Consider the following 144,179-nt stretch of genomic DNA (forward strand, 5'->3'; position numbering starts at 1 on the left):
TCATCCTCTTGGTCATAGCGCATGACCTCTAGATGAATGCCATCATTCCAGGCAGCGTGAGCGATTCAAAGACAGGAAGCAAGCGGAAGGGTCAAAAGTTTTTCTCTTCTCAGTGCTTTGTCTTCTTATTTAGAAAGGGAAGGCTGCCAACTGCCTAATTATCATTTCCGAACCCCTCCTCTGGGCACTATTTAACCCCACTGGACATTTTATCCTCTTTCAGCCACCATTGTCCCTTATGGTAGGGTTGCTACATTTCCCAAATAGAAATATAGGATACCCAGTTAAAACTGTGTCTGATAAACAACAAATAATTTTTAGTATAATTATGCCCCAAATGTTGCATGAGATATACTAAAAAGTTTGTTTTTTCCCTGAAGTTCATATTTAACTGGGCACCCTGTACTTTCCCTGGCAACCCTCCATTATGGGCACTGCCACGACTTTCACCAGGTGCCACTGTCTCCCTAAGGAATTCATAGGATGGCCTTGAGTCCTCAAAATGCCACAGAACTGGAATGTTAAATGAGAAACTTGACCCAAATGCCTCTCTTCACCTTTTGTGTTACACTCTCTTAATGGAATAACAAAGAAAAGTCACTTGTGCCCCATTGTCCTAGTACTTCTCAACAAAGCATCTCTTTGCCTAGAGCCACTCCTCCCTAAGACTCAGCCCTGAGCTCTGGAGGTGGAGCATATGGGCAGAAGACAAATGTGAATGGTAGGCATTAGGACGCACCCAGCATTTCTCCTTCGCCCGAAGCCCAAGGTGAGGCCAAGCTGTCTTCCTCGACTCTAACTTGGACATGTCTTTATCAGGGGCTCCAGACCTGTTATTTTGGGCAACATCTTTTCAGCTCATGGGAACATACCTACCCACCTGTCTACACCGACATTTCAGAATTCTAGTAGACACAGCTTAGTCCCCTAAGTGCCACAGACTTAGTCTCATCAATGCTATTCAGAGGAGAGACCAATAAAGGCTTCACTGCTGAAGGCAGTCTTCATGGAAATTAACATTTGGCTTGGTTCTTGAAGGAAGGAACTGAGCTGGTCAGAAGGCAGGACGAGGCTGTGTGTGGGAGATGGAAGAAAGTGTGCTTTCAGGAGACTGTGCGGAGACCAAGGCTGAAGCAGGGGTTGCGTGCTGAGGAGCTGTGGAAAGGAGGTGGGGTAAATTCAGGACCGTGTTATGGGAGACGCCGCACAAGGAAAGGCAGCTCACTGGATGTAGTAGGAAACAGAGGACCTGCAGAGACTGATGAGTAACCATGTGATCGCTGCATTTTCATATTTGCCGACTGAATTAGTCATACAGAGAGAAATCACAAGACCATGCATAGGCACAAAACTGAAGTTAAAAACTGTTTTACAGCCATCAGACTTTATAATCCAAAGGAAATATTTCAGATCACTCAACCTAGGCTTGTTTTTACATTTCCCCTCATTATCCCCTGGTATAAAATTAAGTCACTTAAAGAGAAACCCAGAACATTTTGATGAAGGTATGCACTCCTCTGCCAGTTAAGAAGTCTGAGCCTTTAGAAGAATTCACTCTTTCTAGTTAAATTCTTTAGTGCCTGGACTTAAGAATAAGACCATTTAGTATTTGAATAAAACATGTATTACATTATTAGATTTTCAAGTTTATGTCCACTTCATTTGGGCATTAAGGATATTCCAGGGCAACTTTGATCATCACTAATTCTCTGACAGCCACTTCCTTCCTCCTGGTCCAGGAGCTTGTTGACGAGAGATGAACTGGGTGCGCATACCATTCCTCTACCTCGTATCCCAGCTGCCAATAGAACAGCCCCCCCTTCACCCAGCTACCCTCCCACCACAGCACACACAGGCTTTTCCTGCATTATTGCCCAAAGAAGTGGGTGCGCCCTGTTCTCCCTTTCCTCAGGACAGCACATTGATCTGGCCCAAGGTTGTTCCCTCCCCTTTTTGTATTTTGTCTCTCTGGAGACACCCAGGGCACTTGGGGCCCTCTGTTCCCTCCATCCTGCTTTAAACCTTATCCCAATAAAGATCTGGTAAACTATTTCACATGATGCTTGGAGATATTCACATGGGGGTGGAGGGGAACATGGAAAATTGAGAGACGAAAGCATATAATGCAGTCCTAAGACATCTTATTTTCTTCTTCTCCTAAACAAAACAAAGCAAACAAACAAACAAAACCACCTCAGCTGGGATAGAGGGCGTCCCTGCTGTTACTTCTGTTTTTCCTTGGAATTTTCCCACTGTGACATTTACATGTTTGCTAGGGTAGATATGGTCATAAAAGCTTAAGATGTAATCCTTCCTAGAAGAACAGGAAGGAAACTATTTCTAAAATAAGTGGAGCTCAAATCATGGGGATTTGGGCATCAGCCTTCAGGGGTGGTACCACCTCCTTAGGCCAGGGGATGCCTCTTCAGGATGAGGAACAGAAGGTTCAGTTGCTCCCTGCTTGGTCCTTCTGCTCCAAACCCTTCACTCGAGTCATCAGAAGGGTCATTCTACTTTAAGGCTATGTTACTTTTCCATTTATTTATTCATGAACAGATAATCCATGTACATAGCCAAGAATTAAAAGTGTTCAACAGGTGAGTGATACAATGAAAACTAAGCCTCCTTCCTTTTCCTGCCCTGGACGCTCTGTCCTCCCGGGGTGGGGGGGTGATCTCTATGATCAGTTTCTAAGCCTCTTTCCTTTTCCTGCCCTGGCCACTCTGTCCTCCCTGGGGGTGATCTCTATGATCAGTTTCTTCATTGTCCTCTTTCCAGAGCTTGTCTATGCATTTTCAGAAATATAGAGTTATTTGAAGTTCTTTTATTGGCTTATTTGCTAATTTTTTCAGAGCTCTGGGTCATTCACATGGATCAAAACTAACAAATATAAATAAATATAAAAGATGATCAGTGAAAAGTCACACACGCAACCCCATTCTCTGCCGTCTCCACAGTTTCCCTACACCCCATGGAGGAACTGCTTTTATGTGCCTCTGAATTATTCCAGACTTCTTAAAGGAGCATATAAGCACATACAATTCTTTTTCTTCCCCTCAAGGGACCCTCTAAAGACAACAAAAAGGATTATTTGAAAAAGAAAAAATATGCATTAATGGAATTAGCAATATGCAATTTATGGAGCAGTCAACTTAAACACAAGTATATATACAACAAACTATAAATAATAAACAAATTTGACCATATGGGGTTTCTTTGCTTCAGGATATTGTGATCCTCTTAAAAGGAACCCTCCTAATTATACTCCAATAAAGATGTTTAAAAAAAAAAGAACCCTCCTTTTTAAAAGTATTTAAAAATCCCTATGTCCTGGGCCGGACCAATCAGAACATCTGCCAGCAGTACACCATACAAGCTGTACCTGGTATACCATACAGGTGTGTCCTGATGGCTATCAGCTTGTTTGCCCCCGAGTCAGTCTGTGCAATGCTGGGGACCAAGGTGATTTATCACCTAGGTTGGCTCTGTGGTTTTGCCTGCCACACAGGGGTGGATCACTGTGGCTCTTGATGGGAAGAGGAAGCTTCTGTCCTGAGCCCCACTATACTGTGGTGGAACCCCAAAGCCCCACCACACCTTTATTTGAGAAGTTCATAGGTCCCTCCCAGCAGCCTGGAATGTTATTGTGTAATCATTGCATTTTCTCTCATGGCTGGGCAATCCCAGCCCCCCACAATAGCTGTGTAGGTTACTGCCTCATCTCCCTACTTGGGAGGTTGATACTAGGTCATCCCTACTAGGGATGACCCAATTGTAGGCTCGGGAACCTAGCCGTGTCCTAGCTGCATTTGCTCCTGCTGTTTCTTCTCTTTGCAATACTCTCTCCATGCAATGCCTAATTTTCAAAGTCCAACCCATCCTTTAAAATCCAGTGTAAGTATCCCCTGAAAACAATCCAGATCTCCCATTTAAATGTATTTCTTCCTTTCCTCAAACCCTTATTGCTGTTTCAATGATACTATCACATTCTGCTTATAACTGTAATCCCAGCTATAATTATAAATATGTTTTTCACCACCACAGGACTATAAATTTTGTGACCTTGGCTATTTATCTCTGGAATCCCCATGGCGCAGCTTAACATGGTACATAAAAAACAGTAGGCTCTCAATAAATATTTATGAAACAGAAGTGAATTTCTTGGTTAAATCCTCACCATTAGCCCAGTTGGGTGGTATAGGGTGTCAGGAAGAGGGTTAGTGCTGAAAATCTCATACTCTATAGGTCCAGAAAAAAAAGCTTTCCACTTGAACAGTGAAGCAGGATGACCCTCAGAATGGGAGAAAATATTTACAAATGAAGCAATGGACAAGGGTTTAATCTCCAAAATATACAAACAGCTCATGCAGCTCAATATCAAAAAAACAAACAACCCAGTCAAAAACTGGGTGGAAGACCTAAATAGACATTTCCCCAAAGAAGACATACAGATGGCCAAGAGGCACATGAAAAGATGCTCAACATCATTAATAGAGAAATGCAAGTCAAAGCTATAATGAGGTATCACCTCACACCAGTCAGAATGGCCATCATCAAAAAATCCACAAAAAATAAATGCTGGAGAGGGTGTGGAGAAAAGGGAACCCTCTTGCACTGTTGGTGGAAATGTAAATTGATACAGCCACTACGGAGAACGGCATGGAGGTTCCTTAAAAAACTAAAAATAGAACTACTATATGACCCAGCAATCCCACTATCGTGCATATACCCTGAGAAAACCATAATTCAAAAAGAGTCATGTAGCACAATGTTCATTGCAGCTCTATTTACAATAGCCAGGTCATGGAAACTATCTAAATGTTCATCGACAGATGAATGGATAAAGAAGATGTGGTATATAGGTACAATGGAATATTACTCAGCCATAAAAAGGAACGAAATTGAGTCACTTGTAGAGATGTGGATACAGTGTGTCCATATCTAGAGACTGTCATACAGAGTGAAGTAAGTCAGAAAGAGAAAACAAATATCATATATTAACGCATATATATGGAATCTGGAAAAATGGTACAGATGAACTTGTTTGCAAGGCAGAAATAGAGACACAGATGTAGAGAACAAATGTATGGACACCAAGGGGAGAAAGGGAGGGTGGGATGAATTGGGAGATTGGTACTAACATTTATACACTAATATGTATAAAACAGATAACTAATGAGAACCTGCTGTATAGCACAGGGAATCTACTTAATGCTCTGTGGTGACCTAAATGGGAAGGAAATCAAAAAAGAGGGGATATATGTATACACATAGGTGATTCACTTCACTGTACAGCAGAAATTAACACAACATTGTAAAGCAATCATACCCCAATAACAAAATTTAAAAATAAATAAATAATAAATAAATAAATAATTTTTTAAATTAATAAAAATAAATAAAAAGAATTCAGTCTCTGGCCTTAGCATGATCTGAATTCAATCCAGATTCTGCACTTATTAGCTCTGTGACCTCAGGCAAGCTACTTGACCTCTTTAAAATCATTTCCCCAAATGTAAAACAAGGATGGGAATAATAGTACCTACCTTATAAAGCAAATGATAAACATTCAGTCATTACCATTTTTAAGAGTTTTTATTGGGGTGACTGTCACTATCATCTGTTTCTGGTCAGAAAGCTTTGACAGTAGCAGCTGAAGTCAGGAGCTCTTGGAACCAAGGCTCAGACCACTTTCACTTCCAAGGTGCTATTTGCTTGGAAGGAGGGAAATTAAAAAGTCATTAATGAAACTTCAGTGAGCCTTCATTTCCCACGAGGAAAGCAGGCTGAATAATTGTGAATGCTTTGTCCGAGTCTGTTCATTGGTTCAAAAATATTCTCAATCCAAGCTGATATCAATACAGAAAGCCACAGGGCATATATTTTATTTGCTATTTGGTACTAATCACGAGTGTTCTTAAAATATTATTTTTAAAACATCTGTCCAATTATCTCATTATAGTCTCAATAACAAATGGACAGTTGAACTTAAATATTAGGAAGTTTTCCAACATGAAACAATTAGAGCACTCAGCTGACAAAAGGACATGGAAAATGTGCAATTTCTAAAGGGAAGTTTATACGTAGCCTGCAAACACCACGAATCTCTGCAAAATTCAGGAAGCAGAGAGTTAATGACTGGAAACTGCTTGTCAGTTGTGCTGGAAATTTCCACTGCTTGTTTTGTTGGCTATGCAAGGGGTTATACACGGAGAAGAGCTGTCTCCGTGTGTGTGTGTGTGTGTGTGTGTCTGTGTGTCTGTGTGTCTGTGTGTCTGTGTGTGTCTGTGTGTGTTGCCTCTTTATAAATGCTCTGCAACTCTATGTCACAATCTGTTTTCCTCCCAGCTTTGTTTTCCAGCTTTCTCTGGAGTCACCAGAGGACCCCCTCCTGGCTTGTTTATTGTGTAACCAATGCCCTGCTATACATGGCCTTACTCCCAATCGGATCTATTAACAGTTCTCTTGCAAAGACGTTATTAGTCTTCTTAATGAAATAGTTAATTAGAACATATATTGACTTGTATAAACAAAGGCAATATTAATAAAGGTCATTTGAAAGTTTGTGAAGAATGTTAGAAGTTTAATCCCTTAGAGCAGCAAGGGACCTAAAACAGTACTTAAGACAGCCCCTTTTTAAAATTTTAGATGATGAAGTTGGAGGCACGGAGAAAAGAAGCAATGTTCCCAAAGCCACAAAGCTAATTACAAAGTCTGGCTTTCAGACTAACGATGTACAACCAACCACATGAAGAGTAGAAGTAGAGTGGTTACCCACCATAATCATGACCTGCAAATTAAGAAACAGCATGAGCCCTTAAGGAGTCATGTTTGGGAAAAAGAAATACCAGTATGGTACATTGAAATTCTATTCATGAAGCAGCATCACTGAAACAACCATTGCAGAGCTTAAATATCAAGATAAGTGTGGATAAAAAGAATTGATATGTCTCCCTGTCTACCTTTCTTCTAGGAGAATGCAGACCCAGGGGAGGATGGCAGCTAAATCCTAGGTGTGTGGGTGTGGCCACGAATGGAGAAATGACACATCCTGGACCCCAGGTGGCTGGTCTGGCCAGGGCTAACCCATAGGCCAATCTGAGGCAGAACTGTGGAGAAATTTGGCTAAAGGGGAAAAGAGTGACCGGAGGAAGAGGCAGGAAGACACATGCTTGCCCTGCTGTTGCCACTGTTTTGATATTTGGGGGATTCTTGAAGTGTCTGAAGAGTTCCTGCTTTCCTCTCCAAGCAATTATTACATGAAACTTCTTCTGGACCTTTTCAGTCAGTCTTTTTTATTTATAACCATGCAAATGGTGATCATGTCAGGCAGACGCTGTGCTCCCCCAGCCTCTGGAAGCATCATTTCTCTTGTAACATGGCTCCCTGCAGTTAGAGGGGTGGCTAGAAGCATTCCTGGTAGAGGGTGATTGGGCTTCCAGGGCCAACTTTGTAGGGGCACAGCAAGGGGGACTCTTTGGAAACAAATTCAGTTGGGTTCTCCCCAGAGTGAGGGGCATGGAGCAGGGCTGCTTTGCACCAGAATGGCCCCGGATGAGCACTCCAGACTGTCTGTAACCAGCAGCTTTCATGCTTTCCTCACAATCACGTCAGGCTTATCAGCTACATGACAGGAAATGCCTGTGGTCTGGAATTGCCAGTGGACCTGCATATTAACCTTTGCAGGACTTTCCCAGACCTCTCCTCACCACCAAAGGGAAAAAAAATACTCATCTACCACCAGCAGCCAGGAACCCAGGGTCTCTCCCATTCTGGAGCCATTTCCTGCGGTTACGTTTATCTCCAATTTCCAGAGGAAAAAACTGAAGTTCAGAGAGATTAAGTGACTCGGAATTAATCAAGATTTGGACCTGGATTTTCAAACTGGATGTTAGTGGGTTTTGTTGTGGGTTTTGTTTTGTTTTGTTTTGTTTCCTGCTCATCAGAGTATCTTCACTTATCACTTCAATGAGAAAAGAGTTTATCAGGTCAGTCTTGTGCCTGAGAAAGATGGTGGATGGGCAGAGCAGGGACACTTTTTTTTTTCAAGAGAAGGGCATTAGAAGCATTATTTAGGCCTAAGCTATGTTCAGCTACAAGCTTCAGCTCAGCTAGGGTTCTGGGACGCAGAGCGGGGTGGAGAGAGGATCTGGAGGGACAACGAAAATATATCCAACAGAGTGTGGTGATTGGCACCCCGCCAGAATCCCATAGAACGGGGGCAGAGCAGCTTGACAGAGGAAAATCAGATAGCTGCCACCCTAAGAAGGGAGGTGAGGGGAGGTACACAGTCCGACATAGCAGACGTCCATTAACATCTCCTAGGGGCGAAACCTGCGCCGAGGGGCTGTGCAGAGACCACTTTACAGCCTGGATGACAACTGATGTCCCAAACCTACCTCAGCCAGGTGGAGGTCCATAGCGCTGGAAGACCCGGCTCTGTCACTAATGCTCTGCCCACCAGACACCAGAGCCCACCGTGCTCTCTCTGTCCTCTCCATCCCCACCCACACACTGCAGGGGCCCCGCTTTGGGTACTGCCACGTGCTCTGTTGCATTGCTTATCTTTTCTTTTTGCATACACCTGAATTCCCCAACTATCTAAAACTGGCATCCAGCCTAGGGATCTATCCCAAATATTAATAGATGTTTGATAAATGGTTAGTGATAAAATAGCGTTGACTCAAGGTAGAAGAAAGGTGTGACTTTCCCTTAAGTACTATGTCTCCCATTTCAGCCTCTCATTAAATAAATAAAAGAGAGAGAATAAAATGAATCCGGTTTGGGGTTGGTGAAATGGTATAGTTAAAAATATTAAAGCAGTGACCTGAGCCTCAAAACACCTAGGTAACTGCCCTCGCCCAGTGGTCTGTGCTGGACCAAGGGCTCCTCTCTCAATTTCTCTGTGTCTTAGATTCTCTTCACTATTAATTGAAGTGCACTGTGGCTCATCAAACTCAGCACCACTGATATTTTTGGCTGCATGATTCTCTCTTGTTGGGGGAGGGAGCTGTCCTGTGCACTGTAGGTGTGTCACAATAACCCTGACCTCTACTCACTAATGCCTGCAGCAACCTCTGCACCCCCAAATGGGACCACCAAAAATGGCCCCAGACATTTCCAAGTGTTCTCTGGAGACAAAATTGCACCTCCCCTGTTGAGAACTACTGAGCTAGATGGCCTCTGCACCAGCTGAGATACGGGCTTGGCTTCATGTTTCTGAGACTGAAAGTAACAAAGGCAAATACAAGATAGAAATTAACTTTTCTCATATCAAAGTCAGAGCTGGAAAGGCAGCTCTGCTCTGCCAATTGAACAAGAACCCAGCCCCCTTTATCTTGTTGTTTTGCCCTTCACAGGCTGTTCCTCACGTCTGGTTCAAGTTACACCCACATTCCAATCAGTGGGATAAAAGAAGGAGGATAGAGGTGAAGAGGGTTACATCCCTCCCCCGTTTTTTTTTTTTATTTTTGCGGTACGCGGGCCTCTCACTGTTGTGGCCTCTCCCGTTGCGGAGCACAGGCTCCGGACGCGCAGGCTCAGCGGCCATGGCTCACGGGCCCAGCCGCTCCGCGGCATGTGGGATCTTCCCGGACCAGGGCACGAACCCGTGTCCCCTGCATCGGCAGGCGGACTCTCAACCACTGCGCCACCAGGGAAGCCCCATCCACCCCCCCCCCCATTTAAGGATTTAGCCTGTAATTTCCATTTGTAACCACTCTCATCCCATTGGCCAGAAATTAGTCACAAAGCCATATCTAACTGCCAGGAGTCAAGTCATTTTTCTCTGCAAAATACATAGCAAATATAGTTTTTCTTATGGGCTGCCAAGTGCCTAGTTGAATTCATTGAAAATCAAAGGTTTAACTGTTCTTTTTTTATTTTTTTTAATTTTTAGTTGCTGTGGAGAAGAGTTTGGGAAATATGTCCTTGGCTGACTTGGGGCCGTGGGAAGCAGAATCCATTTCCCTCAATGCTCTTTATTTCTTTCGTCTCCTCTAACCATCAGAGCCCCCAAGACCATCTGTCTGGGCCATAGGAGCCTTGCAGATCTGGCCATAGAGCTCAGAGGTGGTTGACTTCATAATGAGGAAAACTGAGGGTCAAATCTCAGTTTCTGAATAGTTGTAGAGAAAAGTATGTCACTGCTGAAGGGAATATGTCTGAAGCTGGGCTTAAACAGGCTTGTGTGAAAAGAGAGACTTAAGAAGATCAAAGTGAGCCCTGCAGAGTCAGAGATTCTGCCCAGAGCTGGATGACTTCTGACAGCAGTGGAGGGAGCAGCTAGAGGCAAGATGGGAGCGGCATTGGCTTTATCTCTGGCATTGTTGCCTACTGAATGAATTGATTAGGGCTTGTTTTTCTCCTCCAGATAGGGGAGCTGTATATGATAAAGAGTGTTTCCTCTCTGTTAGCTGATAACAGCCCGGCGAAGATAATGCTTAATATCCCCAGCACTCTGTACTTCATTGTACTTACTACAGATAGTTAATTAATTATACACTTACCCAGTTATATAATATATAATTACCTATTGTAGTACATAATTACACATTTGTAGAATTATATAATTGATATCATTTTCCCTTGATACACTGTTTAAAAAAAAACTGTTAAAAAAAACCAAACACTCAATATAGGAAAAAAAAAGTGCTCAATTAAATTAATTTGGTTCTTAGCCCAGGAAAGACAGGATGAATGAATAAGACAATGTTTTTCTCTGTTACACAACAAAATAGGCCTCTAAGACTTTGTTGATTCTCAAGCTCTTAATTTCATATGTGTTTTGAGTAGGCCATGGCTACAGTGATTGCATTTTTAAACTTTTTTTATCTTGAGGTGTCATATACAAATAGAAAAGTACACAAAACATAAATGAATGATCATAAAGGGAACACTCGTCTGCGCATCCAGGACAAGAAGTAGAACACCACCACCTTGAAGCCTCACTCATACCCCTTCCCAATCAGCACTCCATTTCCCCCCAAAAGATAAACACTGTCCTGACTTAACAGTGTAGCTTTGTTTCACCTATTTTGAACTTTATATAAGTAGAGTCATACATTTTCTTAAGATACATGTCTGTAGCAGCAAAAATGTGGTACTTATGTATACCACTGGGTCAGTGAGATGAGACATTTGAAATGGGGACTGCCTCAAAATCCACAACATACAGCCAATGTAACTTTGCGTCTTTATGAAAGTTCATCTCTAGGTACCATGCTTATTCCTCCAGAAGAAAGAACAAGGCTGATTGACCCATCCCAGAGACCCAGAAGCTTCTCCTGGGAACCAGCAACTTACACCCAAATGCAGTAGTTATGTTACCTTTGGCAAGAATCCGGAAAGGTTTTACAAACAATCAAACACTGACAGATGGGCTTTAGTGAAGAAGAAGGAGAAGGAGAAGGAGAAGAAGGAAGGGGGGAAGAAGGAGAAAGACTGAAGGTAGAGAGAGGTAAGGTTTTGCCTTCTTTCTTAATTATTTTAGGAGAGGTCATTACTTAGAGGCACCCATAGTCAACTTGTATTTTTGATTTGTTTATAGATCAATAACTAGTTGAACCAGGAGAGAGAGGGAGAAAATTGAAATTTAAAGAGTTAGAGTTAACAATATTCAGCTATTTCACTGAGTTCTGCTGTATAACAACCAACCTCCAAATATCAATAGCTTAAAACAATAAAGGTTTTTCCTGCTCTCACATTACTTCAGCTGCAGTAGACTTCCCCTCTTTTCCTCATGTCTTTTTCTTCTGCAATACAAGCTTAAGGAGCCATTCTAGTCTGGATCATAGCATCCTTGAGACAGAAGAAAGTGAAAAAGAGGTGGCAGAGCCACTCAGGAGCTATTAAAACTTCTGCTTGAAACTGACATATGTTATTTCTACTTATATTTCATTAAGAAAAGCAGATCACTTGGCCAAATGGACATTAGTCCTTTCTAGGAAAGCAAATAATAGAGAAAAATGACGCAGACCATTTACAGGGGTCATTTTCTAATGAAGATCAGCCAGAAAGTATAATACGAAAATCAGGGGGAAAGAGAAGAAACTCCCCCAAATTCAGTGAACTCGGTCAAAATCTATCCATTTTAGTGGATCATTTATGTAAGAAAATCTACTGAACAATTAAACATATTTGTGTTAGAAGCCCATACAGTCCCTGTATGAACAATGACTTCTCTAGGAAACATCTTTTACTCATTGCACTAGATTTCCAATAAATTCTTTGCTTTCTTGGAGAATTTGAAGAATTCTAAGGGTACAACTCAAATGAAAGGAAGAGCCATAGGCTAATCCCTGCTTTGTACCCAGAAGCCTCTGTTATGGGCCGGATCTTCAGTGTCTTCTGTTCTCTAATCCTCCTCCTGATGGACTCCTCTGTGAGGATATAAGTTATCCATCTTCAAGCAAAAGTCGGCTGTGATGTATATTCAGAAATTTCTCAATGTCTGATCCTTGCTGACAACATGAATCCTGTCTTCATACTGAAAAGACAGGAAAACAATTCCTTGTTTCTTCAGATTTTTTTTGGGGGGGTGCATAAAATTTCTTAATTCAGACAGCATTCCCCTAGTCCTTGTCAAAATTGTTTCCTTGAAGCTCTTTTTTTCTCTTTGAAATCAGCATTCTTTTGCCTAAGTTTCAATGATTCACGCTGGTGGATTTATCTGCCTTAAAAGTCAGGTCAGAAGACTTCGGGGCGATTACAGCAGCAACTGGATTTCAGTCTTCAGAAATGCAAGTCTGACACCTTCTGGAAAGCGTGTTGCACTCACAAGTAGTTTTCTTGTCAGGACAGTAAGACGGGCCCTAGGAACCTCATTTAGAAGAGGAGTTCCTGACTTGAGTGCGATTCAGGGCTACACGAAATTGGATGGGACAAACCTTGCATCTCTATTTCCATAAATTGCTATTTGAATAAATTGCTATTTTCAGCTATGAATACAGGCTATCAACTCTATTGGTATTATTAGCGATGTCAACAGTAGAAATCACAGATATTTTCTAATCACATTCTAGTTATTGCAGATATCTCAAAGCATTGTTTACCCTCGATGTTACTTTGAAATCACCATAAACCTGCCACCAGATTCTGTTATTTAATGTGTTAGTAAATAAACACATATTAATATCTCATACATTTGATTTTTTATATTTGGATTTTTAGTATTTCAGTGTAATTGGTTTCCTTTGAGATTCCATGTATTTTATTTCATACATTTAAGGGCTATTTTAAGAAGGTGTTTATCATTTTCACCAGACAGTTAAGGGTTTATGGCACAGGAGATATTAAGAATGCCTGTTCTAGATGCATTCTAGAGGGGATAGAGAAGGATAAAAGAAAATATAGAACAACTGTCTTTCAGTAAAATGATGATCTTTAGGTCTTTTGTATAGAATTAAATGGAAAGAGTTTCTCTTTTTAACAAAAGGATGTTTTGATAACATATTAATCATCAATGTATAAAACTTGTGCTTTTTTCTTCTCCTCATGAAACTGGACCCTAAAACTGTGGTGAGAAAATTCCTCCCTGTCCTTACTCTCCCTTCCCTCCAACCAACCACACACACACACACACACACACACACACACTCACACACACTCACACTCACACACACACTCACACACACACACAGTGGTGTGTAAGTATGTTTAGTTCTCTAAAAATACTTCTTTTAAAACCATGAAATTTGTTTTCAATTTGTACATCAGGTGATATTTTCTGAACACCGAATTGCACTCAAAAAGTGAGTAAGAAGAACAGACTGTAGCAAATCCTCAGTTGTTCATTGAAATGCTTCTATATCAGGAACATTAGAAAAAAGCCTGAGCTCCAGGGAAGGAGCAACTGTCCAACACGGTCAGCTGGTGGAGCTATTCACGTACTTAGAACGGGCTGGAGAACTGGCTGTCAAGTCTGAGTGACCGCCAAGTGCTTGGTATACACTCCAAGGAAGCACAAGACTATCCCGTAGAAAGCAGAAAGTTGAAAAAGAAAATGCCTGCATTCTGTCTGTTTGTTCGAAGGTCGAGTTCATCTGAGGGACGTGAGATGCCCTTGGGAGGTGAGGACGTTCTACAAAGCAGTAGGATTGACAGCCACCCCTTCTCCTTCCTCTGCTTTCCAGCACTGAGGCATTCACAGTTTTTGTGTGCCCAGTTAGGTGGCCTCATTGATGACATTATCTAGTTTTAACTAAACTGCCCCTCACAAAATGGAGTTCCACATGAGCTCTGGGTTGAAGATAATGTTTGCAACATGCAAATTCACAAACCTATACAACTACAATGGCAGAGGTCCAGTTACTCTTTTTTTTATATATAAATTTATTTATTTTTTATTTTATTTTTGGCTGCATTGGGTTTTTGTTGCTGCGCTTTCTCTAGTTGCGTCAAGCAGGGGCTGCTCTTCGTGTGGCGCACGGGCTTCTCATTGCGGCGGCTTCTCTTGTTGTGGAGCATGGGATCTAGGCATGCGGGCTCAGTAGCTGTGGCTCAAGGTCTCTAGAGCGCTGGCTCAGTAGTTGTGGTGCTCAGGCTTAATTGCTCCGCAGCAGTGGGATATTCCCGGACCAGGGCTCGAACCCGTGTCCCCTACATTGGGCAGGCTGATTCTTAACCACTGTGCCACCAGGGAGGCCCGGTCCAGTTACTCTTAATGTGATCCCTTCAGCAACATTACAAGAAGAAAAATGACTATTTCGTCACAACTGATAGTAAATTGGATCCCCCAAAGTTGAAATTTTCAGGATGATTTAATATATGGATCTGTAAACATTATCATTAGTGGTGGCTTTGCCGGTCGTGTAGATTGCATCTTGAGAAAATAGTTAATAATGGTCCTACTTGTGTATAATTTATATAAATGTAGGTTCAAAATTACTAATAAAAAAAATTCCTTACTAATAAAAATGTGTGACCAAAAGAGTTTGAATATCACTAAAGTTCCAAGTATGAAATTTTTGAATTAAAATTTTAAAATAAATGTCTATTGTGAGTTCAGAGTCATTAGAGGAAGAAGGGCTACATAGACCAAAAGCAGTTTTACTGTCCGAGGATAAACAGAGCTGTAATGTGGAAAAGTGAGAGAAGACGCTATTGGTTGAAAGGGATATCGAGGTACCGTGGAGTGTATTTAACCATCTCTACCTGTCTCCGCAGACAGACTGTGAACCTCATGTGGTCAAGGACTGTGCCTATTGACTCTACAACCCCAGCTGCCAGCCCCTTACCTAGGATTGGTTGGGGCTCAAAACAACTTTTGCTGGATGAATGGATTCAAAAAAACAAAGAACTAGGGGAATTTGACCTTTGCTTTATAGCAAATATCTCTTTGCCCCTTAGCATTTCCCAGTGTGGAGGAGTTATTCCAAGATGGAAAGCTACTCTCTGTGTCCAGTAGAATTCAAATGACAGCAGCAAGAGCCTGGGTTGATAGGAAACGTCAACTCCTGCAAACAGCTGGAAACCCCTCCCCACTCTGGGCCTACATTAGCCTTTGCACGTCGCTCTCTATTACGCCAGGTACAATTTTGCACCATATTTTTGTTTCTGGTTTTCTCCCACTATTAGTTGAGGAATTCCTGGAAGGGAGACAAGGATCTTACTCATCCTTGTTTTCCTAATACCTAAAACAATGACAGACACAAAAGAAAGGGGCAGGGAGCAAATACATATGAGCACCTACTCTGTGCCTGGCAAGTGATATGTGCTATCTGCTTTTCACATTAACCCTGTGAAAGTTAAATTACATTCCAAGGTCACACAGTAGGTAAGGGATTCAGGATTTGAACTTAGGCTTGACTCCAAGTCCCAGACTCTTCGCACTACGCCACAATGGGTTGATAAATGTAGGGCACATAAACTAATTGATTAATTAACATAGACTCTTCATCATGATGCTCAGATGGTTCAGTGCTCACCACCACGCAAGGAAGCTCACTTTATTCTCAAGACCCCTAATTATATTCTACCATCTTTATTGGAGTATAATTGCTTTACAATGTTGTGTTAGTTTCTGCTGTATAACAAAGTGAATCAGCTATACGTATACTTATATCCACATAACCCCTTCCTCTTGCATCTCCCTCCCACCCTCCCTATCCCACCCCTCTAGGTAGTCACAAAGCACCGAGCTGATCTCCCTGTGCTATGCGGCTGCTTCCCACTAGCTATCTGTTTTACATTTGGTAGTGTATATATGTCCATGCCACTCTCTCACTTCATCCCATCTTACACTTCCCCCTCCCCGTGTCCACAAGTCCATTCTCTACGTCTGCATCTTTATTCCTATCCTGCCCCTAGGTTCTTCAGAATCTTTTTTTTTTTTTAGATTCCATATATATGTGTTAGCATACGGTATTTGTTTTTCTCTTTCTGACTTACTTCACTCTGTATGACAGACTCTAGGTCCATCCACCTCACTACAAATAACTCAATTTCGTTTCTTTTTATGCTGAGTAATATTCCATTGTATACATGCACCACATCTTCTTTAGCCATTCGTCTATCATTGGACACTTAGGTGGCTTCCATGTACTGGCTATTGTAAATAGTGCCGCAATGGACATTGTGGTCCATGACTCTCTTTGAATTATGGTTTTCTCAGGGTATATGCCCAGTAGTGGGATTGCTGGGTCATATGGTAGTTCTATTTTTAGTTTTTTAAGGAACCTCCATACTGTTCTCCATAGTGGTTGTATCAATTTACATTCCCACCAACAGTGCAAGAGGGTTCCCTTTTCTCCACACCCTCTCCAGCATTTATTGTTTGTAGATTTTTTGATGATGGCCGTTCTGACTGCTGTGAGGTGATACCTCATTGTACTTTTGATTTGCATTTCTCTCATGATCAGTGATGTTGGGCATCCTTTCATGTGTTTTTTGGCCATCTGTACATCTTCTCGGGAGAAATGTCTCTTTAGATCTTCTGCCAAGACCCCTAATTATTAACTTCCTTTCATGGGACTAAACTCTACTTCCCTACAGCTTGGCTTGCTGCTCTGGTTCTTCTCTGGAGACACAGGAAAACTGTAAACCCCCCTTCCACAAAATCAGCCCTTAGCTTATGAAGACGATAACCGTGTGTCTCCCCCCGACCAAGCAGTTCTTTTTCCATGCCAAAATGACCACATCGCTTGCAAGAAGCAGAAAAGAAGCCTGATTTTAACCTTTCAGTCACGGGTCCTTTGCCTTATCTAGCTAGAAGGCTCTTGCACTCCTAACAAGTAGACTCAAATGGGACGCTTTCCTGGCATTCTTTTATGCATCAAAACACGGCAGTGAGATCCATTGGTCCTTGCTTGTTCCCCTGTGAATGTCACTTATGCTAGTGACCACTGGGTGCAGGCCTAGAGGGGGCTCGTGACTCACAGGATGCCACTGAGTGGGCTCTATGGAAAGTACCTTTCTCGGTTTCAAAGTGTGGTCTCTCAAACCACCATCAGAATCACTGGAGGTCCCTGTTAAAGTGCAGATCCCTGGGCCACTCCAGAGCTCCTAGATTAGAATTCCTAGGATGAGACCTGGACTCCTTGCTCGTTAATGAGCACTCCCTCCTTCAGTGATTCTAACACACGCCCCAGCTTGGGAGCTTCAGAGGAAAGCAGGGCTGTGTCGAAGTCACGAGGAGGTTGCCTTTTAGTGCAATCCATGTTGGTGGATGGCAGCCAAAGTCTGTCCATTTAAATAAGGAATATTTTTCTAAGTGGGATTGTCAATATTTATATAACATAAGAAAAGCAAAGGCATCTGCCGAGACAATTTAGCAGCAATCACATAAAAAACATGGTGAAAAAATGGAATCCTATGGTTAGCGGGGCTGACCTAGCAGTACAAGTGGGCACCTGCACCAGCAGATGGACTGGATGGCAGATGGGATCCTAGTGTTAGTTTGGACCCATCTGGGTACTGGATTGACAAGGGACAAAGGGGTTTCTACCAAACTCGGTGTCTCCTGTGGAGTTTTCACTGAGGCTTTGTGAAATCTTAAGGATTTCTGAAATATAAAACAACTTTCCATCTCCACTCCCAACCTCTTTTACTAAAAGGAAAGGTATTTTACCTAAATTGCGTAAACCCTAAAGTTCTTTATGGCTCATGTGATACTTAGATGCATTTAAAAACACACACACACACACACACAGTCCATGAATCAAAGTAATGAAAAGAAATTCCATTTTCAGTTGTGTTTTTTAGAGAAATTAAGAGAGATTCAAATCCTGTCACCCAGCAATATTTAAAGTCCCCTTTCCCATTGTTCTTTCTCTCTCATATCTCTCAGCTACCCTAAGGCTCTTTCTCATCACCCGGACTCTCAATTCTCTCTCTGGTAGAGCCTTTGTACTTAGTGAGGCTGAAAGGTCAAGTGTAGGGAAAAGGAACCCACAAAGCAAAAGCCTTTGAAGAAATCGTGTCCTGAATTCTTAGGCATTCTTCTCTAAGAGCCATTGTGTGACCTATCTGGGACATTTTCATCTTCTATAAAATGGGGTCTTACAGTTTGCGAGGTCATTTCCATCACTGTGTTTTCATTCTGTTCAGTCTATAGGGTCTTGCATGTGTTTAAAATAGACAGAAGCCACCAGACAGGCCACCAAGGGGATAGAAGTTCATGAACAGGATAGTTTGTGTATTTGATTTGGATGATATAAAACGGTTAATTTTATGTGTCAGCCCGACCGGGCTAAGGGATGCAGAGAGCTGGTAGAACATGTCTGGGTGTGTCTGTCGGGGTGTTTTCAGAAGAGATTACTATTTGAATCAGTAGACTGAGTTACAAATATCGTCCTCACCAATGCAGGTGGGCATCATCCAATCCGCTGAGGACCTGAACAGAACAGAAAGGTGGAGGAAGAGCAAATATGCTGTCTCTGCTTGAGCTGGGACACCCATCTTCTCTACCCTTGGACATCAGCACTCCTGGTTCTTGGGCCTTTGGACTCCAACCCAGACTTACACCATCAGCTCCCCTGGTTCTCAGACCTTTGGGTTTGGACTAAATTCCAACACTCCACAGGCTTTCTTGGGTCTCCTGTTTGCAGATAGTAGATTGTGGGACATCTCAGCCTCCATAATTGCATGAGCCAATTCTTCTAATAATCTCTCTCTCTCTCTCTCTCTCGCTCTCTCTCTCTCTCTCTCTATATATATATATACACACATATATACCCTATTGGTTCTGTTTCTCTAGAGAACCCTGACTAATAGAAATGGTAAGCAAGCATTTTATTCTCTTAATTTCAACTGTTTTATAAAAACTCAGAGCACCCATTTCTGGTGAACTGCTTGATTCTACCCAGCAGGTGAAAAGTCAGTAGGGATCAGCAAGTGGTCTCATTCCCAGATGAGATCAAAGAGCCTGGACTCTGAGCTCAAACCAAAATATTTACATGATATCTTGAGGAGAACAACAGTATGTTGAAGAAGGACAAGGGTATAGGAGACAAGAAAAATCACTCAAGGATGTTGGGAATAACCTGGGATAGGAAGGGATGAGCTAAAATGTTGGGTTAGGTTTTTCCAGCTGTGATTTCTTAAGGAGCCATTGGGCTCCGAGGCTGGACAAATTGCCAATGTGGTAGGTCAAATCCCAGGATCCCAGTCTACCGAGAAGACCGTCTGTCTTTGCCGCTTAGTTACCATTCCTGGCAACAATTGTACAAAAATACAGATTACGTCTCAGTACCCTAGAATTTCTTCACCATAATGACCCTGGATGAATTCTGCATTAAGAAATCCAGATTTATGAAACGGCAAATTATTTATGAAAAATCGTTCAGTTTAGTCACCCCAGGAATATTCACAAGTGCACTTGAAAAATATGATTCCAGGTATGAAACTCTGATTTACCCATAGCTTTCCTAGAACACATCTCCTGCATCACAAGAAACACTGCAAAAAAAGACCACAAGGCCCAACCACTTACAGCAGCTGAGCAGCCCATCTGAGAAATAACTCTGAACCCCTTCATAAAAACATGCCGTGGCATGGTGACCTGGCAGTCACCGATTCCTGCCAGCTCATTTGCGGCCAGTATTTTTCACAGATGCTCCCTGGTGAGTAGCAATTTCCGGATAGTTTTCAAATGATTTTCATTCTGCCAGCTGGGCATAGTTCAGGGAGAACAGCTTGGAGAACTCAGCCAGATGGACCAATCAAAGGCGCTTGCCAGCCTGATTTGGAGTAGACTGGATTGTGTGAGTCTTGCCCTGAGGTTGGCACACCCCCTGTTGATTCCCATCCTCCACCTTACACTTCCCTAATCCCTTTTGTGCCCGCTATGAGCTCACTATGCAGCCATCTCCTTCCCTCCCACCACCTTCTGCCCAGGCTGACACCATTCAAGGACAGGCAATGGGACAGAGTGAACCATATTCCAGGAATAGGAAAATTTCAATTTAAATCTAGTTCCAGTTCTGCCACTAACTAGCTGCATGGCCTTGGTCAAGTTGCTTAACCTTTCTGGATTTTAGTTTCCTCTTTGTTAAAACGAGAGTCCATCACTAGTCTCACGTAAGGCCTTGACCAAGTCATACAAGTCATTCTATTAAGCTGCACATCTGATGACAGCCTCACCACTGAGTATCTTTCCGGAGATATTTCAGGACTAGGATTTCAGAAGAAAAGCCGTGTTAGCTGTTGAGCCTGCTTCAACGACAGACTGGGGCGGAACATTAAATTCGGAAGAAGACATGAAATCTATTATTAATGCTGCTTGGGGCAAGAAGAGGCTGAAAGGAATGCAGCAGCTATAAAAATCAATGAAATGGAATTTATCACCTCTGTGTCAGTCTGACCTCCCAGGACTTTTCCTCCAGGGTCCCAAGGTCCTGAATAATGAACAGTGAACCAAAACATTCTCTCTGTGACCTTCAGGATATGCAAAGATGGAAGGATGATAAAAGAATAAAAGAAAGGAGAAACGTTCTGGAAAGTTTAAATTTATTATTACACTCTAACTTAAAAATAATGTTTTCTCAGGTTATAAAATAAAGACAGAGATTTGGAGACTACTGGAAAATATAAATCATAAAATCACTCGTAATAGAGATAACCGTTACCAACATCTTGACTATCTCCTTTCACCTTTTCTCACCTGGACACTATTAAAACAATTTCCTTCATTATTTTGAAGTGTCAGTCTTATCCTCAAACATCCTGGCTCATGGAAATCTCTGAATCCTAGAGAATCCAAAGTACCAGGACTATTTTTGATTTTTTTCCCATATTACATCCTTACCCAAAATGAAAAATAATGCTAGTAGGTGAATACATGAATATGTGGCAGAAGTGGGGGCAAAGTTAGAGGGTTCCTGTTGCTTAGCATTTGTAAACAAGCCTTTGTCTGTACCTCTGTTTCAGTATGGGGTACAAGGCGCTTTTTTCCAATATGCACTTTTTGCTCCTCCGCTTTAAATTCTTTAATGGTTTCCCATTGTACTTTTGATAAAATTCACACTCCTTAAGAAAAGTTTCTAGGACCATCATGGTCAGACCCCTGCCTCTGTCTCTGCCTCTGTTTATACCCCCCTGACCAATCTCTCCAGCACTCTCTGCTCCAGCAATACCGGTACTTTGCCCAGGCTTTCCCTCTTCCTGAAGCAGTCTTCCTCGGCCATTGTCTGGCTAATTTTTAATTTATCCATCCAACGAGGTTAGATCCTTTTGCTATACCCCCCTGTAATCTTCCCATGTGAACGCTCACTGCATTTCAGCTATGGTTTATTTTTTGCCTTGCCTACTAGGCTCTAAATACCTTGAGAGCAGTGACTAGCTGTTTTGTTCTCCACTGTATCCCCATCCCCAAGGATGGACTTTTTGCAAAGTGAGTATTCAATAAACACCCTTGAATATATTAGAGAATGGAAGCCTTCAGCCATATTAATCAAGAAAGCTCTTCAAGAGAACATAGACTACTATCTTTCTAAGTGGGAGGTTTTTGTTTGTTTGTTTTGTTTTTTTTGCGGTACGCGGGCCTCTCACTGTTGTGGCCTCTCCCGTTGCGGAGCACAAGCTCCGGACGCGCAGGCTCAGCGGCCATGGCTCACGGGCCCAGCCGCTCCGCGGCATGTGGGATCTTCCCGGACTGGGGCACGAACCCGTGTCCCCTGCATCGGCAGGCGGACTCTCAACCACTGCGCCACCATGGAAGCCCTCTAAGTAGGAGATTTTGTAAGTGGTCAGCACTATGAAGAGAGAAAAAGAGAAATACATTTGTGCCTTTTTTGAAGCTTTAGAAAGTGGACATTGAGACCTTTTTATAGGTTTTGTAATGACTACTGTGACAGTTAACCTTCCCCAGAATAGGATAAGAACTAGGGAGATGATCAATACTAGCCCTGCGTCCTATGACCCCAGAGAGCACCAGTAACGTTTGCATTCTACCATCTTTCTCCTCAGAGGGTTACAGAGGCAACCTCTAGCATCACAGGACTCCATGAGGCAGGCTCCTCACTAGCAGTAAAACCTGGTAATGGTAAGCCACACATGCAGGAAATTTTTAGTTATCAAAGAAATAGAGACCTGGGGCTCAACTGAAAGTAGCAGAAAATCCAAAGTTACACATATTTGATATACTAAGCATTTTTCTATGAATATAGAAACGAATTTTGTCTTGACAACAATAGTAAATGGGCTTTCATTCTTTGGGTGAATAACCCCTTATTTTCAGGGAGGGGATCAGAGAAAGACTCAAATAACAGAAGCTAGATATTATCAATGTGCATCCGCCTTCAGCCTACCTACAAATGCAGCAGCTCCCTGCTCCAGCCAGCCTAGTTCTCTCAGTGCTTTCCAAAAATGTAGGAGGGGAATTGGGAAAGGACATGCTGTATCCCAACATCCCTAAGGGGTGTGTGGGGGGGTGTTAATCATTCTATCGTATCTCTGATAGTTTCAGTTACTTATAACGAGCAACATAAACTGTGAAACTAAACCATGGTTCTATTCGTTCCATAAAAGTGTAAAAATCCCCTCCTTTATCATTATAGAAAATAAAATAATAAACGAACACCTCTTAAGGAGATACTTACCCCACCACATGGGTCCATCTAAGCTCCATGACCATTCTTTTCTTATTCTGCTTTGCGGTACGCGGGCCTCTCACTGTTGTGGCCTCTCCCGCTGCGGAGCACAGGCTCCGGACGCGCAGGCTCAGCGGCCACGGCTCACGGGCCCGGCTGCTCCGCGGCATGTGGGATACTCCCGGACCGGGGCACCGGCAGGAGGACTCTCAACCACTGCGCCACCAGGAAAGCCCGGTACAGCTACTTTAAAAGACAGTTTGTATCAATATTCCATTGCTTTTTGTAGCCAAATAATATTCCATTTAATGGATACATCATATTGAATGGATATATCACAAATTACCCATTTATCAATTTATAGACATTTGCATTGATTCCACCATTTGGCCACAAAAAGCAATGGAATAAACATGGATGAACCTTGAAAACATTAAGCCAAGTGAAAGAAATCAGTTACAAAAGATTGCGTATTATAGGATTCCATTTACATGAAATATCCAGAATGTGAAAATCTACTGAGACAAAAAGGAGATTAGTGAGGACTTGATGGCTAAGAGGTACAGCGTTTCTTTAGGGGGTGATGAAAGTGTTCTAAAATTGATTGTGCTGATGATTATATAACTTGGTGAATTTACTAAAAACTATTGAATTGTATACTTTAAATGGGTGAATTGAATATTCTGTGAACTATATCTCAATAAAGCTGTTACCAAAAAGAAAAAAAAAAAGACAGTTTGACAGTTTATTCCAAAACTAAACATACTCTTACCACATGATCCAGCAATCATGCCCCCTGGTATTATTATCCAAAGGAGTTGAAAACTTATGTTCACAAAGGAAACCTACACACTGATGTTTATAGCAGCTTTATTTATAATAGCCAAAACTTGGAAGCAACAAAGATGCCCTTCAGTAGATGAATGGATATATAAACTGTGGTACATCCAGACAATGGAATATTCAGCACTAAAAAGAAGTGGGCTATCAAGCCATGAAAAGATATGAAGGAACCTTAAATTCATATTACTAAGTAAAAGAAGTCAATCTTAGGGCTTCCCTGGTGGTGCAGTGGTTGAGAGTCCGCCTGCCGATGCAGGGGACATGGGTTTGTGCCCCGGTCCGGGAAGATCCCACATGCCGTGGAGCAGCTGGGCCCGTGAGCCATGGCCGTTGAGCCTGCGCGTCCAGAGCCTGTGCTCCGCAACGGGAGATGCCACAGCAGTGAGAGGCCCGCGTAGTGCAAAAAAGAAAAAAAAAAGAAGTCAATCTTAAAACACTATATACTGTATAATTCAAACATGTGACTTTCTGTAAACTATAGAAATTGTCAAAGCATCAGTGTTTGGCAAGGGTTCAAGGGGAGAAAAGGGTAAATAGACAGAGCACAGAGGATTTCTAGGGGCAGTGAAACTACTCTGTATGATATATGATACTACAATGGTGAATACATGCCATTCTTCATTTGAAACCTAATCTAAACTTTGGAGTGTGGGAGATAATGACGTAGGCTCATCTACTCTAACAAATGTGCCCCTCTGTCTGGTGTGGCCTGTTGTACCTATACAGGAGAGAAGAGATGGGAAATCGCTGTACCTCCTGCTTAACTTTTCCGTGAACCTAAAGCTTCCCTGAAAAATAAAGTCTATCTCTTTAAGATCTGGAATGAAGTGTTATAAAAACATAAACTGTATATTGATGTTAAGACTTTTTTGCAAGTTCTCATACAGGAAAAGAAACTGGGTCCCTGTGGCCTAACAAGAATGTTATATTTCCTTCCTGAAGGTGGCATTTGTGTGCTATGGTCAAAGAATGTGTCCCTCATTGTTACGGAAAAAAAAAAAGGAAAAAACTTTACCAGACGTAAAACGACTCATAAAACTGTCATGAGTAATTCCAGCAGCTGGGCTGAAATGAAAGGCTGCTCACAGCACCTCTGCTTCTCTGTGACAGGAGTGAGCGTTTATAGATTAAGATTATAGACTTACCTGTGGACACTGAGACTCATAACTCAATTTACAGGTGCCTTAGAGCTGAAAGAATATTTGCAGAGCTACTCTCTGGGATTTGTTACAGGCACCAGGAGCTGTGGAAGGCCACAGATCTGGCTGAGACAGTCCAACAGGAGGGAGAGTTCTCAGACATGCACAGAACCTGTGACCAATTTACTTTCAGCCAAGGAACGGTTGCATTGTGGAAACTATTTGAACTTGAAGGGGAAAATCCCCTAATTAAAAGGTTTCTAAACCCAGCTTCTGCATAAGGATTCCTTCTAGGGCATGTTAAACATAGAGATTTCTGGACTTCAACTTCAGAGATCCTAATGTCAAGAGTATCAGTGGAGTCCGGAAGTTTACATTTAAGAAGCTTTCTAGAGTGGACAGTTACTCAGCTATATAAACAAAACAAACCACTGACATAAGAAACAACATGGATGAAATCTCAACAACAATATTCTAAGCAAAAGAAGCCAAACACAAAAGAGTAAACACTGTATCATTGTGATAATGTATATATATATTATATGTGTGATTATATATTATATATATGAAGTTCTAGAATAAACACAACTGATCTGTGGTGATAGAAATGAGATTGGTGATTGCATAGCGCAGAGGGTTAAACAGTGGATTGACTGCAATGGGGCATGAGGGAACTTTCCGGTATGATGGTAATGTTCTATATTTTTATTGACTGGTAGTTATATAGGGGTATACATTTGTCAAAACTCATCTAAGTGTACACTTCAAATTGTGTGCACTTACTTGCATATAAATTGCACCTCAATAGAGTTGCTTTAATCAGATACCTCCTAGGTGATTCAGATGCACATAGAAGTTTGGGTACCACTGACCCTTTGCTAATGGAGGATGATCAGATCTTAAGTGCATTTGAACCACGTGGGACTTCTTTTTTGGCATTTATATTTCCACTGAGAGAATTTCTGAGCCCCAAGGCACCTTCAGGATCAAATTATCTGCCTTCTGGGTTTTCTATATGAGAAACTGAAGTTCCAAAAAGTTGAGAGCCTTTTCCAAGGCCACACGGTAAGATGTCAGCAAGTATCACATGAGAATCCTGGTCCTGGTAGCATTTTTTCTCTTCTCGCACTACCACACTGTATTCAAAGGAGTAGGAGAAGGAAGTGGCTAGTAGATGTTCCTTGCTCTAATTTAGCTTTTTCATTCTTCACTGCTGTCTGTAGAACAGAGCTACTTCGTTACCTGAGCCAAAGAAACTGAGTGGGTGAAAGACTGGTTTCAGGTTTGTTCACTGACTCACTTAACTAATAATCAACACATATTTGTTGAGGGCTTGCTAGTCACAGTTCTAGGTACAAAAGACTCAGTAATGAATAAGACAGACAAGATTCCTGCCCTCAAAGAGCTTATGTTATGGTCAACAATAAAGGGATGAGCAAATACATGAGCAAAACAACTTCAGACTGTGAAAAGTGCTTGAAGAAAACAAAGCAGGTGATGGCTAGAGTAACTGAAAAAAAGGCTGTACTGAAGCAGCTTGCTCCAAATGCTACAAGGGCTGTCATGTGGAGGAGGAAGCTTGTCTCATGTTGACTCAGAAGCTGAAACGAGAACCAATACGAGTAGAAGAGACTCAGATTGGTTGTATTAAGAGGCTGTATTAAGATCAGTTAAGGGAAGAACTTTCCAACCTAGCAGAAAAGGAATTATTTAGTTGAGGACATTCTGTGTGCTAGCTTCCTGATTTGTAATACTTTGTTTCACTCTTATTAAAAAAAAAAACTCTGGGTGGCAGGTGGAACAATGTCCATTGGAAGGAGAGATTTCCCCCTCCCAGGAGGTATGGACACTCAAGTGGAATAGTCATGGATTAGGAATTCTGGAGAAGTGATCATCACCGAGTACTAAAGAATTCTGAAGGTCTTTTCCATTTCTAAGCTAATTTAAGTCCGAACTGAGTAATTTATGTTTAGCAAATGAACACGCCCATGGATTTTAAAGGTTTAGGTGTGCTAACTGGTATCTGCTGACCTACAGAACTCTATGATCTTTCAAATAGTCCCCGGCATTGGGAACACAGGAGGTACCCAATTTATGTTGGCTGAAATGAAATGAGCTCCCCGGCTGAGGTAGAGACAGGTGAGTGGGGGGTTTCCTTAACCTTGTGGCCCTCGACCCCTGCGGGTGTTGCCCTAATTATGCCATAAAAACCATTGTAAAAAGCAAGAAAGTCATACTGCATATTTGAATCCAGATAATGGAAAGTTACTAAAACTTCTTGAACAATGTTAGAGTGTTTCCAGTTTAATTAAGCTTTATCCATAAATGCTTGGGAAGGCCTTTTGCTGGATATCCCCCCTGAGGAATGCAGCAGAATGGCCTTCCAATGCCTCCTTCAATGAGAAACCAGAATATGGCCAAGAGTTACTCTTGAGGACGGATATCAGCAGGAGAGGAAAGGGCAGTGAGCTAGCCGTGGTCCAGAAATTCTGGCTGGCTCCCTTCATTAAGAGAAAATTTGCTTGATTTACTGCAAGAAAATAAAGGCATATATGAGAAAGCAGCCTTGATTGGAAAACTCTTAAACAGGGGTCTTTCCAGAGAGACTGGTGAGTCTCTTCCACTAAAGGTCCTGCATAGAAAAAGGAAGACATGGAGATCTTGGATTATTTGAGCCTGACCTTGAAGACTGGTAAAGGGAATAAATTAGGTGAGCTTAGGATTTCTTTTATTCTGTGAGTCATGGCTTTGTCAAAATTACCCAAAAACTGACCCGCTTGTCTCCATGTGGAAGACAACGTTCAAACTACAGTACAGGCCACAACAAGATGGAAGTAGGCTGTGCAAAACACAGAGTCCCCACAGGCCAGACACACTCCCCCGCTTCTGGGTACCTGCTCATCGTGCTGCAACTGTGTCCTCTGTCTCTCATCCTATCCTGAATTCTTGTTCTCTGAGACTGTGAACTGCTCGAGGGCCCAACCTCCCTGACTGTGAGCATGCCTCCAGCACAGAGCCTAGCACAGAGAGACAGAAGGCACTTGATAAGCTGTGATGAATGAGGGAAGTTTCATAGTCCTTCTTCCAGTGCCTAATCACCACTAGTCTAACTGAACACCTCTGCGTGCCAGGCTCCGTGCCAAACACTTTAGAGATGTTGCCTCACTTAATTCTTAAAACCACCCTATGAAGTAGGTACTATCATCACCATCATTGTTTTAATCATCACTATTTTCATAAGAAGAAACAGACCTAGACTTGAAACCATTACTATACTGCAGATTGGGTTTAGGTCTGTCAATGCTGTGGGCAGTATGGGAAAATCTGTGGATTGCTTTGTTACAAATCAGAGTCAGTGTCCCAGCTTACACAACAGCCAGTTTCTTAGCAATCTGGGTGATACTTAGAGTTGACATTATTTAATACAGACGAAAAAAGCCAACGAGCAGGAATGCCTTTTTGTCCCTCATTTTCCCTTGATCTCCTCTCCTGCTGTCCAGTGCTGACAGGGGATGTTTAGATGGAAGCCTCCAAATTTAAGTGAATTCATAACTTACAATGGCCAGTGTTTTGAGGGAGTTTAGGGTGGCTGCCCAGGGCTTTGATAACCTACTGCAAAAGATGTTTCACTTCTAACTTGATAAGGTGTGAAGGCTTTTAGGACTTTATATGTTCATCCCACACCTCAATTTATTTTAAAAAAATAAGTGATGATGTACAGGGAGTTCACAGCGCCGGACATTGTGCTAAACACTTTGAATGCATTATCTCAGTTAATTCTCAGGACAACAAACACTCCTACTGATTTAAATTGTTTTCCTTTGGCTTCGATGAAATGTATTGTTTTGTGTGTCGGTGAGCAGGTATCGCTGACGGCCAAGGGCTGTGTGTTCATCTACAGAGAAGAAGGAATAAACGCAAAAGCTCTGAGAGATGATTTTTTTTTTACCGAACAAAGCAAAAAGAACCGTCTCCTTGGCAATCTGCCGTGTCTGTCTGGGTCAACCTGCCGTGTCTGTCTTGGAGAGCCCCAAAAGGACCAAGACGGTCACAAGACTTGAGAGCCCTGTGCAGCCACGTGGGTGGATTCCACTTGGCCCTCTGAGCTAGTAAATCCTTCACCTCACACAGTTCGTGAGCCAAGAAGGCAAGAAGTCGTCTGTTTTATGGCAGAAAAAAAAAAAACAGATCTGGGTTTGAGTTTCATCTTAAAAAACGAGTCACTGATCTCTTCTGCATCAGGCTGGGCCATTACTAACCTAAAGGCCACCTTGGCTTGGACTAAGAAAAGGTGCCCTCTGTAGGCAAACCTGGTGACTTTGGTGCAGTCCCAGGTGAGTGGATAGCACCTCTATGCCCCTTCCTCCTGGAGCACGGAGCTCTGTGCCAGGCCCCATGGCTCACTGAGAAGGGCACTCACCCCACAGCAGGTGCCCCAGAACAATTGGCAGAATTACATGTGGCAGGGCCACCTTCAGGAACAACACGGAGGTCCCCAAGTGACGGTCCATGCACCCCAGCCCACTCACAGATGGGTTTTATCATCCCAATCATGTTTGAGAGACTTTGAATTGCTTGTCAACCTTAAAAATCAGGAAATTTTACACGAAATCGAGATTTCAAGCTTCTCTTGAAAAATTAGAAGATGTGGGAACACTGGGTCTGCATTCCTGCACAGCAAAACAGAGTGGAGCTAAGAAGTGCTGCCTGCTTTAGGTATTTACTTATTTTACCTTTTTAAATTTAACACTATAGCTTGGGTTTCATTCCACATTAGCACATAAAGAGCTACCATCTTCTTACGTTAAATTATTATTTGTATTAAGTTATGAATAGATAATACTTGTATCAGATTAAAAAATCCAAAGGATATAAAAGGGTTTAAACATACTGTTCCCCCATCCGCCCAGGGCTGCTCCCCCAGAGGCGGCCACTGCTATAGGTTCTTGTGTGTCCTTCCAGAGAGAGGGTACGCACACACAAGCAAATACATATGCTGTCTTTTTAAGACACCATCAACTGCGAGATACGCCCTTGTGTTCACTAACTAAGAAAAAAATCCTAATAAAATCATGACACCGTGCCTTAATTATGGTCCTGATCGAGCCATAAATCGGTCAAGTCAGCCCCTTAGTGCTCTGAAATTTGTTTCCTCTCTTCCAAAGCACTGAACATTTTCCCCTACCCTTCTGGCGCATTGTGCGAAGTATAGCAGGCAATCCTTTTGGCGTAACTGGGTTAAAAAAAATGTAACACAGCTTTATTTCTATATCAATATATATAATTAAGAGGCTATTCTCCCAACTTATTTTGGTGTAAAAAATGAGGTAGGAATCTAACTTTATTTTTCTCCAGTTGCTGTGAATTTACTACAGTTCCTACCACTTCCTGTTGTCTGACCTTGGACAGCTTCACTCATGTTGCTTGTTTGACCCTTGTCAACACTGGAGCTCTCAACTTGGACTGTCGGGCAAATGGCTGGACAGTGCAATGAGCAGTCTCATTGGTGGCCCATTTGCTGTGAAGGGTGGGACAGTTTCAGCACAGGCAGCAAAGTTCAGGAATAAGAACTCTGTGGCTGTGTACACAGGTTCAACCAGGAAGAGCCCTTTAGGAGTCCACCCGTAGCTGGGGTGGCCTGACCTGGGGCTTTGGACTCCTCCCAGTTTCTTGCAGGTGATGTGACTAGGTCACTGTTAGGGGATGCAAGGAAAGCAAGTAAGATTTACATCAGTATAAGGCACCCTAATGAAAAGCAAAGCTGAAATTGAAACCTGGGAACAGGTTTCTCTCTTTACATAAAACGTGTAGTAGCTTTGGCACAAACTGACATGGTTGTTCTAAGACAGATGTGTCTATGACCTTAAGCTATGCTTTGTACTTGGAGGCTGTTTCTCAGACAAATTTTTAAGGCACGAGTTCCAGTCCTTATTCTGCTAGGGCTGTGCATCCTTGAATTGGGCACCCACTCTCTGCACCTCAGTTTACTGGTCTAGCGTACAAAGTGATGGGTTTCGACTATAATCTGGATCTAGGATTTCAAGCTTTTTGCACAACACATGCCTTTGAAATACACTTAATTTTGCATAAAATTGCCGAGCATTCACAGACTCCCTGAAATCCATCCACTGATTGCTTTTCGTTTGTCTGTTTTTTATGGAAATGTAGTTGTACTATATCATGTTAGTTTCAGGTGTACTACCATCCACTGATTTCTATACATGACTGTCTGATGCTTGCCTTTATACACATTCTAAGTTTCGCTGATTTTCTCTTATGTCGTTGTCACAAAGACAGTATTTGATAGTCCTCAGTAGCTGTATATTAAAGATATTTTCCAACCTCCTATTCCTTGAAAGAGTAGTGATAAAACAGCCTTGTAGGGGACATCCATGACCTCGGCTTTGAGACAGAGACCTTTCACTCCCAGAGTAAGCATGCCTGGTCATCATTGCCCCAACACCTTTGCAGCTAGGGCCCAGACCTCAGTTTGGTTTCTGCCCTAGATTTAAAATTAGAAACTGGTGACACAAAGGAACAAGACGACTCACAACCCATTCTGGTGAGGGGTGGCCACTCTGTCTCTGGAGGGGGCGGTGGCAACTGTTTCAGAGGCAGTTGCTAGGGTCTACACTGGAGATGCTGGCTGTGTAGCCTGCAGCATCTGGACCCAGTGCCAGGGAGAGTGACGTCTTCCTGGGACAGGCTCACTATGGCATTTTGAGCATTATACTTGGCTGATTCTTTGCCCTGACCCAAGATTCTGTGAGCTACCAATATCCTTTAATCAGTTCCTTTTCTACTTAAATTAGCTAGAGTTGGTTTCTGTTTCTTGCAACTAAAATGCTGAGTGACACCAACTTTGACCTTCTTGAATGAGTACAATGACTTAGAAATTATTTTCCAACAAGCGACTTCTTGGAGAGTCAGCTGTCTTGGGAGACAGGGTAACAGAATGATAAAATTGCATAACCTGATGCAACCGAAGTACTGTACTTCTCTTTGGACATATGCAACAGTAACAGCAACAAGAGTGAAATTAAATAATGAGAAACCTCTTGGGTTATTCTTACACTGTTCCATCAATTCCTTTCAAAAAATGCATTTATTTAAACTTTATTAGTCATATGGAATTTGTCGATAAAACAGTATGCATGAGTCATACATAAATTTTTTGAGTGTCTACTATGTGTCAGAAACTCTGCTAGATGCTGGGGCAGATTCATTGCAGAAAAAGATAAGCTTTCCCTTTGAAATAAGCAAGACATTTCAACATAACCTTATGAGCGCTACAGGAAGCCTATTGGGGTAGTCAAAGGAAAATATTTAAGATTATCTGGGTTGAGCTTTTCTCATTAGACCAAGGTGTGATCAGGTTGTGTCTTCAAGAGGGTGTGAGGTTTCCAAGGCAATAAATAGTGGGAAATTTAGTTTTACCTTTGTGATTCTGAAAAGCCACTGTAATGTCTATACGAAGCTTTCTTAGTGTTCCCTAAGTTTTCTATTCCAAAGGGACCGAAGGATATTTTTTAGCCTCCAGAAAGTCTAAATTCAGTTGGATTTGATGGTTTTCTCCCTCCTCTAAGAATCAGCATGAGGCCAACCAATTTAGAAATTTTCTGCCTGCTCTTTGCTTTGTGCATCATTGCCTGCAAAAAGATCCCAGGGTGAGAACTTAGCTGGAAAGCAGGTGTTCCTTCAGGTCTGATGAGAACAGCAGGACAGACTCGATAGAGACTACTGATGGGACAGAAGCTCTCCTGAAACTTACAGATATCGAAAACAAACTTATGGTACCAAAGGGGAAGCGTAGGGGGAGGGATAAATCAGGAGCTTGAGATTAACATACACACACTACTATGTATAAGATAAATAACCAACAAGGACCTACTGTATAGCACAGGGAACTCTACTCAATATTCTGTGATAACCTATATGAGAAAAGAATCTGAAAAAGAATGAATATATGTATATGTATAACTGAACCACTCTGCTGTACACCTGAAACTAACACAGCATTGTGAATCAGCTATAGTCCAATAAAATTTAAAAAGAAAATGCTCTCCTGTAATGGGAGCCTAACTTAAGTCTTACCTTTCGGGGGGTTTAGGAATTGAGGGAGACTGTGTATGGGGAGAAAAAGCAATTCACCAAGTAGTTCTTTCACCAGGGCCACATGAAGTGGGAGACAGGCATTTGCAGTTACAAGGTGCAATGTTTATAGTCTTGTTTCTGACCGTAACCACACTGAAACCTGTTCCTGGTGGATCAAGCAGAAAACTTCTCTGGCATCAGTCCTCAACTACATTTCCCACATGAAATATTTTTTTAATTAAATTTAGTTTAAGGAACCATTAAATTTAATTAAATTTTTAAGGAAACATTTTATACTACTGTGAAAAAGCACCCACAAGAAAATAAAAGAAACTCTGGTAGACAAAACCTGAAACAAAGGATTCTGCTGCTAAGAGAGTTAAAAAGAAAATACAGCTGTTCACAAAGTTCAATTTAAAAACACTGGAACAGAGAGCACATTTTTTCACAGCAGCCTCCTTATAAATGGTGATTGGGTTCCCAGATGAGCCCACAAAGGACTACTTAGCTCACAATGTTCCTGGAAAATTAATCATGTTGTCTTAGCCTTGTATAATATTTTCATATCATTTGCTTTTTTTTTTTTTACTGTAGACTTTCATTTTCTATCATATAAGTTTGCTGGAGGAAACTTTAAAAGTAGATAAAAGTATAAAGAATAAAGAAAAAACAAAACTCCCAAGTCTACCACCCAGAGATAACCATTTGAATACATTTATTCCAGTCATCTAAAAAGTTTTAACAGATTTATTAAGATATAATTGACATAAAATAAACTGCAACATTTAAAAGGCATAACTTGGTAAATTTGACACATGCATATAGCTGTGAAACCATCACCAAACACAATATAATGAACATATCCATCACCTACTGCCCCCCAAAAAAGACAGCTTGCCCCTTAATAATCCCTTCCTCTGCCCCCCACTCCCAAGCAAACACCAATCTGCTTTCTGCCACTATAGATTAGATTGCATTTTCTATACTTTTATATAAATGGGTTCATATAGTACGTATTTCTTCTTGTCTGGCTTTTTAAATCAGTGTAATTACTTTGAGATTCATACACACTAGCTTCTGCTAATAGTAGCCTATATGAATTGTTTGTTTTTATTGCTTAGTATTATTCTGTTGGATGCTTATACAACAATTTGTTTATTCATCTATTGATGGATTTGGTGGGTTGTGATGTCTTTTTCCAACACCAATAACAAGTTCCCCAGTTCTCCAATATCAACCAGGTGTCCAACAATTCAATGCAATTCTGATACTAACTACCCAGAGTTTGCACAGACCCAACAGGCTAAGGCTCAAAATCCCACAAGACCGTCCCCATTTCAGACACCGGCCACAAGTGGGGTCCCAAGGAAACCCACACTTCTGCCTGGCTGACTACAAATTTAGAGCTTCCCACAACCCCTTCCTCAGTGTCCATAATTTACTAGAATGACTCACAGAACACAGGAAAGCAGTTTGCTTATGATTACCAGTTTATTATAAAAGATACAACTCAGAAAGTCAAATGGTAGAGATGCACAGGGCATGGAATGGGGGGAGAGGGGTGTAGAACTTCCATGCCCTCTCTAGGAGTGCCACCCTCCCAACACATCCATGTGTTCACCTACCAAGAAGCTCTCCAAATCCCATTGTTTAGGGGTTTTAATGGAGGTTTCATTATGTACACATGATTGATTAAATCATTGGCCATTGGCAAATGAACTCAATCCCTAGTCCCCCCTTCTCCAGGAGTGGGGCTGAAAGTTCTAACCCTCTAATCATGTGCTTGGACTTTCTGGTGACCAGCCCTCATCCTGAAGCCATCCAGGGGCTCCACCAGGAGATACCTCATTAGCATAAAGTGAAGTATAGTCTAAAGATATTGTTATGAATAAAAAAAGACACTCCTAACACTCAGGAAATTCCAAAGATTTTAGGAGCTCTGTGTCAGGTACCAGGGACAGACCAAATACATATATATTTTAAATTATACCACGAGGTTGTTTCCTATTTTGGGCTGTTATAAATTAAACTATTAATATTCATCTTTGTATAGACATAATCTTTGTATAGACATATGTTTTATTTATCTTGGGAATATACCTAGGAATGGAATGGTTGCATCATGTGGTGGCTGTATGCTTAACAAAATTCCAGATTTGTTTTCCAAAGTGGTTGTACCATTTACTGTTCCACCATCAGTGTATGGGAGTTTCAGTTGCTCTAAATTCTCAACAAATCTTGCTATGGCAGTGTTTTAAATTATAGATCGCCTAATAGATATGCAGTGCTATCTCAATGTGGTTTTAATTTGCATTTCCCTAATGATTAAAGAGCATTTTTTATGTGCTTATTTGGCATTTGTATATCTTCTTTGGTGAAATGTCTGTTGAAAGGTTTTGGCAATTTTTAATTGGGTTGTTTGTTTCCTTATGATCGAGTTTTGAGGGTTTTTTATACATTCTGGATGCAAATCCATTATCAGATATGTGATTTGCAAATATTTTCTCCCAGGCTGTGGCTTGTCTCTTCATTCTCTTATTTCAAAGAGTAGAAGTTCTTAATTTTGATAAAGTTCAATTCATCAATATAGATCATGCTATCTATCATATCTGTGAAGTTTTTACCCAACCCAAAGTCCAAAGATTTCCTCCTATGTTTTCTTGTAGAAGTATTCTAGTTTTCACTTTACGTGTAGGCACATGCTCTATTTTGAGTTAATTTTTGCATTAGATATAAATTATAGATCTAAGCTTTGGTTTTTGTTCTCTACATCTGTGCCTTTATTTCTGCTTTGCATATAAGATCATCTATACCATTTTTTTAGATTCCACATACATGCGTTATTATATGACATTTTAAGCTGTGGTTTTTGTTGTCATTGTTGTCGTTTGTTTGTCTACGGGTGTCTAAATGTCTCAGCACCATTTGTTGAAAAGGCTTTCCTTTTGCTCCTAAATTGCCCTTCCTCTTCTGTTGAAAATTAGTTCACTGTTTTGGGTTGATTTCTGTAGTTTATTCCATTGAAATATGTATCTGTCTTTACCATGTTGTCTTGATAACTTCAGGTTTATTGTATTGACATCACATAATGAGAGTTCTCCACGTTTGCTGTTTCTCAAAGTTGTTTTGGCTATTCTGGATTCCTTGCATTTCCAGATGAATTTTAGGATCTGTTTGTCAATTTCTATAAAAAAAAAGTCAGCTGGGATTTTAATAGGCATTGTGTTGAATCTGTAGATGAATTTGGGGAATATTGTAATTTTTACAATATTAAGTCTTCCAACCCATGAACATGGGATATATTTTCATTTATTTAGATCTTCTTTAATTTCTTTCAGAAATGTCTTGTAGTTTTCAGTGTACAAATCCTGCATTTTTATTAAATGTATTCCTAAGTATTTTTGATGCTATTGTATTGAAAAGAGTATACAAATACAATTGATATTGTGTATTGATCTTATATCCTGAAACCTTGCTGAAATTTTTCATTAGTTTGAATAAAGTTTTCTATGGATTCCTGAGAATTTCCTATATGCAAGATCATGTCATCTGAGAATAAAAGTCATTTTCCTTCTTTCTTTCCTATCTGATTACCTTTTATTTCATTTTCTTGCCTAATTGCCCTGGCTAGGTCATCTAGTACAATATTGAATTAAAGTATGAAGAGCAGATAACCTTGTCTTGTTTCTGACTTTAGAGAAAAGCACTTTCTTTCACCATTAAGTATGATATTGGCTGTGGGTTTTTCATAAATATCCTCTATCAGGTTGAAGAAGTTCCCTTCTTTCCTATTTTGTTCAATTTTGTTTTTTGTCGTGAAAAGATGTTGGAAGATTAATTGATTTTTGAAGATTAAACTAGCAAAATATTTGGTAGCTATGGATAAGCTGATTCTAAAATTTATGTAGAAAGCAAAGTAAATAAGCAAAGAATAAGAGACAATGTATGAGAAACACTAGGCTATGAGCTTTCCAGTATCTTCCCAATCCTCCTAACTCTATGAGATAGGCAGCGTTATCTTCATTTCATAGACGTGGATATGGGGCCATATAGAAGTAATGTAATTTGACACTGATAGTAAGTAGTAAAAGTACTTAAAAGAGTCTGACATATAGGAAGTCCTTAATTTGTGTTCATTCACCCCGGAATGCATCACCTCTCTCTCCAGAAGTAGAGGTGGAGTCTCCCCAGCTTCTCAAGAGGTGAGGACAACTTTTTTTTTTGTCAGAGAGAAGAGATCTTTTGAAGGACAGTATACAGACCATGATGCTAATAGGCATCAAACGCTTAATTATCTAATTTCTTCTTTTATTTTATCCAAAATTCAGAAGAGGTCTAATGGCTATCCCACTCAGTACATGATAAGTTTTCTTACAGCAACCCATCTACCAGCTTCTTCTACCATGTGTCTTTTAAGGCTCCTGCACTGACTTTTCTAGAGCATTTGTTTTTCACTTGGCAGCCCCCTCCTGGTATCTTGTATCTCCAGTGGAAATGGGATAGAATTGAAATAGAGTTTTCTTATTGTATTGAAATCCCATTGATAAATGTCATTTTTGCAATCCCTTGAGTTGTCCCATACTTGTGGCCAGTGGGGAAGAGAGAAAGAGAGAGAGAATGAATTAGCTATTGTCTTTCAGAGTTAAAGCTTCCCTTCTACACTCTTCATGCTGTTTTGTCCTCTGGCTCGTGTTGGACTGTACCACAGAGAGCACCGGAGGAAGACTGCAATGCTGGAGGAGACAAAGGGACTGCTCCTTCCTGTTTGCTTCTTGTTGGGTTTCTGTGGGTTTCATGGACCTGTCTGCAGCACCCTAGCATCACTTCCTTAGTCCACCAGCACCAAAAGAGCATCGCTCTCTCTGCAGAAGTTCCCTCTTCTAAGTTCCTAGGTTCCAGAAATTCCAACCTCTTCCTTTGCTCCACGGCTATAAGGATGGTAACTGCTTCCTGAAGTTGCTGCTCTGTGATACCTTAGTCTTGTCTTTTTGCCTTTTCAATTCCTCAAGCTTAGTTAACAATTATTTATTAAATCACCTCCATTAAAAAAAAATTTGTGTGGCGTCCTAACTGGATTCTGAGTGACACAGAGGGGACAGGAGGAGGTAGAACCAGGAGGTTATTAAAAAACCCTTTAGCAACAAATTTCTATGTCCTGTAAATGGGACCCACTGAGTGGGGTAAAGAGCTAGGGTCCCTAAGTTACAGAGGGAAGTTGAGAGAATCTGAGCTTGAGGCCCAGGGGAAACTGGGAAGGCTCCCCAGCTCTGTCCCTTGGCTAGGCTTTAGGCTGTTCAATGTCCAGTTCAACTCATCCTGGTGCAGTCCTGCCAGCAATAAAGAATTCATGAGAATCGTGACCGGGAGCACATTGCCCACATACCTTACAGGCTTGCCCTGGCACCTTCAGCTGCAGAAAGAGGAGGTAGCCACCAATCCTGGCCCCAGAACACCTGGCATGGGCTTCCTCACCTTGAGTACCCTTCACTCAAGGGAGAGCAACCAGGATCTAGAACTTCCAGTTCATTCAATTCCTGGAAGTTGATGGAGTCGTTGTTAACAGTATGGATCTTACTAGCTGTGGGATCTTTGGCAATTTTCTTGACCTTTCCATGCCTCAGTGTCTTCATCTGTGTAATGAGGATAATAAGAGTACTTATAGGGTTTTATAAGTGTTTAATGAGTTACTTTATTTAAAGCATTTAAGAACAGTGCCTGGCACGTGAAAAATGATATGAAATTAGGAGCTATTAATGATCTGTGTTTCATAAGCTAAGCAGGGGAGAGATGATATGTATGGAGGAATTATTTGGGGTCAGAAAAGTTATGTTTCTAAAGATATTTTAAGTTGGAAGAAACAGAAAATGCTAAAACAAATGGCTTAAAAGAGAGGAGATTTATTATCTCAAAAACAATAAGTCCAGAGTGAGACAGGGTCAACAGCTCAAGGATGTCATCAAAGACTCAACTCATTTTCATATTTCTTTTCTGCTGTTCTCAGCAGAATGGCTTTTCCCTGGGGCTTGTCCTCTCCTGTCTTCAAGATGGCTACAGCAGCTCTCAATATCACAGCCTCCAGACAACATTAAGAAGGGCATTAAAAAGGCCATTTATCTAGAAACAATAAATGCTGGAGAGGGTGTGGAGAAAAGGGAACACTCTTGCAGTGTTGGTGGGAATGTAAATTGATACAGCCACTGTGGAGAACAGTATGGAGGTTCCTTAAAAAACTAAAAATAGAACTCCATAGGACCCAGCAATCCCACCACTGGGCATATACCCTGAGAAAACCATAATTCAAAAATAGTCATGTACCCAAATGTTCATTGCAGCTCTATTTACAATAGCCAGGTCATGGAAGCAACCTAAGTGTCCATCATCGGATGAATGGATAAAGAAGATGTGGCACATGTATACAATGGAATATTACTCAGCCGTAAAAAGAAACGACATTGAGCTATTTGTAATGAGGTGGATAGACCTAGAGTCTGTCATACAGAGTGAAGTAAGTCAGAAAGAGAAAGACAAATACCATATGCTAACACATATATATGGAATTTAAGAAAGAAAATGTCATGAAGAACCTAGGAGTAAGACAGGAATAAAGACACAGACCTACTAGAGAATGGACTTGAGGATATGGGGAGGGGGAAGGGTAAGGTGTGACAAAGTGAGAGAGTGGCATGGATATATATACACTACCAAATGTAAAATAGATAGCTAGTGGGAAGCAGCCGTATAGCACAGGGAGATCAGCTCGGTGCTTTGTGACCGCCTGGAGGGGTGGGATAGGGAGGGTGGGAGGCAGGGAGACTCAAGAGGGAAGAGATATGGGAACATATGTATATGTATAACTGATTCACTTTGTTATAAAGCAGAAACTAACACACCATTGTAAAGCAGTTATACTCCAATAAAGGTGTAAAAAAAAAAAAAAAAAAGAAGGCCGTTTTTCTCCAGTGTATCTTTCAAAGATAAAGGATAACCTTCCCCCTATGCCTCCCCTCCCCCAGCTTATTTCTCCTTCATTCCCATTGGATAGATTTGTTTCACATGCCAGTGCCTAAACCAATCACTTACAAGGAGAATGGAACTCTCAAGATCAGTTAGACTAAGCATGACTCACAGCTGGGGAATGGAGATAGAGCCCACCTCACCTGGAGCACCTGGCTGAGCAGGAGGTACATGTCCAGAGTCAGGATTCAGTTGGGAAGGAGAGAGGGAGAAATGGCTGATGGGCAGGCTGCCAAGAGTGACTGCTGCAATGGCCTTCGCAACACCCTGCAAATTACACAGCTCTCAGCCTATGCATAAAATTGACCCTGTGTCCACACTGGCCACGCTAGCCATTAGGAGAACGTGGTGGGGGAGGAAGATACACTTCTCCCCACCTCCTCAGGGATATGGGGACAAAAACAGATTGTATTCTCCTAGACCCCAAACACATACACACACACACACACACACACACATACACACACAGTTTGGGGAGCGTTTGTCAGTTAGGAGGAGTGTGAGAAATGGAAAACAGTGAGGAGAGGAAGGGGGAGGCTATTGTTGAATAAATTGGCATGTCAACAAAGGATAGAGGAGAGAACATTAGCAAGAAAGAAAAAGGATGGGAGCTGGAGAGCCCCCAAGCACAGAAGCTGGGGAAATGAAGGGACAAATTCAGGAAGGAATGTTATTTAAACTGTGTGCACATCTGAGGAGCAGAAAAACCAAAGGAGCCACACAAAAGGCTGAACAAGAGAGGGGAGCCTGGGAGCGAGAGTTAAGAGGAGAGCTCTTTCAGAGCAATTGTAAAATGGTGTTAGCGTTTCAGCAGCAATGACCCAGCACCAATTCTATTTTTTCTTAGCATGAAATCTCTGCTGTTCTGAAATTATATGACTGTAAACTACTATTTCTATGAGGCAGGAGGAAAGTGTGAAAAGGAATCCAATCAAGCAGATGCTGGGAGCTGAGACAGAGTGGCAGCCCCTGGCCAGAGACATGCACGGACACCCACATGAACAGCTCCTGATGGAGGAGGGTGGGAGCTCTGTTTATTTTTTCATGCCCAGACCTTCAGGGGGCCCTTAGGGCAGTGTTTTTGGAGCCCAGATCTCATTCTTGGTATCCCACAGCGCTAAGGCTAAGGGCAGGAGGTTTTGAAATATCTGGAATCTCTTTGACCCCAAGTTAGTGGCTGCATTCTCTGATGAATACTTTTAATCATTGAGCCCAGAGATGGCAAACTCAACCCTTCTGGGGACTGATGCTGTGAGAATAAGGAGAATAAAGAGAATTCGCTGGAATTATTCTTGGAGAAAACATGGTATTTGTTTACAAGAACACTTTAATAAGTCAGTTAAGGTGGAAGGTGTGACCCTAAAACCATCCTTAAGTCACAGACAGTGCTCTAAAAGCTGCTATGCAAGGGATAGGGGAGCAATTTTTGCTGCTTCTAATGGGAGGTAGAGTAGTTGGAATTACGTGTGCCAATTAGAAGTTATCTGTATGTTTCTTTTCATTTTCTCAATAAATTTTAGTTTTTTCTTGTCCTTCTAGACATCTTCCATAGTGGAGTCCTCAGGACATGTTTTTGGTCTCCAGCTGTGACTAGCACACAGACTCATGCACAAGGACTCTATGGTCAATCTGTATAATGGGTAGAAGGAGACGGTGAGATGCTGCACTCAGCTGACATAGCCCTCCTACCATCCCCAAATGTTTAGTAAAAGTCTACTAAGACTCTCAAAGCATTAGGCATGAGAGGATATTTTTCTGGAAACTGGAGCAGAGGCTGAATCTTGCTCCTGAGAAGAAGTAGGGGTGAAACAGTCAGGATGTGAGCATATGAGAGTCAGAGGGACACCTCTACTGATGTCTGGAGTCACTTGGGCAAAACACTGTCTCAGTGTCTGAAACAGGTGGGGTCTGGGCAACTAACAATCAATCAATCAATCAATCAATAAACCAAACAATGGGAATTTATTAAGTTTTTGCTTCATGCTGGACAGGTATGATAGCAGATATGACAGATACAAAATATGGGAAAGACATGGCCTTCAAGGAATTTATAATCTAACATCCACACCAAACTTGAGCCTAAAAGGGGTGAAAATGTGCTCTCATGACCATGATTACAATAGAGATCAGAGAAGCAGGGGGTAATAGAGTCAGAAGTAGTAGGGAGAGTTTTATGAAGGAGGGTGGCTTGAAAGCAGAGAGGTACGATCTAGCCAGAGAGGAAGATGGGAAGGACATCACTCCAGGCAAGAGACGAACCGAGGCAATGACAAGGAAGCAGGGATGAGACTGGCAGACTTGAGGGGCACTTGGTCCTGCTGCCATGAAACTGGGCAGCCTCTTAACCTGTTGTCAAAGGAAGAGAGAGGGACCTTCAGGGCCAACACAGTCTCCGTAACTCAGAGAGGGAGGACATCCCATATAAGCCAGCGAGGTCACATACTAGACAGGGTGAGTTTTCAGAGCAGGGAGGTTGAGAGGAGGTCCTTTCTGTGATTTATAACTCTGTGTGACCCTAGACAATGGCTGCTCCAGACCCCAAAGTGCCACTTCAGAGAACAGCGATATGTTTCTTCATAAAAATGCTATTTTACCTTAATGCAAAAGTCAGAAAAATTAAATCTGGACCAAAAGGAGAATTGCTCACAGAGATCTCTGATTTCCCCTCGAGGCTCCCGGGGACGCCCAGCCCTGCATCGAGCCTGCAGCCTGTTGATCCAGCCTCTGCCTTGAGAGGAGAAAATTACCAATTCCAGTCTCGCACGAGGAATTAAACTTGGAACAATACAGTATTTTACAATCCAGTACAAGCTGCATTTATCCAGGGCTTTTCATGCGTGGCATCTTAAAGCTCTTTATGACCTTTTTTTAAAAAAGGGGAAAGAAAATAAAGAGAATTTAAAAGAGAAAACCTTCTAAAAACCCAAACCCCCTCTGAACTAAATGAGCCATTGAGAGTGAATAGGCCTTAACAGTGGCCTTCAGAATGGAAACAGAAGTCCCACTCGGATGGAACAAGAAGAACAGAATCAAAGAAAATCACAGCTCAGAGAGGGCTGCACAGGGCCTGAAATGTACCCCTCAGCCCCTGGGCACTGACGGGCAGTGCTGTCTGCCCCTGGCACAGTGAGCTTTGGACGGGGGTCAAAAGACGGGGTACGACTCCCATGTAAGTGTAGACAGGACCAGAAGGCCACCTCTTGGCCCTGAAGATGGTCAGCGCCAGCCTCAATATTTCTGTTACTCATCCAAGCATCACCCTCCCCAGTAGCCACTGCACAGGAAGTGGTTCTGCTATGGGCCTTTGGACTCCATCCTAATCATAGCTTCCCTTCCCAAGATCCCAGGGCCCTCGAGCTGGGTGGCTATACAGCCCTGGCCACGCCTGCCCTCCTTGGAAGCCCCTCATGCCTTGAGCATCCTTCACACACCTCCTCATGCTCTCTCTCAGCCTATCCCCCCATCCACTACCCCCGGCTCTTCCTCTGGGTCCTGGTTCTTACACAGACATCTCTCTGCTTGCCACGATCTGATCCATTCATTCTTTTAGGAGTGTATAAAATGATAATCCCTTAATATGATACTTACCTTGAAAACTATATTTATGTCTTAAAGAGATCTCCAATGTTGCAACCAGAGGAGAGACCTGGAATTTCCATGGAGGTGGATGTTGCCAACTAGGGATGCCCAGGGTGGCCTTGGTGCACTGGAGGCAGCAAAGGAGTTTCTTCGTGTACATGGGAAATATAAGTGATTCGTCTTGGGCTGTTGACAAAGTAAAACCATTGGCCTCCTGAGTCAGTCCCCTAGGCAACCCAGCTACTGTAAATTGAAAACTCGAGGTTATGAGTTCGTTTGCTTTTTTTTTTTTTTCCTGCTGAGTGGGAATGAAATTCCAGAACAAGATGAGATTGGTGATTTAAAACAAAATCAAGAAAGGACTTTGGAGGGATAAAGTTTGGGTTGTATAGATTCTAACTGCGCTATGACATCCACCTTCCAGAGATTTTGTGAAGACTAACGAGATACCTCTAAGCCCCAGAGCGTGGCGCTTGGCACATAGCAGGTATTCAGTAATTGCTGACTCCCATTACACTCCTTTCTGGCCCCGCCCCTCCGCTCTCCACCCTGTTTACCCTGTACTCCCAGCCTGTGCTGGTCCAGTGCTCTTTTTTTTTTTTTTTTTTTTTTTTTTTGCGGTACGCGGGCCTCTCACTGTTGTGGCCTCTCCCGTTGCGGAGCACAGGCTCCGGACGCGCAGGCTCAGCGGCCATGGCTCACGGGCCCAGGCTCGTGGGATCCTCCCGGACTGGGGTACAAACCCGCGTCCCTTGCATCGGCAGGCGGACTCTCAACCACTGCGCCACCAGGGAAGCCCTGGTCCAGTGCTCTTTAACCAGTTGTGCCAATAGCTCCTGCGGGTCACTTTCCTGAGCCCCTGGGGACGGGTAGTGTGGGCAGCAGCGTGGCCAGGGCCCAGGCACGGGAACTAGGAGGCCTGCTGTCCTAACTGGAACCAGCTCTGTGACGCTGGATACATCATTTCACTCCTTTGGTCCCCGGTCTCAACATCTGTAAAATGAGCTCACTGAATGAAACGATAAATACCTAAGGTCCGTCATGGATCTAATATGCCAAGTTTGGGGAGAAATCACGCGATGATACCATTAAATATGTTCAACCCCTCTGGATCATGACTACTGGTTTTTGAACTCCCCACCCCCTCTGTTTTAAATGCAAGCATTGTTTCCTCAATCCTATGAGTCCTAAGACTGATACTGAGATTTGGAAATGAAAGCCGAGAGCATCACAGGCAATGTAATGCACTGCAGGATTAGTGTGTGGTTTGCTGAAACGCATATCCTGCTTAGCCACACAGCTAATGTCACAGTAACAAGACAGTGGAGACTACTTGCTCTGAGGCTGCAGTCTCTGCAACTTCCTCGATTCCTGGGGCTGAAGGAGCCAGTGACCCTCCGTGTCCTCCTGACGGCTCATTGTAGAGAGGAAATGGAGGGAATGGAAACCAGAGGATGTCATGGTGTTGCAAGTGCCCTCTACCGTTTGTGCGCCCACCAGTCTGACTCTCCACGGCCAGTGCACACCTTTGACTCCAGCTTTTCTTCCGCCCAGCAATTCTCAGCAGCTGGAACTGATGACGCCCTGGGAGCTGTCCTTCGCCAATGCCTGATGGGAGCAGGTGGATAATACCCACATGTTCCCTCTCCTTCACCCTTCAGCTGGGGTTACTCTCGAGGGTGTCCATCCCGGGCTCCTCCAGCTTCCCAGGAGGGCTACGCGCCCACTGCCCACAGTGGTAATTTGCTAAATGAGGCATCCTCTACTGCCTGCTTTCCGCTGCCTGCCCCACTGCCTTATCCTCTTGTTTTTTTTTTTTTTAATTGAAGTATAGTTGGTGTACAGTATTATATGTTGCAGGTGTACAATATAGCGAGTCCCAATTTTTAAAGGTTATACTTCATTTATAGTTATTATAAAATATTGGCCATATTCCCCATGTTGTACAAAATATCCTTGTAGCTTATTTTATACCTAAGAGTTTATACTTACTAATCCCCTACCCTACCTTGCCCCTCCCCTCTCCCCACTGGTAACCACTAGTTTGTTCTCTATATCTGTGAGTCTCTTTCTTTTTTTGCTATATTCACTAGATAGTTGCATTTTCTAGATGCCAGATATAAGTGATATCATATGGTATTTCTCTCATTGGTGTTTCCTGGGATCACCTCCCAAAGGAACTATTTTTACTCAACTCCGTGTTTCAGCCTGCTTTGTGGGGAATACAGACTAAGACAGATGGTTCCGCTCCTAAAGATATAGCTTTGATCTAGGGTTTCATTCAGTATCTCATTTATTCATTTGACAAGTGTTTGTTATGTTCCTGTGGGATCAGGTCCTGAGCCCAGTGCCAAAAAACTATCCGTACACGTTCTGTGAAAGATGAGTAGATGGGTGCTTGGCTAAAAATCTTCCATGACAAGTACGGTTATCTGTGACTGGGCAAGCGATTAAGGGACCACGGAGGTGCCCACCCTTGCTGGACACGGCGAAGTCCAGATGCGCTGGCGGGCTGAGTATCTGAAGACGAAAGAGCTAGCTGGGAGAAGTTTCTAATCCAACAGGCACTCTCTTCCCCAACCCCCAACCGCACAAAGCCTCTTTATGCTGGGAGGCCTGAGAAGGTAGTTCAGGCAAATTTCGCTCAGGGGAACGTGTAGCAGGAATAAAGAATTACGCTGCATCCTTTGTGTTTGTCCAGGTGTCTGTTCACATCAGAGGCACTTCCCGGGACTGACCTGCCACAGGGGCTCATCCGGGCCTTTGAAGCCTGCAGCCCTCTGGCCAGTAGTCATGCCCCGCAGCCTGGGAAACGGATATTGCTGCAAGAGTGAGCCTGAGCATGACCCCCCACGGGCAAAGGGAAGCATGCAGACCTCCTTGTGTCATTCGGGGTCCTGAGGAGAGCTCAAGCTTTTTAAAAAGAATCATCAAATAAGAGTGCCAGGGCTTCATTGCTGAGAGAGTGATGAGGCAGCAGCTGAATGAACGCTGCTCGCACACTCGCCTTCCGGGAGGACCCGGGGATGCGCACGGTGCCTGAGTTCCAGATGCGAGAGGGGTCTCCTGTCCTTCCTTCCATGCCGCAGAAGCGGACGGAGGGCCTCTGCGTGCGCGCAGTGCAGTGAGCTCGCCCCAACCCAGTTCAGGAATTTCTTCCTTCGATTAACCTAAGCCCAAATGACATTCCCAAACCTCAATTTTAATAACCATCAGTTACCGGGAACACGAGTTGGGCTACAAGCTAAGGAAGTCTAGTATTGAAATCAAACAATACAAACGCCAATTTAAGCACATTTTTGTGATTCCCTACATTAAAAAAAAAAAACAAAAAAAAAAACAGAGAGAGAGAGAATTGTGTTTTTCTGCTTCTTTTCCTAAGTGGCCCTTTTCCTTTGCTTTGGCTTCTGCCCTAAAGCCAGACTGTTTTACACTGGGTGGCACTGGGGAGGTCCAGGCAAGACGAGCAGGGGAAGAAGCAGATTCCCTTTACTGTACGATGCAGACACTGGAGGCAAGATGGACAGGCCCAGAGGGAGGCCACCGCCAAGCCGCTTCTGCCACCAAATCCACTGCGCTGCGGGCCTGGGAGGTTGTCGCTCTGCTGCTGCTGGCCACCACATTAAAGAGGGTCACGGCGTGAGTTTGTTTCTCCTGATGAGAAGATATCAAGTATTGTGTATAACTTAAATAGGACCACTTATTAATGGATTTTAGTTAGTGGCATTTATTAAATTCATTCGACTTTGAAAATTAAAGGTCAAATCTTTAACAAATTAATTTTGGTACTAAAGTTTAATATGAGTAAAGAAATGGTGTGAGAGGAGTGGGTAAAGTCAGAGAACATGGTCTAGATTCCGGAATTTTGTTTCTCCCCATAGAAGCACTATTTGTGACCGTGCGCTAGGCTTGCGGGGGGAGACAAGAAGGCAATAGGACACCGCTGCCACTCAGGGAGCTGACACTTTGGTTAAGGTACTAAGGCAAACCCCAAAATAGTAGACCATAATTTAGGCTATAATAAGTAACATAAAAAAATAGCCATCAGAGTGATATAGGAACTTCGAAGAGGTAGAGGCCATCTTGGTGTGGGAAATGCATTCACTCGTTCATTCATTCATTTGTTCAACAAATGGCACCTACAATGGCCAGGCACCATTCTAGGACATCGGGCTAACAGTGCACAGAGTAGACCTCCCTCGTGGAGTTCACAGTCTAGTAGGGAGAGACAGACAATAATCAGTATGTACACCGAATAAGAAAATAACTGTTTTTTTAAAGAAGTCTTACACGCAAAGAGAAAAAGGAAGTAGAGCAGGAAAAGGCTTTAGTGCATCTGGGTAGGCTTCTGCAAGGATCTTGACTTTCACACTGAATGGAAGTGTTTCTGAGCAGCAGAGTGACATGATCTGATTGACATTTTAATAGGGTCACTCTGGGTTGAGAACAGCTTCAGAAGGTGTTTGAAGCAAACACTAAAACCATCACAGTTAATGTGTGTTGAGCAAATCCTACATGCCAGATACTTTGATAATCGAGTATCATGGATTTCCTAGTGCATCCTCCTATCAACGCTATGGGGTAGATACTATTTTATCTCTAATATACTGAGAAGGAAACTGAAGCTGAAAAGCTAAACAGTTTGTCCAAAACCTCACAGCCAACAGGAGGCAGGGCCTCACAACTGTCAAATGTTCCAACCCTAGCCTCCCTGCTTCCAGGCAGTTCTGTTACACTGGGTATCAGTCTTCCCTACAACCCACTTTCATATGTGCATTTCCTATTCAAAACCCTAAAAGTGTTCCCAATATTTGAGGCCCTCCTTTGGGAGATCTCTGTTCCACCCAAGCCAAGAAATACTTGACTGTAATGGTCAAAGCACTACTGAAACGAATACAAAAGATAAAGCATATCATGTCAAAGATTTTGTAATGTAATATAGCAGGAGTTATAAGATCTGCACTTAAAAAAAATACGATTCAAGCAAAAAGAGTCAGGCAAACAAAAAGTTAATTGAGTTTAGGACACTCAGCTCATTGTCTCTCAATGAGACATGCCATGCTCGTGTGTCAGTTTATGCCTGGCTCTTGCACACTGGTCCTCACACATCTTCTTACCCTTGTAAGAAACTTATAGCTAAGCACTAATTGTTATCATTCCCAATTTAGAGATGAAGAACCAAGCTCAGATATGATTAATTGCCAAGATTACACAGCAAGGTGGCATCTTGGAATCCAACACTGTTTTTGATAACTCCAAATTCCATAGGCTTTTTACTATATTACACTGTCTTCTTTTTTTAGCATCTTTATTGGAGTATAATTGCTTTACAATGGTGTGTTAGTTTCTGCTTTATAACAAAGTGAATCAGCTATACGTATACATATATCCCCATATCTCCTCCCTCTTGCGTCTCCCTCCCACGCTCCCTATCCCACCCCTCTAGGAGGTCACAAAGCACCAAGCTGATCTCCCTGATTACACTGTCTTTTGAATGAAGGGAGAGGAGAGGGAAAAAAGGAGGCAGAGAAGAGAGGAAAGGAAAGAGAGAGAAAGATGGTGTAACACAAGGAACGAATGACAGCCAGCAAAGTTAATGGCTGCAAAAAAGAGCACCCAGCTGGGTACAGGGTGAGGTGCCTCTTACCCAAAGATGCAGAAACCAAAGCCAAACACAGCAATAAGTACAACAAGCTGAGTCTGGAAGGGGCCAGATTCCAAGATGGGTGATAGGTCCAAAAGCAGGGAAGGATTTGCCTGAAGCCTAGGTATGAAACCCAAACTGGGGCTATTGGGACATACAACAGCAGAAGAGATAGGGAGAATCTTGGGGAGAGGGTTGGGAAGTCAGGGTGCTTGATAAAAGAGAAGGACACAGAATGTCACTGAGGGGACTCGATAGCAATTCCTGAGTAGAAGTATGTGGGAGGAGCAGAACCTCCGTGAAGGTTTTAGACCAAATGTCAACTTTGTGCAATGGAACAGAATGACATGGGCAACACCAGGTCATGGGTTGGCTGAAGACCTCTGTGGAGGGGAATCCGCCCCCATGTTCAGACTGGGAGGCAGGATTGTCTTCCACAGACCCACGCCGAGGCCCTGAGGTGTCTAAGGTCTGGGATCTTTACTATCCAGGGTGCCTGACCACACTTAGCCATATCATGTCATTATTTAACTCATCCACTCTCAATGTTATGGGACCTTTACAAATAGATTTATTTAGTAAACTGAAGTGACTTTTCTCTGTGCAGAACTTGTCTCAAAAAAGAATCCGCTGTAGATATTTTAGATGAAATCTTGTAATATTTTTATCCAAGAGTCCTTGAATTTTGTGAGGTTAGAGGAGTCAAAGAAATTCTTTCAACATTCTACTATTTTGCCATATATGGAAGATCTGAGGATATATGAGGAACAGTGTGCATGATTCCTGTAAACTCCCATGTCTTGTTTTTAAACCTGGACGTTATTTGGGATATATCTCCTCAGCCCCAAATGATGGGTGATAGGTCCAAATATTTACTTTATTTTACCATAATCAAACCCATGCAGGATTCTGAAGCGTGAAGAACACTGTTTAGAAAAAAATACCTAGTAAGGACAGATCATTACATTCATCATGTTGCATCTGACATTCAGGGTTCTCTTCCTTTGTCAACACCCCACTGCTGCCCATGTGATCACGTGGCAACCCTTTCACCAGGCAGGGCAGATAGGAAATGTAGGCAACAAGTACCTCGTTGAAATCACTCATTTTACCCTCCTCAAAATTGGCTGAGTACCCAATCTCCTGTTTAAATATTAATATAATACAAGCTAAGGTTAGGATTTTCTCCCCCTCCCCTCCCCCAGCTGGGTAAATAAACTTCTCAAAGGAGAAAACCAGAAGGGAAAGTTAAGGCACATCTACATTTCAGTTTCTGGAAACATGAGGACAGGGCATGGCTTGGTGGATTGGTATCAAATTTGTCTTTAGTGACTCTTATCCTACGTTCCTATCTTATTACAGGCAGCTGCAGAAGAACCAGCAATCCCAAATGTACCTTAAATGGCACAGGAGGAATAAATAATGCATGAAGGATTCCCTGGTCAGACAAATTTTGGAACTTGCAGGACATGGCTCAGAGTCTCTGGAGTGACAAGCCCAATGAGCGATATCACTGATATTCTGAAGTTACTTTTTTTAAGGGAAAATCTATTTCAGCCTTGAAGCCTTTTATTTTCATTTTACTGTATTTTATAGTCCAGAATTGCACAGTCCCAAATGGAAGCCACTCAATGGCTATTGAACACTTGAAGTGTGAATAGTCCGAATTGAGACGCTATACGTGTAAAACACACCCCAGATCTTGAAGACTTCATACAAAGAAAGAATGTAAAACGGCTCATTAATAATTTTTATATCAATTACATATTGAGATAGTAATATTTGGGCTATATTGGGTTAAATAAAATATAGTATTCAAGTTAATTTCACCTGGTTCTTTTAGCTTTTTAATGCGGTGTCTATAAAATTTTAAACTATGTTTCTGGCTCACCTGAGTGGCTTACATTACATTTCTATTGTACAGCAGTGATCTGGAGAACACTTCTCTCTCAAGAGTATGAAGGGTTTATGGTTTTACTCCACTTGCAAGTTAAGAAGTCATCCAGCCAGAGTTTAACGGATGTCGGTAGAAGATATGAGACTCGGGGGTCAGAGACAAAGGACAGTTTATTTCTCACAGCAATAGCAGTAGCCACAGTATCAACATATTTGCATCAGTGCATCAAGCCCCAGTCACAGTGGGTGATATGGAAAGTGCAATGTGTTGCATTACAGGAGAGGAATTCGGCACATAGAGAGCTTGGTTCTTTGATACAAAGTGCAGCAAGAAAACCTGCCATTTGCTCTGGAGGACAACTATGTCTTCCAGGCTGTTAATGATATAAACATACTTTAAAAAGATACTCCAGAATAAAGGACAGTTAGTGCATTGCTTGCAAAATATGCAGAAATGCGAGACACCCATGGAGAATGATCTACCAACATCCTCATTTCCTTCGTCTTCTTTTCTTATACGATATATCTCTCTTTGGGCGTGTTATATTTCTACAGACTAATTTAATACATATTGTTTGAAAACCAGCCTTAGTCTCTAACTCGCTGTAACTTTCCTAAGGGTTTATCATTTCCTTACTGAACAGTACACTATGATAGATCTTAAGCCTCACTTCCTTTCCCTGAAAAGAACCCATTTTCCTGAAATCATGACATTCAAAATTTACTTACATTGGCAGTATTGTAGAAAAGTAATACAGGAATCAGAAAACTCAACTAAAATAGGCCAATTTTCTGGGCACACGCATTTAAGAAACACTTGGAAGCGCTGGCACTTTTAAAAACATTTGTTTAACTAAACAGTGACTGAAAGTCTCCTCAAAGCCTAGACTCTGGCATCTCAGTTCCCATGGCAGCACACAGGTCCCAACAGGCTCTGCCTCGCACCCTGGAATGTTGCACCTTCGAAGCATCTCACCAACATCAAGCTATTGGTTTTCAGGATGCAGAAGTGAACTTGTTTGTTAAGTGCTGTTTCCCAGATTTGACTGGCTTAATTCACTTGCCTCAGGCCTCAGCAGTCAAAGTCAAAAGCAAGAGGTGGGTCTAGAATATCAGGCTTCCCTGCTGTGTTAACATCCCCGGACTATGTCTAGTTTTGCAGATAAAACCAATCCTCCCTACTCGTTTAAATACAGACAGTAAGTTCCAGCTCACTGTGTGATACTACATGTTTTTATTCTGTTGTTTAAAGACTATTTTATTTTAGTTCTTAAATTATCACTATTTCACTTTTAATTTTTCATTCATTTGAATAGGTAACAGATGCACAAAGGAAAGCAAAAAAATAGGGAGTGGGGATGCATTGAGAAGTATTCTGCATTCCTCCTCTGTCGCCCCACCTCTAGTTCTCTCTGGAGGCAACCCTCCTTGTGAATAACTCCAGAGATAGACCATGCATTTACAAACATGTCCCTTATATTATGCAGTAGATATGCATGCTATACACACCTTTCTGCATCTTGCTTTTCTCACTTAGCTTTAATTTTGGCGATCATTTCATAACAGTATCCTCACTACCTCATTCTTTGAACTGGACCATATTATATTTAGTCAGTTTCCTATTAGGGGCGTGTAGATTGTTTCCAATCTTTGCTGTTATAAGCAGCACTTATTTACTTATTTAGCTAACACTTACCCAGTGCTTGCTTTGCGCCAGGCTCTTCAGTAAATATCCTTATACTTATATTATTCCCAGCATATGCAAATAGATAAGAGACACAGTGGTTCTGCTACTTTTTAGCTGTCCTAGGCAAACTGGTTAACCATTCTGAGTCTCAGTTTCTTCATTTACAGTATGAGGATAATAATAGCACCTACCTCATAGGCTCATTGAGAGGATTAAATGAGTTAAATATATTATATATAATATAAATGTTTATATATAATATATGTAAAGCATGGTGTCTAATACAAAATAAGTATATTCATTATAGATGTAATTTGCATTTCTCTAATTGAATTAATTTGAGCATCTCCCCAATTGTCTGTTTATATCCTTTGCCTGTTTCATTAAGGTATTGACCTTTTAGATATTGATTTGTTAGGCTTTTAAAAAGGTTTTATACACACACACACACACACACACACATATATACAGTAAATATTGTGTTCCCTAAACTGAGCCCAGATTCCTGACCCACAGAAACCATGAGATAATAAATGATATTGTTTAAGCAACTCTGTTTTGGGGTAATTTGTTATATAGCAATGGAGAATGCAATACACATATATCCTTTTAATATATAAATATGTTTATATACATATACACATATATAAACACATGTATATATAAATACATATATCTTTTTCAATTATATATATATATCCTTTGTCTATGTATGAAGGTATTTTCCTAGCTTGTAATTTGTCATTTCATATTTTTCCCACCACGTAGATATTTTTTATTATTATAGAATCAAATTTATCCACCTTTTTTATATGAGTTCTGAAGTTCGTACCTTACTTGGAAAAGTCTTCCTATTGTCAGACGATAAGAAAATTTATTTTCTATTTTTTTTTGGTTCTTTATACTTTCTTTTCTTTACAGTTAAATCATTGATCCATCTGCAAATTATTTTGGCCTTAGGTGAGACACTTTCTTTTTTTCCAGATATATGTTATAACGCTATTCCAATACCATAAAGACATTTAAGAAAAAAGCAGTTTAATTTTAGAAAGCTTTATAATTTACTAATAGCACAAATTTTATTTTACCCAGTGTGTGTTCTATAGGAGGATGAGAACAAGTGTGGCCTATCTCATCCAGCTCATTATTAATAATAAGTATAGTAAGTACTCTCCCTCGAGGGCCAGGGCACAATTACCGATCAAGGCACTCAGCTACAAAAGGAAGATGCGAGAAGCCCCAAAGCCAGAGGACCCAGCTAAGCTGTGCCAGGGCTCCTGATGCACAGAAACTATGAGATAATAAATGACATTGTTCAAGCCACTAACATTTGGGGTAATTTGTTACATAGCAATAGATAATACAACCAACATAGATCAAAGTGGGGAGGTCAATGCAGAAGTGGAAGCCAATGGCAGTTCTTTTCTGCTTGCTTCTATCTTCTCAGTGAAGAAGGGAGCAAGGTCATCAGCTGGGAGTGAGGGTGCAGCAAGAGGTAATATATGTTTAAGGAGAGTTAATAGACCAGGGAAGCATAATATGTTTGGCAGGTATCATACAAGCTGCAGTAAGCACTCATGAATGTAAAGTGAGAACAGTCAGCCTGGCCGTGTCACCCTCTGCAGCCATGGTCTCTTGAGTGGGTGCAGGTACAGAGCCAGCAGAGGTTTGGCTGTAGGCAGAACTAGGGTTTTTCCAGATGAGCATGATAAAGAAAGAGGCAAGGGATCTGAGGCAAAGGAATGAATATTACAACAGATCACAGACTATAGGCTGGCTAAGTAGGAAACTGAAGAAAGTAAAAAGATGTGTTCAATGGTTATAGGTCCTAGGGATGGCAGAGAGTTTTCAACATCAGAACTTAGTGGAAGTGACCTGGAATAATAGGAAGTGATACACAATTTCTTTAGGAAACAAAACATCATCTGGTAAAGTTGAACATTCTTATGCTCTTTGACCCAACAATTCTGCTCCTAGAAAAATTCTTGCAAATATGCACCAGAAAACATGTACAAGTTATTTATAGCAGCAGAATTCATGATATAAAAAAGCTGGAAACAGCCATGGAAGAAATGAATGAATAAATTTTGTAAATTCACACCACGAAATATTATACAGCAGTTATACCAAACTATAGCAATGCCCAACAACATGGAGACATCTTATTTATAGAATACTGTGGAAGAGAGCAAGTTCCAATAGACTACCTGCAGTCTATCATTTTCATAAAGCTCAAAAAAATGACTAAACAACATACTGTTTAAGAATGCATACATATATAATGAAGTCATTTTAAAAATTAGGGGAATTAAAAGCACAAAATTAGGGATAGTGGTTACTTCTGGAGAGGAGGCAAGGAAATAGGGTGAAGAAAGAAGACATAGGTACATACAAATAAACAAGATAAGAAGTAGTGGTCAGATATTGGGAAGCTTGGAATTAAGATTCTGGAGGGGATACCACTCTTGGTGAGGACAGGGTCACCTGGTATGACTATGTGAGTGAATGGCTGAGCTAGGATGGAATATGAGATGTTTGGAGGAGCAGAGGTCAAGAAGATGAACAGACAGTGTACTGGAAGATTCATCTATATGGATATTGAAAGCACCAAGAATACAATGGGCATAGTGATGGAGAAAGTGACAGTGAGCCAGGAAGAGAGGAAGTGATGCTGGAGTCAGTAGATAGTTGCCAACATGAAGGTGGCAGATGATACAGTCCGATGTTACGAGTTTCAAAGATGGTCATTTTGATGGAGGAAGGTGGGACAACGGTTTGAGACCAGCAATAAAGAAACAAAGAGAACATCTATCCTGTTCCAGGCCCTGTGGTTCCAGAGATGAGAGAAGAGAAAGCAACCTTATGGAAGACTGCAGAGGGAACAGTGTCCTTAGGGGAGAGCCAGTTAGAACAAGAAGGTGAAAGACACATTGGGAAGAAGGAGATTTCCTGACTATTCATTGAGTTCCAGAGGCACCGAGGAAGAGTTTTGAGAGTTGGGGAAGGATGAGAGATGGGATCAATGAAGGAGATATATAGATCTTTCAGAAATGAGAATCTGGAGGATAAGGAATGACCAGGGAACCTTGGGTATCTAGTGGTAACCAAGTTATGCAGAATGAGGTTAGTCCAGAGGATCTCAAGGAAGATACTGCCACTGAGACAGTGTTAATGGATAGGGAAGAGTGGATGTCTTGCCAGAAACATGCAAGAATGTCTAAAGTCTGGGAATTTCTTTAGGACCTGTGATAGAGGCAGGGAGCCTGGGACTGGGGTGCCTCTTACTTCAACCTCCTACTGCAATATTGATCCAAAAAAGTTAGGAGGGTTCCACTCAGACTGTTTCTGTATGTCAACCACATCTCTCTCTCATGCTTTTCCAGAATCACAGCCAAAAGCATTCAGAGCCTGCCAGCTGTTACATAACACTCACCATTCTTTTTATTTGTCATTATCCATCAAACCCATTGAAATTATACCCACTGGCCAGAGACCTTGGGCCTATATTCAAAACCAAAAAACTCAAGAATAAAACAAGCAAAAAACCACTCATATGGAAACTGTTCCTAAGGGTAGGGAGCCCGTCCTGGGGGACAAGGAAAGGGGCCAGGAAGTGAATTACTCCACTCAGGCATGGATTCAGGCTGGGGGTCCAGGGTGAAGGAGACCACTGCAAAGGTCAATCAGATCGCTTTGGCTGTCCTTAGCACTCCTCATGAGGTGTTTCATAGAAGAGCTTTGTCCTTGGTAGGTCATTCAACCCTGAATGGCCCAGAATAACTGCACCATTCAGTAGTGTGTACCCATAATGGACCACAACCTCCTGGATGGTTGATGTTTTAAAAAGTATGGTAAAGTAAATAACAATATGTGGGCAAAAGTTAGAAAACAACCACATAATTCCAGTCCTTACCATTGAAAATAGCCATTATTAATCATATGTCACGGCTCCTTCCAGAAAGAGTAAAATTGTGTGGCTGTACACTGGTATAAACTTAAAAGTTGACCATTATCCCTATTTTAACTCAATGCAAGAAATATCTCTTTAGTTTCTTCAAGGACCTGTGTCTAGAAAAGAGATAGAAAAAACAAAAAGGTCGTGCTTTCCCTGTCTTCAGGAATCTTACAAGAGAGATAGATATGTAAATGGGTATCTATAACATAGGGAAGAGTGTTGTCCTTCTTGGGGTTCTACCAGAAGTAGATCCTGATACAAAGTTTCAAGTGCAAGTAGTTTGGAGGTGAAGGAAACGTTGACAGAGGAATGGGAAAGTGAGACAAGGAAGGGAAGGCAGCCAATAAAGGGGTTATCAAGCCAGCAACCACTGTGGGGAACCCAGCTTATTCCAACTGGGGAAATGCTGGGGGCTTCTATGAAACACATGCCTCAGGGTTGTTCCACCCACAGGGCAAGGGAACTGGGATATTTATACACCTTCTGTTAGTCATTGGTTGAGGGCTGCTCCTGACCTGTGTGAATTCCCCCATCTTTTCAGCCCACAGCACAGGCAAACAAAATCAAGCTAAGTGGCCAGAAAAAGCCCTCAGGGGAAAAAAAATGCTATTATGGCAGTTGGAAGTCAGAACCAGAAGTAAAAGTGAGGCGATTTGGGAGGGATATGAATTACATCTGTTGTAATGATAACTCAGTAAATATGCAAATAACATATAACTGAGTGACAAAACAAAGAGACCTTAATTCTTGCTGTAGTTTTAGAGAAGGTTTCCCAGGTCAGGAGACTTTTGAGCTGGACCCCAGTGTAATGAAAGTTTATCATTCTTCTTTGGATCTCTTCTATATATTTGAATACTCTTTCTGTGTGGAGGGACTTTCCCCACTTAAGTCTATGCCTCCTTAAGGTAGAAGCCAAAACCTTTTTCCCAGCTTCCCTGGCAGCTGCAGAGTAGACATGTGACCTGGGCTCTGCCAGTCCAATACACCTATGGCAAGACTTGACTTGGAGGCTCATGATGCAAATAAGGGACCAATCTGGCTAGTCCTGATGAGGGGGGTGGCAGACACCCAGCTTCCAACACAGCAGCAAGAGAAAGTCTAGCACCCCCTAGTGGCAGAGATGGAAACTGTGTTCTCTGTGTCTGGCTGCAGCAGTCCTGTCGACCCTGGATCAGTCCTTCAGAGCAGCCTTAAGTCAGGTGCTCTGGCCCTTCCAAAGCTTCTGTGAAATCATCTGATGTTCTTTATAAATCACTTGTCTGCTAAAACAAACTAGCATGGTTTCTGTTGTTTGCAACGAAAACCTTGATATGATTTTAAATTTTTTAAAGATTTGCATAGGCAGAGAATTGTGGGCAAGGAACGCCAAGGTCAGAGAACAGCACAAGCACCGGCGTGAAAGTGTGAAAACCCAGAGGGTGTTGTTAGAAATATCAGCTTATCGCTGTGGCTGAGTAAGAAAGGAACTCAGAACTAAGTGTTGGGTGGTTCACCCGTGTTCCTGGAAGAGAGTAACACTATGAAACTGAAGCCACACCTTGAGGAATCGTGATGTGTGTCAGAATTGGATACTAGCTGTAAGAAGAAAGAGCAAAGTGGTATGAGTGGCTTTTGTGGCTTCTCACTGAGTGGGGTTGTTAACCAAAAGTAGGGCAACAAAGAGCTGGGAGGTGAAGGGGAGCAACATGGATTGGACTTCATCACACTTCAGATCTTCGTTTCAGTTCTGTGACCACTCACTATCTATAACCCTTGGCACACTTTATTTAACCTTCCTGAGACTCAATTTCCTTATCTTTTAAAAACAGGAATAATAAAGCCTACTTTCCTAGTCTCATCAGCTTAAGCATCCCAGGGACAAACCTGTAGGTCCACAGAAGCGGATTTATTGTTCCATTGCCAAGAGGGAGACCACACCAGAGAACTGTGGGATATCTCACTGAACAAAGGTAAAGATAGATTTATTATAGGGTTTGGGAGAAGGGTAGAGTTAAGTAAAATTTAATTGAAGTAGTATTTTGATAGACTCAAAGAAGTCAACAACAAGCCTGGACTGCAAAGTGGACCCAGGGTCCTGTTTCCTTGGAAATGACCAAGTTAAGATGGATCTGAAATGCTGAGTCCAGACACCTCTTATCTCAGGCTCTGCACCTGGGTTGGAAACCAAAACTACTCCTCTGTGTCAAAGTCACTTACATCCTCGGGGCAAGAGTGAGATGTTTTATTCTTAACCAACCGCATTTCAAATAGTGAAGTTTCTCATTGAATAAGAAACCAGCAGTCACTCAAATAAAGGAGTCATTATGATACTTTGCTGTTGAAGCATGTCCTTGGAAGAAATACGGCTTTCTATTAACTCTACAACTAGCTTTATCTGTGTTTTCTTTTTCTCCAGTCAGTTGAAAGGCAAGGCAGATTCTTATCCTCCAAATTAATTTTTATTTCTCAGTCTCCCCTGTTGGCCAAGGAATGACAAGATCAGCCCGTAGGATATTATTCTGTGAAATCCAGATCTTCACCATTGTCCAGGTCCCATTGATTAAGTGGTTGTTTGGAGAGGGGGACTTATGTCAATCCTTTATATTTTTTCATTGTAATATGAGCTATTGAGCCATTTGATATGATAATGACTTCATCATAGCACGTAAGACTCTACAGATCACATATTTGAGCAGTGTAACACAGACTAATAAGAAAAGAAATAGGGACTTCCCTGGTGGCACAGTGGTTAAGAATCCACCTGCCAATGCAGGGGACATGGGTTTGAGCCCTGGTTCGGGAAGATCCCGTATGCCACGGAGCAACTAAGCCCTGTGCACCACAACTACTGAAGCCCGTGCACCTAGAGCCCGTGCTCCACAACAAGAGAAGCTACTGCATTGAGAAGCCCGTGCACTGCAACCAAGAGTAGCTCCCACTCGACGCAACTACAGAAAGCCCGCGCACAGCAACAACAAAGAGCCAACCCAGCCAAGAAAAAAGTAAATAAATAAATAAATTTAGTAAAAAAAAAGAAAAATATTTGATTGAGGTTTGTAGTATATTTGATCTCAAGATCATGTGGGCTAACATCATATATAATCACTGTAACCATGTCAGTCATACAAAGTTTGTCATAAGGATTTTTGTTAATATCTGAATATTCACTTTCAATATAGTTAAGTACTCTAGATGTAATTTGGAGTAAAACTGTCCTTGTGTGCTTTGTATGTTGAAATTATATCAGCAAGTTGAGATTTAAATGCATATTTATTTTTCCAAGAATAAACTGCAACAATAATTAAAACGATTACATGGGTATATACAACAATTCACCAAGCTATGCACTTAAGACTAATATACTTTATGTTTGCTACATCTCAATTAAAAGGTTTTTTTAAGAAAAGAAGAAAAATGGAAGAGTGTTACTGAGGATAAAAGTTCCTTGCCCAAGGTTATACAGCATTTAATTGCAAGAATAAAATGCAGCAAAAAAAATTTAAAAAGGAAAAATAATTACTGTGAGACTAATTGTAAAAATATTCTTATCTTTGAAAGTTCTTTACTGAGTACATGAAAGTAATAGCACAAACACTCAAGAACTTTCAATGGTAAATAAAGAAAGAAATAGGTGGGCATTACATTCAAACTTTAAAAGACAGTGTGGTAGTTTAGTGGTTGAGCTATGATTTGAAACCAGGTTGTCTGAATTCACAGCCTACACTGTCAACCATGAAGTTATATGAAACGAATACAAAATATGTAGTTAACTGCCTAGTTGACTGTGAATATCTTAAATATAGTCATCATTTTGGAAAAGTTGACCTGGCAGCGTGACAGGCCTGAGATGATAACCCAAATTCATTAGAAGGGCTAAAAAAAAAAAAAATTGAGGTCTTGCATTCAATGGAGAAAAATCTAAAAGGGAAGCTTGACATTTCTCAAGGTTTTTATGATCCCCAAAGGAAGACATAACTGAGAGGAGAGATGAGTGGCCTTAATTATGTGAAGTTTCCTCAAATGCCAAGTCAGGACATATTACACTCCAGCCTGCAGCTTGTAGATCACAAAACACCACCACTCCTGTGGGGACACATTCTTGTGGTCAGGAAGAGGCAGCATTTTGATCTAGTCGATGCCTATTTTGCTGACTCTGAAATTGAGGAAGTGCATTTTTCCCTAGTGGCATTCTTTACAATCTACTAAAAGGTTTTTAGAGTTGGTCAGGACCATTGTCTGTCATAGTCTAACCTTCTCCAGTGCCACTCATCCAATGTTTAAGGATGCTGAAGCTGATCTCATCATTGACTAGAAGCTCTGCACAGGGTCTCACCAGCGGTGGGATAAATAGAGCATGCTACTGTTTGTGACATCGCATAAGGCTCCTCCTCCAAAATGACAGTTTTGGGAACCAAGGCTCCACTGCTCACAACTCTTCTCAGCGTCACTCACCACTCCATCAGGTGGCTCGCGGAGCTATGCTAGGTCTTCCACAGAGAGAGCTCCCTAAACACAGGTCTTGTCTTCTAGACCAGGGGCTGCAGCCTCTCAGGGTGGCATGAGGACTCTTCTTTCACCGGGAGTGTGGAGAGGTCAGGGTATGCACAGAGAGCAAGTCGAACAGCTTCCACTAGAGGGCACTGCAGAATGAAGTGGCCTCTGTCCTATGCAAGGAAGGGTCTCAGACCCCAAAGAAACACATCCCCTAACAGCCAACTTCAGAGCAGAAGGAAGGGGTACAGTGAGTACAGCCTCACCACTAACATTGTGGACCCTGGGCATGAGGACAAATGGAGGCTCGCACGTGTTCTGATCATTTTAAACAGTAGCATGAAATTGCAAGATTTGATTTAACCTATTCAAGTTGTGGTGTTGATGAGAATAATTTTCTTGGTCAATTTAATTTTTTGATCAGTAATTAGAGAATTTCTCACCTATTAAAATGACTAAATTGAAAGAAGGAAACAAACCCCAAAAACACTTCACTATACCAAGTGCTAGCAAGGATGCAGAGCAAGGGAATTCTCACACATTGCTGGTGGATGTGCAAAATGATGCAGCTACTTTGGAAAACACTTTGGCAAGTATCTTTTTTTTTTTGCGGTACGCGGGCCTCTCACTGTTGTGGCCTCTCCCGTTGCGGACCACAGGCTCCGGACGCGCAGGCTCAGTGGCCATGGCTCACGGGCCCAGCCGCTCCATGGCATGTGGGATCTTCCTGGACTGGGGCACGAACCCGTGTCCCCTGCATCGGCAGGTGGACTTTCAACCACTGCACCACCAGGGAAGCCCAGCAGTTTCTTAAACAGTAAAAAATACACTTACCACATAAATCTGCAATCCACTCCTAGGTATTTACACAACAGAAATGAAAACATAGCCACACAAAACCTGTAAAAGAAGGTTTAGAGCAGCTTTATTCATAATCTCCCCAACCTGGAAACAAGCCAAATGTCCATCAACTGGTGAACGCATAAACAAATTGTGTAGGGACGGCATATAATGGAATAATATTCAACAATAAAAGGGAGAGATCTATTGATACTTGCAACAACATGAATGACTCTCAAAGGGGTTATGCTAAGCGTTAAGAAGCCACAAACAAAAGATTATATAGTATATGAATTCAATTTACATGACATCCTGAAAAAGACAAAATGATAGGGAAAGAATCCAATCACAGATTGCCAGGAGCTGGGGGCTGGGAGAAGAGTGGGAAGGGGACTGACTACAAAGGGGAACTGGGGAAACTTTCTTGGTTGATAGAAATACCCTATGTCCTGATTATGGTCATGATTATGTAATAGTATACATTTTGTCAAAACACATAAAACTGAACACCTGGAAAGGGTGCCTGCTACTATATGTAAATGATACCTCAAAAACCTGACTTAAAAAGAATTTATAATGTCTTATTTACAAATTTTATGTAGGTCATACCCAACAGAAGCCTGCCAGCTTTTCTTTTTAATAGTTTTTAAAAATTTGAGCACACGGGCTTCCCTGGTGGCGCAGTGGTTGAGAGTCCACTTGCCAGTGCAGGGTACACGGGTTCGTGTCCCAGTCCGGGAAGATCCCACATGCCGCGGAGCGGCTGGGCCCGTGAGCCATGGCCACTGAGCCTGTGCGTCCGGAGCCTGTGCTCCACAACGGGAGAGGCCAGAACAGTGAGAGGCCCGCGTACCGCAAAAAAAAAAAAAAATTTGAGCACACTGCTTCTTTGAAGATTTACTTATTTTTCCTTTATAGCTCTTTCTCTCTTATGAACTCCAGGTTTGTATTTTCAGTTTCTATCACAATTGCATATTGTACTCATTCTCAATGATCTAAAGGATTTAAAAGCTTTGAAAGTAATATTCAAAATTTACAAAACAAACATATTTTCATCAAATTCTGTAAATTCAAGTAAATTCAAGACAATGGAAAAGTAGGGAGATCGCTGGTGGTCTAGTGGTTAGGACTCCATGCTTTTACTGCCATGGCCCGGGTGCAATCCCTGGTCAGGGAACTGAGATTCCACAAGCCATGTGGTGCGGCCAGAAAAAAAAAGGAAAAATGATTTTTCATAAGTTTTCCAAAGAAGTTATTTTTCTTCTGAAGTATTTAAAATTATCTATTAAAAATAAAAGATAATTATGGTTGAACTATCAATATTTAAAATTAAAACTATTGGCCCTGAACCAAGATGGTGGAGTAGAAGGACGTGCTCTCACTCCCTCTTGCAAGAACACCAGAATCACAAGTAGCTGCTGGACAATCATCAATAAGAAGACACTGGAACTCACCAAAAAAGTTACCCCACATCCAAAGACAAAGGAGAAGCCACAATGAGACAGTAGGAGGGGTGCAATCACAGTAATATCAAATCCCATAAATGCTGGGTGGGTGACTCACAGACTGGAGAATGCTTATACCACAGAAATCCACCCACTGGAGTGAAGGTTCTGAGCCCCACGTCAGGATTCCCAACCTGGGAGTCTGGCAATGGGAGGAGGAATTCCCAGAGAATCAGACTTTGAAGGCTAGTGGGATTTGATTGCAGGATTTCAACAGGACTGGGTGAAACAGAGACTCTACTCTTGGAGGGCACACACAAAGTAGAGTGTGCATCAGGACCCAGGGGAAGGAGCAGTGACTCCAGGGGAGACTGAACCAGACCTACCTGCTAGTGTTGGAGGGTCTCCTGCAGAGGTGGGAGTGGCTGTGGTTCGCCATGAGGACAAGGACACTGGCAGCAGAAGTTCCGGGAAGTACTCCTTGGCGTGAGCCCTCCCAGAGTCCTCCATTAGCCACACCAGAGAGCCCAGGTAGGCTCCAATGTTGGGTTGCCTCAGGCCAAACAACCAACAAAGAGGGAACCCAGCCCCACCCATCAGCAGTCAAGCAGATTAAAGTTTTACTGAGCTCTGACCACCAGAGCAACAGTCAGCTCTACCTACCACCAGTCCCTCCCATCTAGAAACTTGCACAAGACTCTTAGATAGCCTCATCCACCAGAGGGCAGACAGCAGAAGCAAGAAGAACTATAATCCTGCAGCCTGTGGAACAAAAACCACATTCACAGAAAGATAGACAAGATGGAAAGGCAGAGGAATGTGTACCAGATGAAGGAAAAAGATAAAACCCCAGAAAAACAGCTAAATGATGTGCAGATAGGCAACCTTCCAAAAAAGGATTCAGGATAATGACAGTGAAGATGATCCAGGACCTCGGAAAAAGAATGGAGGCAAAGATCGAGAAGATGAAAGAAATGTTTAACAAAGACCTAGAAGAATGAAAGAACAAACAAACAGAGATGAACAATACAATAACTGAAATGAAAACTACACTAGAAGGAATCAATAGCAGAATACCTGAGGCAGAAGAATGGATAAGTAACCTGGAAGACAGAATGGTGGAATTCACTACTGTGGAACAGAATAAAGAAAAAAGAATGAAAAGAAATGAAGACAGCCTAAGAGACCTCTGGGACAACATTAAACACAACAACATTTGCATTATAGGGGTCCCAGAAGGAGAAGAGAGAGAGAAAGGACCAGAGAAAATATTTGAAGAGATTATAGTTGGAAACTTCCTGAACATGGGAAAGGAAATAGCCACCCAAGTCCAGGAAGCACAGTGAGTCCCATACAGGATAAACCCAAGGAGAAACACGCTGAGACACATAGTAATCAAATTGGCAAAAATTAAAGACAAAGAAAAATTATTGAAAGCAGCAAGGGAAAAATGACAAATAACATACAAGGGAACTCCCATGAGGTTAACAGCTGACTTCTCAGCAGAAACTCTACAAGCCAAAAGGGAGTGGCATGATATAATTAAATGATGAAAGGGAAGAACCTACAACCAAGATTACTGTACCTGGCAAGGATCTCATTCAGATTCAATGGAGAAATCAAAGGCTTTACAGAAAAGCAAAAGCTAAGAGAATCCAGCAGCACCAAACCAGCTCTACAACAAATGCTAAAGGAACTTCTCTAAGTGGGAAACACAAGAGAAGAAAAGGACCTACAAAAACAAAAACAAAACAATTAAGAAAATGGTCATAGGAACATACATAATGATAATTACCTTAAAAGTGAATGGATTAATTGCTCCAACCAAAAGACACAGGCTCGCTGAATGGATACAAAAACAAGACCCATGTATATGCTGTCTACAAGAGACCCACTTCAGATCTAGGGACACATACTGACTGAAAGTGAGGGGATGGAAAAACATATTCCATGCAAATGGAAATCAAAAGAAAGCTGGAGTAGCTATACTCATTTCAGATAAAATAGAGTTTAAAATAAAGAATGTTACAAGAGACAAGGAAAGACACTACATAATGATCAAGAAATCAATCCAAGAAGAAGATATAACAATTATAAATATATATGCAACCAACATAGGAGCACCTCAATACATAAGGCAAATACCAACAGCTATAAAAGAGGAAATCGACAGTAACGCAATAATAGTGGGGGACTTTAACATCTCATTTACACCAATGGACAGGTCATCCAGACAGAAAATTAAAAAGGAAACAAAATCTTTTTTTGTTTATTGGTTTTTTACCAATAAAAAACCGTTTATTGGTTTTTTGTTTGTTTGTTTGTTTTTGTTTTGTTTTTGGATAGTAACTTTACTCTGAGGTGTCTATATTGTGTACTGGGAGGCAGAGCACCCTTTCTCGGAAACAAACAAAAAAAGCAACCTGCAGCCAAGAAACTGGAGAGAAAAATGGCTGAATTTCTTCTAATTCTCCTTCTCCTCTCCCTCTCCCTCTCCATCTCCATCTCCAACCCCATCTCCATCTCCGTCTCTATCTCCATCTCCAGCCCCATCTCCATCTCCAGCCCCATCTCCATCTCCATCTCCAATCCGTCTCCATCTTCATCTCTATCTCCATCTCCATCTCCATCTCCAACCCCATCTCCATCTCCATCTCTGTCTCTGTCTCTGTCTCTATCTCTATCTCTATCTTCCTTCTCTCCCTCTAGGACTAAGGGTCATGATATTGTTTTTGTGAGGACAATGTCTTTATTTTTAGGAAAAGCATGCTTAAGTATTTAGGGGAGATTTATCATAATGTCTACAACTTACTTTCAAACACCTATATGAGTTAAGCAAGTATGACAAAGTGTTAGGAAATGTTTGATTCAAGGTCGTAGGTATAGGAGTGTGCACTGTACTCTTCATTCAACTTTCCACTGTGTTTGAATACGGTTATAATGAAAAGATGAAAAAAATACATACAGACCAAGCAACATACAATTTGTAAAAGCAAATACCTATGGAGGAAAAAGAATGTGAGTGGGGATTGAAAATATAAGGGAAAAACAAACACCAAACCAAGGGAGGAGCCAGATACTGACAATGATAATAGCGGGCAATGGGCAGAAAATTAAAATTGACTCAACTCTACACACCTGAAAAAAGAAAAAGAAAGAAAAAAAAATCAAGTCAGCCAAGTGAGTCCCTTCCCTCACAGCTGGCAGAGCAGAGATACATACATGAGTGGACCTGCATACATGCGGCAACAGGCTGACTACCTAGAGTTTCTCTCATTGCAAGTTGAGTCTGGATGCTTTCAAATCCATTTGGTAATGCAGAGTTATCTCCCTTATGTAATGAAGGCCTTATATTATTTGATTTACAGATCCTCTTACGATGAGAGACTTGTTCAATAATTCCCAGGCTTGTAACTAAATACCCAGGGACATACTTATTCACTTGGCTGTAGTCAAGGCCCCAACTCAAACATCTCCATCCCCTCCAGGTATGAAAGGATGATTTCCTTCATTTGTTTAAAGTGGCTCATCAGCTTCCAAGCATTCTGGGAGGACTCTTCTGTGTGGCCTCCCTGTGAGTCAGGTAAAAAAGAGGTTGTGAAGATCCCTCAGGCCTCATCCTTCGCGGAGAAAGTGAGATGCTGACATGCATTGCCTCTGGTCCTTGGAAAAATGGCCAGAATAAAAGTCCATGCCAAGAAATACCCCTGCCAAGCAGTGAAGACACAAAAATCAAAAGAACGTTGTCTTTCGGGAGGGCTGCATAGTGATCCTGAGAGGAATATGTTGAGAATTCCAATAGAAAGCTTCCAGAGAGCAGGAAACCCATCTTCTTATATCCCAATGCCCAGCCCAGTTCTGAGAACATGATAGGTGCTCAGTACATATTTGTCAACGGGGTAAATGAATCAATAAATGATTGAACAATGCATAAATGATCCAGGCTGGAAAGGACAAGCAAATGTGTCAGAAAACCATGATGCTTTTTTCTTAAATTAAGTAAGGGAATGATTTGAATAGCAAACAAGAAAAATAAAACAATGTAGCAGATATCTTTAGTTACCGGTTTGCTTTTGTGGGTTGAAACAATGTTTAAGTAAACATAATAAATGGAAAGAACGTTGTCTATGCAAGTTAGGTACAAGTTAAATGACTAGAAACAAATTGTTCATTTGTGCTAGAAACCAAAAGGTTACCTTACAAAGGTCCAAAGCTGAAGACCTAAAATCTCCTTAGATCATGCTCTGATATTCCCAGTCTAAGAGTAGCAATCCTCAATCCTGGTTCTGTCAACCACAAGGGTTTCCATTTCACCCCCAGAAGCATCAGAAAATTCTTCCCTAATTTCTCAAAGCAAACAATTATTTTAATTTTAATTCACTAAATTGTTATGAAAACAAGGTGGTAGTGGAGAAGGGAGTGTTGTGAAATCAAAGAAGCAATGATAATTCTCCCCAAAATTTCAAAGTTCCTCTCTAGTCTAGACAGACAGTTGTTTCTGAGAATACCACACTCCTCAAAGCTAGAAATACAGAGTGGAAAGTTTTTTTTAATTCCCCCCATTTTTTGTCCCATCTTGTAGGTCTTTTACTGGGGTTATTTTTCTCTTCTCCATAGCACAAAGAGGTGAGTCTTGCTAAATGACAAAAGCCAAGTTTGCTGGGGCTGGCATAAAGCAACTTTTTTGCCTTGCCTGAATTACTTTAAGTAATTGAAAACATCACTCTGATAGACAATGCCATAAGGCACCATGTAGTGAACTCAGGAAAAATCAAGGGTTGTGACCTGAAATTCAAACCTGGCCTAAGTAGCTGATCAAGACAATTTGGACATTCTGACTTGGAGACAGTTGCTGGGTATTTTTTGTTTTTTTTTTTGCGGTACACGGGCCTCTCACTGTTGTGGCCTCTCCCGTTGCGGAGCACAGGCTCCGGACGCGCAGGCTCAGCGGCCATGGCTCACAGGCCCAGCCGCTCCACACTGTGTGGGATCTTCCCGGAACGGGGCACGAACCCGTGTCCCCTGCATTGGCAGGCGGACTCTCAACCACTGCGCCACCAGGGAAGCCCAGTTGCTGTTTTTAAAAGTGGAAAATTAGAGAGAGAGTCTAAGTCGGCCCCCATTCTATTTTACCCACCTTTTTAGGTAAACCCCTTTCTATGTTATCAAAGGGAACCATCTGCCTGGCTCCCATCTTCATGGGACCTTTTCTTCAGGCTTCCTCACAGAATCAGTTGGTCTTGACTCTGCTAAATACAGACCCCACTACACTTCAGTTCCTTCCTAAGCTTCCCCTAAGCAGAGCACCCATTCCTGGCCTCTGATTATGATTGCGTTGGTCTAGTTCAAGCTCTGATTCAACCCCAGGGCTAAGACGGCATCCAACTCTGAGTTAGGTACAGTGCTGGAAACCATCTCCTCTTTTGTCAGTATCGAATGTTTGTGGACATTTGTCCAATGTCACGGTCCTAAGAATCAGATTAGAAGAGAGCTTGCTTTGTGCTTTTCCTGTTCCTTTTTTTTTTGAAATGCATTTTATCTTGCTCTGAACATTATTTCTTTCTTCCTGCTCTTCCAGGTTAAAGCCAAGAAATCTCCAACATCTTCCAGTCATCCAGAAATAAAACAGGCTGAAATCCATTTGGATTCACATCTCCATTTCCTAGGGTTTTTAATCCAAACTCTCAAATTCAAATTCCTATGACAAGCAAAGAACTTACCGTCCTTTGTTGGACAAAGATGCTGAGGCATAAAGAATTAATTCCTACACTGAAAAGTTAATAATGCAGAATCCTTGGTAACAGCCTCAGAGATATCAATGCAATAGATTTGTCAAAAGACAAAAAAAAAAAAATAGTCACTTTAACAGACATTCCAGGTGATTCCAGGGAGGTGCAGCCCATTTTTGAGAAAAGAAGTCAGTTTAGCAAGAGTTGAAAATGGCTGGAGTGAGGGAAGAACGTCCCATGGAACTTGGTGATGTGCAGCCTCCTGGGGAAGGGGGTGTGTGGAGGCCCTACATGGAGCAGAGGGCTGCAGAGTATAAAGTCTGAGCTCTGTTGCTCCACCTTTGGGCTGCTATTCACCACTAGACCCCAGGCAGTAAGGAAGGGGGAAGATGGAGCCACTGTGCCAAATAGCGGGCAGTGACCTGATTTCCCAAACTCTGTTCCTCTCACCGGACACCCTTAGGGTGATTTCATGCCTCACCTGTAAGCTCAGCCCCACTCTCAGTTTCCAGAACTAGCAACTGGAAGTGGGATGAAAGCAACTTCAGTCAGACTGGAACCTCAAGTAATAGGACAGTAATCCTCAACCTTTTTTCCTTTGACATCCCTCAAAGCAACGGTTAAAAAATTCTCACTCATTTCTAAGTTGATATCTAAATTTTTCATCATAAGTTTAAGTTGCTGCAAAAGATTACTTTCTGGCATATTGTATATTTGGGCATTTTAAAATTGAACTGTCAAGTGATTATTTTAAAAATACTAAATGGAATCTAAAAGTTATGAGTTGGTGCCTGCCATCATTCATTGATCTGTTTAAAGTATACATGAACAGGGAATTCCATGGCAGTCCAGTGGTTAGGACTCGGTGCTTTCACTGTGGGGGACTGGGTTGGATCCCTGGTCAGGGAACTAAGATCCTGCAAGCTGAGCAGCACAGCCAAAATCAATCAATTAATTAATTAATAATTAAATAAACCCGAACGAGTCCTTTATTTATTTATTTATTTAGCTGCACCGGGTCTTAGTTGCAGCATGCATGTGGGATCCAGTTCCCTGACCATGGATCAAACCTGGGCCCCATGTATTGGGAGCTCGGAGTGTTAACCACTGGAATGCCAGGGAAGTCCAAGTCCTTCTTTAATAGTCAGAAATTTTATAGCAATTTGTTTTCCTCTTGAACTCATAGTTCCATCTGACTTCCCCCATATAATTTCATCCTAATACAATATATCTTTTTTCTTTTAGTCTTTTATTGATCATTCTATCATACATATTTTCTCTACTATAATATACATTTATGTTTATATATTTTTATAGTTATGCATTTTATGTATATATAATCTGATATTTAATGTTTTTTTAAATTTCCAGTGACCAAAAGGATCTGAGTTGAAAAATATCTTCTGAATCTAATTATCACTATAATTTCAGTAAAATCAACAAAAATATATTACAAATCATGGCACACAGAGAGTGAGTGTTATTGGAAAGGCATCTCTAAATGAATAGGACTTATTCTAGTTATTCTATGGATAAATAACACTTAATATTAGAATGAGCTAGAGTTCAGAATCATTTATATTAATATTTTCCATTTTTATATATGAAAGTCCTGAGAAATATTTTTCATATAAATAATTATATGGGGGGGCTTCCCCGGTGGCGCAGTGGTTGAGAGTCCGCCTGCCGATGCAGCGGACATGGGTTCGTGCCCCGGTCCGGGAAGATCCCACATGCCGCGGAGTGGCTAGGTCCGTGAGCCATGGCCGCTGAGCCTGCGCGTCCGGAGCCTGTGCTCCGCAGCGGGAGAGGCCACAACAGTAAGAGGCCCGCGTACTGCAAAATAAATAAATAAATAAAAATAATTATATGGAAATGGAAGGGGCTTGTTATAGCAATGCAATTCAGTTCTTTGAATCTTTCTGAGCTAATTTTAATTATTTATCAACTGACAACTGGATTATATCATTGAATTTTCTTAAAGCAAAGAATCAGAAATCATATGCATTGCAAAAGTTTTATTGTGCAATCATAAAATCATTTCATTTTTCCCACCAGCACCAGTATTTCAAATAGTACCTTGGTGCCCTATAGCTTTTCACTTTCTAGGGCATGTTTTCTTGACAGGGCCAAAAATTGGTTCTTGAAGAACGAAAAAAAATCTTACACTTTTTGTGTATAAAGAATAGATATGCATGAACAAATGTACAGAGTATGCATAGGGTATTAAATTTTTATGGGGGGAGGATTAGGAACAAATAACTAAAAGCCTCCTTAGGAGGCCATGATGAAAAAAAGGTTGAGAAACACTGCTCAAAGGCAAAGTCTCACTATAAGATTTGGAATAGGGGAGAGTTGCGCCTTTTCCTTAAAGCAGGAGAAATGCATTCATGAGAGGGGAGTGAAAAAGAAACCAGCTTTAGCCTCAGGCTTGTTCTAAGACAGATTAATTTTAGGAAAGAGTTCATAACAAGTTATGTTAAATAATTTAGTATAAGTAAAGTACTGGAATGTAGGTAATTGCTAAATATTATTATTATTGGTTGTTGTTATTGTTTGAACATTCTGAGCATCTGGAAATTGATTCCCTTAAAACTATAAGTCTTTATATCTCATGGAGGATAGTTATCCCCCAGGAAAACTTAAACTTCACTCTCAAAACAACTAAGTTAGGATAGAATCAGATGCTTATAATGGAGACCCAAAGTAATAATGGTAACACTAGATAGAAATTTATTTTTTGTTGCACAGAAGCTGGAGCTGGTATGGTGGCTCTTCTCCAGCTGGTCAGGGTTCCAAACTTCTTGTGTCATGTTGCTTGGCCAGTCTCTAGGATTTCGTGTTTATAGGCATGGTCACTCTCACCCTTGCCTTTACTCCCTGGCAACGACCATTCCACCCTCTTCTTTTATGAGTTAGATATTTTTAGATTTCACATAAAAGTGAGATCATGCAGTATTTGTCTTTCTGTGTCTGACTTATTTCACTTGTCCTCTAGGTTCATCCATATTGTCACAAATAGCAAAATTTCCTTCTTTTTTAAAGGCTGAATAATATTCCATTGTGTATGGGGTAATGCATAACCTCTTCCTACACCCTCTCATATTACATAATTAAAAATTAATTGCACAAGTAAATCTGAACGTACTGATTGACTGCTCTCCTAATGTCTTAAGACCTGGATTGACAAGGAGTAGAATTCAGGGAATGAAATTCACATGACTCTTAAGAGTGCATTATATGGAGTCTGCAAAAGACATCGCAAACAGCACATAAATCTGTAACTGGCTTTGAGTTCTAAAAGGCTATTGTGAGCCCTAAGTTGAGCTGAATGTGCGATGTGATGTTATTTGATGAGAAACCTGTGTAGACACAGGTTATCACTCTTGCCAGTTAGAAGGAGAGTCTTATTCTTATGACCATATTTGTATCTAAGTAGAGGTAAATAATGATCAGGTGAAAGGGATAGTTTAAATTCAGTTGACAGTAAAAAAATAATTATTAAAAAATATTTAGTAAAAAATACTAGTTGATGGTAAGTTAAAAATGTGTCAATCAGGATAGGTTAGATTATGATGCAAAAAAATATAACCCTTATTCAAAATCTTAACAAAGCAAAAAATAGAAATATTCTTGTAAAGCTCTAAAGCTCTAATCATGGACACATAAAAGTATAGGAGACTTGCTTGGGTTTTGGGTTTGAAACGATAGGGTACAACATCTAAAAAAAAATTCTGTGCTAAATTTACAGGGAAGGACAGGGAGTGGGGGAGGGGAGTTCCACCCTCAACACAACAGTCTTTCCCAGTGGAGATGGCATAGGGCTCCGGACCAGAAGCCTTGATTTTCTCTGGGCTGAAATTGTAGAATTCTCTCTCTGCCTTTCCACCCCAGCCCTCAGCCTCTGGCACTGTCACACATTCAGCAAGATCCCATGCAGTAGCATTGACAAATGGAGAGAATTAGTCCTGAAGCTGGGGTTCCTGCAAATTGCAGCCTATCATGGCAGCTTATATGTCTGTTAGAAAGTCTCCTAGCTTCTACTTGCCCCAGAGCCACTCTGTTCATGTCCCCCCGCCACTCTCACACTTACAAATGTCCCTAGAGGCTCCCATCTCTTCTCTCCTGGGAAGGATTCACCCTCTCTGGAATTTGATTTCTTTGGATTTATTTGTGCCCATAGCCTTCCAATGTTTTGGGGGGTTTTTTTTGATTATAAGTTACTGTTATTTAATAATCCTTTAGGCATCATATCACTTGATCTTCTCAATAGGTATCTTTTCCCCTAAGAACTTCAGTACCAGCCCTGTTGCTTTTATTTTTCTTTTGCATTTTCAAAAGCAACTTTATTGAAGTATACTTTACATATCATAAAATTCATCTAGTTTAAGCATAAAATTCAATGCTTTTTAGTAAATTTACAAAGTTGTGCAAGCATCACTACAATTCAGGTTTTTTTCTTAAGATTTTTAGAAATTTCATGTAATGTCTGAAACATTTATATTAATATATTTCCATACAAATAACCCAAAGAAAGTTTAGTATTAGTTCTTTTTTTTGTTTGTCTGTTTTTTTGTAGAACAGGTTCTTATTAGTCATCAATTTTATACACATCAGTGTATACATGTCAATCCCAATCGCCCAATTCAGCACACCACCATCCCCACCCCACCGTGGTTTTCCCCCCTAAGTATCCATACATTTGTTCTCTACATCTGTGTCTCAACTTCTGCCCTGCAAGCAGTTCATCTGTACCATTTTTCTAGGTTCCATATACATGCGTTAATATACGATATTTGTTTTTCTCTTTCTGACTTACTTCACTCTGTATGACAGTCTCTAGATCCATCCACGTCTCAACAAATGACTCAATTTTGTTCCTTTTTATAGCTGAGTAATATTCCATTGTATATATGTACCACTTCTTCTTTATCCATTTGTCTGTCGATGGGCATTTAGGTTGCTTCTGTGACCTGGCTATTGTAAATAGTGCTGCAATGAACATTGGGGTGCATGTGTCTTCTTAAATTATGGTTTTCTCTGGGTATATGCCCAGTAGTGGGATTGCTGGATCATATAGTAATTCTATTTTTAGTTTTTTAAGGAACCTCCATACGGTTCTCCATAGTGGTTGTATCAATTTACATTCCCACCAACAGTGCAAGAGAGTTCCCTTTTCTCCACACCCTCTCCAGCATTTGTTTGTAGATTTTCTGATGATGCCCATTCTAACTCGTGTGAGGTGATACCTCATTGTAGTGTTTGTGTGTGTGTGTGTGTGTGTGTGTGTGTGTGTATGTGTGTTACACGGGCCTCTCACTGTTGTGGCCTCTCCCGTTGCGGAGCACAGGCTCCGGAAGCGCAGGCTCAGCGGCCATGGCTTATGGGCCTAGCTGCTCTGCGGCATGTGGGATCTTCCCAGACCGGGGCACGAACCCATGTCCCCTGCATCGGCAGGCGGACTCTCAACCACTGCACCACCAGGGAAGCCCCTCATTGTAGTTTTGATTTGCATTTCTCTAATAATTAGTGATATTGAGCAGCTTTCCATGTGCTTCTTGGCCATCTATATGTCTTCTTTGGAGAAATGTTTATTTAGGTCTTCTGCCCATTTTTGCATTGGGTTGTTTGTTTCTTTAATATTGAGCTGCATGAGCTCTTTATATATTTTGGAGATTAATCCCTTGTCCATTAATTCCTTTGCAAATATTTTCTCCCATTCTAAGGGTTGTCTTTTCATCTTGTTTATGGTTTCCTTTGCTGTGCAAAAGTTTTAAGTTTCATTAGGTCCCATTTGTTGATTTTTGTTTTTATTTCCATTACTCTAAGAGGCGGGTCAAAAAAGATCTTGCTGTGATTTATTTCAAAGAGTGTTCTTCCTATGTTTTCCTCTAAGAGTTTTATAGTGTCCAGTCTTACATTTAGGTCTCGAATCCATTTTGAGTTTATTTTTGTGTATGGTGTTAGGGAGTGTTCTAATTTCATTCTTTTACATGTAGCTGTCCAGTTTTCCCAGCACCACTTATTGAAGAGACTGTCTTTTCTCCATTGTATATCCTTGCCTCCTTTGTCATAGATTAGTTGACCATAGGTGCGTGGGTTTATCTCTGGGCTTTCTATCCTGTTCCATTGATCTATGTTTCTGTTTTTGTGCCAGTACCGTAATGTCTTGATTACTGTAGCTTTGTAGTATAGTCTAAAGTCAGGGAGTCTGATTCCTCCAGCTCCGTTTTTATCCCTCAAGACTGCTTTGGCTATTCAATGTCTTTTGTGTTTCCATACAAATTTTAAGATGATTAGTTCTAGTTCCGTAAAAAATGCCATTGGTAATTTGATAGGGATTGGATTGAATCTGTAGATTGCTTTGGGTAGTACAGTCATTTTCACAATATTGATTCTTCCAACCCAAGAACATGGTATATCTCTCCATCTGCTGGTATCATCTTTAATTTCTTTCATCAGTGTCTTATAGTTTTCTGCATACAGGTCTTTTGTCTCCCTAGGTAGGTTTACTCCTAGGTATTTTATTCTTCTTGTTGCAGCGGTAAATGGGAGTATTTCCATAATTTCTCTTTCAGATTTTTCATCATTAGTGTATAGGAATGCAAGAGATTTCTGGGCATTAATTTTGTATACTGCAACTTTACCAAATTCATTGATTACCTCTAGTAGTTTTCTGATGGCATTTTTAGGATTCTCTATGTATAGTATCATGTCATCTGCAAACAGTGACAGTTTTACTTCTTCTTTTCCGATTTGTATTCCTTTTATTTCTTTTTCTTCTCTGATTGCCATGGCTAGGACTTCCAAACTATTTTGAACAATAGTGGTGAGAGTTGACATCCTTGTCTTTTTCCTGATCTCAGAGGAAATGCTTTCACTTTTTCACCATTGAGAATGATGTTTGCTGTGGGTTTGTCATATATGGCCTTTATTATGTTGAGGTAGGTTCCCTTTATGCCCACTTTCTGGAGAGTTTTTATCATAAATTTGTGTTGAATTTTGTCAAAAGCTTTTTCTGCCTCTATTGAGATGATCATATGGTTTTTATTCTTCAATTTGTTAATATGATGTATCACATTGATTGATTTGTGTATATTGAAGAAGCCTTGCATCCCTGGGATAAATCCCACTTGATTGTGGTGTATTACCCTTTTAATGTGTTGTTGGATTCTGTTTGCTAGTATTTTGTTGAGGATTTTTGCATCTATATTCATCAGTGATATTGGTCTGTAATTTTCTTTTTGTGTAGTATCTTTGTCTAGTTTTGGTATCAGGGTGATGGTGGCCTCATAGAATGAGTTTGGGAGTGTTTCTTCCACTGAAATTTTTTGGAAGAGTTTGAGAAGGATGGGTGTTCACTCTTCTCTGAATGTTTGATAGAATTCACCTGTGAAGCTATCTAGTCCTGGGCTTTTGTTTGCTGGAAGATTTTTAATCACAGTTTCAATTTCATTACTTGTGATTGGTCTGTTCATATTTTCTCTTTCTTTCTGGTGCAGTCTTGGAAGGTTATACCTTTCTAAGAATTTGCCCATTTCTTCCAGGTTGTCCATTTTATTGGCAAAGAGTTGCTTATAGTAGTCTCTTAGGATGCTTTGTATTTCTGCAATGTCTGTTGTAACTTTTTCACTTCTAATTTTATTGATTTGAGTCCTCTCCCTCTTTTTCTTGATGAGTCTGGCTAATGGTTTATCAATTTTGTTTATCTTCTCAAAGAACCAGCTTTTAGTTTTATTGATCTTTGCTATTGTTTTCTTTGTTTCTATTTCATTTATTTCTGCTCTGATCTTTATGATTTTTTTCCTTCTGCTAACTTTGCGTTTTGCTTGTTCTTCTTTCTCTAGTTCCTTTAGGTGTAAGGTTAGGTTGTTTACTTGAGATTTTTCTTGTTTCTTGAGGTAGGCTTGTATAGCTATAAACTTCCCTCTTAGAACTGCTTTTGCTGCATCCCATAGGTTTTGGGTCGTCGTGTTTTCATTGTCATTTGTCTCTAGGTATTTTTTGATTTCCTCTTTGATTTCTTCAGTGATCTCTTCGTTATTTAGTAATGTATTGTTTAGCCTCTATGTGTTTGTGTTTTTTACGTTTTTTTCCCGTCATTGATTTCTAAACTCATAGTGTTGTGGTCAGAAAAGATTCTTGATATGATTTCAATGTTCTTAAATTTACTGAGGCTTGGTTTGTGACCCAAGATGTGATCTATCCTGGAGAATGTTCGTGCGCACTTGAGAAGAAAGTGTAATCTGCTGGCTTTGGATGGAATGTCCTATAAATATCAATTAAATGTACCTGGTCTATTGTGTCATTTAAAGTTTCTGTTTCCTTATTTATTTTCATTTTGGATAATCTGTCCATTGGTGTAAGTGAGGTGTTAAAGTTCCCCACTATTATTATGTTACTGTCAATTTCCTCTTTTATAGCTATTAGCAGTTGCCTTTTGTATTGAGGTGCTCCTATTTTGGGTGCATATATAATTATAATTGTTATATCTTCTTCTTGAATTGATCCCTTGATCATTATGTAGTGTCCTTCCTTGTATCTTGTAACTTTCTTTATTTTAAAATCTATTTTATCTGAAATGAGTATAGCTACTCCAGCTTTCTTTTGATTTCCATTTGCATGGAATATGTTTTTCCATCCCCTCACTTTCAGTCAGTATGTGTCCCTAGATCTGAAGTGGGTCTCTTGTAGACAGCATATACATGGGTCTTGTTTTTGTATCCATTCAGCGAGCCTGTGTCTTTTGGTTGGAGCAATTAATCCATTCACTTTTAAGGTAATTATCGATATGTATGTTCCTATGACCTTTTTTTTAATTGTTTTGGGTTTGATTTTGTAGGTCCTTTTCTTCTCTTGTGTTTCCCACTTAGAGAAGTTCCTTTAGCATTTGTTGTAAATCTGGTTTGGTGCTACTGGATTCTCTTAGCTTTTGCTTTTTTGTAAAGCTTTTGATTTCTCCTCTGAATCTGAATGAGATCCTTGCCGGGTAGAGTAATCTTGGCTGTAGGTTCTTACCTTTCATCACTTTAAGTATATCATGCCACTCCCTTCTGGCTTATAGAGTTTCTGCTGAGAAATCAGCTGTTAACCTTATGGGAGTTCCCTTGTATGTTATTTGTCATTTTTCCCTTGCTGCTTTCAATAATTTTTCTTTGTCTTTAATTTTTGCCAATTTGATTACTATGTGCCTCAGCGTGTTTCTCCTTGGGTTTATCCTGTATGGGACTCACTGTGCTTCCTGGACTTGGGTGGCTATTTCCTTTCCCATGTTTGGGAAGTTTTCAACTATAATCTCTTCAAATATTTTCTCTGGTCCTTTCTCTCTCTCTTCTCCTTCTGGGAACCTTATAATGTGAATGTTGCTGTGTTTAATGTTGTCCCAGAGGTCTCTTAGGCTGTCTTCATTTCTTTTCATTCTTTTTTCTTTATTCTGTTCTGCAGCAGTGAATTCCACCATTCTGTCTTCCAGGTCACTTATCTGTTCTTCTGCCCCAGGTATTCTGCTATTGATTCCTTCTAGTGTAGTTTTCATTTCAGTTATTGTATTGTTCATCTCTGTTTGTTTGTTCTTTCATTCTTCTAGGTCTTTGTTAAACATTTCTTTCATCTTCTCGATCTTTGCCTCCATTCTTTTTCCGAGGTCTTGGATCATCTTCACTATCATTATTCTGAATCCTTTTTCTGGAAGTTTGCCTATCTCTACTTCATTTAGTTGTTTTTCTGGCATTTTATCTTGTTCTTTCATCTGGTACATAGCCCTCTGCCTTTTCATCTGATCTATCTTTCTGTGAATGTGGTTTTTGTTCCACACGGTGCAGGATTCCACAATGTTTTTTTTAATGCACTTTCTTTTAAGCTTATCCATTTTTGTCTCAGTGTTATAGAGAAAGCAATGGTCTAGTCCAACTATCTACAGCCCAACAGGAAGGATCACTCTGCAAAAGTAGATTTTGCCCTCCCTGGTTAGGCTCATACAGTGGAAATTACACTGGCTGTCATTCCACAGCCTCTAGTGATTTTGTTTCAGCATCATTTGGAATTTTCTTTCTCACATGTGCTTTAGCTGAAAGTCCAAACTCCCTGAACATGATTGTCTAATGCAGAACACCCAGACTGGTGGATATTTTCTGCAGATATATTTTCTTTGGCCTGTACTGTGTGTGTGTGTGTGTGTGTGTGTGTGTGTGTGTGTGTTTGCATATTTAATGTGAATTTTTTGCAGTATTTAAAAATTGAAATCTTTCACATGAACATTTCTATGTCCATATTTTCATTTATCAAGAATGACCTCTAAAAGCACTGGTCTTGCACTACTGCAAGGCCATGACAACCTGGATCTGAACAGTGACCGCCACCCACAGGACATGCATTCTCAATTACCTGCACTCTCATTACCTGTACTCTCATTACCTCTCATTAGGCATTTAAAGTTGCAACTCCTAATCTAACGAGTGAGTTGGAACTGACATGAGGAAAGGATCCACAATGGCATCCCATTGCACTTAGAATAAATCCAAGAATACATCCAAGTCCATACCATGACCTAAAAGGCCCTCCAGGCTCTGGCCCCTGGCCCCTCTCTGACTCATCTCCTCCCCCTGACTCACTCCGCTACCTCTTTCCTGTCCCTCAGACCAGCCAAACACACTCCAGCTTCAGGACTTGGCTATTTCCTCTGTGCCTCGATTTGCACTCCCCACCGTGAGTCACATGGCTCAATTCCTAACTTTATCCATGTCTCAACTCAAACATCACCCCCTCTGAGAGGACTTTCCTGGCCATCCCATCTAAAACAGCACTTCTCACGACTCCATAGCCTGACTCTGCTTTATTTTGGTAGCACTTTTCTCTGACATTTTATTATCTATTTGTTAGATTGCTGGCCTATTGTCCATCATCCCCACAATGAAATGGGTTCTGTGAGGACAGATATTCTTTTTCTTCTTCACTTCTGTACCCCAGCAGCTGCATCACTACCTGGCACATAAGTATTGTCAAATAAGTGGATGCCTGAATGGTAGCCTCTTTTTCACTCAAATCATTGGTTTCATGGTTTTCCTCTTCAGAGCAACAAGGAAGTTGAACTTCATCAACTCGAGCATCATTTCCAACTTAAACAATTTGTTCTTCTCACCAGAAGCTTCATAATGATTTGTAGGTTTCACTCTAGCCTCCCTGTACTCTTGGAGAACACCTAAAACGACCATTTTACAAACAGACATAGAGAGAAATGTTAATAATTTAATGCCAGTGGTAAAAAGAAAGACAAGCAACTTCACAGGCAAGGGAGGAGAATCAAGGCTGATGCATTCTCAGAGAGGTGAGATGGAGGTAGAATGGAGAAGTACCCTGACCCACAGTCATCAGTATCCTGATCAAGGTACAGACAAAAGAGGCGCCCTCAGTTTGTAGGGGAGTATAACAGATGAGCTAGAAATGAGCTTCCTGACTCCATTCTAGAAGCCCCAGTGGCTACAGGCTACTAGAACCTCTGCAGGGCCAGACATGCCTGACGAATGAATGGATGGAGAAATGGATAAAAGCAGATTTTAACTCCAGCAGAAGCTGCTCAAGGGTGTGGGCCAATGTTGACTTGTTCTTGCCCTAGGTCCAGATTAGAGCTGTCCAAGATAGGAGCCACTAGCTAGGTGTAGTTATTTAAATTAAATCAATTAAAATTAAATAAAATGTAAAAGTCAGTTCCTTAGTTGCACTAGCTACATTTCAAGTGCTAACAGCCACATGGGGCTATTGGCTACTCATCAGGCAGTACTGATCATAGAACATTGTGCTCAAATGCTCTTGGGCCATTCTGACTAGATGCAGCCAATCACCTGGCTTCCCACTATTCGACCCTACACCCTAGTTGCTTTTAACTGGAATTCCCACATTCTCCCTTTCTTGTTATAAGAATTCCCAGTCTGCGAGAACATGGCCATTAAACAAAATGGAGGCAGTGAAGTTCTGAGAAACAGCCCAGGACTGGCTGCAACTTTTCACAGTTTTTGAAATGGCTGCTCAGCACCCAAGTTCCATCCTGGACTCACTTCTTTGGAACTGCTGTGGACTCTACGGCACCTATGTGTCCCGGGAGCTCAGGTCCTTCTCTGTGGCTTCCCGCTCTTCACAGGAGCCCAGACGCATTACTCAACCATGTCCTGCTGAGCATTACAAATCACACTGTATCTTTAAAAAAAAAAAAAAAAATTGACTCACGGGAGTTACTCCAATTCACTTTCTTTCTTGGAATTCACAACCTCTTTTGATGTTTATCAATACATCCCTACCTGGCGTGCTTGCCAAGATCATGTCTAGGTTTTGGTGATGTATCATCTCCCCATAGCTTATTGCAGGAACTTCCCACCCCTTTTGGGGTCCAAAAGTTCCATGAGCAGCATAAGATGGCAAAGTACCAGGAAACAAGGACTCTGCTCTCAGCTCGACATCTTATTCAGGAGCCCAGGCTGCCTTTGAGAGTCAGTACGTCTTGGGGAAGGATTCCAGGAAGATGTGTGGCTTTGGAATAATTACAGAGGTCAGCTAAGTAAGTTAAATAGGCCTGGAAATCATAATTATGGCCAACAAAAGACAAGGTGAGGAAGTTGAAGAGTTTATCTTTGGCTTCTCTCCAAACTCCCCTGAGAAACTTCTCTTTCATTTTTCCCTTTTGTCCCCTTCCCTCAAGCTTGCCCAGGACTCTCTATCTTGGTTGCTCACTCTTTCAGGGCAGCAACTTTGGGGCTCTTTTTCTCTCCCATGGAAACTTAGTTCCATACCCATTAGACTCCGCTAGTTAAGACCAACCAGCTAATAGGACAAGCTAATTTACTTAAAGACAGGAATCCTTCTCCTGGTTCCAAAGATGGGCTTCAGAGGGCAGTGAAGACCCTAAGATACTGTAATTTTGCATGTGCATTTTTATGGAAAAGAGCCATAGATTTCAGCAGATTTTGAACTATTCCATGACCTCAGAAAAGATTGAAGCCACTGCTGGTGAATATTAACAGCTGATCTTTGCAGGGGGTTTTCTTCTCGGTAATGTTTGATTTTTAACTACAGTGTGATGGAGAAACAATCATCTATTAAATATCTCTGCCTCAGGAAATAATAATAGGGGAGTTTTCAGGCCAGAGGCAAGAGAGATTGGAAAGACTCTTTGGAGCAAGAGACAACCTCTTATTGCCTTTGGGATACTACCCAACCGCCTCCACTTAGGATGAAGGGACACTTCTCTGTGTTGCCTTGTTTTTTTTTGAATACAAAACCTTTCCACTCTCTGTAAAGAAAATGCATGTTTTCCTTAGAAATCTTTAAAAAAAAAAAAAAACTAATCAGGCTTAGGAGGCTACTTATTTTCTTCATTGAAGATAAATTCTGTGAAGAAGTGGCAGCATGACGTGGTGAGGGACCGGGAGACAGTTTTAGTCCCCACTCTGCTGCTCATTTGCTGAGCAACCTTCTGAGAATGCTTGGCCTCTCTGGGCCTCAGTTTCCTCATTTCTAAAAAATCTGGGCAATTCTCTCCAGTCCTGTGATTCTAAGAAAGCTGCCAAAAGTCTACTTTAAGTAAAAATTGTTTACTGCCCTTTTATGGAGATGGAGCAGTTGTTTTCATAGTTGGGGGGTTGGGGGTGGATATCCAACCAAACACTAAGTTGTTTTCTTCCTTTTTAGTATGTTAGCATCTTGTCCGAAGTAGCAAAACCTGCTCTTGAAAGCTTCAGAACAGTTTGTGGTGGGATTGCGATTCTTGTCTCAGAAAGATTAATTGGAAACAAACTCTAAGGAAGAAAATTCAAAGCCCATTTCTATGCTTCCTGCCTTTTAGATCTTCTAACATGTAAATGGACCATTACAAAGAGGATTTGTCATTAGAATGGTCTGCGTGAAGACCAGCATTCAGCTCCCCTTTCCTCCTCGCCAGAGTCCAGGGTGACCAGCATCCTAATGCCCTTCTTTTCAGTTTGTGGGAGGATGAGCTGCATACTAACTCCAGATTCTGAGTCCCCAACTTTAATTAACCTCAGTCTTAACAAACTGGAGGCTCTTCCCCACCCTCAAATGGTGCCTTAAATCAGAACAAAACGTGCTAGCGATGGGCACTCCAGACATCCACACTCAGGCACTATATATATATGTATGTGTATATATATATATATATATATATATATATATATATATATATACACACACATATATTTATATATTTTTTTTAACTTAAGAAAGCTGCTTTTGATCCCTGAATTCTTGTTGGTCTTTCCCATATTTGCTTCTGCCATATTTCTTATCTGCTTCATCTTTTTATTCTTAAGTGCTAGGTTTGGGGGGTTTTGTTTTTGTTTTCTTGGCAAAATTCCCTAGATGACTGTAGTTTTCTGATTGTTTAATTCTCCCCCATCACTGGTCTTTTTTCCCCTTTCTCTCTTCTTCTAATACAGAGACACCTCCTTTCTCCGTGATGTCAGGTTTTCTAGCATGACTGAGAAGCAGGAGGCAAGCCAGCAGCACCACTGAATAGACAACAAAGACTTAATACCAAAGTTATGATAAGTTAGCCTTCACTCAAACCAGTTTCCTTTCATATTACATATAATTCTATCTAGGAAAAAAAATTGCAAGCGTCAAGCGTATAAGTGTGTGGTGGAGAGGAAGGTCCAAGCAGGCATGGGAAAGAGGAATGCTTCAATCACTAGACTGACAGGTAATGAGACAGGAAATAGAAGGCAGTGAAAAAGTGATAAAAGGAGAATCAAAGGATGTAGGATATTTAATAGTGAGATAAACAGAACCATTTACCCCAGTGGTAACTATTCCAAACAGCAGCATATCTAGAATGGGAGTAGAATAGATTATCAATTTAGCTTAGAAACAGGACAAATAATAAACTGATTGAGAAGAACTATTTCACCTAAGCTACCCATAACCACCCTTCCTTTTTAACTTTAGTGTAATAGCTGAGCAAATGACTGCTGAGAATATATTTGCCATCATCTTGCAGTTGGGTATGGCCAATGGGATGTGTGCATGGACATAATATGGACAATACTCAGGTCATACCCTTCTTTGAAAGGAAGACTCATGCTCTCCATTCCCCTCATCTGCTGCCTTGGATGTGGACCTTGTACCCAGAGTTGGGACAAACAGTCGCATATTGAGGATGGCAGAGCAACAGGAAAGAGTCTGGGTCATTGACACAGGGGAGCCACCATATCACCTTACACTGCTTATGCTCCCGCTGCAGAGCACAGGCTCCGGACGCGCAGGCTCAGCGGCCATGGCTCACGGGCCCAGCCGCTCCGCGGCAATGTGGGATCTTCCCAGACCAGGGCACGAACCCGCGTCCCCTGCATCGGCAGGCGGACTCTCAGCCACTGCGCCACCAGGGAAGCCCTGTTTACTCTGTTTTTTGATAAGAAGATGAACTTGCTGTGTTTATGCCACTGATATTTTGGGTTTTAGCAGCAAAATCTACATCCTAACTAAACAACTAATGAAACTTCTAACTAGAGATACTCTTTGGGGGATCCCATTGATTATGTCTCCACATTTCACTTTCGCTTCTCTCCTTTGGCAGTGGCTCTGTACTAAAATGGGGAAAAATGGGATTTGAAGTCCAACCTTGGCGCCGCTAGTTACTAAGTTTTCTTTCTTTATGAAATGAGAATCATGAGAGTTAATATTTAATAAATGCTTCCGTACCATGCTTGCTTATGTGCATTCTCTCATGCAATGCTCACAACAACCCTATGTGGTAGGTACTGTTATTATCCTAATCTTATAGATTCAGTTAAGGATCTTTCCTAAGATCTTTCAGATGGTGAGAGGCAAAGCTGAGATTTGGGCCGAAAGAGCATCCTGAGAGCTAGCAGCTCTTAACCACTTCCCTCTGCATTGAACTTTCTGTGTTGGTGGGAGATTCAAGGCTAAATACAGCACCCAGAACACAATCATCGCTTTACAAACTGGGGTTGCTACTGAATGATACTGATTGTGTCCTGACCAAGTCTGTCTCTCTGAGCTACTGAATTACCTGCCTAAAACCTCCTCTTGGTTAAAACATTCTTCCATTAGCCAAGGGAGCTAAAAGTCTTTGATTAAACTACAATAAATCACTTCTTAGTTAACCGAGGAAATTTTCTTTCTCCTCCTGTTCTAAATTCATTTTAGTCAAAATCTCAGGGTCCTACAACTCTCCAAGGCCACCACCTATAATGATCATTCTGAGTCATCAAGGAAAGTTGACATTCTATTCAAAATGCTTTGGAAGGCAGGAAAGGCACCCTGATGACAAACCCACATGCTGAGAGAGGGCTCCCCTCCCCCCATGAGGGAAACAGACATACTCCAGCCCTCTGGACTTTCTTTTCTCACACAGGCAGGAAAAAGAAGAAATAAACACTGCTTTGATACCAAAAATGAGAGTCCTGTTACTGCTCAGAAAAAGAAAAAATTAAAAAGAAACACAAGTGTGAGAGGAAGGAGGAGAAAGAGGGAAAGAGAGAGGAGGAAGGAAAGTATGTAACGCACAAGGATTTCTCCTAAAATGGGTAAAGGAAAAATCAGGGGTGCTTTAAAAGGTAGGTTCTGTTTTACTCTCTCAGGATCATTCTGCTCCCACCTCACACTGTATAGACGTGGTGAATGGGCTTAAAGGCAGGTGAGGGAACGCCATGTGAGGACCCCTGAAAACCACCAGGGGCACCAGACTCTGGTCCTTCTCCATTTGGTCTAGGCAGCAGCAATCTCTGTCTCGTGGTGCGAGAAAAATGTATTGTCCCATTTCACAGAAAAGGAAGCTGAATCTTGAGGATGACAAGAAACGTATCCAAGATATATAAGTATTAAGTGGCAAACATGGGATTTTAAACCCAAGGCTATCAAATGCCAGACGGACTGAAAAATAGGATTCATTTGATATGAAGCTCCAGCTTTCTCCTTAGATTACTTCCTATATTAGCTATCTATGGTTCCAGTATCTTTTTTCTTTCTTTTTTTTTTCCATTCAACATTTATTAAGCACCAAATATGTTGCTAAGATATAAGGACATGGTTCCTCCTGACATCAGATTAGCAGACTGATGGAGATGGCAAAGACGAAACATATAAGGGTAGTAAAGTATTAGACTGTTAAAAGCACTACGGCAAGGGTACCTGCAGGATAGAGTAACAACAAAGGTGGTTACAGGGTAGAGTAACAACAAAGGTGGTTACCAGTCATTGAGTGCTGACTTTGAGCTAGGCACAGTGCTGAGAGCTTTGTCTGTGGTATTAGCGAAGGGAGGCCAAAGACAGGGGAAACAATTTTACTGAGGGTGGGGTTAGCTTGCCAGATTTAGCAAATGAAAATATAGAATCCCCGGTTAAACTGAATTTCAGACAAACAACAAATGCTTTTTTAGTATAAGTATGTCTCATGCAATATTTGAGATATACTTATACTAAAACATTATTCATCATTTATCTGAAATTCAAATTCAACTGGGAGTCCTGTATTTTATCTGGAAATTCTAGGTGAGGAGAGTAAGAGAACAGTAGAATATGTTTCATAGAGAAGGTGAGTCTTGAAGATGAGTAGTTTTTCTCCAGATTAGGAGTAGTGTGGAGGGAAGAAAGAAAGAGAAACAAGGACTATTGAATCTCTAACCTCAGATGAATCATAACCATGAGAAACTATAAACTTTCAAAAGAAAGACCAATAGCATTGCTTTCATAGGGATGGGTTAAGCCAAAATCATTTCAGAATCATCCCTTTTTTGGAAATAAGTAATAAGTAATAAATAATTACTTTTGGAAATAAGTAATAAGTAATAAATTAAAACATACATTTAACTACTTTGTAATTATAAGATCTCCCACCGAGTTAGGTGGAGGTCCAGTGAAAAAGCTCACCGTTGCCAAGCAACCACTCAGGATGTAGGCTTCTCCTCTTCATGAGTAATGGGGGTGCTGTGCTTTAAAGGAATACCTCCTACCCCCTCAAATAAAAGATCCGAGTGAAGAAGAGTAGGTAGGGTAGTGAAAATAGCCGTTATCTCACTCTCCCGTGCCTGGCCAGGTGACCTGGGCTAAGCTACTTCCCCCTGTCAATTTCAGCTTCCTCCTCTGTGAAATCACAAGGTCCCCCTGACTGATAACTAAGGCCACCTCCAGTCCTCACAATGATCTAGTGTTAAGTAGTGAGGCTAAGTCACGTCAGCTCTCAGGCCAACCACATGAGGAGACAGCTTGGCTCTCCAGCCTTGTTGACAATTCTATATGCTACCAATAGTCCTCCAGAAAATGAACTTCTGCTCTTTTTAGCTGGAATTGGTTTCTGCTGCTTTCAAACAAAGAACTTCAGATCACTGTGGGGCGGGGGGCGGGGGGAAGAGAGGTACTAAGGTCAACTACATTTTTGAAACTCAGGGTTAAACAAAGCCACACCATATTCTTCACTGGAGTATTTCCCACACCGTTTAACATGGTCATGTCTTTGTGACGCTTTCTTTAAAAGAGAATATAGTATTTGGAGTTTCACAAACCATCTTTATCACAGATTCTTTTTGTTGCTTGGTTAGAGCAATTTTCAGGACCTATAGCCTGCGGTTCCTGACTCCTGAGACTTTTCACTTTTATCTTTAAGTGTTATAGATATGTAAAGTCTGACCTATTAGCCGATTTTAGGATCTTAGGTGAAGAAACTGTCTCCCCCTTCTTCTTCACCCCCCTGAAGTACTAGGCATGAACAGATGACCATAGTAAAGCAAAATTGTACTTCGGACTCATTGCGAACCAGCCATCCCACAACCACAGATCACAGAATGCCGTTTTGGAGACCAAGAGAGTTGACCCCTGTCACTTTGCCAAAAGGCAATTTTTCCTGATTCCTTTCTGCCTGCCCGGGATTCCTGTGGTTTTCACTGGTAAGGGGATCCTTCACAGCCTGACGTTGTTACTTTCATACTACCATCGCCTGCACTGTGTCACGGGACCCTGGAAGAGCCGGCTGCCGGGCAGATGGAGGACACGTGCTCTAGGCATGGCTGAATGCGGATTATCCACAGCTGGTTCGGCTGCAGATCCATCCGCGAATTGTGGCTACCAGTGACTCGATTGCTGGCACTAAGGGCACTCCGTTCAACCCAAACATACGAACTTCTGGGACATAGAAGCTCCTCTAGTATATTGTCTAGTAAACAGGGACACGGACCTGAAAGAATTCAGATTCTTACTCATCAGAGTGACTTTTGGGTATCTCTGGCAGGAACCCCTCGGCATTGTGTGTTTGAACAACAAAAATAGAGGCACAAAAAATGCAGGCCACAAAAGCTTCAGCTTACAAGATAGACTGGAAAAAATCTCTATAATAAAAATATTGGTCTAAAGTTTGGGCTAGAAGTTATTATCATTCGTAAAGACTTTCTTCAATAAAGGAAATTCATTTAATGCAAAATTTTTGTTGACTAAAAAGAAAAGAATGGGACTTCCCATTCTTAACCCACAGTGGTTAAGAATCCGCCTGCCAATGCAGGGGACACGGGTTCAATCCCTGCTCCGTGAAGATCCCACATGCCGTGGAGCAACTAAGCCCACGCCCCTGGAGCCCATGCTCCACAACAAGAGAAGCCACCGCAATGAGAAGCCTGGGCACCGCAACGAGGAGTAGTCCCCGCTCGCTGTAACTAGAGAAAGCCCACGCGCAGCAACGAAGACCCAACGCAGCCAAAAAATAAATTAAAAAAAAAAATGGAAAGAATGCATTCTACTCCGTAGGATTAATAACCAAGCAGCTGGCTAAGGGAGTTACATGCATATATCACCTGAACATTTTTATATGTAAAATAGGCATTATAAGACAGGTACTTTTATTATTTTCCTCATTTTATAGAGGAGGAAATTAAGACAGAGGAGGTTACAAAGCTTGTGCAAGGTCATATAGTTAGCAAGAAGCAAAGCTAGGATTTAATACAGGGCCGTCTGACTCCGGTGCTTACCATGCCCATAACTGTTGAGCTATAGTCCTAGCAGTTTTGCTGAGACATTGAGCCCATCAGACCTCCTGGGGCAGATGGAGTTCCTAAGCCTGGATGCCTCTGGACATGAGCAGTTACATCTGTTCAACGCTCTTCTGTCCACCTCCCCCGGCCCCACCCTTGAGCTGTACAAACTATCATTTTCCAAGTGTTCCATGACATGGAAAATGTTGGGAAGCATTAATTTAGCCAGCTAGGAAATCACTTTCTGATTAAAAGGTAAAAGTCATTGGATGGATGGAAACTCAATGACTGCCCATGTGCTAAGGGCCCCCCTCTTTCCTTTAGACAAGGAAAACTAGGCTGAAAGGTCAGGAGCAGGTGGGGTGCGGGACAAAAGGAGGCTGTCATTTCTGTGCGAACTTGGTAGGGGAATTAGGCTAAGTGCCCCTAATTGAGCGAGAGTTGCTTACATCAAGAGAGTCTTCATGGACTTGGTCAGAAGGCTGCATCAGTCCAGAGCAGAATTCCATAAACTACGACCAGACCTGAGGGACAAATCCAGCCCATGGTCTGTTTTTGTACAGTCCATGAACTAAGAATGTTTCTTATATTTTTAAAGGGTTGTAATCAAAACAAAGAAGAATGTGTGGCAAGGGACCTTTGATGGCCCTCAATCCTAAAATATTTGCCGCCTGACCGTTTACAGAATAAGTTTGCCAGCAACTCCTGGTCTAACTCACCAGCAACCACTCTGGATCATCACAAGAAAGCCATAAGCCAGGACTTCCCTGGTGGTCCAGTGGTTGAGACTCCACCCTCCCAACGCAGGGGGCCCAGGTTCGATCCCTGGTCGAGGAACTAGATCCTGCATGCCACAACGAAGATCCCACGTACCTCAACGAAGACCCAGCACAGCCAAATAAATAAAATAAGATAAATAAATAATTATTAAAAAAGAAAACAAAAGAAAGCCATGGGCCAATGAATGTGAAGCCAGAATAAAAAACCTTGTAAGATGTCAATGGCTTCACTGACAATTGTAGATCCCTTATGAAACTCTTCAAGGCAGATTTACCTTAGACTTTGGGGAAAAAGGTTCTATATTTAATGGGAAAAGAGAAAGAGGAAAATAACCTCCTGTTCCCCAATTGACACCTTTCAGTTTGATAGATGTCCAGGTATTGTATGAGCCATTTCCAGGCAGATTCTGTCAGAATGAACAACTGTAAAGAGATGTTTCCATGTTTCCAAGAGGGGACATGAAGAATCTTAATCATAAGGAAGAAAGAAACCAGTTATTTAAAGTCTACGACATACCAGGAACTTTCACACCTACTAAATCAAAACTCTGTGCACTCTGCTTTCATTTTATAGATAACACACTGGGTCTAAAAGGGCGAAGTGACTTGTCCAAGGTCAAACAGCTGGTAAGTGGCAAACCTGGGCTGCAAATCTCAATTTTCTGATGCCAAGTCCAGTGTTCCTTTTTCTACACTTGGCTCCTTCCTAGTGAATTTGCTCCAGATGGAGAATCCAAAATCCGGAATCCAGGGTCCCAGTGAGACCTCATCTGATTAATGAGCATATGAGACTGGAGGATTGCAAGGTCCCTCCTGGGTCCATCCTTCTCTGATTGTTTCTGAGAAATGATGCAAATGAAATGGAAAAGGAAACTCAGGTAGACGACTTTATGCTCCTGGCTTGTCTGAAATTCCCTGGGCTATGAGGTCAGTGAGGGTTGCCTAGATTAACTTAAGGGAGAAATGCATGACCAAAATATGTGCACGAAAGGCTTCCAATGCTGACAGTACGGCAGCCTGACTTAACAAAGGCTCCTTCCCACTACAAGTGCATGTAAATGCTGGATACATAGTTTACAACCTTAAAATCCATAGCCTGAAAGAAAGCCAAGAAACAAAAAGGAAATTCAAAACCAGAGATGTAAGCTCCAGCTGACACATGAGGGACCAGGAAAGAACTGGACCTGGCTACAGGTCCCACAGTAAATTTGGCCTAGAGGCAGTTTGGGCTGGAACTGAGACTTTTGCTTGAAACTGGAACTCTCAAAAATCCTTCCCGGACTCGAAAGGAGAACTAAGAGAACTCTGCCTACTGCCCAGAGAAGGAACAAGGAAGTAAGAGCTGTCTTTTCTGCGCTCTGGGTGGGAAAAATTATGCATCCTGTGAATAGTTCCAAACCCAGTCTGGATATGGGGTATGAATTTAAGCTATCTACATGTCATAAAAATCCCAAGCAAGAAATTAACGTAATTGCTGGTTCATGACCCGTAGAAGCAATGGGAACCTGTAGAGTAGTAAATACAAGACTACTTTGCTGGGAATTATCCACAATCCAGGATATATGGGACCCTCTCCAGAAGAAAAGCAAAAGCTCACAGTAAAAAAATTACCAACTATGGGATGAAAAAGTACCAAGGAAGAACATTAGTTGATACAACACATGGAAGAATAATCAGCCCAAGAACTAGAAATAAGAGAAAAATCTGTAAGACATGGCAAAATAAGTATGTGAAATTGAGGGCATTAAGAAGGTATAGTAAAAGTTAAGAAGATAGGACTTTTAAACATTTGAGTGAAGAATCTGAAGCATAATCAAACAGAACTTCTAGAACTGAAAAATATAGTCATTAAAAATGTTTAATCCAATTAAATAGCAGATTAAACACACTTAAAAGAACCTGTGAACTGATTTGACAAAATCATCCAGATTGAAACATGGAAAGATAAGAAGATAGAAAATATCAAAGATAGTTTAAGAGATACGGCGTGTGGGGTAGGGGGAGTGGAGTTGACTGATATATTTGGAGTTTTAAATCTAAATCAAATATAAAGTCCAGAAGAGAATGGAGGGAAGGGGGTTGGAAGAAACTCAAAGAAATAATGGCTGGGAATTTTTCAGAATTTATGAAGGTCATTGAGTCCCAAGTAACATAAAAGAAGAGAAAACAAACAAAAAGGCCACGCAACTACATACATTGGAGTCAAACATTTAAACAAAAAAGAAACTCTTAAAAGCTCCTGAAAAGAGAGATAACCTAAAAAGAAATGACAATTAGGCTGAGCTCAGAATTATCATTAGCAACAATAAAACTAAAAACTATATAAAACTATATCCAACTAAACTATTTTTCCAGAATGAGGGTGAAATAAAGGTATTTTCAAAAATAAGGCTAGGGCTTCCCTGGTGGCACAGTGGTTAAGAGTCCGCCTGCCGATGCAGGGGATGTGGGTTCGTGGGTTCGTGCCGCGGTTCGGGAAGATCCCACATGCAGCGGAGCGGCTGCGCCCGTGAGCCATGGCCGCTCAACCTGCGCGTCCGGAGCCTGTGCTCCGCAACAGGAGAGGCCACAACAGTGAGAGGCCCGCGTACCGCAAAATAAATAAATAAGGCTAAAAGTTTTTTTTCACGGACATCCATGTCTGAAAAAATTACTACTTTGATGTGTTTCAGAAAGAAGCCAAAACTGAACCCTTAAAGAAGTATGAAGAAATCATGAGCAGAGAAATAAATAAGCATTGACTTAAAACAACAGCAATAATAAGAGCTGTTGCTCTTGGAAGAGCCAAAAGCAAGTTTAATAATACTGAGGAACAATAGATTATAATACTGAGGAGCAATAGATTATAATATTGAGGAACAATAACATGGAAAATAAGAGGAGGTATTTTATGTTCTTGTATTTGGGGGAGGGAAGACAAGAAATTAGTGAATAGCTAGTGAAGTATGCATGAGAAAAAATATATACTGTAACCAGTAAAATATTTGAACTATAAGGAATACTTTTCAGGCCAATAGAGGGAGGTGGAGGAATAGTGTAATGAAAACAAACAGTATAATAAAAGGAAGAAAATAGAGAGAGAAGGAGGAGGAAAGGAGAAGAAGGAGAAGGAGAGACACAGGAGCAAGGAGTTCTGATCCCCTTACAGAATCAAATTCTAAATTCATCTCAGTCCCTGTTGCAGTTTGGTGCCACCTGCTGGTGATTGTCTACTGGGAGATTTCTGGGTCTGGTGGCTGGGGATCCACCTCCATTACCTGCCATTTCACCTCTGCCCAGCCCCCTTCCAGCCACACAAAAGATGAGAACTTTAAACCACCTCCTTCTTAAGAACAGGAACTGGGCAGACAATGGGACTCCACAGCAACATTAAGTCAAAATTCATGTTTTGGCCTGGATTTATTGCATTCAAAAAGAATAAAAGCTGAAAATTAATATTGAGTATTCAACTTAAAGAGTTAGAAAATAAACAAACTATCCCAAATAAAGTAGAAGGAAGGAAATGACAAAAATAAGTAAGGATTTAATGAATTAGACAATAAGCAATAAAGAAGGTCAACAAAACCTAAGATCTTTTTTCAAGGTGTGTAAAATCAACATCTGAACACAAAAGAAATATATACAATATTAAATTTTCTTTAAATGAGATATAACTAAAGAAATAAAATTTTAAATATGTAAGTAATATTATGCCAATAAAGTTTAAAACAGATTAAATGGACAATTTTATTACATTTTTAATAGTTAATCATTTCATTTGTTTTTACATACATGAAAACATATACAGAACTATGCATGTAAATGATTACGTGTTTGATCATGTACGTGATTTTTTAAGTGGCCTTATACTTGCTTTTCTGTGTTTTGACTTATCTCTTCCCCCACATGCACATACATACCCAAAGATGTCCTATGTGTATGACAAGATACACATTTATTGTGAATAAAACAAAAGGTATTTAGTTTTCTTGTCATAATAAAAATTTCTGGAGATACTCTGCTACTGGCAATTCTTTTTTTTTTTGACAATTCTTTAGACCTTTCCTTCATGGCCTCAAAATGGCTGCTGCAGCTTCATGCTTCAAGTTCACATCCCAGTCAAGAAGCAGAGGAAGGGAGACAGTAGAATTAGCTCTTACTGTTGTTAAGTCAATGCTTATTTGTTTCTCTACTCATCATTTCTTCATATTTCTTTTGGGGTTCAATGTAGGCTTCTTTTTTAAGCCAGACTGTGTCACATGGTCATCCCTGGCTGGAAAGCAGCTAGGGAAAAGGGGATTGGGAATGGTTTGGGGTCAACAAATCAACATTATTTGCCATACCATGTTCACAAGTTAATTTGTATCCTTGCATATTTTTCTTGATGGTTCTATAATCCTATACAGAGATATATGTATACACACATATTCACACATTCACTGTTATAATGAGGCAGGGAAGTATTAGGAGGCTGGAAATGTACTGCTCCTTTCCTTCTTGTGTAAAATTAGCCTGCTGAGAAGTCAGCGTAGGAACCATGAGAATGCATGTAGCAGAACTCCAACTACAGGGAGTGTGGCTGTCTGAGGATCTTGGCTACTGGCTCTGAAATCAGACTGTGCTTCCCACAGGCTGCTCCTGTCAATGACGGAGCACTGGGCCCTTCCTGGGAGATGTGGGATTCCTCTGATGGCTGACTTTGGGTCAAGGGCTCTCCAGTGGCCTTGTTGAAACTTCCTAGGACTGCACAGCTGTCTAGGGCTATCCCACCCAAACTGTGTCAGATTTGCCTCACAGTCTGACCACTCTCCCAGCCTCACGTGATTCACTTTCTTTCCTAGGCTTTTGCTCCAATAAAATCCCTCCATGTTTAACCCCATCTTGGTGTCTGCTTCTCAGAGGACCCAGACTAACAGTCAATTACCCATGTCAGTATGGTGGCTTTCTCCTTGCCGGCTGGAACCTGGACACAACTGTAACTTGTAGTTCAATGGGAACCTTGTTTTGTTCCCTGACAAGAGACACCCTTGGGGACCAGGATCTTCAACCTTACAGAGATCAGACTTATAGAAACAGGAAGCACAAAAATCCACCAGTGGAGCACTCCTGTTTCCACCCCTTGGTTTCCAGACCCATTTGTTCTGCCTACTGGTGATGCAGCATCATAGAGGCCTATGACTTAATACATACACTACATGCTGGAGGATGGTACCCCATCAACACAGAGTGCTGCCTCTGAGCTGGAGAATTAGCTGCAATTTTAGATGCCTCTTTCACCTTTCCAAGATACCAGCTGCTTCTGGATGGCACAGTATGTGATACAAAAATAGATCCCATTATCATGTCCTACTCCTATACCTCCTTCACTATGAAGTGGGTCCCCTGTTCAGATGCTAAGTTGTGTGGGGCTCCATGCCTGTGGGTAGGTGTTCCGTAAGTTCCCAGATAATGGAGACTAGAAAAAGGCTCTGCAGGTAGAAAAGCAATCTTATACCTGAAACAGGTATCTGTGGTAATCAGCCTCTAAAATGGCCCCCAGTAATCCTCTCCTACTGATACTCATAGCCTTGTGGAGTCTTTTTCTCTTTGAAAGGGCCGACCTGTATAACCAATAAGATATTGCAGAAATGACATGTGTGATGTCTGAGGCTACGTCATAAAAGCCATGTGGCTTCCAACTTGCCCTCACTTGGATCACTTGCTCTGGGGGAAGCCAGCTCCCAAGGTCCACATGGTGAGGAACTGAGGCCTCCTGCTAAGAGCCGGCAACTGACTGCAACTTCACGCAGTCCCCTATCCAGAACTGCCCAGCTAAGCTAATCCCAAATTTCTAACCTACAGAAATCACAGGAAATGATAAGTGATTCTCTCCCATTAAGCCACTCTGTTTTGAGGTGATTTGTTATGCAGTACTAGATAAGTGAAATCATCCTCAAATTAGCCTAAAGTTTTGGGCATCAGTACCCACCTGGCTCCTGACCCCACTTTGTCTACATGGAAGTTAAAAACATTCTAACAATGTGCTAAGATAGCCTCTATAATTAATCTGTTTATTCTGTGTGATTATTTCTCTACAGTCCTTCACGTCTGGACTGTATAGGAATTACAAAGAAGGCAATTCAATATCCTGAGTTATAAAGAATAGACCCTTTTTCCATGGGATTCTTCCAAATGTTAACATACAAAACATACTAAAACTGAGTACTAGACAACAATCAGAGAGAGATTGAAAGATTGACGCCATTAGTTGCCATCTTCCATCTTGTTTTATTCTGTGGCAAGTAGTCCACCAGAACACTACAAACGCTATTGTTCTAAAAGATTTCCAATATTTAAAACCTTTTTCTGATTATTTAGTGGTGATGTTAACAGATATGATAGCTTGATATTGCATAATAACTATGATAACATTTGGAAAATCAGCACAACTTATGAACCAATATTTCTCAGATGACTAATGCATGATGTAACAAAACTATCCATAGGTTAAAGATACATTCAAAATGCACAGTAGAGCAATAGATTTTAGTGTACAAAGTATGAAAAGTTTATTGATATGGTTTCAGATTCCACATTGCAACTAATCTTTAATAAACTCTCACTTTTCAAGTTTTACGTAGCATCAAAGAAAAATACCCACAATGATCTGAAAAGACTATGAAAACACTCCTTTCTTTTCCAGTTAAATACCTGAGTGAGGTCAGATGTTCATCATATGCTTTAACCAAGACAACATAGTGTAGCAGATGGAATGTGGAAGCAGAGATGGGAACTTAGCTGGCATCTAGTAACCAGACACAAAAGAGATCTACAAAAATGTAAAACAAGGTCACACTTTTTACTAATTGTTTTTTGTTTTGGAAAGCATGTTAATTTTCACAAAAATATGTTCTATTAATATGTAATGGTTTAATGCTTGTTATATTTAAGTAAATTAATGTTTTAATGCCCTTATTTTTAATTTCTAGTATAGCATACATTGATAGATTTAACCCACAAAACCCAAAAATTATTTGGGGTGGCAGGGTCCTCATTAATTTTTAAGAGTGTAAAGAAGACCAAAGAGTTTGAGAACTGCTGACTTTTTACCACCCCACAAAGCTCGAAATTTGTACTCATCCCCATTCTACAGATAAAGAAACTAAAGTTTAGAGAAGGTAAGTAATTTGCTCAGGGTTATGCAGAAGATGACAAGTAGCAGAGGCAAGATTCAACCCAGGCTGCCCAGCTTCAGGGCCCAGATTCTTTGCCTCTGTACCCTATTGCTGGGCTCTGTCAGACAAGGCAGCTCCAATAGCCCCAAGGTTTGGCTTCATTATCACCCTCAATTTTGCCCATTTCCAGTGGCACAAAGTCCCATCCTTCCTCTCCCAAGATTACTGAAGAAGGCAGCATACCCTTCTCGGGATAGGGCCTCCGTGAGTGGAAGCAGGTGAGTGACTGCAGAGGTCGGTACCATGCTGGGTACAGGGAGGGGTGCGAGAGCTGGTCGATTCTTGTGAATTGTCAAGAGCTTCTAGGTGTATGTCTAGATTCTAGCAGCTCTTAGACTTGGTGTTTTCCAGTGGAGTTGATGAAAAATGATCTGATCTGGGACCAGGAGCGGATCAGGTGCTTCCCCCATCTGGCTCCGCCTTACCCCACAATGTAGACACTGGTCTCATGTAGCTATTTAAGTTTAAATTCAAATTAATTAAAACGCAACAAAACGAAATCTTCAGCTCCTTAGTCTCACTACCACATTTAAGGCGTTCAAGAGTCGCACGCCGCACATGTATCTTGCCGTCGCTGGGGTCCTTGGAAACTCATGTGGTCTAGTGAGGAATGTGCTGGCTTCACAGTGAGTTGAACCTGGGCCACTACACACTGAATATTCCCCAGACGGAGATGGTGAGGGTGGTAAGGGGGACGCAAGTCTCTGAGGGGCGGCATCTGCCCTTGGAATTGACAAGCATTGCCTTTCCCACAGCGTAGTCTGTAGACTCTGCGTCTGATTCCCAGGTGGACCTCAGCTGGGCCTCAGCCAGGATCTCTGGAAACAGGAGTCAGGGATTCTGCCTCTTTGACAAGCTCCTGGTCATTCTTAAGTACTCCAAAGTTGAGAAGAACTGTGATAGATTAAGACTGTGGTAACATATTAAACATCATAGAAAAGAAGTAAGACTCGGGAGTTCCCTGGTGGCCTAGTGGTTAGGATTCCAGGCTTTCACTGCTGCGGCCAGGTTCAATCCCTTGTCGGGGAACTGAGATCACACAAGCCGCAGGGCGCGGCCAAAAAAAAAAAAAAGAAGCGAGACCCTTCAGCTCTCTTGGAGTTTTGTAACCCTGAATGTCCCAGCCAAAATTCCCACCCCAGTCCTCTACATTATCCTTGGGAGTTTGGCTCCAGGGAACACAGCCTCTAGGTGGGAAGATCCCCAGCATCTACAAGACACCAGAATCCCCAAGACCAGGCAGCAGCATCTTTCTTCTAAGAAGGGCCTCACAGGCCTACCGGGGTTGGGGCGGGGGGGAAGGACCAAGTGCCTGTTGGACTCCTATGCCCTCTGGCTACACTAACACATGCCAAGCTCAGGGCCAAGCTCTGGCTAGGAAGACTCGGCCTTCTCCCATCGCCATTGGGATTTATCATGTCCCAGAACCAAAACCCCTTAAGCCTTTCTGTGTTCTCTAGAGGTACTGACACAGGGCCTCAGCCCTCTCCTGTGTTCGTGCTTGATAGACTAAGGCCGAGATTATAAAGCATTTCAGTGGTAAGTCTGTAAGAACCTGATAGCCTGAGCCTCTCCTTTCCTTTACCATATTGTTAGGTTTCCTTAGGAATTCTTATCGGTGTAAACTCCAAGTAGGTGTGACCACAGCCAGGTGTGTGTTCCCTCTCCCCTAGGAGATGGGGAAGAGACTGGAATGCGGTACTGAGTGAGCAGGGAATCTCATTAATCACTGTGGGTGGGGCTGGTGGGGAAAAAAGGTTCCCACAGATGACAAGCTCAGAAGGCTCAGAGAACTTTCTGAAATTCTCTTCAAAGCATGCAGGTGGGTATTCTGGTTTCATGGGATCTTTGCTATAACGTGACTTTCCCTGGCTCAGACTACAAGGCTACAGACGCCTTCGTTGGGCCCTACACAAGGAAGTCAGTTTAGCAAAAGTACCAGAAGTACCACCTGAGAACACAGTGTCACCTGGAACTTGGGCCTGGAAAAGGTATCCCAAGGGCAGTCCTCCTGCAGGGTTCCGAGCTACAGCTGGACCAGATGGGGAAATTCAAGGTGAGAGAAGACGCCGAGCTTTGTGGGACCAGGTGGCTGTCATGCGGACTGAACCTTCCGGAACCCAAGGCAAGGCTCACACAGGCAGAACTGCTGCTGGGCCCCTAGCCAAACACAGCTGCTCGCTGCCACTGCCCAGGAAAGCCGTGGATCCTTCCTTCCTATGAGGACATCACCAATCAGGCATTTACGAAGCACCTGGTATGTGCAAAGGTGCTTCAGAGATGGGGAAGAGGAAAGAAATACAGCAGTACTTTCTTAGCCATGGAGCCGGTTATGCTCAATTATAGGTCAAAAGTGTGACTAAGAGGGAAAAATAAGTAAACATGAAATTATCTATTAAGTGTGGTACAAACACATTAACGTGGTTTAAGGAAAGGGACTCAAAGGCAAAAAAACAAAAAAAAACTTCTTAATGGTGACTATATTTTAATAGAGGATGGTTAAGATGACAATCTAAAAATGAATCCTTGGCTAACTTGCAGGCTGGGAGCTGGCAAAGAGGGGTGTGTGTGTGTGTGTGTGTGTGTGTGTGTGTGTGTGTACACATGGAGGCACACCCCAGAAGCATAAATTTGAGCTGCATTCCTCTCTCCCCAGGGTCCGTTTCCTAACTATAGTTTGTTTCTTGCCCTCTCACCCTCCCTCCCTCCCCTCCACCTCATTCTTCCCTTCCCAGGGCCCACTTGGGGACCTGTGACTTCACTGATGAACGAGGTTAGAAGGCATGATTGTCTCTTCCTGACTCAGAATTCTTTCACTGCCCTGCACCCTTCTGCTCCTTCCACCCCCTTACCTAGCCAAACCTCAGCCCTGACTGAGGTTTGCTCTGACTGTTTGGGATTATTTCCCCGTGTGTGGTAAAGGGAGTTCTAATGCCAGCAACTCCATGCCATTTCTGGATTCAAATAAGCTGGCAGCGAAAGAAATGCAGGCCAATTACAATCGAGCCTTCCAGGGAGCCAGCCACGCTTGGATCACCCCACGGTTCCACTCACACTTCACCCCTTACTCTTGTTTTCTCCTTCGTTACAGCAGTAAGCAAACAGCACTCAGATGCCAGCCCTGGGCCTGGTGAAGGGTGTTGAGGCCCGCATCCCTCTTCTCTGCACCTTCTGCGCTCCCCAGGACCTCCTTGGCTGGGATGGATGGCTTTGTTCTCCTGTGAATGAGAGCACAAGGCAGGGAGGGTGTGACCCAGCCCCAGCCCTGTGGGATAGAGGGTCTCCTTGTCCCTTGGTCCATGTCCAGAGTCCCTGGTGCTGCGCAATAAATCCCAGTCTAGCAGTCGTTTGGTGTGGGCACCAGTGAAGAGCCAGGGGGAAAAGAATGCCCCTCTCCCAGAGCTTGCCCCCTTCCTGGAGCCTCGGGGAAGTTGCGAAATGTCAGTGGTTATTATGTCACTGCTGTTTTGGTCTGGGTGGGTGGGTCCACTTGGCCACGCTCGCTGGTACTGATGACATCAAGAATCAGTCCCCAAAAGGTCAGCAGGCCTCGTATAAAGAAAAATGTGCTGTGTGGCCCCGACTCACCCTGTCCTCAGTCAAGGGCTGCGGAGTGTGGTCTCCGTCTGGCAGAGGCCGAGTGTAGACGGGTTTAAGTCATGTTCATCCTGGAGACTTCAAAGGAAACATCCAACCCAGGGCTACTGGCAGCAGCAGGAACAAATAAAAGCAATCAAGTTAGCATCAGAACTGTTTCCTCCTCTTCTCTCTCCAAGCCCTAGCTTGAGACCCACAACAGTGCTTCCCCAATCCCTTGGGCAAATGCTCATTTATTCGTTTTCTTGCATACATCTGCTTGTTTAAATGGACCAGAGACAAAAAGCTGCTTCCACGCACATCCACAGACAGGCTGTGGGACCTTGGGCAGGTTACTGAGCCTCTCTGAGCCTCAGGCTCTTCATCCATAAAGTGACAGTATGAAAGTATCCACATCAAAACCCCACATGGTGACAATCAAATTAGATAAATCACGCAAAAGTGCAATGGCAATTCAAATTGACACAAAGCTGCCATCATTGTTTCTCAAGTTGATTCCTGCTCCGGAAAAGAAAAGAGGCTCTTTCCAAATACTTCCTGCTCAGCGATCAAAACTCCCCTCTCCAGTCCATGGGAATCAGATCTGCCTGAAGGAAGGCATAGGTGGTGCTTCTAGTCCAGATATCTGCATAATAATTATCTGGAAAAGAACCAACTAAATCGAAATCATCAGAAGTAGACTAGGTGTACATACGTTTTTAAACTCCTCAGGTAATTCCAAGGGAAGCCAGGTAGAGAAGCCCTGGGCCAGCCCCTTAGTACTCACACGCCCCTTAGCCTAGGGATAAGGCTCACCTGGGGTACCTGCTGAAAATACAAATTTCCACACTCCATCTCAGACACTCTAAATCAAATCTTAGGGGAAAAGGCCTAGACAGTATGAGAATCTTATCATCTGGAAGTTGGGAAACACTGCCCAAAAAGTTTCTCAAATGTTTAATGTGTATAAAAATTAACTGAGAACCTTTTTTTTTAATTGAAGTATAGTTGATTTACAATATTGTGTTAGTTTCAGGTGTACAACAAAGTGATTTGGTGATAGATAGATAGATAGATAGATGATAGATAGAGATACAGGTATTCTTTTTCAATTCTTTTTTATTATAGGTTACTATAAGATATTGAATATAGTTCCCTGTGCTATACAGTAAATCCTTGTTGTTTATTTTATATACAGTAGTGTGTATCCATTAATCCCACATTCCTAATTTATCCTTCCCCCCAGCTTCCCTTTGGTAACCATAAGTTTGTTTTCCATGTCTGTGAGTCTGTTTTGTAAATAAGTTCATTTTGTATTATGATTGATTCTACATGTAAGTGATATCATATAATATTTGTCTTTGTCTGACTTACTTCACTTAGTATGATAATCTCTAGGTCCATCCATGTTGGTGCAAATGGCATTATTCCATTCTTTTTATGGCTGAGTAGTATTCCATCGTATATATGTACCACATCTTCTTTATCCATTCATCTGTTGATGGACATTTAAGCTGCCTCCATGTTTTGGCTATTGTAAATAGTGCTGCTGTGAACACTGGGGTGTATGTATCTTTTCGAATTAGTTTTCATCTTTTCTAGATATACGCCCAGGAGTGGGATTGCTGGATCATACGGTAACTCTATTTTTAGTTTTTTAAGGAATCTCCATACTGTTTTCCCTAGTGGCTGCACCAATTTATATTCCCAACAACAGTGAAGGAAGGAAGAACCTTGTTTTTTGAAAGTGAAGTTGGCTAGGCATGTCTACTCTAAAACTCAAGAAATTTTAATTTGGGAAATCTGGGGGGAGCCCTGGGATTTTCATTTTTAACTAACATCCTCAGTTGATTGCCAAGCCTGCTACTCCATGGAAAAATTTTCTCCAAACCTCTGGAATGACCCCAGAGAATGGAGATAAGTCCTAGGTAATGCCAGCTCCCAAGCCTGCCCTGAACACTCTTGCTTGAACTTCCTAGTGGCCATTGAGGAGGACCAACTAATTCTGAGAAGGGACAATCCTGAGTCATTCCATGTCTTGGCAGCAAAAGCTGTAAAGTGGGGCACATGGCATGACGTGCTGAGACAAGCATCCGGAGAAGCTGCATCCCTAGGGCTGCCTCCTCAGACTCCACTCCCGTTAAGCTGTGAGTCCACTCACATGTGCCACTGCCCCCAGGAAAACTCTCCTGCCCTGGCACTGTGGATATGTGCAAGGGCCCACCAACTGTCAACACACCTGGGAAGCTGGGTAGGTTTTCCTGAGACAGCCATCCTCTCATCTCCCTCCCTGCTGCCACCTTGGATCCCAGGCCACAGAGTGTGCACACCCAGGGTCCACTGTGAATGAGAACCTCTCAGGGCACATAATGTAGTCCTTGCTTGAGTTTAGTTGTATCCCCAAACAAGGAGCCATTGGTTGTAGAAAATGTGAAGGGTAGGGGCATTTACTTCTTTTCCTGAGTTCCTGTTAGCACACAAACTAGAATTTCTGCCTTCTCCAGTGTACTGAAGAAAAAGCTGCTAATTTCTTGTCACTTCTCACTGGCTTTTCCCTAAGTGATAGTCAGTTTATCAGTGTGGGAAGGCTGTTATTGGGCTTCTGCCCTGAGCTGGAGACATCTGTCCAACAGGAAGCTTTACCCCTTTTACTCTGCATCCCGGAGATCCTGTGGCTTGCTCCTTTGACGATAAGAATTTTAAGGTATGGATTCAGAAAGCAGTAGGTAAAAGCTTCCTTCAAAATACAAGAGGGGCTGGGAATTCACTATTTGTTCCTGAAAGATGAAGGGGTAATCTTATTTCTGCACTCCCACCTCCCATCTGCTTTAGTATCTCTTTAGAAACCGAGATCAACTAAAACTGTTGTGTCTAACGTATTTTCTCCTTGTCTTTAATTTTTGTCAATCTGATTATGTGTCTCAGTGTGTTTCTCCTTGGGTTTATCTGGTATGGGACTCTCTGCCCTTCCTGGACCTGGGAGACTGTTTCCTTTCCCAGATTAGGGAAATTTTCAGCTATTATCTCTTCAAATATTTTCTCAGGCCTTTTCTCTCTTTCTTCTCCTTCTGGAACCCTTATAATGTGAATGTTGGTGCACTTAACGTTGGTTGTGACTAACATAGATGAGGAATCCCTGAGCATGGGGAGCTGGCCCTTCCTAAGACACTGATGGACAGACTGACCAACCTACTGACAGACTGATTGACCAACTAGACAGACTGTCAACTGAACACACATCCCACTTATATTGGTTCCTACTGTTGTCATCGTCACCAACTAAAGAGAATATTTTTTAAAAATGAGAGGTGAGTTCTGATAAAATCCACAGACTGAACACAGCCTTCTACTTTCCTTCCCTCCCAAAACACTACTAAAAATGCCAGTAACGGAATTATTTTCTTAAGGTATAAATCTAAAAGGCTGGTTTCCATGAGAGGAGGCACTCAGAGAAAAATTTCAGAAAGTAGAAAATACATGAATGTGTTCCCTACACCAGAAAGCTGAAAACTAGTGTGATTTGCACCAAGAAAACCTCAAAAGGTTGAGAAATTTACAACAAAAGGCACCTCTAGAAGTAGGTGCTGAACAGGGTAGCTGAAATTAATAGGATTGGGTGAAACTCTATATTTTAGTTAGAACCCCAAAGCCCCTCCCAGGAAGTCATGTTATACAATTTGCTGCTTCTCTAACAAATCACATAGACCTCTCTGATCCTTTAAACTATATGTATTTATTACTTTTTTTTTAATGAAAGGAGGGAAGGAAAGTGATTAGAAGGGATTCCCCATTGATGAGCACGTTGAGGGCTAATTTTCCTCTCTTCCTCTCCCCTCTGTATCTGCCCTTTTTAAGACGAGCACACGTTGTCAGGGCAAGATCCCAAACAAATGGCTGCAGTGTGAGGAAACTGCATGGTGAGAAGGGTTGAGGGCCGTGGCGCATCTCTCAATAGCTCGGCTTCAGTTTAAAGAACGTTTTAAACAGGTGCACCCGGGCACTCCCCACCTTCCTTCTTTCTGCCAGGCCACAGGCCCCTACTGGAGGTCCTGACCCTCAAAGCTACTGTCCCACTGGCCAGCATAGCTGATTTCCATGCCTCTGGCCAAGGCTGAGGTCATTCCTTTAGTCCCATCTTGGTCCTGAAGAAGACGCTTTCTCACCCTGACCCAGGACTCCTTGTTGAATTTGAAGCCCGCAAGTCACATTCCTCACCACCTAACTTGCTAGAAACCCATTTGTTCCTCAGTCATTTCTACAATAACTTGCTCTTAGCAAGGCTCCCCTTGCCTGGAGTCACCCAATCTCTCCAGTGTCAAAACACTCATTCTGGATTAAATATATGCTCATCTTTCTAGGCATTTTTCCTTCTGCAAAACTCCTTCTTCTCAGCTCTGCCTCAGGCCAGCCCTAGCATGCCAGGTCTTGTTTAAGGTGCTCTGCTCCCAAACCCTCAAATCTCTCCATTTTCAAGATAAAGATAATGAATTGGCTCTGAGAAGCCTGGTGGACTAAAATCACGGCTCTTCAAACTCTTTAAGATCTTGTCTTATTTGCATTTTAATGCATACACCTCTGGTACCTGCCTGAACCCTAGTCATCATCTTTGGGAGAAGAGGGATGTCTAAACATGTTCTAGAAGCACAGTTACCTAAAATAGGAACTTTGTGGTCATTTTGTTTATTGGGACTCTAATGTCTCTGGATGCTTCTTCCTGGGAAACCCTGGATTCTAGTCTCACACTGGCAACTTTAGTCTACGCTCTGCTGGAGCACCTATAAGACATGTTAAAGATCAATAATCCACACCTATTTCTCATAGTCTTAGCCCTGGAGCAGCATACCAGAGATGGCCCCTGCAGCACTGTGAGGTCATTAAGATGATACTCTGAGGCCTTGAATCCTGATTCTGTGACCTAAAGCAAGTTACTTAACTTCTCAGTTTATCCATCTGGGGAGAGTCATAGTACTTGTCTCATGCATTTGCTTATTGGTTAATGTATGTATGCACTTAGAATGGTGCCTGGCACACAGTAAGTGCTCAGGAAATACTGTGATGGTTAGCCGCTCCTGCCCTTCAAGGAGGACCCAGCCACCTTCAGTTCCCCACTCCCTCCTCTGCTGACCTCTTTCACTAGGCCCAGTGCTGCTGTCCTTGCCCACCCCAAACGCTCCCAGACAGTGACCCCCTGAGGACAAGAGCAGTATCTTAATCATCTTTACAACCCTCAGTATCTGGCACGAAGCTCAGCATTTTGTAGATGTGCAATAGCTATTTGTGGAATCAATGTCTTTTAGAGGAGAGAGAAGAACAGGCAGTTCTGAACTGCTCTGCAGAAGGCTCGACAACCTTGATTTTCAGAGAACTCAGAGGAGGGTGTCCTCTGGCGATATCCCTGTGGCACCTGGGACATTTTCTCGTATGATTTTGACTTCCTCCTTGTCTTTATGGAGGAGCTCTAAAACATCTGCAGGGAAGTGGGCTGCTGGGAGCGGCAGCGAGGGAGGGAATTGAGTCAAGTGAGTGGCTGATCCCAGTCAGCAAGGCAGCCAGTTACATTGCTTTGTGTTCTGTGACCTTTTTAAGATGTCATTTTCAAAGAGTTTCCCAGCAAGAGCACCCTGCCTCCCCTAAACTTCCCTTCGCATTGTTGTACCACCCCGGAGTCTGTTGACCACAGAGTTTTGTTTACAAATACTATGGTAACCCCAGGAGCTCTGGCAAATCTGAAATAGCTTGCCAGCAAATAAGGCACAAGGCTGGAACCATCAAAGCCCTCTGGGCTCCCAGCCTCACTGATAGGCTTTTAAAGACATCTGTTTTATGTTCCTGAGCAAGCATTTTCAGGGCATTTTTCTCCTTCAAAGGACTTATATCACTGTCCTAAGGAACGTTTTAAAAGCCCATTCTTCTTGCCAGTAACTGCATTACACTTTAGCTCCAGAGCCTCACTGGGGGGATTCTCAACTTTCTTCTTGATGCTCCGATTTTAATGGGACAATACATCAAATGTAATTTTTCATTCTGTCCCTATATCCTCCCCTTTACCTGTTTAGTTTGGTTATATCCTGATATAAGGATTCGAGTATAAGGCGTTTTGGGGTTGGGGTGGGTGAGGTTGACCCCAGGAAACACTGGAAGAAGAGAACGGAAGTGAGACAGGAAAGAGAAGGCAGTGAATGAACAGTGCATGATGGAGCTGTGAATAACTCAAGTATAGACCCATTTTGGAACAAGGATTCAGAAGATGTGCCTGGAAGTTACCAAATCCAAGAGGTGAGGGAGCTGAAGGATTTATACACCAACTTTCATCAGTCTTTGGTTCAGGACTACTGGGTGGGGGAGATGAGACTAATCCCCAGGCACTGCTCACCTGCTGAAAGAAAGCCCTAGGGTGTGAGAAGTCTGATACTACAATGTTAAGGCCAGGGCATACCCTGTACATACAACCCCTAGATACTCCCCTTGGGCCCTATGGCCAAGCTGAAGGCTTTATACTTGTGTATTTTTGGTTTTCCTATCCAAGGCAGAATGGTCATTGGTGATATGCACATGAGATTTCTCATTGGCAGTTGTTCCTTTCCCACTACCTGTGGGTCACATCTAATTGTATGTGCAGCACCCATATGAGACTAGAAAGATGAATAGGTCTTGCAAGTCCCCCGTAACACATACTTCTACCTTTTGTTTCAAAGCTCTTTAAATAGTTGAGTATGGCTATCTTGCCTTACCACATCTTTGCTTCTCCAGATTGAATATTCCCCAAATCCCTTTTAAATACAGTACAATAACACCACCTGGTGTTTGTACATTGCTTTACGTCCTCAGGAATCACAGAACATGGTCCTACCACAGTTGCCACTCACTCTGAGTCCTGCCATGTCTCCCCGTCCCTCCATCTATGCCACTTTCTATAAGTTGGGATCTTGTTGGAATAAGGAAGCAGAGTCAAAATGCCTGCGACGTAGGTAATTGTATCCTAGTTTACTGTCAAAAACTATGAAGGATCTGATATTTTACCCTCCTCACAAGCAAGCAAGATAGCCTGCCACGGTTCCATGGATGCTGGCAGAAGACACAAGATTCCTAGGTCAGAAACAAAGGATTTTATTACTCGTGACATGGCAAACAGCAGAAACATCAGACTATTTGTGCCAGTTCCCCAAGCCCAAATTCCCACATGGCAATGAGGAGAGTGCCAAGTGACACCTGCACATGGGGTGGGTTGCTTTACAGGAAAGTTTAGGGAACCTGAATCTTTTATAATGGCTAACAAGCAAACCTACCTAGGCTTGCCTCCAGTGGAAGACTTTTTTTTTTTTTGTATCAAACTGTAGGCAAACCAGTCTTCTGTTCTAGAAGGAGATTCTCTATCTTCCAAGCTGTTTGCTATATAAACATTTGAGAATATAGTTAAAAACAAAGGTCAGTTAGTATCTCTGCTCATAAGGCATGCAGAAACATGATAATTGGAAAACTCTCTCAACATTTACATAATAGGTAGATAAGTGTAGGTGAGAACATTAATTTTTATAAACAGGACTAATTTCTAAATGACTTCCATTCTCATTTCAGAGGTACTACATTTGAGGAAATGGCATCTTTTAATTTTGTCCACAGATTCTAGCCACAACCCTCTATCAAGTCCCTTAATGAAGGAAATACACAAACACTGAAAATCTCATAGTGGAGTTTCTACTTAAATAAACACTGAGTTTAAAACAAAAACTAAATGAAAGATTGTAAAACTTTCACTGGGAGCTAAGATGAAGTAACATGGACTGAAATTACCTTCCAACTTGAAACAACTAAAAACCCCACACAAAATATATGAAACAATGGTTTTCAGAACATTGAACAAGGACAACAAACAGTAAAAGATGAGAAATAAATGAAGTGAGTCCTACAGTGTTCATGGCTTATTGCCTAGAGAAAGTTTCCAAAATGTGGAAGAGGAATGAAAAATTTAGGTGGAGCCAGCATTGTCCCCAAGTTGAAGAGAAGGAGCTGCGAGTCAAAGAGACCAAAGTGGCTAAAGTTTACAGGGGAGAATATTGGAAAGAACAAGGCTTCACAGAGAGCTCTTGGGATCTGCAGATGGTTCACCAAGTCTGTAGTGTGTACTGAGCAATATTTGTGTGTGAGAAAATGACTCAAGGCAGGGTGGAAATACCCAATGAGATTAGAGGAAACAGTACCCAAAGATCCGACAATGTCAAAAAAAAAAAGAAAAAAAGAAAAAAACAGTCCTGGTTCCATAAACCAGAGGATAAAACCTCATGGTTTTCAGGGAGCATGTACGCAAAAGAGTTTTACCTTGATAATGGGGGAAAATTAGCCACAGACTAAAAGCTGTCCTAGTCCTGACTAATAAAACTTAAAGCAAGACCCAAAAGGATCATACTGTTATATCAGTAAACTAATGACACTATAATAGAAACTATTCAAAATGACACTATAATAGAAAAAAGACTGAAAAATAAAAAGATGAACAGAGCATCAGTGAGATGTAGGACAACTTCAGGTGGCCTAATATATGTGTAATTAGAGTTCCTGAGTTAGGAAGAGGAAATAATAATGATTAATAATAATAAAAATAATGGTCAGAAATTTAATGAAAACTGTAAGCTTATAGATCTAAGAAATTCAACAAAATCCAAGTACATGAAACATGAAGAAAACTAACTAAAGTATATCATAATGATATTACATAAAAACAATGATAAAGAGAAAATCTTGAAAGCATGGAGGAAGGTCATTTTGTGACCTTTACAGCCTATTAATAAGGTCATTATGTGCAAAAAACAAAGTTAAGAATTATAGCAGACTTCTAGTGAAAAGAATGCAAGTCAAAAGGATCTACAGCAACATATTTAAAGTACTCAAATAGAATTCTATACCCAGAAAAAAAAATCTTTTTAAAAAATGTAAAATAAAGTTGTTTTCAGAGATATAAAAACTGGAAGAGTATATTACCATCAGACCTCCACTAAAAGAAATATCAAATGAAGTGATTCAGGCAGATAGAAAGTTGTATGTGACAGAAATCTCAATATACACGTGGAAATAAAGAACACCAGAAAGTGTAACTAGGTAAATATATGTGAATATTTTTCCTTACTATTTAAATCTCTTTAAATGACAATTGACTTCAAAGAAAAAAATGTGTTGTAAAGTTTATAATGCATGTAAAAGTAAAAAACAGATAACAACAAACAATGATAGCACAAGGTCAGAAAGAAGAAATGGAAGTATTCTAACATTGCATATGAAGTGGCATAATATCACATGAAGGTATATTGTGATAAGTTAAAGATGTTTGCTATAGGGAATTCCCTGGCAGTCCAGTGGTTAGGGCTCTATGCTTCCACTGCAGGGGGCACAGGTTTGATTCCTGGTTTGGGAACTAAGATCCTGCATGCCTTGCAGCAAAAAACAAACAAACAAACAAAAAAAAACCATGTTTGCTATGTTGAAATCCCAATGCCCAAGTTGATGACATTGGGAGGCGGAGTCTTTGGAAGGTGATTAGGTCACAAGGGCAGAGTCTTCATGAATGGCATTAGTGCTCTTATAAAAGAAACTCCAGAGATATCCCCATCCACTCCTACTATGTGAGGATACAACAAGAAGTCTGCAACTGGGAAGACGGCCTTAACTCAACATTCTGATTTCAGACTTCCAGCCTCCAGAACTATGAGAAATAAATTTCTGTTGTTTATAAGATACCCAGTCTGTGGTATTTTTTTTTAGCAGCCCAAATAGATTAAGGGCAAAAAGAAGAAAAAGAGAATAAAGAATAGATGAGACAAATAGCAAACACAAAGCAAAGAGAAGATTTAAACTCAACTGTATCCATAGTCACATTAAAGGTACAATAAACCTACTTTAAATATAAGAAAAAATAGGGCTTCCCTGGTGGCACAGTGGTTGAGAGTCCACCTGCCAATGCAGGGGATACGGGTTCGTGCCCCGGTCCTGGAAGATCCCACATGCCGCGGAGTGTCTGGGCCCGTGAGCCATGGCTGCTGAGCTTGCGTGTCCAGAGCTTGTACTCCACAATGCGAGAGGCCACAACAGTGAGAGGCCCACGTACCACAAAAAAAAAATATATATATATATATATATATATATATATATATAAAAGAAAAAATAGGTTAAAAGTAAAAGAATGGTATGGTATGGTAGGCTGAATAATGACCCCCCAAAGATATCCATATCCTAATCCCTGGAAACGGGAATATGTTACTTTACATGGCAAAAGGGATCTTACAGTTGTGATTAAGTTAAGGATCTTGAGACAGGGAGATTATCCAGGTGGATCCAGTGTAATCACAATAAATTTAACAACTTAGGTAAAACAGACCAATTCTTTGAAAGATACAAACTAATAAAATTTACTCAACAAATAAGAGAAAGGCAGGAGGGTCAGAGTCAGAAAAAGTCATGTGACAATGGAAGCAGAGATAATTAAGGGGATGTAATGACACTATGCTGTTGGCTTTAAAGATGGAGGAAGGGGCCATGAGCTAGAAAAGCTAGAAAAGGCAACAAAAAGGATTCTCCCCTAGAGCCTCCAGAAAGAACCAACTCTGATAACACCTTGACTTCAGCCCAATGAGACTGATTTTGGACTTCTGACCTCCAGAACTTTAAGGTAAATTTGTATTGTTTTAAGCCACTAGGTTTGCAGTAATTTGTTACAGCAAGGATAGGAAAATAACCAAAATAAAACTAGTGTGACAATTTTAATACCAGACAGTAGTTTCAGAGTAAAGACTATTGCCAAGGATAGGGAAGCTCATTACATAATGATAAACCAGTTGTTCTGGAGGACATGACAAAAATGTATGTATCTAATAACAGAGCATCAAAAATGCATGAAACAAAAACTGACAGAACTTCAGGAGAAATTAACCAAATCTATAAGATTTCAATGTCTATCTCTCAATAATTGTTAGAAAAAGTAGACGGAAAATCAGTTAAAATACAGACATCTTGAACAACACTTATCTATCAACTTGACCTGATATTTCTAGAACATTCTCCACAAGAGAATACATTATTTTCAAATACACACAGAACATAGACCATATTCTGAGCAATAAAAAAAAATCTCTGTCAATTTAAGAGGATTCATATCATACAAAGCATTTCTCTGCCCCAAATGAAACAAATTAGAAATCAATAACAGCAAGATAGCTGGAAAATCCCCAAATATTTGGAAACTAATTAATACATATTTTTGACAGCTTTAGTTAGGTATAATTGACAATAATTGTATATATTTAAGATGTATATGTAATACACTTCTAAATAATCCATGGGTCAAAAAGAAATCAAAGAAAAATTAGAAGATATTTTTAAATGAAAGAAAAGAAAACATAACATCAAAATGTGTGAGATACAGCTAAAGCAGTACTTAGAGATAAATGTATAGCAGTAACTACAGATATTAGAAAGAAGAAAGTTCTCAACTCTATGACTTCAGCTTCCACCTTAAGAAATTTAAAAAAGAAAAGCAAATTAAACCAAGGAATTAAAATAAAGCAGAAGGAAGGAAGAAATAAATATCAGAGCAAAAATTAATGAACAGAAAACAGAAAAACAATAGAGAAATCAATGAAACCAAAAGTTGCTTGCCTGAGATCAATAAAATTGAAGAATGTCTTAGCAGAATAATCAGGGAAAAAACAAAACAGAGAAAACAAAAAGCAATAATATTAGGAATGACAGAGGCAACTGCACCTTAAATTCTACAGACATTAAAAGAATAAAGGAAATATTATGAGCAACTTTATGCCAATAAATTTAACAACTTAGATAAAATGGAACAATTCTTTAAATATGCAAACTAATAAAGTCCACTCCATATAGATAAGTCTCAAAATAATTGTGCTAGCTGAAAGAAGCCAGACCCCAAAAAAGTATATATGTATGACTTACGTAAATTTCTAGAAGATGAAAATGAATCTAATATGAAAGAAAGCAGATCTGTGATTGTCAGGGGAGCGCAGTGATGGGTGGGCAGGAAGAGGAGAGAGGGATGAATTACAAAGGAGCAAGAGGGAACCCTTAGAGGTGATGAATATGAATATACTCTTTATCTTGATTGTGGTGATGATTCCATGGGCATATACCTACACCTAAACTTTAAGTACGTGCAGTTTATTTTATGTCAGTTGGTGAACCAGTTATCAATAAAACGTTTTCTATTTGAAGGGTTGTTCTATAAATCTCACTTCAATCTACCTGTTTTTAAAGTTTGAATTTGAAGGACCATCTAGCTATATTAAAATGAGGCTCACTTGAAACAAGGAGATCTTTGCCTACGGTACGCACATTTATTCTGAAGAGAAGACAGGGAGGGAAGCTGGGATGAAGTGAGGGGAGGACCTGGGCAGAGACTTGCTGGAGCTACCAAAGTGCTACCAACACACACACAAAAACTGTTTCATTTGCCCACCCTCTCCCCAAGCAGTACACAGGGTACAAAGTAAGTGAAATCTATTTTCTTTACTCCTGGCCTGACATAGCTATTCCCTGGCCTGAAGCAGGAGAGCGTGTTCCAGCTTGCTTGCTAGTTACACCATCCTGGCCAGGCCACACGCTCCGCAAGCTCCATTCCAAGTCCCTGTGTCCTGGCTAAGCCCTCAAGGGCATTGCTTGGGACCTTGCTATAGGCCGGCCAAAGATCTGCATTTTTGTAGCTGGGGGAACTTTACGGAGTGGATCAATCCGGGTGTCTGGAACACACAGTGAAGTTTTTGTTTGATCTATTAAGGCAATTGAGATGTTGTAACTCATTTGCAACTGATTTGATTTTATTCCAAAAGTATTTCCCTCCAGCCTAGACTTGGCTTAGGTGTCCTGGAAATCAGGAGGACTGTATGTGGGTAAAAAGTAATGAGGTCTGATGGGTGACAAGAAAAGAATTCAAGGTCTCCCTGCATAGGAATATTTTAATTACTGTAGAAGTCACTCCTCCCTCCATCCGCTGGTCAGCCAGTGGCATTTCCTTCCACTGGGGTGGGGAATGGAGCTTCTGGGAATGCTGCTGGGGCTCTCAGAAATGCCACCATGGTTGCCATTGGCAATCCTTTTTTGTGCAATGCCTTTTCTCAGGAAGATGAATACAAGCTGTACATACCAAGTGTCGATCAAACTCTCAGCAACCACCGGTCTCATTAAGAAGAAACTGAAAGGACCTGGGGGAAAAATAAATGCCACTGAATCTGGAGTTCAGGGGAGAAGGGAGCAAGGGAAAGAAACTTCCTGCAACGTGGGGGCCATTTCCAGGCAGAAAACCTGATCCAGCACAGTATATTTTCCTCCCTCCCAAGGATAAATGCCATTTTAAATTCCATCTCTTTGCCAATCTATTTCATCGGTAAAATTCCTCATTTGGGACCCGCAGGCAAAGGACTTGCCATGGGTAAATGTCTCCCATGCTGGACAGGACAGCACTTGTTACACTTAGAATAGAAGATGCACCTGTGGAAAGAATGGTGTACCCGGGTTTTTCTAACCTAGATCTGCCTTGTAGGAGAGGAAAAATCAATTTCCCTCTACCCTTGTGAGTTCTTAGCTGAGACCCCTGTAATAAAAGACAGATTAACAAGAGAAAAACAAACAGAAGTTTATTGACATGTATACTCATATTCACGGGAGATACCCAGGGAAAATGAGTAACTCAAAGAGGTGGCTTTAGAATTCAGGATGAAATACCATCTTAACAGGGAAAGGGGAGAGGGATGTAGGCCTCTTATGGGAGAGTAAATGATTTGGGTAAAAGATGAACGGGCCCTTAGAAGAATAGATGGGAGTTATGATTGTTTATGGCAAAGTGTGTCTGTGTGTGGTATCAACTTCAAGGCTCCTCTCCTGTGATAAAAGTTTTAATCTTCCCCAGTTGGTGAAACTCCGGGAAGGGGACTGATGACAATTGAGTTCCTTTTGGAGAATCTACCTTCTGGCAGATAAGGGGAGATTGGGGAAAGCCTCTTCCTGCATTTACTGTCTTTCAAAGCCCACATCACAAAATAATCGATATAGCAAAGTGGTATATTTTGGGGTGGCATGTCCTGAATTCTCACAGTCACATTTTGGGGTGTCACTTTCTACTACTCTTTGGCCTTGAATGAATTGTGAAACCTCGTGTAAGTTGTTTACCTCCCTGAGACTCTATCTCTCCAACTGCAAAATAAGAAGATTGCACTCTAGTTTTCAAGCTTAATGTTGCATAATCAAAGATTTAATAAAATCCACTCTGGTTGCTCTCTGGAACTCTGAGCTCTTAGGAAATCAGTCAGAATTTAGCAGAAAATAAATGTTGTTTGCTAAGGAGAGCCATTCTACTTCAATTTGGTTTTGCTGCATTTTACCTTTTGTGTAATAGACTTGGCACATACTGACAAACGAAACAATCGATCTGGGCTACAAGGAGCCAAAATTGTAAGGGCAGAAATGATTTAATAAGAAAAACTTCTTTTGGTCTTGTGCCCAAAAATCTCCTTTCTGGGTATAGTGATCAGGCCACCTCTGAGTTTTCACACTCTTAATAGAAAGAAAGAAATTCCTATTTTGAATGTTCCATGCAGCACTCAGGAGAGAAGATTCATGCCCTTCCTTTCCTTGGTCCTACACAGGTTATCCTAACATTTATTGTTATTGTTTTGATTTATCTGGTCTTAATTCCTTGTAATAACTTAAGCCAAATATATAGCAAGACGTCACTTATCCAGTGTCATGGAGGTTCTATCAGTCAACGTTCTTAGTTGTACATCACAGAAGCCACTCTAGCTTGTTTGAGCTGAAGAGGAATATCTTTCTTTAAGGATATCACTGTGGGAGGGATTTTTCACCTGTGACCTTGTGATCAGGGACAGTATCCAAATCAAACCACTAGACTTTTGCTGCTGCTACCTGGGTAAACTAAGTCAGATGAACATCAGCTAACCTTTTCTTTAATTTAAAATTTCCATTTTATTAAGCTGTAACTGACATATAACATTAAGTTTAAGGGTTCAACATAATTTGATATATGTGTCTATAGTGAAATGATTATCACAATAATCTCAGTTAATTCATCATCTCACATAGTTACAGTTTTTTTTCTTATTATAAAAAGATTTAAGATCTACTCTCTTAACCACATTCAAATAAACAATATAGTATTGTTAACTATAGTCATCATGCTGTATCTTACCTTCTCAGAATTAATTAATTTTATTACTGGAAGTCTGTACATTTTGACCACCTTCACCCAGTATTTATTGAAAATAGAGGACTGTCTCCCATAGGCCAACATGACCTCAACTCTCAGGAACCTGCCTGGGGAGCCAGGAAGCTAGTCCAGGGCAAGGAAGGCAGATTATGGGACAGAAATATAAAACAGTGTCCTAGGCTTGGAACACTTTGTGGAAAGTATCAAATGCATAGGGAGCCAATAGCGAGATAAAAGGCTAGCAACTGAGCTGCAACAATCCCAAGAAAACTCTAGAAGACAAATTTGAGACAAGTATAGAGAGTCAAGGAGACATGCACAAGTGTTATATAAATGCAGAAACAAGATGCCAACACATACTATTTTTGCCACTTGCTAGTGGCCAAGTGTTTCCTATTGTTTTCTTCTTTTCTGAAGGTTATTTCTTAGAAAAATGTCAGACACTATCACCATAAAGGAGAGGGGGAATGGAGATATTTAGAAGCAGAGCTTCTGTATGGTATTGAAGCTAAGTTGGTATCAATTCAAAGTAGACTGTTATAAATTTAAGCTATTAAATGTAATCACCATGGTAATCATAAAGAAAATATCTAGAAAGAGACACACAAAAAGAAATGAGAAGGAATCGAAGCAGTTCACTACAAAAAAAATCAACTTAACATAAAAGTAGGCAGCAATGGAGGAAATGAAAGACAAAAAAAAGGTGTAAAACACATAGAAAATAAATAGTAAGATGGCAGAAGTAAATCCTTCCTTATCAGTAATTACATTACTGTAAATGGATTAAACTCTCTAATCAAAAGGCAGAGATTGGGGGCTTCCCTGCTGGGAATTAAATTATTAATTTTTTTAAAAGGCAGAGATTGGAAGAATGGACAGAATAACATGAAAACTATATGCTGTCTACAAGAGACTCATTTTCAATGGAAAGGCACAAAAAGTTTGAAAAAGAAAGGATGAAAACAGATATTTCATGCAAACAGTACCCAAAGGAGAGCTGGGGAGGCTACTCTAACATCAGACATAGTAGACTTTAAGTCAAAACTCTTGCAAGAGACAAAGACAGACATTATATACTGATGAAAGAGTCAATCCATCAAGAAGTTATAATAAGGGAATTCCCTGGTTGTCCAGTGGTTAGGACTCTGGCATTTTCAACACCGGGGTCAGGGTTCAATCCCTGGTCAGGAAACTAAGATCCCACAAACCGCATGGCATGGCCAAAAAGAAAAAAAGTTATAATAATTATATACATCAAACAACAGAACCAAAAAATATATGAAGCAAACACTGACAGAATCAGAGGAAGAAATAGACAGTTCTACAATAATAGTTGGAGACTTCAATACATGACTTTCAATAATAGAACATCTAGACAGAAGATCACCAAGGAAATAGAGGACTTGAACAACTCTACAAACCAACTAGACATAAATATCTTTGTAACACTCTACCCAACAACAGGAGAATATAAATTTTTCTCAAGTGCTCACGGAACATTCTTAAGGACAGACAATGACTGGGTCACAAAAAAAGACTCAGAACATTTTTTAAAAGATTGGAATACTTTAAAATTAAAGTATCCTCTCCCACCACAATGGAATGAAGCTAGAAACCAATAGTAGAAGGAAAACTGGAAAATTCAAAAATACGTGGAAATTAAGTGATGCACTCTTAAACAACAAATGTGTCAAAAAAGAAATCACAAAGAAAATTTTGAAATACCTTAAGATGAATGAAAACAAAAACATAACATACCAAAACTTACAGAATGCAGTGAAAACAGTACTCAGAGGGAAATTTATACCTATAAATACCTACATTAAAAAATAAGAAAAATCTCAAATCAATAACTTAAATTTGCACCTTGAGGGCTAGCAGGGAGAAAAAGGAACAAAGGAGCATATTAAACCCAAAACTAATCAAGGAAGGAAATAATAAAGACTACAGTAGAAATAAGTGAAATGGATAACAGGGAAAACAATAGAGAAAATCAGTGAAAGCAAAAGTTGCTTCTTTGAAAAGATCCACAAAATTGACAAACTGTTAGCTAGACTGATCAATAAAAAAGAGAGAAGACTCATGCCCTTCCTTTCAGAGCCAACAGAAGTGTGGATTAAAAATAATACCAAAGAATCAAAGTGTAGTTTAGAGGGAAACCACAAACTTGTCTCAGATAAGAGATGTGTTAGTTTGGGTTTTCCCCCAAAGTAGACCTTTTAGTGAGATAAGCACTTTTATGCAAGTGGCTTATATAGAAAGTGATTCTAGGAAGCACAAGTACGGAAATGAGGAATTGAGAAGAGGGAAGTAAGAAAGGCCAATAAAGGAGGAGCAGTGGTATTGATCAAGTTACTGCTATGGGCAACTGAGGCTCAGTATTCTGGGACCTTCTGAGAAATCGTGTGGAATGCACCTCAGAATTGTCTCACTGGAGAACAGAGATACTAGGGCATTGAGGGTATCAACTTCCCCACACAGTGGTAGGTAAACTCAGGAAGGCCAAAGGGATATAGGGGATGCTATCAGCAGCATCTGCTACCATCACCCTAAGTGGTTCCCAGATCTGCTCATGCCCCACTCTGATTCCATGCTTTTAATGATGCTTAAAGGTGAAAGTTGAAGTCCCTGCTGCTTTAGCTAAAAGGACTAATGGAGGGAAGCAGAAGTCCCTTTGGCTTCAGCTAAACTCAAGTAACTGATTTTATTTTCTCCTTCCCTTCTCACTCCTTCTGGTTTTGTCTCACACTCAGCCAGAACTTTTGCTACCTAGGTTACTCTCCTGTGAGGCCATCTCTGAGGTGTCTGAATCCCTGGTTGCCTTGACATCGTCAGTTCTTAGCTGCAGAAATTGCCTTTCTATCAGGTGCAGAATTATCAGAGGCTCCCCAGTGGATCCACTGAGTTCCAAACTATGCCCATTGTTGTAAGAAAAGTGTTAGATTCTCATATTATCAGGGTTTATTACCTCCACAAGTATATGAACTTTTTCTAGCCTGATAGTCTATTGACACGAGATTCCAGAAATGGTCCAGCAACAGTCATAACTTTAGGTGCAATGGAACCATAATTGTATCCCCTAGTAGAAATGTCCCCCCAGGGACCAGGATCTTTAATTCTAAAGATCCTAAAGTTTTAGGAATAGAAAACAAAAATTCCCTAATTGCAACAGTGAGGGGGAGGGTGAGAAGAGTCAGCTCAACTTCTACGCATTGGTTCCACCCCTTTGTTTTCACTAACAAAGACAAAGCACTGTATTATAGTCTATTGGAGACACAGCACTATGTAAAATACCTTTACCTTTAAATGTGTTATTCTCCAAGCAAGAACTTTATCTGTATCTTTAAGATGACATTCCAACTTCTTATCATGCTAGCAGCTTCCAAGTGATGCAATATTTGTCAGGAACAATGGATTCTATGGTCATTGCCCATCGTTACACCTCCTTATGGTAAAGTAAATACCTGGGTCCCTTGATCCAAGGCAACATTAAGGAGGATCTTATAACAGCAAATCGGAAATTCTACCTTCAGTTAGTGGTGCTGGCCAAGACTTTGTGGCAGAGATGGCAAACTCCTACTTGGAATACTTACCAATATCAGCAAGGAAGAATTAATTTTCTTCCAGCATAGAAGGGGTCCAATGTAATCAACTTGTCACCAGATAACTGGTTAGTCTTCTTGAATGACTATATCAAACCAAGTGCTCGACACCGTTTTCTGTGCCAACACGTTGGACATTGAGTAATGGCAATGACTAGATCAGCCTTGGTGAGAAACAGCTCATTTTGTTGGACTCCATAGAGAGTCTCCATGCTTGACACCATTGCTACACTGTTCATGAACCCATTGTGCAAGCACAATGAAGGCTGAGCACAGAAACAAGCTGATCTCTAATGGCTGAGTTATCATGTTCACCTGCCCAGTATATTCTCTGTAGTTGATACTCTCTAATGAGCATTTAGTCACTGACTCTCATCCCCTGTCAGTTAAGGGTTTCCCCCAGGAGCATAATTCCACTCATACTTCTGGAGTGTGCTTGCACACAACCAAGTAAACTCCCATAATACCAAAGAAGGGCTTCAGGCAGTAAAGAGGAGAAATGCAGGTGCTTGAGAAGTTGTCAGCATGCCAGGAACTGTCTGCAGCTTCAGGTATACTCAGGTGAGTAAAGGTAATAGGGGCCGGGGTATTAAAAGCATCTGCTGTAAGTGGCAAATGTGTCAAGGCTCATGATATATTACAGAAAATAAAAGTTTGGATAAAAGATTCCCAAGCATAAGCAAGATTAAAAGAAATTAAATAGAAAGTATACATAGTTTTGAGGAAAAGAAGATATAGGAATATAGCATGCAAAAAATATGAAGGACTCGGAGTGGAATAGAACTCAAGAAACAGAAGCAAATTCTCTTAGAATGTATACTATAAAAGAACTTTAATAAGAATATTACTTCAATAACTTAAGAGTGCAAAAGCAAGGTGATATAACAACATGGCAATGGAAAAGGAAATGGAGAATGAAAAAAAATATTAAGAATACAAAAAACCCTCACCATTTATACCGATAAATAATCTAGGTCCAACAAGGAATAAAAAAGATATGGTCAAATTTTAAATTAATGGTATGGAGGGACATCTTGAAATAAAAGGAGTAAATACATAAGAAAAATAAAAGAAATGAAATGAATGAAGCCAATATAAAAGACATAGGGGACAAAGACAGTTCAACCTAAATATATTTATTTCCTTGAAGAAAAAAATGATATTCAGAGATATATAATCAGATAAAATTCCCCTGAAATAAAGAAGGATCAGAGTCTGTAAACTTGAAGGAGCATAGTACATACCAGGTAAAATTGATACAACATAACATTGTGACATAGTTTGGTTAAACTATTAAACTTCAAGAATAAAGGTATTTATATATGTACTATATATTTCATATCAAAATATGTAAGTTTAAAAATAAATAAAGGGGGCTTCCCTGGTGGTGCAGTGGTTGAGAGTCCGCCTGCCGATGCAGGGGACACGGGTTCGTGCCCTGGTCTGGGAAGATCCCACATGCCGCGGAGCGGCTAGGCCCGTGAGCCATGGCCCCTGAGCCTGCACATCCGGAGACTGTGCTCTGCAATGGGAGAGGCCACAACAGTGAGAGGCCCGCGTACTGCAAAAAAATAAATAAATAAAAATAAATAAAGGAAGGAAGACATCCAGACAGGAAAGAAAGTTATAAATAAGGGCAAAAATTGAAGATGATCTCAGACTTGTCCACAGAAAATTTAATTCTGGAAGACATTGGAATAATATGCAACAACATGTGAAGAAATGAAATGGTCCAAAGATAGACAAGTTGTTAAATATAAAAACCACAGGTAGAAAATTAAAAACATGAAAAATCTCAGGCTCCTGTAAGTCACATTTTCAAAGAAACTATTGATACTTGATGGTGAAATCCAGTCATGAAAGCAAGGAATCAAAACAAAGAGTTAGCGAATTTGAAATGGCATAATCAATGTGAAAGAATTAGTGATGAGCCCCAAATCTATTTAAAGCAGCTCTAAGCAACCAGATAAATACATTTTGTCTCAGAGTAAAATAGAAATATTGGTTGAATAATTAAACAAAAATCAGTAAGGATATAATGAGCTGAAAACAATACAAACCCACTTGACCTAACTAATATCTATAGAACACTATATCCAACAATTGCTGAATACATACTCTTTTCAGTGCATGTGGAATGTTTATGAAGAAACACCGTACACTAGGCCATAAAATAAATCTCAATAAAATGAACTGTACTAAAATCATACAGAATAATATCTGTGACTATAATAGAAATGATTAGAAACCAATAAAGGAAGATATTATATCTGAAAAATACCCAAATGTTTGGAATTAACATTATATTTCTAAGTCCATGGGTAAAACAATAAATCACAATAGAAATTAGAAAATATTTTTAACTGAATGAAAATGAAAAAACATCAAAAAAAAATTTTTTGTAATAGTCTCATTTTTTAGTTGAGCTTTAAGTTCTCTTTATATATTAAGAAAGATAACTCTACATCTGTCACTTTATCACACATTCTGTCACTCACCTTTTAAATATATATATATATTTAAATATATATGTATATATTTGAAATTAAAATATATTTTCTCCCTACATAGATTGTTTTAATTTCAAACCTTTCCTCTATGATTTGTGCTTCGGGGCCTTCCTCACCTCAAGATTATATATTTTTACTTATATTTCTCTTTATATTTTATTAATGTTCTCTTTTACTGTTAAGACTTTAATACTGAAGGAATATATTTTATTGTAAGGTATGGACTAGTAGTCTAACTTTTTTTTTCAAATGCTTATCTAGTCCTTTTTTATCATATATTAAGTTCAAATATATATACTTGGGTCCATTTCTATTATGTTTCCATTTATCTGTTTTGTCTATTTCTGGACCAGTTCCATATAGTTTTATTTATTATAGTATTATATCTTAATTTTCTGATACAACAGAGCCTTTTTATTCCCTTCCTTTTCATCATTTTCTTCAATTTTCACCTACATTAATTGTTCCATGTGAACTTTAGAAGCATTTTGCCTAATTCAAAGAGAAATCCTATTGGCATTTTGATTAAATATGTTAGTGCTATAGATATTTGGGGGAAGTTGACAACTTTACTATATTAAGCCTTCTATCCACTAACATGACCTGGTTTTGTATTTATTCAAATCTTCCTTTAGTTCCCTCAACACAGTTTTTAGTTTTCTTCATATAGGACCTATACATTTTATTTCTAAGTATTTTGTATTTGGACTTTTTCCCAGTGGTATGATTTACTTTTTATTAAAGTAAAGTTGATTTGCAATATTATATTAGTTTCAGGTATACAGCATAGCTATTCAGTATTTTTGCAGATTATAGTCCCTTATAAGTTATTACAAGATAATCGCTATAATTCCCTGTAGTATATAATATATCCTTGTTGCTTATCTATTTTACATATAGAATTTGTATCTGTTAATCCCATACCCCTAATTTGTCCCTCTCCCCTTTCTCTCTCGCCTTTGGTAACCACAAGTTTGTTTTTTATATCTGTGAGTCTGTTCCTCTTTTGCATATACATTCATTTGTATTATTTTTTAGATTCCACATATAAGTGATATCATACAGTATTTGTCTTTCTCTGTCTGACTTATTTTACTAAGCATAATATTCTCTAGGTCCATCCATGTTGCTGCAAATGGCAGAATTTCATTCCTTTTTATGGCTGAGTAATATTCTATTGTGTTTATACCACATCTTCTTTATCCATTTGTCTGTTGATGGGCATTTGGGTTGCTTCTGTGTCTTGGCTGTTGTAAATAGGGCTATGAACATTAGGGTGCATGTATATTTTCAAATTAGTTTTGTATCATTTACTTTTTATTCCATTTTATTTTCTAACAGAAGTTTCACTTTTGCATTTTACTGTCTAGTCAATCTGCAAATTAAATGAGCTTATGGAGTGAGATGAACTAATTCTTTTTTTCCCCAAAACAATAAGCAGTTTTTTTTCCAGTAGTAGCTTCCATGGAATACTTAGTCATAAAAAAAATGAATACAAATACACATACACTATGGTTGTAATTATGTAAAACATGCATTCCCGTTGACAAAGATTAGAAAAGAATATGGAAAAATTGTTTTTCTTTATAACCTTTTCACCGTCAATATAAGCTGAGTGTTGAAGAGTTCATCTCTCCTTTTTCATTCATTTCACCTTTTCCTTTAAGTTGTTTACCAATCATAATTGGAGTGTAACCATTTCCTGTTATTTCACATTACATATTTAGTGCTCAGCATATGTTCCCTTCAGGTGTTAATTAAGTGGCACCTCACACAGTAGACAACCTGGTGCCTGCTTAGAATTAGCACAGAGGAGGAGACACCCAATATTTGTCCCTCAAATATTAAATTCTGGAATTGGGACTTTTTTTTTATGGCCTGAGTCATACAATGTTTTTCTCCTTACCTAGAAATCTGAATCAAATATTGTTCAGTGTGGTATGAACATAAAAATGTGTTCAGAAGAATCACATGTTCCGTTGACAAAAACCTGCCCCTCCATTGCCTTAAGAAAACATCCTTGGCTTCTCCCCAGTTGCGTGTCTCTATTTTTCTCTCCTGTGAAATCTATTCTATTCCTTCATTAGGTGTGTAAAAATCAGAATTGTGCTTTTTAGCATCACTGTACCTTCAGCATCACTTCTTGTCATTGCTTTCTTCTCTCGACTTTTCCTTTATCTGTTTTTTGTTTGTTTGTTTTTGATTGGGGGAAATTTCCAATACAGATGTGCATAAAGGCTCTATGAGTTAGAATTAGTAGAAGATTCTCCTCCTGCTCAGAAGGAAACTATGGCGATGGAGGCATATCTTGTGAAGCAGAAACAGAACAGGATATGATTATTACTATGCATGTCAAAGATAAGTGGTGGATATTCTAAAGGATTAAAAGAAACAGTTGACATACCAAGACATGCTAATACCTCCATGGCCCAGCGTCATTTGGAAACAAACCAGTTCACACCGTAAACTTTCCAGATAACTGAAAATTCTCACTGCCAACCCAATGGTTACATTTCAGTATAATAGAGGGGTGAACTCAGTGCTTGTGAGCTTGTAGGTGACTTGCCCCTGAATTCAGTAGCCTTATGCTCCTACACTTCACTAAAGTTAAGCCTGCCTTTTGTCACACTTTACGTTGTTTCTCTTTTTTCTATCCGAGTCACCTTTCTCCAGCAGCAGCCCACCTCTGTGTCTCCAATTTACTTGTACTGGACTGTAGCATAGAAACCAGATGACCATGCTTGTTGAATTGTGCCCCAAATAAAAACCTAGGGAAATTCTGGGTCATGTTACTTAACTGTCCACCTGCTATGGCTTTAGGAGGTCTGATGTCTCTTAAAAACCATTCTTGCTTGGTAGGGCTACAGTGGAAAAGCACATCATTCATTCATTCAACAAATTATCATGTGCCTCCAGGCTCCATTTAGCATTCCAGACACTGGACATACAGTCGTGAATAGAGTAGACACCCATTCCTTTGCATGCATAGAGATTAAAATCTAGTTGAGTAAAGGGATATTGTGAAGAAAGCTTCGAAAATACCATGAGAGCAGGAAGCAGGGGAATTAATCTATATAGATGACTCAGAATTCAAATTGCAAAAAGAAAAAAACCCCTACATTTCAAAAGGACAACTTTGCAGCCAAGAAACCATAATAGTTCTATTAGAGGCATGAGTCAGAGGCCCTTCAGGGAATGAGTTGTTTCAGGCAGCGGGGGCCTGTTCTGGAAGCAGGTCCGGTCCCGCGCACAGCCTCACTTCCTGGGGATGCAACAAAAGACCTGCCCCCAGTCCCTTCACACTGCTCCCATCCATCCATCGGCTCAGCTGCTCTTCAAGCTGAATCTGCCCCAGCCCTTGTGCTCCAGGAGAAGGATGTGAATTCAGCAGTGGAGGGGACTGAATTTGCATCCACTTCTGGCTGCACCGGGCAACAGAAATGTGCCATGACACGTGGCTTCTCCTCCAAGGGGTTTCGGGAGTCTGCCAGGGAGCCTCGCTCACAAGAATGAATAAAATAAAGGAATACAGAGCCTGCTCCAACCGTTTCGAATTTGAAAAGACAGCTAAGAAAGAGAAGTGTGAACATTTCTGTGAGATGAGTATTATGGTCACTGGTAGAAACATCAAGTTCTCAATTTAGTTTAGGAAAATTTGAATGAGTATTTCTATTCTTTCCTTACACTTCCAGCTCTTGTGCCAGCAAAGTGAAAAGCCCTACTCTCCCCACCCCTGCACCTCCCCAAACCTCCCACTTTGTGTTTGTTTGTGAAAAGAATATGAGCTGTTGGCTGTCTCTACCAGCTCTTGACAATAAGCAGGACAATGGGCTAAAGTATTTAAAAATAAAAAAACATTTTTTTGGAGAAACACTTAACAAGCTAATGGTGGTTTCTGACATGTTCCAAAATGAGAAGCATGAAAAAGAATGGCCTCTCTGCTTCCCTATTCAAGCAGGAACTCAAGATATCAAGTCCCAAACCAGGGCCCCTGGAGCAGTAAGATGAGGTCACAGCTGACCACATGAGTGGACTTTATCCAAGAAAACTCTTTGAAGGTATCCCTTTTGGTGATTGAACAGATTGTCCCCTGAGATTGAAGCAAACACAGATAAAAAATACTCGGGTAAAACCACTGCACATGGCACAGGGATGATAAAATACCTGCTGATTTCAGCTACTGACTGCATGCAGGCTTCAGACAATTTTTCCTTAACTCATTCCTATGCTTACCCTAAACTCCAGAACCTTCAGTCATGAAGAAGAGGTTGATGGGTTTCAAATGAATTTGCTTGGCATGAAAACGATACAAAGGCCCCACTTCATAAGAACCCAGGAGTTGAGAATACTTATATAATGAGAGACTCCAAGCTTCCCATTCATCAAAATAATCTTCCTAAAATGTCACTTTCCCTATCCAGTGCTCAGAAGCTTGCAGTGTCCTTCCACGTGGGATATAAATGCTTTATAAATAGCCTTGCTGACATGAGCCTTGTCCTGAACGTAAGTGCTCTGTTCATTGGAAGCCAGTTGTCACAATTTCCCACCAACATGTGTCTCATTAATTTCCATACCTGCGCCTGAGCACAGACTATCTTCTCTGCCAGGTGGACCAGCTCATCCTGACTACACATCAAGGTGAATTGAGTCCTGTCTTTTTCATGCAGCCCTCTCTCTCACAGTTGACAAACACTTGACTTCTACCCAATTTTTCATGATTATCTTTACTGCAAAGAGCTGGGACCCTCCAAGCCACAAGAAACACCAAGGTCACAGTGCCTGTGACCTAACAACCTGTAGAAAATGAGTTGCCTGAAAACTTGTCCAGACTCCTAGGTAAGGAGGAAGGGAGGGGGTTCCGTTGTATTCAATCTTCTCACTCCTCCTACGATCTGTGGACATAGAGATCATTGAAGAGCCATGGGCTGCTCAGGGGTCAGAAACCCAGGTGATTCTACCACTGAAAGAGGTGGTCTGAGTTCCCCGCCTCACCCATCCTCCCGGCATGCCTTTGAAAAGTTTCCATAGAGACGGTGATAAGAGGTCCACCTTTCCACCTGCATCTCCTTCCTTGAGGGGGTCTAGTCTTGGTAGTATGTTTTACACCAACTTATATCCACTCCATACACATCTATACTTCCAAGCTTTCACCTTTGTCCTTCCCAGCACTTGGAACATCCTTGCCCTCCTTTCCTACCTAGTAAGTATCTCCCCTGCCTTTTCAAGTTTCAGCTCAAATTAACTCCTTTCTTCTCCTTCTCTTTGCTGAACTCTTAGACAATATTAGCTACTCTCTTCCCTATTCCCAAAGTATATTATTCTTCACTTTATTTTAGAACTTAACGGTTGTGTATAGTCTGTTGTTTATACATATGTCACTCCCAGCCCTGGGGAGAGAAGGACTCTCTTATTTAATCTTTATATCCCCAGTTCCTAACCTTGTGCCAAGGACATACTAGAAGTTCTGTTAATACGTGGGATTGAATGTGAATAGCCTAGAGGTTCTTGAAACGGACCCAGGTGCACACCGTCCCACACAGGTAGAAGTCAAGCCCGGGGCAATATTCTGCTACTCCTGACGCTTGCTAGGGAACCCCTCCAACTCTCCCACATCAACTTCCTATCCCAGCTTCTTCTTCTTATCTCAGCTCTGACACTTTCTTCTGGTTATGCTTACTCTGCAGGCCCATTGCAGGTCCACTTTCTCTAGCTTTATTTTTTGGAACTCTCTCTGCACAAGCCTAAGTACTTGCCTGGTACCTCTAAGCCTCAGTTTCCTCATCTGATAAAACCTACTTGTATCAGGGTTGTATATAAAAATATGAGATATGTATGTAAAAAATGTTTTGCACTGCAATATCAAACAATAATGCAAATAAAATAAACTTTAATTGCATATTTCAAGGCAAAATGTATTTCTAATCAAAAATAGTGATGATACAAAAATAACTCAGCATATAAATGTAAATGAGTCAGAAATATATCTATGAGTGGCCAAATATCAAGAAAGAAGAAAATTATAACAGTGGGAATATGATTGAAAAAATATACTGGACTGAGAATTACTGAATATTACCAGTTGTAAAAAGAAAAAAAACCAAAAATCTTTCTTCTTATTCCATGCTTACACATGTAATATTATCTCCCCATAGACACCTCAAATCCAATATGTTCAAAACTAAACTCAGAATCTCTTACCCACTCCCCCCAACTAACTTGCTTCTATTCTTATACTCCTTCTTTTGACCAGTGATACTACTATCCATCACCCCTAAAACCCCAATCCTTATTTCATCTGCCCATCCTATTCCAAGCCAACCCAAGTCCTGTGGAGTCTAAGTCCTGAAATGTCTCTTGCCTCTGTCTCCTCTTATGCAAATTCATTGCCCCCACTTCCAGGCCCTTACAATTTCTCACCCTTTCTGCTTCCATTGTGTCCCATTAGATCTTCTATCTACAGTTTATCTTCCATAACACTACTAGAGAGAGCTTTCAAAGACATAAACCTTAACATGCCACTTAAAAATATTCTACGGTTCCCCATAATTCAGATTAAAGACTGAATTCCTTAATATGTCATTCAATTATTTCATGATTTAGGCCCTGTTTATCTTTCAGCTCATGCTTCTGTACTTCTTTACATATCTTCTTCTCTTTTTTAAAAAAAAAATATATTTTTTTTAATTTCTTTATTTTTGGCTGCACCAGGTCTTAGTTGCAGCATGTGGGATCTTCTTTTTTTTTTTTTAGTTGCATCATGCAGACTTCTTAGTTGTGGCATGCATGCGGGATCTAGTTCTCTGACCAGGGATCGAAACCGGGCCCCCTGCATTGGAAGCATGGAGTCTTACCCACTGGACCACCAGGGAAATCCCTATATATCTTCTAATATAGAAAACTTTCTCTGGGAATTCCCTAGCAGTCCAGTGGTTAGGACTCTGCCTTCTCACTGCCAAGGGCCCGGGTTCAATCCCTGGTCAGGGAACTAGATCCCACAAGCTGCACCTTGGGCCAGAAATAAAAAAAAGAAAACTTTCTAAGATCTTCTCAAGATGACCTTTCTCCCATACGCACCATAACACTGTGTGCTCACCTTAATTTGAGCATCTGTCTCAAACATGATCACCTCTAATTAGGTATCTTCCCTGCCAGACTTTGCTCTTTGCTTGTCACCTAAAATTTTCACATAAAGACATTAAGTGGCATTCTTCCATTGCCTCCTCACCCAGGCAGGCAGTGCATGAGTAAAGTGATAGGAAATAGAAAAGAAGAACAATAGGAATGAAGGAAGAAAGACAAGGTTAGTCCTGACATTGGACAGAGAAAAGTCCAGGGCCTTGTAGCCTCTGATGGTGGGTGAAGAAAGAAAAATACTTAACCCAGCATAAGCTTGACCATGTGACCCCAGCAAGGATCACAGAATTTAACCCTTGATATGAATCATATTAAAAGAATACATACAGGGTTTCCCTGGTTGCACAGTGGTTAAGAATCTGCCTGCCAATGCAGGAGACACAGGTTCGAGCCCTGGTCCGGGAAGATCCCACATGCCGCAGAGCAACTACGCCTGTGCTCCACAACTACTGAGCCTGCGCTCTAGAGCCTGTGAGCCACAACTACTGAGCCCACGTGCCACAACTACTGAAGCCCGTGTGCCTAGAGCCCGTGCTCTGCAACAAGAGAAACCACGACGATGAGAAGCCCGTGCACTGCAACGAAGAATAGCCCCCGCTCGCCGCAACTAGAGCAAGCCCACGCACAGCAACGAAGACCAAACACAGCCAAAAATAAAAACAAATAAATTTAAAAAAAAAAAGAATACATACAGCAAGTCTCCCTAACAGGACCTCTGGAAAAGGCAATTGACTACTAGACAAGCTTTTGCTTGATGGATATGGACTAATCCCAAACAACAAATGTTTCATTATGAATTATGTCTTGACCACTTGCCAACAGGTGATTGCATTTAAAGAGCTATTGAGGGTGAATTTTTTAAAGAGTTCTTAAAATGTGCTCACCATTGAAATCTCCAAGGGCAGATAAAGACTTCAAAATCAACACACTGGCCCCAACAGAATAAAAACAGATCACAAAAACAATAACTTCTGGTAAATTTAACCAGTTAAATTTGGTTCTCTGTGTTCCTCTCTCCCCACAAACATCCTCATCATTGGTCTCATCATCTAACCAAGCCCAAGTTGATACCATAAAAAATAAGACATTCTAAAATTCTACCTTCTTTAGGAAGAAGACTTATACAAATGAAATGAGGATTTTATCCACTTCGTAAATGTGTTCTCGAACAAATTTTCTGCCCTAAAACACCAATACTTATAGAGAACATAACACGGACATAACAGAGAACATAACATAGTTCTAGTGCTATTGTTGTCTCTGCAGCCTGCAGTTTTAAATATGTCTCTTAGCTATTCTTGTGATTGATATGCCCCTCTTTACCAACATGCAATATAAAATAAGGATATCTCTTAAAAATATTCAAATTAAGTAACTATGCATCTTACTCCTCTATTGTGAAAAAGTATTGCCTCTCTCTTCAGGGTTGTCTCACCTCCAATGTCAAGGGAAAAAAAACCAAGGAGTCTTAGCCCAAGGGGTCAGTCCTGTTTTTACCATCCTCATGATGGGAGAAAACTGGAAACTATGACGAGTCCACCCACTGATGGATGTCAGGATTTGCTGCAGTTGCTGCTGAGGGAGTATCTATGAAAAGCGGTGGTTTGATAGTGCAATACAATTCTTCCTCATTGCTGTGAGAACCGTGGTGTCTCATGATATCTGTGCTGGCCACCAATCCCTTGAAGAAGGGGACCTGAATACCAATCCATGGCTATGCCACTGGTCTGGCAGGTGTTTCTCAAGCTAGAGTATGGAAAAATAGAAAGACATGTTAAGATCAGCAATACTCACTACACAACACGACTAGTTACCTGGCTTGTTCTAAATAGACATGGCTGTTGTTCAGAGGTATGTCCACAGTGCCAGGGAGGTTGCATCAGGAGGAACCTGCCGCCTTGGCCACGTGCTATGCTGCAAGCCAGCCCTTTTCTTGTCCTTGGTTCCCTCCCTCATACTGAATGTCCCTAACCACCAGCTGACCCTCAGTCTAAGCTGTCTCAATTCATCAGAGATGGTCTATTAACATTATCCATAAAACAGAGGGTATTTGAGTCCTAGATCTTTGCAAATTGCTTACTACTGCAACCCACACACATCTTACCTGAGGGGGTGTTAGTCAGAGTCCTGACAGCAAAGGGGTGGCACACACATCATTTGAGGATAGTCAACACAGTTGTGTGGGCAGGAAAATGCAATATCATGCTAATAACAAAGGCCTGGAGGACAAGGGAACAGAGTAGATACCAGAACCGAAAGAAGGTAGCCGTAATGAGATGGCTACCTGACTGGATCTGTGGCCTTTAGTAGAGGGACAGAAACACAACCAATCTCCAGCGACCCATTAAGAAAGGGCTACAGGATTAAACACATCAACCTGACTATTCTGCCCTTCCATCTCCTTCTGGTTTTCTCCATTGGTCAGATGCAACAGGAAGCCAGAAGGCAAGAGATACATGTCAGCCTCCTGAGGACAGAGCAGAGCAGAAAGGGTGAAAAATAAAACTGGAAGTGAGGCAGGGGAGAAATCCCGCCCAGAGAGCTGGGGGAGGTTTTGTGTATCAGTACTCTGCGTAGTACATTTCATGGACTGGTGCCAGTCTGTAAGATGTTTGTGGCTGAATTGCCATGAGATAAGTACAAAAATGGAGGGCATGCCTTTAGAAACCTTGATAGCACAATTTGAGGCTGCCACAATGCTCAAATACCCAACCACACACCCCACTCATTAAATAGCAAATAGAGCCACTCAGGGGCTGTTGACTCAGGAGGTGAACTACACGTGGCTTGTGCTACATTCTAGTGATGCACAAATAGGCTCGTGTTAACACATGGAATATTTTAAGGTAAGTTTGTCAGCTGTAACCCAATTTTTTTTTTCTTCTTTTTTTTTGGCTGTGCCATGTGGCTTGCAGGATCTTAGTTCCCCAACCAGGGATTGAACCCAGGGCCATAGTAGTGAAAGCACCAAGTCCTAACTACTGGACTGCCAGGGAACTCCCCCAAATATTTACTAAAATTTTTTAAATTTATTTATTTTTACAACTTTCTATTCTACTGACTGTTTTGCAGTTATATGTATATTTATATCTATGACATATTTTTCCTTTTTTAGGTAAATTTGGGAATAATATTTGTATTACTGTTTCCATATCTGATATTGACAAAGTAGCTTGTATTTTCTGCAGATAATGCTGCAAAAAATAGTTTAAAACAGCCGTTTGAAGGCTCTGGAGATCAATCAAAAGCAGTAGAAACTGGACAGTCTTTGAAAGAGAACTAAGTTGGATAAAATTTGTGTTTATATAACTTTTTTTTTAACATCTTTATTGGGGTATAATTGCTTTACAATGGTGTGTTAGTGTCTGCTTTATAACAAAGTGAATCAGTTATACATATACATATGTTCCCATATGTCTTCCCTCTTGCGTCTCCCTCCCTCTCCCCGTCCCTATCCCACCCCTCCAGGCTGTCACAAAGCACCGAACCAATATCCCTGTGCCATGCGGCTGCTTCCCACTAGCTATTATATAGCTTTTTTGCCTGAGGGTATTTCCTAGTCCACACAGACAGAAGTCAGCTAGAACTTAAGCAGAAAGTCCCAGTCTTATTGGTTTGAAGAATCACAGTATGGAGTTTGAAGAAAGGGTCAATGAATTTGAAAATAGGTCCATAGGAAGTATCCAATATAAAAAGAAAAAAAAAGGGAATTCCCTGGCGGCCCAGTGGTTAGGACTTGGTGCTTTCACTGTCGGGGCCCACGTTCAATCCCTGGTCAGGGAACTAAGATCCCACAAGCCACACAGCATGGTCAAAAAAAAAAAGAGAGAGAGAGAGAGAGAGAGAGAAAGACTGAAAAAAGATGAACAAAACCTCAGAAATGTATAAGACAATGTCAACAAGACCAACATACTTGCAATTAGATCCCAGAAGAAGGGAATATAAAGAACAGGAAGAAAAATGACTTAGAAATAATGGCCAAAGGTTACCAAATTTTATGGAAAACAGCACACAGATCCCAAAAGCTCAGCAAACTCCCAGCAGGATGAACACAAAGAAAAATACACTTAGGCACATCATAATCAAACAGCTGAAAATCAAAGATAAAAAAAAATCTTAAAAGCATTAAGAAAAAAAGAGACATATTACTAAAAAGAGAAAAATGATATGAATGATGGTAGACTACTCATCAGAAACAATGGAGGTAATAATATCAATTTTACACAAGTTCTACCAAAAAACTATATACTCTAAATGGACTAACTTGAACCTGTGAACTTGAGAAACCATCTGGACCTATTCCTTCTCTAACTGTTATTTAGACTAGGCTGCTGAAATAAAGAGAATGAACAATAATTGAGTAGTTTTAAGAAGACAAAAGTGTATTCCTCTCATCTGATAGTCTGAAAGGAGCAGTCCAGGTCGAAAGGCTGCTTTCCTCCATATGGTCATTCAGAAACCCAGGATCCTTCCTTCATGTTCCTCCACCATTCCTTAGTGCCTGGTCTTGAGCCTGGGAGGGAGACGAGATGGCAGAGTAGGAGGACCTTGAACTCACCTCCTCTCACGAGCACACCAAAATCACAACTAACTGCTGAACAACCATGGGTTAAAAAAAGACTGGAATCTACCAAAAAAAGATATTCTACATCCAAAGACATAGAGAAGAAACCGTAGTGCCTGGTCTTTATCATATGATTAAAGTCAGGTCACTGTCACATTAAGATTGCATCTGGCTAACAGGCAGAAGAAACTGTAGTGGGACATACCCTAGACTAGGTCAAGAAGTGGCACACATCACTTCCATTCACATATTTTTAGAGAAAATTTAGTCACGTGACCATACTTAACTTGGAAATAGAACTAGTTGTGGGGTTGGGGGGGTTAGGGGAGTGGAGAATGGAATCTGCCTCAATATCAAGGCAGCAAAATCATGCTAAAATAACTAAAAAGAAAGATAAATGAGAACTAAAGATGTGTATCTATCTAACTTGGATTTTTTTAATTGTTGGTGTCTTTTTCTCACTGAATAAAAGTAGGTATAATATAAAAATATATACCAATAGCTAATTCACATAAAGATTCTCAGAATTCTCTAAAAACAGTATAAATCATATTCAAATTCTTTAGGGGAAAATGTGTAATAAAGTGTAAATCATCAAAAAAAAAAAAAAACCAAACTATATACTCATCCAGCTACTGCAATAAGCCAAGTAAGTGAAATAAAAGGCAAAAAGATTTGAAAAGAAGAAAAAAAACTAAAACTGTCTTCAATCACAGACATCATAAATGTTAAGTTGGAAATCCTTAAGAATCTAACAAAACTATAATAGAACTAATAAGTGATTTCATCAAAATCATAGGATTAAAAAAAAATCAACTTTAAAAAAATCTATAATGTAGCATTTCTACACACTAGCAGCAAACAATTGAAAATGAAGTGTAAAAGCAATTCAATTTACAACTGCATCCAAAAACATAAAATATTTAGAAACACATTTAGCAAAAACATGCAAGACCTCTATACTCAAAACTACAAAATATGCTGAGATAAAAATTAAAGACCTAAATAAATAGAAGAATATGTCATGTTCATGAACTGGAAAAATTAATATTGTTAAAAATGTTAATTCTCCACAAATGGATCTATAGATTCACAATAATCTGAGTTATAATTCCTACAGGTATTTTTATGGACTCTGATAATTCTAAATGTATATGGAAAATGAAAAAGGAACTAGTATAACCAAAACAATCTTTTCTTTTTTCCTGTTTTGTTTTTGTTTGGCCACACCTTGTGGGATCTTAGTTCCCCAGACAAGAATTGAACCCAGGCCCTCAGAAGTGAAAGGGCTGAATCTTAATCACTGGACCACCAGGGAATTCTCCCAAAACAATCTTTAAAAAGATGACAAAGTTGGAGGACCTACACTACCTCATATCAAGACTTACTGTAAAGCTACAATAATCAAGACAGTGGGATAATAGCATAAAGCTAGAGAAATATCAATGGAAAAAATAGAGTCCATAAATATACTTACAAATTAATATTCAGCATGGGCACCAAACAATAAAATGAGAACAAATGGAATGTCTTTTCAACATATGGTACTGAAACAACTATATGTATGAGGGAGAAATGACCCTTGACTCCTATCTCACCATTCACAAAAATTAATTTGTTACAGATCATAGACCTAGCAATAAACCCTAAAACTGCAAAACTTCTAGAAGGATCTACAAGAATATCTTCATGACCTGTGTATGAAGTTCTAAGACAGGTAAATTCCAAGGTAAAACTGGAAATTCCCTGGCAGTCCAGTGGTTAGGACTCCATGCTTTCACTGCGGTGGGCAAGGGTTCAATCCTGAAAGCTGCATGGCTCAGGCAAATCAATCAATAGATAAATTAAATAAAACTAAATTAAGATGGTTTGAAAAAATCAAACTTTGAGTATGCATGCTGCAGGAGGGACTTAAAGGGGCAAGAAGGAATTCACTGGAATAATAGAAATGCTCTTTATCTTGATAAGGGTATAAGGTATATAAGGTATATCCATTTGAAAAATCCCATCTCATTGTACACTTAAGATTCTATACTTCACTGTATGTAATTTTTACCTTGTAAAACTGTTAATATATATTAAACTCTAGTAAATTTGCTTTTCACAGTGGTATGGCTGAGCAATTCTGAAGTTATTTTTTGTGTAGGCTAAGCATGGGCAAGTGAGTAATTACATATTGTAGATATGGTGAGGGAGAAGACTAGAATGTATCTGTGGGATTGGATTGAACTGGAAGTATCAGCATAAATTCATGGTTCTGTATACATACATACAGAGAGAGAGAGACATTTGTATATGTCCATGTTTGTGTGTGTGTGTGTGTGTGTGTGTGTGTGTGTGTTAGCACTACCACTGAGAAGGCCTCTAAGCAATGACACACATGTATTATAACATTCAGCACACCTCGTTCTCAGATCTTGGTTTATAAATACCATTCTTTACTAAAAAGCCAGGGCTGCTTGGAGAAAAGGCTGATTCCAGGCTTGGAGCAGTAAGAGCAAAAGATGCTCCTATAATACCTTGTGCTGAAAAAGAAATTCATAAAGAATAAGAGATCATATCAAAAGAACATGGAGCCAGCTTGAAGGAGTTCCCATTGGTCATATCTAGGACAATTGATAAAATCAACTGATGTTAAATATAGTGGGTAAAAATTACATGATGTCCAAGTAATTCTCACAAAACGTATCTCCACATTTCAAGGGAGAGAGCTGGTGGACACCACCTCATCCAACTGATCTATGTCAACATCATTAACATTGGGGCAAATTGACACCGTGTGCCTCCAGATGTGATGCACTGAGAAGGACATATCACTTTATCCCTGCCAAAAATGCATGGCCTAAAATTAATCACACCCAGATTGAGAAGCATTCTACAAAACAACTGGCTTGTTCTCTTAAGAAATGTCAAGGTTAAGTAAGACAAAGTAAAACTGAAGAACTCTTTCAGTTTAAAGGATGCCAAAAAGACCTGACAACTACTGCTACAATGATAACTGGATTGGATCCTGGACCAGAAAAAAGTAGCTATGAGAGATATTATTGATCCAAGAGATGAAATTTGAACGTGAACTATGGGTTAGATAATAGTGCTATAGTAATGTTAATTTTCCTAAATTCAATATCCTTATTTTCAGAAAATTCACATGAAATGATTTAGTAGAAAAGGGACATGATGTCTTGAACTTACACTGAAATGGTTCAGAAAAAAAGATTTTATACACATAAACATGTTGATATGAGAGAGAGTAAGAGAGAAGGGAAAATGCTAAAGTAAATGGAGCAAGGGACTTCCCTGGTGGTCCAGTGGGTAAGAGTCCACACTCTCAATGCAGGGGGCCTGGGTTCAAACCCCGGTCGGGGGAACTAGGTCCCACATGCATGCCTCAACTAAGAAGTCCACATGCCACAACTAAAGATCCTGCATGCCACAAAGAATACCCCGCGTGCCACAGCTAAGACCCGTGAAGCCAAAATGAATAAATAAATTAAATAAAGTAATTGGAGCAAAATGGAAACTGGTGAAGGAATACTGGAGACCCTTGTAATAGGCTTGCAACTTTCCTATAAGTTTGAAATTGCATCAAAATAAAAACTTAAGACAAGAGCTTAAAATTACATAATATTTTGAAACATTAAGTGACCAACAAAATTGTGTTATATTATTGGAGAATTTATACATTACTTCACTAAAAATTAATTTCAAAAATAAAATTCTTCCTTAAAATGTTAAAATAATGTATCTGAGTATATTAAGACAAAACTTTTCAAGTCCTTATAATAATCATCTAAACATTAAAAACAATAAAGGTGAAATAATTACCCTTGGTACATATTTATGTATTTAATCAATTTCTTAGCTTTATCTGTCTATAATACCATGTCATGGGTGTTTTTGTAAAGAGTTTTAAAATAAGGATTTATTATTTTTACTTTTCTTATAAAATTGCCTGCAGCATTCTTCATAGTTGAATTTTATGCTTAATAAATTTGAAATTCATGACAGCTTCATTGATCTCTTTGTAGTATTTTTAAAAATATTTATTTATTTGGCTTCATCGGGTCTTAGTTGCGGCACGTGGACTCTTCGTTGTGGCACGTGGGCTTCTCTTTAGTTGTGGCGCTCGGGCTCTAGAGTGCACTGGCTCAGTAGTTGTGACACGCAGGCTTAGTTGTCCCGTGGCATGTGGGATCTTAGTTCCTTGACCAGGGATCGAGCCTGCGTCCCCTACAATGGAAGGCAGGTTTTCAACCACTGGACCACCAGAGAAATCCCTGACTGTAGTATTTTTATTAAAGAAACTACACTCTCTACTGGTGCTGAGCACTCCACAGGCAGCTCTGAGCAAAGTCTGCCAAACAGAGCTTATTTTCAAATTTTAATTTTTAAATTGAAATCTGTAAATATTTCAACCCAAATATTTCACGGGTACTTTTTTTTTAATCCCAGAGTACTTTCTTCAGCAAATATATTTTACAAAATAAATTCCTTTTAAGGGTGTTCTTGGGCTTTCCTGGTGGCGCAGTGGTTGGGGGTCCGCCTGCCGAGACAGGGGACGTGGGTTCGTGCCCCGGTACGGGAGGATCCCACATGCCGCGGAGTGGCTAGGCCTGTGAGCCATGGCCGCTGAGCCTGCGCGTCCGGAGTCTGCGCTCTGCGGCGGGAGAGGCCACAGCGGTGAGAGGCCCGCGTACCGGAAAAAAAAAAAAAAAAGGTGTTCTTTTTATAATTCTTCTAAATACTTAATCTAAGTTAGATTATGAAAATCACATGTCTTCTTAATTTCAATGCATTCCAGAATAGAATAAAAACTTATCAAACTGAAAATAAAATCTTTTCAAAAGATTTTTTTCCACATGTTGAGCTATTCCACTGTTTGAGCACTTATTAACTAATTTGTTCACTTCTTTCCTTGCTTTTGTAAGGATAAGTATTAATATCTCCCTGTTTACAAACTTTGTTTTCAATCATTGCAGTTTACTATAAACTTTAAAAGCTAAAAGTGTGGTTGTTCCCTTTATTGAATAATTTGATTAAATATTTCCAGATGATTTTGAACAAAACGCAATCAAAATTTGGAGGATTTCTTCCCCATGGTTGACATTTAAGTTGATTTTCCAAGCAATTCTTCAAAAAGCTCAAACATTTATAAGATTCAAATGATGATGCATGACAAAGAGAAAGTACATACTGTCATGTTGCAGTTTTTGTTTGCTTTTCAAGGTCAGCTTCATCACACATACACACACAAAAAAATTGTAATTCAGTTACTCTGTGTTCAAATTTAACCACTGTCAGCTTCTATTTCAATTACTAAAATATTGAAATTTGTTTAGATGCAATTAGGAGTTGTGTGTGCACCAAAATCAATTCCAAGTACATTTCTGCTCCATAGAGAACATGAGTAGAGCACAGTTTTTACCATGGTGCTATGCTCTGCTAAAATTTATATTCATAATATCACCACAGCAACAGATAATTTCATCTTCAATGTTGGATTTTTAACTGAATTTATTACAATACTCACAATGATATCAAGTGTTTCGCCTTCAACAGATGAACCTCTGGAAGTTTTACTTTGATTTCATGAATTGTCAGATGGAAAAAGAATTGAATCATTAACCAGAATTAGCTGATTTCCTGTTTGAAATATCTGATGATCCTGACGTAAAACTGGAATTATTTAACTGTTCACCAAATTCTTATTGCTAATGGAGCCAACACTCTAACATTGCTTTGTAAGTGCACAAGAAATCTTGAAACTGAAAATGATTGAAATTAATTTAGAAGAACAGATATCTGATCTAAATGAAAAGTCACACTTCAAAGAGTGATGTGTAAACATACCTTTCCACAGCTGCACATGTTTAATTGTTTGCTTTGGGCATAATCCAGTTAAAATAACATCTAACATTGAAGTAGGTGCTTTGCTTCTTCAGCAGATGTGTGTCTTTGCTTTTTATATGTTTAGTGATATCACTAAAACCCCTGATGTCAATGAGCATTTTATGCAAATTTTATATTTGTCATCAACTACCTTGATAAATGAACATTCAGTACTTTATTTTTCATTAAATGTGCTCTTTCAGGTTTTTGGCTTGGTTTTGTGGTGGTGGTGTTTTTGTTTTTTAGCTTGTTATGCTGAAAGTACAAATTGCAAAATTTTTAAATAGAGATGCCAAGTAACAACTGACGAAAACCATCACAGCTAAAGAGTTCATACTATTTTCTGTATATCTACCTGTGTCTGGACTGTTCAGCCTTTAAATCCAGCACATAATTTGTATACACCTAACCTGCAATTTCCTGTGTTTCCCACTGATGGACAATCTCATGGCTTTGTGAGCCTCCCTGGCTATGGCACATATCTGGGCACAACTGGCTGGTAGACCAAATAGCCGTCAGAGGCATCCACTTGTCAAAGAAAAAAGGAGTTAGCTCAAGTGTGGATGCACTTCTTTTCAACAACTAACACTCTACATACAATTCTTTTTTTTTTTAAACTATTTTAAAAATTTTATTTCATTGAAATATCGTTGATTTACAGTGTTGTATTAATTTCTACTGTACAGCAAAGTGATTCAGTTATGCATATATATACATTCTTTCTCATATTCTTTTCCATTATGGTTTATCATGAGATATTGAATATAGTTCTCTGGGCTATACAGTAGAATGTTTATCCATTCTATACATAACAGTTAGCATCTATTAATCCCCAACTCCCAATCCATCCCTCCTCTACTTCCCCTCCCCTCTGGCAACCAGAAGTCTGTTCTCTATGCTTGTGAGTCTGTTACTGTTTTGTAGATAAGTTCATCTGGGTCATTTTTTAAAATATTTATTTATTTATTTGGCTGAGTTGGGTCTTAGTTGTGACACGCAGGATCTTCGTTGTAGTGCGTGGGCTTAGTTGCCTGCAGCATGTGGGATCTTAGTTCCCTAACCAGGGATCAAACTCGTGTCCCCTGCATTGCAAGGGAGGCACCAGGGAAGTCCCTCATGGCATGTTTTAGATTCTACATGTAAGTGATATCATATGGTATTTGTCTTTCTCTGTCTGGCTTACTTCACTTAGTATGATAATCTCTAGGTCTATCCATGTTGCTACAAATGGCATTATTTCATTATTTTTTATGGCTGAGTAGTACGCCATTGTATCTACATGCTATTCTTGAAAAGGAGGGGTTAATTATATTGCATCCGGAAAGGGTTGGGAAAAGAGATATGACTTATCTATCATTAGTCCTCTTGCAGATTTAACCATATGTTAAAGTAAAAACTCTGTTCACTGCACATGCGTCTTTCACATGACTGTGGCAGAAGCTAAAAGCACAAGGTAGAGGGCTACTATTAGTTTTCTATGCTGCTAACAAATTTTCCTCATCCATAAAGTGAGAATAATAATAAGACTACTTACGAAGTTGTTGTAAGGAGTAAAAGAGTTAATATGTATAAATATGCCTGGGTCAAAGGAACTGTTTTATCAGAATTAGGTATTATTGGGACTTGCCTGGTGGTCCAGTGGCTAAGACTCCACGCTGCCAATGCAGGGCATCTGGGTTCGATCCCTGGTCAAGGAACTAGATCCCGCATGCTGCAACTAAGAGCCCACATGCCGCAACTAAGAGCCTGCATGCCACAACTAAAGATCCTGCATGCTGCAAGGAAGATCCCACATGCTGCAACTAAGACCCGGCACAGCCAAATAAACAAACAAATAAATAAATATATATATATATAAAGAATTTAGAAAGAATTAGGTATTATTATTATAATTATTACTGCTTTCTAGAAAAAAAAACATTATGATTCTTCATTGTTGAGATTTTTAGAAACCAATATATTTTCCAGACCCTTCACTGTCATGAATGCTCTCTTAGTGTTCTATTTACTAATTCCTATATGGTTGTATTTCGGCAGATATTACTTCTGTTGCTGCAACCACAGCAATTAGCTTTCATTGGCAGCCATGTTACAATTTGTTGGCTCATACGAAACTCAAATTAAAAAAAAAAAAGTAAACCTAAGTGTATTCCACATAAACTGTTAGTAAGCCATAGTTTCTCCAATTCAGACTCAAATAGCTAGTTTTATGAAGGTACATTCAGAAATTTCCATCTCTCCCCATTTTATTTAGTCATGTTTAGTTTCAGTCCATAGCTCTCTTTCCTTTGAGATCTTTCTGATTATCCAAATTATTAGCTTTGAATTACCTGTCATTAAGAATAAGTTTGGATTCAAATAGTCCTAGGTTTAAATACAAGCTCTACAGTTTATTAACTGTGTGGACTTGGGCAATTTCAATCTATGTCTCACTTTTCTAACCTGTTAAATGGGATAACAAATATTTTGTAACACAGGATTCTTGGGATGATGAAATGACATAATAACTGGTATATCTCTCAATACCTTATTATAGAAATAAAACATTGTTATAAATATATTTATTAAAACAGCATACATTACATATTTTAATTATCATGATAAAAATTATTACATAAAACTATTCACCAAGATAACATGAAATATTTATTATTTATTATAATGATTAATAAAATATTATTATGGAAAATGTTCCCCAGGATAAGAATGATCCTGTGATAGTCCAACAGAGACTTCCTTCCAGGTAAGTACATGACAGCTTAACAGCTACAAATTGACCTATTAACCAACTTTAAAACCCTACCGGTAAGAAATGAGATTACTACTTTGTTAAAACAGCACAAATTTGGGTTGACTTCTTATGCTCAGTTGTTTCTTTTCTGATGCACTATTTTTTCGTGCCTTACTCCCATTTTATTCTTCAGTTCTTTGTGTATGTCTAAATCAGTGTGTCCACCGGGGAAAGTAAGTTCCTGGGCAGAAAACATATACTCAATCCAGCGCCAAAAATAAGCATAGAGCATAGCATCATGGACACGTGAGGGCTCAGGAAGCATTTGATATTTTGATCTTTCTGACAGCATTTAGAGAATGTTTAGAGAATATCTTCTAAACACAGATATTTAATTACAACAACAATGAAAGCCAACACTGCAGAGCTCTTACCAGGTGCCAGGCAGTCTTCTCAGTGCTTCCCATGTATAAACCGATCTAAGAACAATCCTACAGTTGATACTACTATTATCCCATTTTACAAATGAGGAAACTGAGTCCCCGTGGCAGAGCCAGGTTACAAAACCAGAGAGTGTGGCGTTAGAGTCCACATTTTGAACCTGTAGCTATGCTGCCTCTCTGCCACCTACCCCAGTGACCTAACCAGGCATCCACACTACCCTGGAGGGAGCGGACTGGGACGGAAATCTGCTGCCGTGGAGAGCATGCAAAGGAAGAACACTCCAAGATGACACGCCCCAAGATGCTGCAAATTTGTTTCTCTTCCTTTTAAAAAGGCCGCCTATTTCAGCTCCACACACAGAGTGGGCCTTCCCCGTGCCGGGGGTGGGGGGGGAGGGGGGGGATAATATTCATTGCGCTGTTTTGTTTGCAGTATCCCCCTCCAGTCCTGGAGCCTCGCGAAGGTACCCGAGGATATAATCCCGCCTTTTTCCGCTCTGAGCCCACTTTCTCTCCCTTCTGCGTTGTTTTTCAATGCACACTATACCCCTACACCCTCCTCTCTCCTCTCTGTCTGCGTGGACTCGGGGACGCAGGGAGGAGGGCTGGCAGGGCGGGTCCCGCTGGACCCGGAGCATCCTGTTTGAAGGCGAAACAAAGCGCAGCGCTTCTCGGGGCACTTCTCCCTCCTGCCCAGGCCGGACACTCAACCCAGCTGTCCGTTCACCAGTGTCCGGGCAACCCCTGCTTGGGTCATCTTCCCTCTGCCCTACTTTTCTTAAAGGCCTTTCATCACAGCTTTTCCCTTTGGAATAGAACAAGGAGGGGCAGAGGTGGAGCAGTGATGGCCGCTCCTTGTCCTGTCTCCGTGGTGCTAGGTGGCCGGCCCTTCCTGAGCAGCCACCCATCCCCACCCCTGCCCTGACCCAGCGACCCTTCCCTGCTGGCACTTGGGCCAGTCAGACTGAGGTGTGGTCAGCTGCCCTGCCCTCCCCGCCCCCGGCTCCCCGTCCCCTTTGCTCCATTTCCGTTTCCTCTGAATGCTTTCGCCACCACCACCGCTGCATCAGGCCCAGTCCCAGCAACTGCTGCTGCGCGATGCCCTCTGCCAGAGAGCCACAGCTGCCTGGTGAATGCCAGAACATTCTTGAAAAAGCCTACTGGAGACGTCCACTCTTTCAGACCCCAGCT

The sequence above is a fragment of the Lagenorhynchus albirostris genome, chromosome 3 (genome assembly GCF_949774975.1).
Source record: "Lagenorhynchus albirostris chromosome 3, mLagAlb1.1, whole genome shotgun sequence".
NCBI classification, from domain to species: Eukaryota; Metazoa; Chordata; class Mammalia; order Artiodactyla; family Delphinidae; genus Lagenorhynchus; species Lagenorhynchus albirostris.